Source organism: Hesperophylax consimilis, chromosome 16 (genome assembly GCF_061612785.1).
Source record: "Hesperophylax consimilis isolate HC1 chromosome 16, BYU_Hcon_1.0, whole genome shotgun sequence".
Taxonomy (NCBI): Eukaryota; Metazoa; Arthropoda; class Insecta; order Trichoptera; family Limnephilidae; genus Hesperophylax; species Hesperophylax consimilis.
In genome coordinates, this window is record NC_142851.1 from 18577665 (window position 1) to 18721843 (window position 144179).

General features: G+C 34.4%; 3 protein-coding genes across 3 annotated transcripts; 2 read left to right on the forward strand and 1 right to left on the reverse strand.

Moving 5' to 3' along the window:
• Nucleotides 1–28305: 28305 nt before the first annotated feature.
• On the forward strand, nt 28306–29283 carry Uxt (Uxt prefoldin-like subunit). Its single transcript, XM_089640994.1, has 2 exons — nt 28306–28496; nt 28817–29283. Exon 2 carries the CDS (start codon nt 28822–28824, stop codon nt 29272–29274), a length of 453 nt encoding a protein of 150 aa, XP_089497120.1. The 5' UTR covers nt 28306–28496; nt 28817–28821; the 3' UTR covers nt 29275–29283.
• A 252-nt stretch (nt 29284–29535) lies between these two features.
• Nucleotides 29536–47528, forward strand: LOC149416824 (cysteine sulfinic acid decarboxylase-like). Its single transcript, XM_089640993.1, has 7 exons — nt 29536–29896; nt 30773–31004; nt 32213–32399; nt 34472–34652; nt 41216–41444; nt 46046–46249; nt 47348–47528. Exons 1-7 carry the CDS (start codon nt 29550–29552, stop codon nt 47519–47521), a joined length of 1554 nt encoding a protein of 517 aa, XP_089497119.1. The 5' UTR covers nt 29536–29549; the 3' UTR covers nt 47522–47528.
• A 13206-nt stretch (nt 47529–60734) lies between these two features.
• On the reverse strand, nt 60735–99267 carry LOC149416825 (luciferin 4-monooxygenase-like). Its single transcript, XM_089640648.1, has 12 exons — nt 99117–99267; nt 92525–92654; nt 83501–83708; nt 82216–82411; nt 81601–81717; nt 67258–67432; nt 66296–66436; nt 65464–65595; nt 64822–64905; nt 63529–63669; nt 62871–63036; nt 60735–61007 (listed from the first exon to the last, which is right to left on the reverse strand). Exons 2-12 carry the CDS (start codon nt 92645–92647, stop codon nt 60880–60882), a joined length of 1611 nt encoding a protein of 536 aa, XP_089496774.1. The 5' UTR covers nt 92648–92654; nt 99117–99267; the 3' UTR covers nt 60735–60879.
• Nucleotides 99268–144179: the final 44912 nt, after the last annotated feature.

Below are 144179 nucleotides of genomic sequence, written 5' to 3' on the forward strand. Positions count from 1 at the left end.
CAAAGATACATTTCTATTCCCTTATCACATTAATAAAAATATATTAACACGCAAAAACGAGATTCGTGACCTTGGGGTGATCTTCGAAGCAAATCTCTCTTTCGAATCCCACATATATGACATTGTCTCCCGCGCCAACAAAATGCTTGGATTTGTTCTTCGTAATGCGAGATCATTTACTAATGGAATTGCAATACGGAGAACATATGAAGCACTTGTCCGAAGCATCCTGGAATACAGCTCCATTATTTGGACCCCTTCTGAACAAAACCATATCTTAGAAATAGAAAAAGTACAAAAAAGGTTTATGCGTTACCTGTATATGAGGGAATATACATACTATCCATTCCTGTATCCATCCTTGTTCTTAACAGGAATGCTCGATTTCAATACATTAGAAGCCCGCAGAAAAATATTTTTAGGCAAACACTTTTTTAAGTTAATCTCTGGGACAATACACAATCCGCCTATGTTGAAAGAGGTTAACTTTTATGTCCCTAACAATTATACTCGAGGAAGATCCCATGCACTCTTATATGCTTCGAAAGCGAGGACTTCTGCCTATCAGAACGCGCCAATAAACAGAGCGACTCAACTGCTTAACGACTCTGCATTAGCCATCGACATTTTCAATGTCACCTACAGACAATTCAGTAACTATCTTATAACACATGTGACAAAATAGTAAAACTGCCTGTGTAAACCTTTCAATATGTAATCTTCTCCATGATATATTGGTGTATAACCGTTTCATGGAGAACATGAAAAAATAAATAAATAAATAAATAAATACTTTTGTTATTTGTTTTTGGGGTGTTATGCCGTGTTGCGCTAACTCCTTCTTTGGCCAACGTTTCGGACAGCATTACAGATGATGCCCTGACGATGGACACTGTAACGTTGTCTGAAACGTTGGCTAAAGAATGGGCATATGCCTAGTATGGTGGCTGTAAAAACAAAAAACTGTAATCATTTAAATTTTTATGAAAGAAAAACAAAAAAAAGAAGGAGTTCAACGCAACACCTCAAAACACCCCAAAAACAAATAACAAAAATACTTTTGCCGGTGAAAATCGTAAATCTTGTTTTATACTATTTAAAGATTATCCCAACATTCATGAAAAACCATTGACTGTTAAGAGTTATATATTACAGATCTGATGATCTCAGTTTTTTTTTGTAATGAACTGAATGCTCAAATAAACTCTAAAATCTCTCATTCCAAATTTAATTTAATTAAATTTCGGATTTTACGTCACGTTCGACGTGCAACGCTTAATATTTTTAAATCCCGACTGACTTTAAAAATATATTGATCAACCCTTAAAAATATTGTTTCTTTCACCAAACCCGAGCATTAATTTATGATCGCCCTGGGTCCGCCATTCCAGTCCATCCTTGGAGCGGCCGCTTAATTCGATGGAACACCAAGTCCGCCGGTTTAATGTCTCCATAACCCTGGCTGGTGGATGGATGAAGCCATGCAGCCGCCCTGCAGCATTGAGCCAGCGCACGATTATGTTATGGGCGGCGTTAACCGCCCAAACGATCGTAGCATCCACGCGTCACGACGGCATAAGAACGTCGTAAATTATGCCAACTCCGGTCATATAAATCCTGAATGCAATATTATCTACTTGCAGCGTTCGAAACAGGGTTGGATTTTCTACGACCTTAATCCACACAACATGATTTAATTTACTTCGAGGTCATCGTGGACTTCAACCGAGATATTTATATAATATCCAATCGAAAGACCAGTTCCGATCGTTACGTATTTATTTTCTGTGACTTTATCTGTTTCATGTTTCAACTGGTTCTTAAATAGTATTTAATTTCAAAGCGGAAATAAAACCATTTTTTTGTTACAAATGACAAATTCCTAAGGCACACAAACTACGGAAACAGCAAAAGCCCGATTGGTAAAGTTCTTTGTTAACTAATAACTAGCTGTACCCCGCCACGCGTTACTTTGTCTATATGTGCAGATATATAAATAATGGCGATTGTTGCTTGTATGTCCAACAGATGGCGCTTTTTATCAAAAAGTATGTTTGTTCAACAGATGACGATGTTTTTAAAAAAAAGCGTGTTTTTCCTGTCACATGTGACATCAATATAATACAGGTACATGAACACTACGCAAGACAAAATAATAAACTGTACACAAGTTCAGTAAAGACTGAAAGTGGTAAAAAGTACATAGGCCATAAGGGTGTGCACACATACAGTCTCCTTCCCGATAGCTTGAAAACAGTAAATAGAATGTATATAAATATTTAAGAAAAAAATTATGCTCTTAGGATGAGTTGTTTCGCAGAATTTGAACAATTCATCAAATTTCAGATGATTTTCAAATTCTTTGAAGGTTGTATTCAAGGTCTGTTATTATATCATAATTGATTTGATTAAGATTTTGAATGGAACCTTCACGGTATTTGAAAATCAACTTTGAAATTTGATGAATTGTTAAAATTCTATGAAACAACCCGTCCTTAAGATTAGTGAGCAAAATTAAAATGTACTGATCTAATGATTAAAAAATCAGATTTAGAATTATTGGATGCTGTTTTTTTTTATATTCTAAGGCATGGATGAAAACCTGGACACCAAACCAAACATTGCGAAAGACAGAAAAACCTTTGAATTGTCAATATAAATAATTTTGGCGTAGGTATCCTCAAAATATCAATTACTGATTGAGTAACCAATTTACCCAAGTTCTGTACAGAATGACCAAAAATGTTAATGACTATTTCCTTATGATAGCCGACCTCCTATCAGAAGAAGATTTACCTACTGACTATATCTCTAGTTGGTGGTATACCAATTTGGCCCTGAGATAACAGTAGACTATGGCAGAGAGAAGATTGCCATTTACTGCCGCCAGAGTGTAAACATTTTGAAATAAACTGTGCACAGTAAAATAATGTATTAAGTACTTGAAACTATTTTAATGTACAGTGAAAAAAATCTGGATCAAGAATCTTATAACAAAATTCACTACTTTTAAAATTGTGAAACTTTTTACACTTAATTCAATGTTAAACTACGAAACCTAGCGATGTTTATTTGCTTTTCTATTGGTGAATAAACCGGTCTGAATCTTATTTAAAGCTTCCATCGTAGAACTTTGAATTTGACGGTGAATATTACCGGTGGAACTTAAAATCATTAATATACTGTCTCCTAACTAAAGCACTAATATTCAACCATTTTAATGGTGATAAACGAGGGAAAGGAAATAGACTGAAGACAAATTGTCTTGACTTGAGTAATTAAAATTATTGACTTGGAATTTATATGAGGGAATGTAGGTAGGTGCTGAGTTTCAGTGTACCAACCCAAAGAGAAGTACAATACTGAATGCATGACCTCCTGTCCGCCGACAGTAATTAAAAAAAAAAACAGGAATGGGAGGGGGATCAACCCCCCGGAAAATGTAACCTTCGTATGTTTTAATGGTGAATCGTTCAGATGAGTTTTGACGATATTCACCTTATTAACAGAAGAAGGAATCCTTTTTGATGCAAGCATGGAAAAAAAAGTATTGCTGATATATTAAAAAATCTCTTCAAATTATTGGAAATCCGGTTAAAAATGGGACTGCGGGCCGCTTTCTGATAAACTTTTAGTAAATTCGTAATATTATCGGAACACGTGTTTATTCAACTGCGTTTGTCTTAATAATAGATAGATAGTGCTAAAATGTTAGAATTTTCGCACTATAACACGTGTTCCGACTTCATTGGTATTTTCCTAAAAGTTTATCGGAAACCCTATAAATTCATTCGTTAAGGGCCTGTAATCCCGTTTTTAACGGAAATACGAATAATTTGAAGAGAATCAGTAAGTTTTCTCCGTGCAGTTCAATTTCCAACCATCGTGGTGTCCTTTTCTTCGTGTTTATCTCCTTTTTTCTTAACTATGTTTGAACAAACTGTATTAAACCAGTTAAATCTCCATTACGTCTTATTTGGATCCGTACGTTCGTAAACCGCAATCAATTTCTCGTACGAACTATATTAGTAAAGTTAGTTACTGGTAACCCGTTATGTGAAGTTTTGACCAAGTATATTTGTATAAAAAAAACTTTCTGGAATTCTGCGCACTAGCCAATATAACTCAATATTTACAATAATTATTCAAATAAATCACATTGTATTTTATTCGCAAAGAAGTGGGTTATCAATCCGACATTAGTGATGTCATATCACTAGAGATCAAAGTGTAATTGTGTGCAATTTGACCTGTTATAAGAGAATAATAATAAACTTATTAGTATGAAACAAATTGTATTTAATATAATTGTCAACAATCAACACCATACGTGAAACGGCAATATAAAATAAGAAAATGATAATTTTAAAAGGAGGTTGGTACGTAGGGTGATTTTTAGGTGGCAACTTTTTACAGTGTTTTTTGTATTTTTACCTTCCTATTGTGTTCTGCTGATAGACAATAGAAACGTGGGAGATAGGCCATGAACCATTATTAGGATGAAACCGCGCTTACAAAAGTGTCGACAGCATCGCCCATATCTTTTTCATCTACAAATCAAACGCATCTAAAATACCGTGTTAAGTATTTTCACTGTTTTTTAGTAGAAATAATGATAATTAAGCCATTTATTTTTTTATGAAATTTTATAAAACAATTTAAAATATGCCATATTTGATTTTACGTCAAAACTGCATATTCTTTGATGGTGAATATGGCGTGATGTTACACCGGCCAACATTAGTGACAGCCGTCTTACCAGTCAGTTGGGTTTTCTATAACTCTTCCCCAATCTTTGTTACGTCGGGCGTACCACAAGGATCACACCTTGGACCTTTGCTTTTCTTAATTTTTATTAACGACCTTAAGAATATATTTTACCACCACTACGACCACAAGAATGTATTTTAAATGTCCTGTTTGTGTCTCCAATAAAATAAAAAAATATACTCTCTTTAGATTCTGGTTTATATTACGCTAGGTCAAGTTTATTCTATAGTAAAGTTCGATGGATCGCCGCATTGGCAATAAATGGTTGAATGCACGTGTTTACAGCAATTTTGGTTGATTTAAAGCTCGGCTTATTGGAATGTCGAGCTTAGTGCGGCCTGGAACATAATCCGTATATTAGTCGGAAGCCTAGATGTCAGTATTATTACATTATTGTCTGTGATTTTAATATAAACTAATAAATAATTACTGTTTACGCGAGTAGTATATCTATGCTTTTTATTGACATCGGGAGATCGAGAGCTTTCAAAATGTCAAGCGTTGTAAGCAGGTTTAATTTACGAGTTGATTTTTTTATTAAGTTCCTTAATCCAATCAGCATGGTGCTGATTTAATTTTAAATAGCTTTGGTTTTGCTTGATTTAATGAATTATTCTTGAATTTATGACGAAAAAATCGCTGAAAACACTGTTTCACGTTGAAAATCCCCCCTAGAATACCTTACCATACTATTTGCCTATTTTAGATTGATTTTCAATTAATAACATCAACATCCCTAATCGCTCAATGAATGTAATAGTTTATACTGATAAAATCAGGTGATTTACGTATATTTAGATGAGATGGAAGTACGTAATTAGTCATGTAAATGTCATATTATTTGACATTTGTTACTGCTAGCGCATGGGCGTCCAATATACGAACTATTCTGCGGTTAACCAAGGCTTAGATTTAGCCCGCTTAAATTTGAGTGAGGAATGTGGCGCATAGCAAGGATACGGATTGACTGATATACTGGGCCTAGCTAGGTTTGCGAGCCAAAATAATTAACGTGAACATGCCAAATTCGCCTGTTGAAGTTGGCGCCAAATCTCATTGACTAGAGTTCACCACGTGTAATTATGATTATGATTCAGCATCAATAGAGTGTAAACATTTCATTATAACGAACATGTCTACTGTTTCAAGGTTTTTTTTGTTCTATTTTTTAGGAAAACGTACCTAAACAACTTTTTATTTTTTTTATAACTTAACGTTTCATTATCATTACGTAATATTGCGTTGACACGGCAAGCTGAAGATTCTGTGTTGGATTCTTAGTCGCACCCAAATATATTTTCTGTTCTTCCCGAATACAATATATTTAAAAAAACAGAAACTAACAAAAAACCGAACCTTAACTCAGTTCGGTTTTTTTAACAGGTTAAGGTTTGAACTATTTTCGGTAATTTGGCCCAACAATTTGATGCATTTTTAAATTGTGTGGTGTTGATTTCTCTTACAATTACAATATATGGGTCGATTTAGTTAAAAAAAACGGAGACAACCGTAACTTTCTAAATATCGCAATTTCCCCATTTTTTGGTTAAGTAAAAAAATGGCTGCTCTAACAGTCCAATTACACTGTCCAATTGTCCAAAGAAATCAATGCAAGCCGGATGATGTTTAAGGCGAAGCTTAATGCCAAATCACTATTTTGATTAATCTTTATAACAAATTGGTGTACATTATGAATGCCAACAAAATATGCTTTAGATAAATTGAAGGTTTTTCTATTGCTTCACTTGAGTAGAATACAAATAATATTAAAAAAATACTCAGTAAAAAATATATACGCAAACTACTAAAAAAAATATTTTTTCAATAGAAATGTATGAACGCATGAAGGAAACAACTTTTTAAAAATACCGTATTATAGCCAAGATTAATAAAATTGTCACGGGAGACCAAAATTTCTTTAATTTTTTTACTAAAAATAATTTCAGGATTTTCCGGTTAGTGTAAGTCAAGTACGTCCCTTAACACCCTGTATATAAATAGATAATTAATTGCAATCTGATTATCTTACCTTTTTTTAAGTTAACAAACATTCCCGGGTTACGAATAACCTGACAATATTTGAAAATGTCTCACAGTAAGCGGAAAATGAGGCTTGTGTTGTAATGGAGGACTTAGCCAGCCGAGGAATTGAACATACTACGCCTGGGTGAGACCCAAACGCGATGCCAATTCAGCCACTAACCGGTCGAGTCGACCTACTTTACTATATTATTTAACTTTAATAAGTATAGCTTTTTGGTCACTTCGTATTAAATTTATAATCTATGAGGTGTGTTGAAATAATTTTTGTGAACAATTATTTTTTTATGGACACGGTAAGAATAATAAAGTGTCTATTAAAAACTATTCCATAAAAAAACCGTTAGTGCTCTACATAAAATGCAAATTAATTAATTTTACAGAACAATACAATGCCACATGTCTGAATTGGCAATTGTCGTGTATTATATCTACATCCGCTGCTAACACTTATTTATCAATTAATTTATTAGATTATAAAATAATAATATACGTATTTAATTGTTATTTAACAAAGGACATTGTACCCGTTTTAATCAGCTGTGGACAGCGTATTCCACGTGTATGCATTTGAATAGCTTAATCGCGAAAAATCACACAACTTCCCCGCATACCTATTTTTTATTATTATTTTGTCATTATTGTTATAGACACGGTTTACACAGCTTTCGTGAGCACACGGTCCATTGCGTGTTTCAAATATTTTCCATTTATTGGCCGGCTAACGGATTTGCGAGCTTCAGTATTGGTAGGAATATCCGGAGATGTCAAGTTGGATAACAGTAGATTTATCGAAATCTGCTTTTCTTACTTCAGGCCTTCACGTTCTCATCCTATCAGGGTTGTTTCAAAGTCACAGTTCATCATGCACAATGCACTGTTAGTAGTCTCAAAAGCTTCCTCAGTTAGTTTATATCAATGTCGCCTAGCTTGTTTGAGCACTTTTGACTTAAGTTTATCAATTTTTATAAACTTCAACTGTGATTTTTCCATTTTTCCGAATCGTTTAAGGACCACATTGGTCCTTCTATCGGTTCTCACGTCAAGATTGTTTTATTAACGAATTAACTATTAAATTATTCTAAAAGCCCCTACACTGCACAACTTATATTTATAGATACCAAAAACTTTTACGTGTTCACATCCAAAGCAGTTTGTTCTTGTTGTTGAAGCTAGTGGAGCGACAACATTTAAAAAGAGGAAAGTATATACATTATAAAAGGGAAAAAAATCAAACACGTTCCCTTGGCAGCACAAGAACAGCACAGCCACAGGTAGCACGGCCAGATGTGACCCCTATAAAGACGGTGAGATAGTGGAGAAGAGACATCTAAAGAACCCTGGGGACTAAACTTACTCTAGCCAACAGAACCACAGAAAAACGAAAAAGAGGGTTGCAGGGAACCTTTCCTTCCCTGCTACGGCTTCGTCGAGGGTGGCTCAGTGGACAGTGCAGAAAGCTAAGACAATAGAGGCACCACCTGTGCCAGGTTGGCGCAAGGACTTTTCCACACCCTTAAACGAAGGGTGTAACATTACAGGCGAAGTAGCGGTACATTTCTAGTCGGTATGATAAATCAGTAAAAATATTTAAAAAATCTGATTTTACGGACAGCTAAAAATAACGCTACGAAGACCGCAATGAGTAGGGACAAACAGACTTACGTTTTACTTGACTTACGTCGCATCGTATCGTCTAGCACCGCGTCGCATCATTAGATACACTCATTTCTCAAATAATTTTCGCAAATTTCCCATGAAGCGGCGTAACATGTCTATTGCAAACTGATATTACTTCTCTAATGTTCTAGTAAATTACTTAATTTCCTACGAGTTTATTTTCATCTTCCGTATATGCAACGCAACATTTGGCACACATTACTCTAAACATAAGTATTATGCCAAAACGTAATTGTCTATGACTACGTATGATTGCTTAGACGTTTAGGCGTTCAAGAACATTGAAATCATAATTATATCCAAGAACATTATTATACTCAATGTATTAATTTCTTTCGAGTGAATCAAACATAAACTTGTGATATAAGAAAATCTTTTAACCCTTTGGGCAATTTTGGAAGATATTTTTCAAATACAACAAACAACCATAGAGTATTTTTGGGACAAATATATCACAGCCTGACACGGTCTCACAAAACGTATGCTATCTAATTTTGTATTTTGGTGATTAATGTGATTTAAACGGTGTTAGAAAGAGGGAATACCGCGCTTTTAGATTATTTAAAAAAATTTACCAACGCTCCCGATTTTTTAAACAGTTCTATGAAAATCCGGCTGGCTCTAAACAGTTGAAATTTTTTTAGCTACAACTATTAATCATAAGATCTTTAGGTTAGGTTAGGTTCTTTAAGTTAGGTTAGGTTAGGTTAGATGGTTTGGATTATGCTTAGATCTTAGAGGTGTCAAAAATGTTTGCATGTATATGTGTAGGTAGAGACCTTCAATTGATCGAGTAGGAAAATGTCAAAGGTCAAACAATAAACGTATGTATCTGTTAGTGACCTTCAATATCTCTTGTTAGTGCTTATCCATGAATGCATAATATACATTACAACAGTTAAACAGAAGATTATGTACATTATATACGTAAATGGATGCAAGTAAATCGTAGCTACTGATAAAAGGAAGCGCAAGGTTGCAAACCAACTTCCAAAAATAAATACGAAAAAACCGATGTTTGTTTAAAACTCAAATATCGTAAAAATATAATGAAATAAATGAAAAAAAAAACGTTTTTTTCACTAGGACAGATAGGTTAATAATTATACTCATATGATGAATATTACTTTGAGTAAATAAATAAATAAATAAATACTGGACAATTTTTATAGCGCCGCTTTTGTGAGTTATCACCTCAGGGGCGCTTTACAGTTGATACAGGTATTAAAAAAATATATAAATATTACCAAAATAAAGTGAAGTGAAGTAAAGTAAAATAAAGAACAGGAACAGGTGACATGAAGATAGAAGATGGAGACTCTGCAGCAAGAATCCTAGGTGGTGAAGAAACTGGACCAGCTGCTGCAGCGAAAGAGTCCACCAACAGTGCCAACACGAGATTCGTCATCCATCCAGGTATGTGTCTGCTGCTAATATAGCGCTGACATGTGTCTGCTGCTAATAAAGAGCGCTATAAATAATCTTAATGTAGGGACACATCTGTCAATAAAAAAAATGGTTTACACCCTAAAATTTATTCTGCAATATTCATTAGGCATCATGTACATTTGTGTATTTGCATAAAGCATATTTAAGGATTTTTGGTCAAAAATACATTTTCCGTTGTTAATTTTTTATGTGGAACCAGAGTCCCAACTGCTCCCTGATTGGAGCCAGTGAGACTACGGCATACCCAATTGGGGTATGTTGTAAGGCTGAAGGAAGTGGGAAGAGGAAGATCGGTCTATTCAGATCTAGTCACCAATCACGGCCAAAACCAGTCCAAGCAACGTTTCATTTCAGAGTGATGGTCTTACACCAGAGCGGTACTCAGAGTATCTTTCACTCGGATATCTGAAACGTGCCACAAATATACCATAAATGATTAAGGTATATTTATCAATAAAATACAACTTTGCTGTCTCGATGACATTTTGAGCTCATTCTTGAAGAAAAAACAATAGCTAAACATGTTTATTATCTAACAAATTACTTATTGATAAATATACCATAATAAGTTTCTTTATATACATGTTTAGCTATTGTTTTTTCTTGAAGAATGAGCTCAACGTGTCATCGAGACAGCAAAGCAAAATGATCATTAAAGATGATCGGTACACATTCCTGTCGCGGTGTCTTTAAGGTCATCAAAAATCTTCCATAAATATTATAAAATCCAGATTTATATTGAAAACCTTTTTTTTAATTGGTAAAGTATTTCTGGTACCTATTTGCAACACAACCTTCGTTACGTAGTTTGCCAAATATTTATCTTTCGAACTTAACCACTCTTTTTAATAATATGAATGAGAACAATCAGATGTGGATTATTGTATGTAAATTGTTAAGCTTGATGGTTGTAAAAATGCTCACATACAGAGGAAAACTTACTGATAAAAATCTCTTTAAATAATTAGTATTCCTGTTAAAAACAGAATAACAGGCCTTTAACGAATGAATTGACAGATTTCCTAATAAAATATCAGTAAAGCACGAATGTGTTAACGATGTCGGAACACGTGTTCATAAATATTCTAATATCTTCGCATATATTATGAAAGTACTAATAATTTATCAAGGAATTATATTCCGTCACGTTTTCTATTTTCTCAGCATTACTTATTTTCTCCGTGCACAAAACTTTAAGAGGAAGGTATAAGCCAAAATTGTGTATATTTTTGGTTTACCTTATATTGTAGGTAATAAGCATTAAAATCGCTTCACGAGCGAGTCTAGAAACGTTCGATCTCAAGTACAAAAGTAATAAAAGTAATTTTATAAGAAAGCAAAAAATTTAATCAAGTGAAACTGTCACAGATAATTTTAGCAATAATACTGTATTTTTAAAGTTGTTTTTTTACGCGTTCATCCATTTCTATTGAAAAATTTTTTTTTAGTAGTTTACATTTATGTTTTTTGTTGAGTAATTTATTTTTTAATTTGTATTCTACTCAAGCGAAACGATGGGAAAACCTTCAATTTATCTAAAGCATATTTTTTGGTATTCATAATGTACCTATACCAATTCGTTATAAAGATTAATCAAAATAGTTATTTAGCATTTAAGCAATGAGTTTCTAAAATTTCGATTTTGTAGGGTGTACACAGTGCGCACAGTATATACTCTGTAACTAAGTGCATTAATGTTCTTTTCCATATGATCATAATTTTATTACAATATTATTATATCATGTGATTCATTTTATAAACAGATAACGCTGATAGCAAGTAAGGAACTTATTAGCCTGCGTTTCGTTCCAGTTCATACTCTTATCTACGAACCAAAGAATATCCAAGTCAGCAAGTGCACCAATAAATACTGTCGTTTCATCGAATTCCTTCAATAATAACAATCTTGCAGATTCCTGTAGTATTGCGAAAATTCAAATTTCTATAGTATTACTAGAATAACGATACCAAGTTATGAAGGAGAAATACATTGTTATCTGAGGTCAGAACTTTGAAGACTTCATATACAAAATTGAATGTATGAGTATCCTTGAAGTAGTTGAATCAATAATTGGCGTAATAAAAAATTGATCTCACTAGAAGTTCTGTGAACAGTTCACAACGCGTCAAAATTTTTTTTTTTAATTTTCTCTTATTTAATAATTTAAAATCAAAAATTTCCTCTCTAAAACATTTGTAATTAGTTACTTAAATATTTTCTTTATTATAAGCCATATTACGTTTAATGTGACATTTTTCATTATTTCAAATTAGTAAATATAAAAAAATATTCCCAAGAATCGTCACTATTTCAATGATAATTTTTTTTAATATTTCTTCGGTTACCATAATATTTAAAAAAATGCGAATTAAAAAGTTTAAATGAACACGATTCACAAAAAAATCTTTTTATTATTTGTACAATATTTTATCTTACTTAAATCCTACAAAACTGATCAATCAGTTTGATTGTAGGAAATCTCTCACTTTTCCTATTTATTTGTTATAATAATATATTTAAATCTCAACTTGATATCTTGATGCGTAATACATAATATTTACTTAATAGTATATAACTTATATAAAAAAATACTTACTAATTATTATAATGCTTATGATCATAATGTACGATAGTAATTGTTTTATTTTTAACAATGGTTAACAGTTCTAGATGTTTTTCACAATATTATTTGTTTTGATATTATTTGGTTTTCACAGATCTAGGTATTTATCCTCAATATTATTTGTTTTCATGTTTTACGGAGGTAGAACGATCTAATTTTCGTTTTGATTTTTGAATAAGATGTCTCATTTACTGAATCATTAAATCGGCCACCATCTTCAAACGGAAACGGAACGTACGAATAAATGCTTAGTGCCAAAATTAGGTTGTTAATTAATTATTTACCTATTTTTACTACAGATTTACCCGGCAGATCAATTTATATCAGTACACTTTAATTAAAAATTTTAAGCTTGGAAAAGATACGACTTTGCACGCAGATGATACTATATTAAAAACGCCACATATTGCATGATTTACAGTTGCTGCTTTATTCTCCATTACTATAGATATTATTACATGTATTAGATCTGATTTGTGAACATAAAATATATTATATTATAAAGAAAATTAACAATTCAAAATATTAGTTTTTGAATGGCAATGAGATTCACAGTGCTTTTAGAGACTTGCGCTGCTCAAAATTACATTTCCCCACTGACGTGCACTAGATTACAAAGGGGAAAAGACGTACTATCGTACGCAGTCATTTTAATCTACTTTTTTGTATTGGGTTATAATCACATAATATTTGATTCGAATATTCAAGAAGAGCCAAGACGAAGCAAAGAGGCATGAAGAAAGAGGGGGGAGGGGAGAAGAAGCAAGAGGAAGAAAAAAATAGCCGTTGAATGGATGAAGGAACCAAGGAGAAGAAAGAAGAGAATAGAAGAACCAAGAAAGCCAAAGAGAGAGTAGGATGACGTAAGAATGATACAAGAAGAGTCAAGAAGAAGCGAGAAAAAGTCAGAAGGAGCAAGAAAATGAAGAAGAACTGAGAAGAGACAAGTAGAAAAAAGTGAGGGGGGAGAAGATGGAAGAATAATCAAGGCGAGCCAAGAAAAGCCAAGAAGAACCGTGAAGACCCAAGAAGAGTCTAGATGAGCTACGAAGGGGCGAAAAGATTTAAGAAAAGTCACGGCGATTCAAGAAGAGTCAGGAAGTGTCAAGAAGAACCAAAAGAAGACACGAAGACCAAAGAAGAGTCAAGAATAACCAAGTAGAGCCAAAAAGAGTCAAGAAGATGCAAGAAGAGTCAAGAAGAGCCAAAAAGAACCATGAAGAACAAAACAGGCCAGAAGAAGGAAGGCATAAGGAAAAAACAACTCTCAATCAATTCCTTTATTCCTGCCCATCCTAAATTCCAATATTGGCTTATTAGGTTGCCATGTATACCGGTCGATTGAACTCCAACATCTTTCCTCTCCTCAGAGCATGTGTTAAGTCCTAACAAATCATTGCCCCCCGGTCTTACCGGGACAGGAGTGCTCCTGCCTGGGGTGGTAGATTTGTATCGTATCGTGTTGAAAGGATTGAAAGATTCACCACGGTTTTCGAAACACAAATGAAACATAAATAATAATGTTATATTTTCCCTATTAGGAATACAAGCAAAATAAATAAGTTTTGATAAATCACCAGTTAAACATCACATTAATTACTATTGTACATAGCAGACTTGGTGGTCACTGGTCTTCCATTATAACAAGACAAAAAAACATTTCCTTCATATCATATTTATTTATCGCACATCATTTTAAAGCTAGTGGTATCAGAACACGGGGTGAATTATAAATTGAATTGGGATATAGTTGTGTGGCTGTATGCATCATACGAATATACCGTAGATGAATAATTCACACACTATCGACAAAACGCTAACTTTACCTACGTAATATTCTGTTTGCTATAGTTCCGTTATAAAATAAATCTTTACAATTATTGCATAATGATAATTACTGATAAAATATTAATAATTAGTTCTCTTATTTAAATATTTGCAGAGTAGTGTTGTTTACACAGCAAATGTCTTGTAGAGGCCAATATAATTTATAGTTAAATAATAAACATTTATTTTTCGGAATAACTTTATTGAGTAAAACCTCAAATTGTAATATTTAAATATTGAAGACAATATTAGTGATTTCTAAACGAAAATCTGAAACAGAAAAATCAAAGATAGTTGCCAATAAAAATGTGCGGTGAAAAAATGAAGACAATGTTGGTAGTTCTTATTCGAAGTATGCTACAGTTAAAAGTGACCGAGGGGAATAGGGTCCCATTAGCTCAGTTGGTAGAGCACTGTCACGGAAAGACAAGGGTCCTGGGTTCGAGTCCCAGATGTGACCGTTTCCTTTTCTGATTTTCTGTTTCAGATTTTCGTTTAGAAATCACTAATATTGTCTTCAATATTTAAATAATAAACATTTTTACGAAAAAAAAATTTACATTTGCTCCACACAGGAGGTCCTGAGGAAAATAATTCCCCTCAGGGCCTATGCCATATTATTAGGAAAATCAGAGAAATTTCCGAATTATTTTAGAAACATTAGCCTCTATTATCGTGATAATTTTTTAGGTTATTATACACTATTGTATGTGTTGTTTGGCGAGAGTTTCTGACAACCTTACAGTGTCCAGCATCAGCGTAGACGTGATGGAAACTATAACGCTGTCCGAATCGTTGACTAAAGAAGGAAGGGCATCACAATAATATTACTTTTGGCTATGAAAATCGCAAATCATATTAATAACACTCTGTTCTGTGTACGGAACTATTAAGAAAGAGAAAACAATTCAAATTCTTTTATGTGTAAAATGAGCCGGTTTGTTTTTTGTAATCTCTGAGTTGGGTTGATTTAAGTAGGACCCTATTCTATAATTACCTAACGGAAGACATTATATTAATATCGTCTTTATTTTAATTAAGTTAAAATAATCTTTCTTTCTTATATTCCAGATCAGCAGCTCGGCTCTCTGATACTGCAAGCCCAGGGACGGAATCAAGCTAATACCGTAAAGAGACAACACCGGACTTCAGTATCGGCGGAACCATAATCTGCAAGGATCATTTCACCCGAATAGAGGATTTCCTATTCGAAACTATTCAAATTGACGGTCTGAGCAAATTAAACAGACGTTACTTACATTCAGTTGCAAATCACCAAAGCTCGACACCAAAGCTTCTTTTAAAATTTCAATTGAATCGTTTATTTGATAAACACTTATTTTCTATTATTTTTTGCCGGAAGTGGACTGTAAAATTTTTATTTTTACAACTTCAGAAGTGATTGAGTCGGAAAGTTACAGTAAATTTAAAATGAAGACGGATCTGAAAATGTTTTATCTTTCAACTTTCTCGAAGGTTGATTTTGATTGGTTTTGAACGCAGGTTTACTAGACTTACCTAGTCAAATTCTGAGATAAACATTGAATACTATTCCTTTCTTTGAGTTCTTCAACATGTTAAGAAGATTCCGCGAAGCCTAACATTCATTTCGGGGAAATAATAGTTGTTCTTTGTTAACGAAATGCTCTAAGATCCACGGATTACTATTGCTATTGAGAATAAATGTAGTTATTGATTATGTGTTAAATCTGTGTGTTCTGTGGGTACAAAATGTGTGACATTAATAAGCAATTTTGCCATATGTTTAGACAAGTCGTGTTTTCTAATAAACGATTCAGTTATTGTTATTTTAATGTTTGTAGTGAAATCTTAATGGAAACACTGTAAACGTTACTAAATTGATTCTACTTTCTTTACTCGATTAGGTATCATAACATCAATGGAAATTGATAATCAAGATGTGGAGTGATTACAGCTATAATTCCACAACCTATCATTTTACAACTGAATGTTAATGTATACATAAACTAGTTGTTTAATTTGCATAACCTATCTTCAATTATCTTATTATTTACACTATCTATGGTGGATTTAGCAGATTTGTTCTCTCCTGCCAACCATAAATCACCAATGTACATAAATTACTTTCAGAAATGGTCAGTTTGGACTTTTTTTAAATTTTATTAATGAAATAATACACCCTCAACGCATCTACCAAACACAGTGATTATTCAGAGTAATTCCATAATTTGTTTATTATTTTTGTTCTTGTACCAAATGCAATTCTTTAGTAAAGAATTCCACATTTTTATTAAATAAGTTAAAAGGGCTTTTGAACAAAGGCAATTAAGTCAGGTCAATGGAAAATGTTTAGCTATAAGTTTTTACGAAGTTCACTGTATCTATTTGCACCATTAAGCTTTACACAATATTGTCTGTGGTGGTGCATTTTTTATCATTTTATTTTTCTTGTAGGTTTTGTTTTATTTACGATTCAGAAGTTTTTTGTTGTTTTTTTCCGATATACTATGTTTTTTATGTAATCAAGTCATTGGTAACAAATTTCACATGGATGTGTTATTTTTAAGTTGGAATAGCGATATTTGAATGCCACGTTGGAGAAACTGTTTTTTTTTTTAAATTTCTATTTAAGATGAACTTGTGTGTTTGGGGTTAAAGATGATGGAATTGAGACAAGAGTCCGGAAAATTAAAAAACTTTGAAAATCATGCACATATTGGTTATTTTTTGGGGTGTTGAGCTACTTTAACCTTCTTTGCGCTTCTTGTAACTACGTTTCGAATAGCATTGCAGTATCCATATTCAGACAGGGCCAGTCCTGTTCAAGCGCAATTGGAGCAGTCCGCTGCGGGCGCTGACTTGCCAAGGCACCAAGGCGTTTATAATATCTAACACGGCGTCCTTGCAGTTTTTACTGGCGCCAGGCGCCGTTTGATTCAGGTTCAGCCCTGTACTCAGAACACACATTTTGCAACCCGGGTCCTGAGCCCATAAAGGTACTTCGAGCAGCTTGACTAGAGCGGGTTCGATTTCCGCACAGTGGACCAAATTACACATGTAGAGAATTAAACCTACTTAAATTACACATACTGGAATAATTCACGTAAAAAACTGTTTTAGCCTGCTAAAATAACAAAAATAATAAATAAAACCATACCTGTATGGTTAAAATTTAAAAAAAAAATTACACTAGCTTTTTTTAACATGTGTAATTTCAGTGGACGTAAATCTCTGCGTGAATAAATTTGTCCATGTATACGTAATTCCGACCGTGGTGTAATTCTGGCTGTGGTAACTTAAAAGTCGCCCTGGTGATAGACGCTTCGTAACGTTTATACCCCAAATAATACCTTAAATACAACCAAATTAATTCGCCGAAACGATTTAAAATTTATTATCATTAAGTCACATAATATTATGCAGGTATGGACCTACCTTCAGAGTTGTCAAGTTATGGTAATAATAATAATAATAATAATAATAATAATTGGATAATTTGTATAGCGCCGTTTTTGTGAAAAATCACCTCAAGTGGTACTGTATATTATCTCCATATATAGTAAGTAATAACATAGATCATTGTAGAAATGTATTATATATTTGTACAGCGCCCTTGAGGTGATTTTTGGTGCAAAAAAACAGCGCTATAAAAATCATCCAAATTTTATTATTATTATTATTACCCCTCAGGCTAATTTGTTCGGTTTTGCGAACAAACAGCTGCTAGACCCATAGAGACGGCTTGTTCGCTTTTGGTAATAGCTCATATGATTGTGTCTCCCTTATTGTCATGGTGAGAAATATTATCTAAACGCTGTTAGAAAGATACAACACCACACTTTATATTCAAATCGACAAGTTAAATACAGAAGAAGCAAAATGTACACCTCTATAAAACCAGATTCTCCGACCGAAATTTGAAAAATTTTATGAAACTTTGTGTTTGTCGAAAAAAAAAATTTAATATTAATTTTTACATAAAACAAAAAAGTGTTTTTAAAATGTTTTTGTTTTGCCATAAATAATTTTAGTTTAGTGTTTAGACGAAAAAACGATCGGTGAGCCATTTAAAAACTTTTTTATGTTTGCAAACATATTATCAATATTTCTAAAATGATATGTATATTTCTAGTAATTAAAATTTAAAAGCGTATTTTATCATCTTTCAAAAACAGTTTTTAGTTCTCGGATGCGTTCAGAAATATTCCATTTTATTGCATAACAGAAATGGATACAAATTCTCCGACCTTCTAACAGCATCTTTAAGAAACATAACCGTCAATATGCCAGAGGCCCGAGTGGTTAAGAGTCTTTTGAATTTTTTTATTTTAAATGTCAATTTGTACTTTTTGTTTTATAAATCACTACTGTTTTCTACGCGTTAAACGTGAAACTTTGCAGTGGTTTGATAAGAAACTTACACGTGTTCGTAGAAGATAGTGTAGAACTCTGTATGTAAATATACATTTTACCACTTTTCAGCACCGGAAAGTAAGTACAATTCTGGTTTTTGCCGTTCTATAATGCGATAACCTTAACTATATAAATAAATAATATTATGTGACGAATAATAAATAATTATAATTAACCCAGACGACCCAGATTAGACGAAGATAAATATGACGATAATTTTATTATGACTGTATCACACATTTCTATTTTGCTGAAGTGTACATATATTTATTTATGTATCTTTTATCATAATATTTTATAGTAACACGAAACGAATAATTAGATAAGAGAGTGCACTCATTTTGTAGGACATTGCAATTATTACATACTCGTAGTATTAATTACTACGAGTATTCCTATAAGTACAATTTATTTTCCTGCTACATTTTTATTTACCACGATTACGATTTTGGATATAAATCAATTAAATCTGGTCTGAATCGCAACGCAAAAAGGACATTTTAATTTTATATTGACATGATAAGATTTTGTCGATTTCATGTAATTATTGTATTAATGTTTTTGAAGGATGTAACAGGACGTAACTAACAGAACATTAAACACATGGTAGGCTTCATCCCTTTCCTTTCCCGCAGTATTGAACAGTATGGGAAGGTAAGAGGGCGGGCTGTTACTCGGCTGACTTAGGCCGTCGTCCCATGGGTCGGTAAAAAATCGAGTGCTGTTAGACCCTGTGCAGAAAAGTAAGATATCGGTCTGGAACTCAGCGGTCAATGGTGGAATTTTGCTGAATTTCAGTTCTTACAGCACTTATATCGATTCCTTACCGACCCATGGGATGGCGGGCTTAGTGTTCTAGCCAGTAGCGACAGGTGAAAGATTTTAGTTTTGCTTTTAATGGAAAGGTAATCGAAGAGCAAAATGGCATTTACCTTTTTTTAGTACAAAATAAGCTTAGAAATCGTTGGCGTACGTTGGTTACACCCTGGTATATTCTTTATAGAGTGCGATTTATGTAATCCTTACAATTTTTCAATATAGCCCCTGTGGCCAACATTATTGTATCATGTATTTGGTTTGGGTGGTATTACTTATAAACTCATTTAAAATTTTAATTAATTTCCAAAGAATAAAATCAGATTCGGAAGCAAAATAGACGATTAGTAAATTTTGATGAGAATTTTTTTATGTTTGCGGTGGTACCCACTACAATGAATGTAAAGTTTAGGTCCCTAAATAATGATTATTTCTACGACGGTTAGTATTAGTTTAAGAATATTCATTATCTTTGCGTGAATCTGGAATATAAACAGGTACCTACCTACTAAATAAAATTGAAAACACACAGATGTGGACGAAATCATAATAATCGCCGTCGAAATTACATACATTGGTCGAAATTATTATTCTTGAGTCTCGTCAACGATACATACTTACGTACGCCAAACGTCCTGGGCCTCGATTCTCTACGTAGTGGGTCGAACCACTCGTTGTTCGAGTGGAATGACTTTTGGCTTATTTAAGTATGTACCTTCTACGAAACTTAGAAGAATAAGAATCTCGACCAATGTATGTGCTTTCTACGGTAATTACGATTGGAGAATCGATACCCTAGCCTATCTCAACGAATCGCTCGCCATACATTCCCAACGAGAATACTAAAATAGGCAAAGCCATGAGAGTATAGCGTAAGTGTGTCACCCCCATAGTGGTTAAAACATGCATATTTCAAGGTAGACATTATCCAATTGCAAGGTATAAAGAAGGATTTTCTCAACATAAGGCAATTTTTTTACGTTCATATTATTTAGATTATACCAAAGATATTTTGGATTATACCAATCCTTTGTATTGATTCTTTTAAATATTTGAAGGCTTTTCAATAACAAATATCATCGATTTTTCTTTATTCTATCAAAAACATTTTTAAAAAGCTGCTGGAGGAAAGCAATCTGATTTTAAAAAGTATTAAAAATTTCCTATGTCCAATTTAGAGATTTTTTGGCTCTACTTTTTTTTACACTAACCCCACACAGTAGCCCATGAGGGAAATAATTTCCCTCATGGCCTATGTCATCCGTGGGGATGCTGTGTGGAGGTTATTTTTAAGGAAAGGAAGGAGAGAAAGTTCTGGTAAGGAAAAGGCATGAGGGGTGGGTAGGAATCTAGGGATCAGCGTGTCCAGGAGTGACGTACTTATGAATCTATTTCTATGCCAGGTGATGGGTCGAGAGACCAGTTGGAGAGGTCAAAGGGTCTCCCCAAACTAACCTCTCCCGATCTGGCACGTCACACAGCTGGTGGGCAGGCGCATACATACCCAAATTGAAATCTGGGGCAATATTAGCCTGCATTAATTATTATAGGTAGTTTATAAATTAATGTTAAGGCGATGCCATACGTAGTAATGCAAAATCATGTGTTTTTGGTTTGAAATTTTGGTCGCCTAGAAATGTTTCAGATGCTTAAATTAAATACTGCGAGTAGAATACATACTGGTCTTTGAAATAATGGAGTATATTTAGATAAGTCTTTTTATAAGCCCAGAAAAAAATAATGTAAAGACATATGAAAACTGCTTTAAAGTTCAAAATCTCCTACTTGCGAACCCATTTTCGATTATGATTTTATTGTATAATGTGGCAAATTAAGTTATTTATAAAATGATCGAAAAAAAATTAAATATTTATGCCTGAACATCCACAAAATAAAATAAAAGGCACTTTTTGGCCATGTTTTTTTCTTGCATAAATCAAAACAGGCGGATGATGTTAAGCGGGAATTTAAACCTTATCACCATCTACGTAAGGGTTGTTATTGATAGCGGCTCAATTTAAAATATTACACGACGTAGTGCATCGCCTTAAGTATTTTCGATAATTAAAAGGGTCCGACGATTTAAAATCCACGATCTATCCGATCTACGGTTCCTTCATCATTAGTTTTTTCAATATTATACAAATATGTACTATTTTTTGTTTGCTTTTACTTATCTACGGCGTAATTTATTTGGTTACTTCATTTTTTTATTACAAAACCCTTTCTTAACGGACGGATTATGGCGTTTAGAATAAAGTGTCAAGTGAGTTTTTTTACCGGAATTTCAGTAGAAGAAAAATACTAGTTTCATTTATATTCCCAATCAGGAAACACGCAAAATGCGTGCTCGAAATGTGTAGGTACACAGTTTATTTTTGACATTTCATTTAAAACTCAGGTTCACAACTTCTTTTTTAAAAAGAACCCTCCACGCTCTATACAGCAATCACAACATCCCCAAAGATTCCTCAAAGAAATCTTAAGACTTAAAACCTTCCGTGTGAAGTCTGTTGAAATATTTTTTTAATGCTAACGGTGCAAAAAAATTGATTATAATATATATTATAGGAGAAAAAATGATGCTATTTCATTACTTTACTTAAGTTTTTCTAATGAAGCGCAAAGACGAGGAATGTTTATAAGTATAAACACACATTTTAATTGTTATTTAATCGAATCATTGAAATAATATAATGAATATTATTTTGTAAATCTATTTTGATGTTGAATTTAAATCAAATAGAGTCATTGTTTACTGTTGTATTTATATAATAATATTATGTCGTATTTTTAAGATGTGATTAAAATCCGAATTCTTTATTGTAAGCAATTTGTAACATACCTAATAAGATAATTATTTTTTAAGTGTTTACCTGTAGAATCGAGTTGATTAATTTTATTACAGTGGTTCATAATAAAATTATGAACTGTCATGAATGTTAAATATATTATTAATGCCAGAACGTGGTTTTTCACTTATTCTTAAACCATTCAAAAAAATCAATTTCCTTTTAAGAATTCTGTAACATATTTGCTGGTACCTTTATGAATATTATTACTACTGTGAATCGAAACTCATCCGAATTATTGTAATAATTATTGATAATTATAATATGATAATCTTTGTATATTATATATTTTCTATAATCTATATATTATGTTTTAACAGGATATCATTAAAAATATATCTACATAAGTTACGTATACATTAAACATGTTCATCACAAAGGAAATATTTCTTATTATAATTTTACAACATTTTCCCATGTTTGCTCGATCACATGATGTAGCAATAACACGGTCGATTCCGCTTATTTGGGACACATCGTGCCCAAGCATTTTGACCCAAATAATCGTCTGTCCAGGCCTCCGCATTCCAAGTTTCTACCGATTTATAATTTTAAGTTACTAAAAAATTTGTGTTATTTTTTAAAATAATATCCATAGATTTGTAGAGACAAAACGGTAATTATATGAAATTACATCGATAGAAAAAAAAACCAAAGTAGGCTCCGAAAAATATTAAATACACATTTTGTTATGTTATGTAACATTTTACAGGTACGAAAAAAATCACAGTCTATCTTTAAATACAACTACACTAAATACGTTCATAATTTTCACTTCATTATTATTATTTTTGATATCAGCGCGCTACCTCTAACATTCGTATTTACTTATCTCCCTTTCAAACCGTCTTCTTCTTCCTTTTGAACGCTTACTACAGAGCCTAAGATAGGCAAATAAAATCCTTTAAATACATATTTCTAAAACTTTTTTCATTAGTTTACATAATATTACTTTTAACTGAAAAGTTTTTTTACTTTATATTTATTCAAAATCAGAATAACAATTATTAGCTACTGCCTATATATGCATAATTAGTACCTACTATCTATAGGTGCATAATAAGTACATTCAATAATATATAATAATCCAAGAGAGGTACAATTTTTTTTACAACTCAACAAAAATTTGTTTACTAAGACACGTTTTCCAATGACAACAGATCGGAATTTGTCCCAATTAAACGGAATGGTGTCCCAGATAACCTTAATAAATTATTATTAACTTCATCATTATTTGGTATCCGTTCTTTGGGTTTTGACCCAATTAACAAGCTGTCCCGATAAACCGGTGAACCAATTAAGCGGAATCGACTGTATTACAAAATGTATCGCGTAGTATTGATTCGTGTGAAAGAGTTTAACGCTTTTACAATTATTTCACACTCATTTTATTAAATTGTCGCATCGTCTGATTGGGGTGCAATTGCAATCATATACATTCGTATATTTCACACTCATGCAGGAAACTTCTACTTCAAAATGAAAGATACTCTCGTAGTCGTCCTAACTAAAGATCACCGTTCAGAATCGAAACGTTGTTTAAAATGGCTTTAGCCGTGTTTTGGTGACCAAATCCAGAATTACAGAATCTGGCTTTTCAACCTTCCTCTACCCTATCTCCTTAAATTCTCCACTCACTCACAACACACCCCGATTGGGGATTCCATAGTCCCACCGGCTAAGGACAGTTGATATCATTTGGGACTCGTGTGGAATTCACATCAAAAAACACTTTTAAGGCGATGCACTACGTCGTGTAATATTTTAAATTGAGCCGCTATCAATTACAACCCTTACGTAGATGGCGATAAGGTTTAAATTCCCGCGTAACAACATCCGCCTGTTTTGATTTATGCAAGATAAAAACATGGCCATAAAGTGCCTTTTATTTTATTTTGCGGATGTTCAGGCATAAATATTTTTTTTCGATCATTTTACAAATAACTTTATTTGCCACATTATACAATAAAATCGTAACCGAAAATGGGTTCGTAAGTAGGAGATTTTGAACTTTAAAGCAGTTTTTATAGGCCTTTACACTATTTCTGTCTGGGCTTATAAAAAGACTTATCTAAAAAATACTCGATTATTTCAAAGGACAAGATGTATTCTACTCGCAGTATTTAATTAAAGCATCTGAAACATTTCTAGGCGACCAAATTTTCAAACCAAAAACATATGATTTTGCATTACTACGTATGGCATCGCCTTAACATAAGGTACTGCTTAATTTCAAAATAGTTCATAACTTCCGTCCGATTCACAAAGGGTACGTATAAACGTACCTTTACATTTATTCTCAAGGCGAAGCACTACGGAGTAGTGTAAAATCATGCGTTTTTGTTTTGAAAATTTGATCGCTTAAAAAATTTAGAAGCTTAATTAACTACCAGTAGAACACAATTCCGCCTTTGAAATAATATGTTTATAAGCCCAGAAAAAATAAAGTATAAGGCTTATAAAAACTCGTTTAAAGTTCAAAATCTCCTACTTACTAACCCATTTTAGGTTATGGTTTTATTGTATAAAGTTTCAAATTAAATTCATTAGAAAATTATCGTAAAATATTTTAATATTTTCGCCCGAACTTAAATTAAAATAAAATAAAATAAATCTAAACAGGCGGCTGGTGTTAAGCGGGATTTTATACCTTATCGTCATCCACATAAGGAGTGTTATTGTTAGCGGCCTGATTTCAAATATTTTGCTGCATCCCCTTAATATGAATGAAAGCGAACACACGATTTAATGTGACCCAAGGTTCGAATCACCTTCTTTTCGCATTTAGATTTTTTTTAAATATTAATTAATTGTTATATTTTTCTTAGATTTTTATGATTAAAATTAACCACCCCTTAAGTTTTGCAGCATGAGCGTGACGCGTATATTTTTAACGTTGTAAAAATCAGTCCTCACATTATTTTTATTTACTACTTAAAATTTATTAACATATTATACAAGTAGTTAATTGTTATTCTGCAGAAGAATAATAATTATAAACCCAATGGAACGAGGTAATATTTATGTCAACGTTAGTTTTTAGATAATTAACAACATACTTATAAATAATATATAAGTTCTCTCCAAAGCGTTAAATATTTACTAACCTACCTATTAAGAATAATGATATTATTGTGTTTTCGTAAATATTTTTTAATGCATGCCAATAATGTAATAATTTCTTTAAATAGTTTTTTTTATTTGATGCTATGAATTTATGGAAAAAAGCTTATAAAGCCTTCTCAATGTGATATTAATTTAAATACTTAATTAAAAAGGGTTGTACTAACATTTTTCAATGTTAATTATAGTCCCATTTTTATTTTTTAACATATTTATCACAGTTAAGATGTATTTTTTAAAATATCAAATTTAAAAACAGTTATTAATGTAACGTACCTACTACACAGAACAGTCAGTGTTTCAAAATTATACAAGCCTTTTTGTTATCTTTAATAAGGTGTACGTCCATATTAACTTATCCAATAGTTTTAGTAAAATGTGGTGAAGTTGTATTGAGTTACTCGTATAGTAAAGAAATATATTATTATGGTGAATAAAAATGCATGATGCCAGTCGTTGACCGTCTAGATATTTCTTTACGTTTCAATACTATTATAATGTAATTCCCGTGGATGCTTGGATTTAAATATTTAACGAATAAGAGATAATAATGTGTTATATGATCAGTGTTCGTTTTATTGCTTTATAATTAAGACAGTGTAAATTTTCCGTCTCCAGTCTCAATAAACATACTAATGTAAGTATAAATTGTACCATCGTCTATAAATAAATAAAGTTTGAAACTTGGATTTATTTATTGATTTCTCCCATTGACATAACATCTAAGATTTCTTCCATCATTTGTATAATGGTTATTGTAACGTCTGGGATCAGTATGTAAGTATTATCACTTATTATCATTAGTTAAATATACTTGACTACGGAACTCTTCAATAAATGCTTGCTAATTACAAGAAGTTTATTTTCGTTGATAATTACAGTAAATGTATTTTTTTTTTTAAATTTATTTACTGGAAATACATCTGTTCTGACTGAGACAATGAGTTATTTTGCCGGGAACTAGAAATATTAGAAATACAAATGAGCTCCCAACCTATGAATCGGCTATCCTCGGATGCAGTCGGAACCATTCGATTCCCAACAGTGCAAACACCGCCATCTACGATTAACTCTCAAAACTATCTTAACTGAACAATATTACCTACACATTCAAGACCCTGGATAAATGCTTCCTTTCCTCAAAAATACCCTCCACACAGCATCCCTAAATATAACAAAGAGAGAATCCCAAGGACCCCCCCGGGGAAATCAACCCCTCGGGAACTCCTGTGTGGAGTTAAAAAAATATGTATGCATAAAAAATATTTTTGTACCATCATATCAAAGGATGGTAGCAACCCTGATGTATAACAGCGAGGCACGGAACTGGTTGAAAAAAGTCGATATACTTTGCAGTAGAAATGAGTATCTAGATGAGATCCCTGAAATGTGAAGAAGATGTGTAGAGAGAATAAACTGGGCCGGCCCTGTGTGGGCATAATTGGAGCAGTCCGCTCCGGGTGCCTTGCCAAGACTATGACTATGACACGCTATTATGACTTGCCAAGGCGCCAAGGAGCCAAGACGCTGATTATACCTAACACCTACAGCGCCATGGGGTGTTTACTAGCACCAGGCGCCGTTTGGCACATGGCCGGCCCTGAGAATAAATAAATCATGCCAAGTAGATACATATCAGGAAGACAAAACACGAGAAATTAAAAGAAATTTGTAACTAGGTACCTAATAAACATGCAATTTTTAATTAGAAGAGTATGCATATTTAATGCCGAAGCAAATCCTGTATATATGTTTAGAGCGAATGCGGAATGGCATTACGGTTAATTATTAGTTAGTTTTCACTATATAACCAAATACATAGGTAGGTCATCGGTTGTGAGAGCATTTTTTCTTATTTCTTATTATTACTTGGGTAGGTACTCCTATCATATTGTGTCAATCACTTGAGTCGGATCAATCCGAATAACAAGAGAGTATTTATGAGACGATGTAAGAATGTGAATGACGCAAGGAGTGTGTTCGAGAGTGTTGTATGGTGGTACATTGATAGTTAATTAGTAATGCGTATGTACCAAATTTAAATAAATAAAAAAGCACCTGTTATAAATTAGGGTCCTTTTAATTAAACTCCTTTATTGTTGAGAGCAAACTGAATTATTTTATTCACAAATGAATATACTTTCACATAATATGACTTGGCACTTTTTACAGTAAAATACTCTAGATACAGGCAGTTCCTGTGATTCTTTAGGAAAGGAGAAACCTTTGGTTGTTTTTGAGCAAGAGTACGTTTTTAATGAAACCTAACCTTTTATATGACAAAGACAGTTGACAAACTTCAAATTCAAAAGGCTGTAAAACAGGAATTGTCCTTGCTGACGTGATTTAAATACAAACAAATAGCAGAGGCGAGAACCTTTCATAAATACTATAACCTAACCTTCACAGGTGGCACTAATGGTATCTAATTGATCCAACAATAATACATCACCAGAGTAAAAAATAACAGATTAAAATAAATTTGACGACACATGGGGATCAGTTTCTGAATTACCTAACATGTACGTAAGTTAAAAAAATAATTATTATCGGGTTTAATTTTCAAATCAGCGATGAACCGGTTGAAATAAATGGACACACTTGTAAATACCTGATAAAGTTCGAAACGAGGGTGCATCGAAAACAAATGTTTCGATTTTCAATATTTCTATACGGAACATCACTAATTCATAGACAAAAATTGTGACTTCACTAACTGTCAAAAGTTAAATGTGAGAATTTGTTTCAGCCGTTTGTTTTTGGTTTAGAGATTAATTTATTTTAAGGAGATTATACAGTTTTTTCCTAGTAATATTACATCTAAAAAAGTTATTGGTCTAGATTATTTACTGTGGAACTGCACACTTAAGTGTTACGACAGCAGCTGTCTTGTAATCAAAGATTTATATTTGAGGTTAAGGTAATGAAAACTTTTCCAACTATTGTTTACTATCCGAAATTGTCAGTGTTCATCCAAATTTATTTAATGGTTTCAATTATCGCTCTCCACAAAATTAAGAAAAATTGTTATCTTTTCTCTTTAATTGAGTGTTATTTCAATTCACAACAAACATGACATCCTTCAATTTGTAAGGAATCAGTGTTTGACAAGTAAATTAATGGACAGTTTTTTTTTATGTATTGATTAATATTAATGATTAAACAATGTATTTCTATTAAAGATTAAACAATGTATTTATATTAAATATTACCGATTAAACAGTGTATCTTTTACTCTAGGCAAAATGTCCAAACCTGCTAAAGTTGATGACAAGCTTCTTCACTACGAAACATACATCAACAATGTACTGAAAGAAGATTTGAAAAAAATCGACCAGCACCTACAAAGAGTGAATACTGAAATTATTGAATTCTCCCAAATAAAACATACACTGGAGCTACTGCAGAACACCTCCGACTTTTCAGATGGATTCAAAACTCAAGTCGATGTGGGATGTAATTTCTTCATAGAAGCTAAAGTAACCGATACTTCGTCCATGCTATTCGATATCGGCCTAAATCATTTCTTAGAATTTACAAAAGAAGAAACGGAAAAGTTTATAGAGCTGCGCATCAAAGCTCTCGAGAAAATGTCCGCAGACTTGCGACAAAAGAGTGCAGAAACTAAAGCACATATAAAACTTATGCTCTTTGGCATCGGACAACTACAAAACTTACACACAGAATCAAAATCATGATAAAGTTAATTAGTTTTATGGGTCAGTTGATTAAAGATCATTAACTTTGACCTTCCTGCGAATGTGAATCAATTAAACAATTTGTCAAATTGATGAAATGGGCCCTCAACAAGGATGTCATTTTGACAAACTGCATGCAATTATTTTCAATGAATCATTGTGTATTTAAACATCGCTGGAGAGAGCATTTGTACCATTTGCTTGTTAGTTCTTAGTTCGCGTAGTGAAGTCAATCAGATCCTACAAAGTTAAAAAGTAAACAGTTTGCATTTGAAATGAGTACAAAAAGTCACTATGTTAAGTTAGATATAAATAACAATAAGGAAAAGGAGATTGGTGATATTAAAGATGATTGGTTTATAAGTCTCCCCGATATCAAGAAACACAGTGAGTTCCTGGGCAACGTCTTCCAATTGCTGACAGAGGAAGCGGTGTTTGATGGTACCAGCAGGTCACAGCCGGTGACGCGATGGAGAGATCCTAACTATTTAAAGCAACTCATTGATTTTGAGCCTTCAGAAGACCCGGAGAATGAAGAATACCTCCTGAAGGCGATTAAACACACTGTTGCTTACAGCGTAAAGACGGGCCATCCTTACTTCGTCAATCAGCTTTTTTCTGGGTAAGTAATCAATCTATTTTAAATTGCAGCTATCATTCAATTTGTATATGAAATGGCTACCTATACAAATCTCCAAAACTCTCCAATGGTAATCTCCAGAACTCGAGCAGAGTTTGAGGATCCTGTGACTTTGCTCAGATTTTTTTTTTGTAATTTGCAATGGAAATCTTCATCTTTTTGGTTCTCATTTTTCATTTATTCAATTGGTTAACATTATGTTTTAAAAGTGTGCTTAAGCTTGTGAGATAAAGTCTAGTAGTTTATAATTTTCTAACCAGTCATCTCTATCTTGTACTGCATATTGGCAGAAGATGAAAGAAATGTCACAGTGCGAGCTCGAAAATATTCTAAAGTGTTTCAGCGTTTGTTCAGGAGACCAAATATTCTAAAGGGGTACAGCATTTGTGCAGGAGGCCAAATATTCAAAAAGGGTTCAGCATTTGTGCAGGAGGCCAAATATTCAAAAAGGGTACAGCATTTGTGCAGGAGGCCAAATATTCAAAAAGGGTTCAGCATTTGTGCAGGAGGCCAAATATTCAAAAAGGGTTCAGCATTTGTGCAGGAGGCCAAATATTTAGGATACCGCTGAAAGCTCTGCAGTCATTTTCACCTTTTTCTCGTAAACGACTCATGTATCAAAAAGACAGGTTACAACGGAGCCATCAACTGCTGAACCGAATGCCTAATATTTCTTTTTTAATTGATTTTGATTTTCTAAGCTATTCTACATTGTAACTTCGTGCACCTATACATTCATTTAGAATTTAAGAAATTTGAAATTTTAATCAACTTTTCGGAAGATAATTAAAAATAATATAATAGTTTGATCTGAAACGTTTGCCTTGAAACCTAATTAAATAACAATAAAATTTCCAGCCTAGACCCATACGGATTGGCAGGGCAGCTGGTCACCGATGCCCTGAATGGCTCCGTTTACACCTACGAGGTGGCACCGGTGTTCAGTCTCATGGAGAGCAGCGTCCTGAAGAAGATCAGAACCCTGGTCGGATGGGAGGCGGCCGGAGACGGAATCTTCTGTCCCGGAGGGTCTATTGCTAACGGAATCGGTATCAACCTGGCGAGATATTCCTACGACAGTGATATTAAGGTAAATAAATCATTACGATTCAATGATAACTCAACACAATGACAATTCAACACCCTTAAAAAGTGATATAAATCACTTCCCAAAGTAGCATCTGCAAAGGAGTTCTATACCTCCAGGTTATTAACAATAAACGACGAGGTTTAAAGTTAAGGTAATTAACAATAAACACTAAATGTGACAGGAAAACAATATTTTTCTTGTCGACAAATAACACCAACAACTTGGTTCCATGATACTACTATAGTGAAATCTCGATGAATCATTCCCTGAATAATCATTTTCCCTCATTTGTCCTTCATTTCTTCCAGTCCCAAATTACTTTCATACAAAACTTGCAAAAATAGATTGTGTCAATCGTTCTTCTATGTATCGTTTTACCGCATTCATCATTTAAGGCATGCAGTTTTTCTACGAAATATTTTGGTCGATTGTTTTTCAAAATTTGAATGTAAAAAAGCATATCTCGTTGCTAAATGCTTGGTTTCAATTAATGGTACTTGTAAACAACGAGCGGAATATTCGAAATTTTGGACATTTGGTCATTTATTGCCATTATGTTGTTGGGGCGTCAAACACGGCGGTGCACCTGTGCAATCTTTTTATCATGCGGAAAATCTTCAAAAACTAGAAAGACACATTGACGTTAAAGGGCGAGTCCTGCCACGGTGGTAAAGGGTCGGAAAGAGAAGATCTCTATGTTTTGCAACAACACATACGGAAATGACACACAGCCCCTCTGCCCTCTTCATTGGCAAATCGCTGACAGGTAGGACACCTCTGTAGGTGTTTTAAAAGTATGAAATATTACGCAAACAAAGAAGCATGGACGACTACGAACATTTTGAATTTTGAAGGGTCTTGACGCAGCAATGGGCATAAAACAGTGAAATATTTGTAGATACCTGTTCAGCTCACCCAAGTGATATAACATTTATGTAAATGTAACATTTTTCTATATCCCTTCGAAACAATAGATAGAGGTTTCATAGATAGAGAAAACAAAAGCACTCGAACTTGTACAATTTTCTTATTCCATATTGAAAACAATTTCCAACTAGTAGTGATGGTTAGCTATAGGTATGGACTGGATAAATGACATCCCTGTAGGAACTAACCATATTCTCACCATCTGTATCAATAATTAATCAATGGTCTGATATTTTATCTGATAAGACACAATTAAAAAATTACTATTTATTTGTTTTCAGAAAAATGGTATATCCAGCCTGCCCCGTTTAGTGATATTTGCATCTGTTGATGCCCACTATTCCATCAGGAAGATGGCAGCATTACTTGGTATTGGAGAGAGCAACGTTATTCTTATCAACACGGATGCCACCGGCAGCATGGATGCCAAGCATCTGCAAAGCTGCATCAATATAAGCTATCAAAATGGTAAAATACATACAGTACTCTCAGAAATCCGCAGCTCGATTTTCCGATAACTACTATAATCTGCCGTTATTTTTACTAGTTGAAAGCACAATATCAAGCTCTATAATTTCGCCGGGATTCACATGTCAAATTCAGTAGTCTGCCGCTTGCCTAGACTTAAACGCCAAGTTTTGTACACGGATGGAAGTTATCTTACTCATAAACACTATAACACTACACTATGCCGCTGTCTAGCTCGCTCTCGCTGACCATTTTACTAGTCACCTGGATTAATTATTGTTGTTTTAGTACATTTCGGATCTGTGTTTAGTCCTCTGTGTATTAAAGGAACTGTCGCACGTGTTTCTGTTCATTTCATTCTGCCACTATTTGTCTGTTTGAATAAGTTTACAAAATAGAGTCTTTCACTAATTGTCACTTGCCCAATTTTTTTGGTGGCGGATTGTGTACAAAAAAACAATTTGCTTCCTTCTGCTTTTCATGTAATATACAGGGTTTTCCAATAAGAGATGTTATTTTGAATAGCCCTCTATTTCGGTAGATGTTACTATTGAAGCTGTCATTTTTTGACATTTGACAAGTAGAAACTACGCCTTTAATAAAAATGGAACGATACACCCTTCAGCAACGCATTGAAATTATTAAAATTCACTTGAGTGAATCAAATGCAAATCATCTTGAGTGATGAGGCCCATTTCCACCTCGGTGGCTTCGTCAACAAGCAAAATTGTCGCATCTGGGGCTCGGAAAACCCAAGAGTTATTGTTGAAAAGCCTCTCTATCCTTAATGTGTGACTGTTTGGTGCGGTTTATGGTCCGGCGGAGTCATTGGACCTTACTTTTTCGAAAATGAGGCTGGAGGAACAGTTACGGTGAATGGATCGCTATCGAGAGATGATTAATGATTATTCATGGCCGGAATTGGATGGTATTGATCTGGACAACGTTTACTTTCAACAAGACGGCGCTACGTGCCACAAAAGCAACGAAACCATTGATCTTTTACGATTGAATATCAAAATACACCTCTTATTGGAAAACCCTGTAGTTTTGTCATAACTTTGATTTGTGAGAGAACATTGTTTTTGCAATAAAATATGAAGAACATGTTTGAGACAATTCAAGATATATTCGAGCCTGAATTCAATGGTGTATAAGAAACAAAGAATACAAGTTTTCCTGTACATTTCGACTTTTTAACACATGGAATTCAATTATCATACAATATATCTATCAAATAATAATAATTAGATGTTCCTGACTGCATCCTGCAAGGTGAAGATTGGTCTGATGATAATCAACCTCCTATGTGAGAGGGCCAAAATAAGTATAGTACATAAATTGGTGCAAACGAGACAGTAAACATTGTGAAAACCAACCTATCATTTAATTACTGATTGACGTTGTATAGCTCAAGTATGTAGGCTGTTACATTAAAGACATAAAATTACTACCTACCTAGTCATAAGTGTTCCGAAACAAAGTTTAACCCCTGCTGTGCATCTAGCTACATTTGCAGTTCGGTGAAATTATGATTACCTTAAGGTGCACTGCAGTGTGCAGTGTGTAGGGCTAGGTTTTACAAGTTTTTAACGCATTTCATCACCGTCCATGAAAATTCCAAAGTAAAACAGCTAATTTGTATTTCAATATAAAATTTGGTTTTAAGAAATTTCAAAATTATATTTAATATTATGTAGGCTTCAGGGACGGCCCTGTGCAGGCACAATTGGAGCAGTCCGTTCCGGGTGCTGATTTACCAAGGAGCGAATAATATCTTACATGAAATACAGCTCCCTTGAGGTTTTTATTAGCACCAGGCGCCGTTTGGCTCAGGGCCGGCCCTGGTAGTAATTTATCATTTGTAGCCACTTTTTGAAATTGAGTTCAACACACATTCTGTTCTATATTATCTTTTATTCATCAGCAATCACAAATAATTTTCTACCCAAAGCGCAAAATGTCTCATTACTCGGCCTGATTAGCGAGCTTGAGCTGCGTAAAATATAATTTTCTTACATTTATTTTCTTTTATGAAATGAATTATTATTCAAATAATTTTTCACCAATAGGTGACGTCCCAATAGCTGTAATAGCCACCGCCGGTACCACAGTACTGGGGGCGTTTGATCCCCTCCCGGCCATCGCAGACATCTGCCACGTTCACAGCATCTGGCTGCACGTGGACGCGGCCTGGGGAGGCGGTCTCCTCTTCTCCAAGACTCATTTTAACAAACTCCAAGGAATCGACAGGTAATAAATAATATCATTTCAAATGGTTATACGACCGAATTACACATGTGAATTTTTTGTACCAATATTACACAAGTATGTAATTAAATGTGGTCAAAATTACACATGGAGAAAATTGAACCTACTGGTAAGTAGTAGGTAGTCAAAAAAACCTATCCTAACATAACCTTTTTTTAACCCTCGATAACTAAACTGTTTTCTTTGTTTCATTGTAACTACACTTTCGTCGAGTGGACTACGCAATAAAACACTATAAATAAATCAAAAATACGGTTTATAATGAACAAATTAAGTACAAATTAATATCAGTCTACACAGCGACCACACATGTCAACATTATGTGGACCACAAATAGCCTTTCTACATCTGGTGCAACGGTGTTTGGTCATCTTCCGGGCCTTGGATGGACACAGGTAGCAAATTTTAGGCACGTTTGACGTAGATGGAACCGGAGCTTCTATTGTAGAAGATTCGCCAACATTAACAATAAATATAAGAATATATGAATGTAAATACCTTAAAAATAAAAATTGTTGTTATAACTAAAATTTTGTCCAGTGGACGACGAGATGGTCATAGGGCACGTCCTAGTATGCGTGTGGCCGCAATCGCGTCACGTGCTGCACTGTTTACTCAAATTAGGAAGGTAATGAAAGAGTCAAGGTCGGGGAGCGGGGGTAAGTAGGTGATTTCGAATTTCGCCGAGTAGCGCGTCGTCGCCTCGACGACCGATTAGTTATCTAGGGTTAATATGAACTAAAAAACGTGATGAAAATTTTATTAAATTGAAAAACGACCATGTATGTGAACTTTACTAATTGACAAGTAAAATAGAAACTAACATAAAATGTTCATGGAGAGATATTTTAAGATATATAAATTGCTTATGTAGCCAAAGGGGATTGTTTATCTATTGTATAACGTAATAATAAATTTTCATCAAGTTTCGGAATTTTTAAATGTCCTATATATTAATATCCTATAAGCTTACTACGAACATTTTTCACCACAAATTTGAGAGAAATCAATAATTAAAAAACACAGTCGTTTTATTTAAGGAGTTTACAAAAAAACTGTCTGTCATCTCACTTTTTGTCTCGTTCATACAAAAAAATTATATAATAAGATTTTGCACTTGCTTTTAATTTCCAGGAAACAACAAAAAAACTGAAATTGCTTGCATATTTCAAATGTTTATTTCTTCCATACATGGTTGCCAACATGTGCATTAGGCATTTATGTTATAAAAAACATCACTTTAAAAATGTTCTTGTAAAATATAAAACATAAAATTCAATTTGAATACATAATAATAAAAGTAGATTTTGCAAATTCTATTATTATTACTTGTCTAAAACTACAAATAACTAAATAACAAAAATCAATTGTAAATATGTTGTAATTATACAAATATAATAGTAAATTGACAATTTTATGAACAAAACAAGATTTATGAAGATATATCAAGAAGACTTAAAAACAGCTGTCAACCGCGCTTAAAGAATGTCGTAATGTACATGCGTAAAGTCCTTGCTAGATGCAAAAAATATTGTTGCCAAATTTAAAAAACAAAGTTAAAGATATTTTTTTATTAGTTCCAACTCAAATCTTAACTTTCACATTCTTTATACAATGTGCAATAAAAACACTGTTTAACGGATGTGAAGTGGTTTTTCTTTAGTAAGGCTTTGAACTTATAAAAACAACATGACAAGGACAATTTTTTTTAAATCCACTATTGTAATTATAAATACTTAAATAATAATTATATTTTTTAAATTTTCAATCGTTATTATTGGAATACACCAAAATTTATTCCGCCATCGACCGGTCGATCGCGATGGGTTGGGAAACCTCAAATTAAGGTGAAACGTAAGCGGCAATTTTCATACAAACTGTTTGTTTGCCCCATTCGAAATCTACAGATAATATTTTATTTATTTTAGTACTGAAAAATAATACTAATAATGATTTTTGCGCGAACGCAAATTTTACTGTTATATTACTTATAATAACCGAGTAATTACATTAACAAAAGTCATTATTTTTCATCTAATTACTGTAAGTGTTAGTGACACAAGTAGCTAAAAACGCTACTCTAGCCTGTCCGTACACTAGAAGAGATATACTTCTGTGGGAGCAGTTCCGATATATATTTCACAAGAACGTTTGCAACACATTCCTACGGTTCTAAAGTACCTAGTTAGATGCATTTGTAGTAAAAATGTCAAGTTGCATGGAATGGTTTTTTATGCTGATAGAATAATGTTTTCGCTTTTTTATAAATGTTCCAGTATTACTGAGCGCACGGAATATTTGCGACGGAGGCTTACAGTAAAAGGGCTAAATTAACTGTCTTACGATAACAAGGACGACTTTAATAATTTAGAACTTTCTTGAATCTGTAAAAATTACTATAGATAGACTCGCCTAGTTATTTTGATGTACTAAATAATAAAATGCATAGATCGAGCTACGTAGGTACCTATATACTCTAGCATAACATTATCTGTCTGCCATTTGCCACGGGTTTGAGATGTTATAAAAACTATCGAAAAAGTGTAAACAATTGAAGTGACCTTTTTTTGTGCAAAAAAGAAATCAACAATAACAACGATTTTGTATAACGCATTTTTGTTTTCCCATAACAATGAGGCGTGCACTTTATAAAAAGATTCACCAGTTTATTTCCGGACACCGCGTCTAAGATATTTGTTCAAAAAGTTTTATTTTCAATCATTATTTCAATCATTATTATCAATCTTTCTGTCCTATAAAGGGTTGACTATTATTAACATGTCTCGTTTATTGTTTTTGGAAATAAAAAAAAATACAAAAAAAACGAGTGTGCTTTAGACCACACGACTGAAGTAAAACTTCTTTAGCTCCATCTATATGTATGTATAATATATGTATAATAGAACCTACCACAAGACACGGAACAACAATCGATGCAGTTTTCTCTAAATATCTTTCTAATTTTCATTCGAAAACATATGTGTCTAATTTCTCATACCATAGCCCTATTGTCTCGGTCTTAAAATCATCCACAGTAATTACTGATGTATCCGATAATGAAAATAATGAATAAAAATAAATAATATTATAATATTGTCCCGTTATAATGCCTAAGTAATATTTATTACGTATTATGAAACCCTAAACCCTACGTACCAAGACTTGAGCGCACGACGAATTTGATTCTCCATCTGGTAATTCTAACCACTTAGTTGGTTTCGGTACATACGCCGCGCACAAATATACGAACAGATATAACTTTTTGACTTACACAAAACATATTAGATGCAAAGAAACACCAAGGTCATGGTTAATAAATAGGTATGTACCTACATCGCTTGTTGTCGTAAAGCCCATTTAACACGATAAGACATTTTGTGGTCTGGTCACTTAGAGATACACCGAACATATCAATGGAGGGCTTTTTCGGTAGATTGCTACCGTTGTAGGAGACTAGATTGTCATTTCGATCCCTTTTAGACGTGATCAGACATGATTGGGTCTTTGAAACATTAAATTTGACGAGATTATTCTTACCCCAAGAGAAAACACTCGAGGGAACAACACGGAAGCACTTAAAATTACTAAAAAATATAATAATAATAGAGCAAGTGAGACTACGGATACATCTCCATGATTTTACGTGGAGGGAAGATATAAAAAAAAACTATGAGAGGTGGTACATTATTTTGAATGAGAAACAACTTCCGTACAAGAAAAAAATACTGTTGACGATTTTTCTAGATGCGATAGGTACCGATAGGTAAGTCGATATTTTTTTAAATTTTACACGCTGAAAAAGGTAATTCCAAAGTTTAAAAAACTCCAGCTTTTTCGTTGAAAAAGTTATAAATCACCAGTAAAAAATATATACGTTATCGGTAACCATGTAAAACGGACTTCTCTCGATTTCCTGAAGTTTGTAGGATAGAGTGATAATATTCTTATTACGCTATGGATTGTACAATGTACATGGCCATAGTAATGCAAGCAAAAAAGGTCCAGTTAAGGCCAGCAACGCGCCATATGCTTTGTTACCTAGCCAGCGCTTTTTATAAAAAATTCAATCTCCCCAAGCGACGATTTAAATTACTGAATTCAACAATATTTTATCATCCTTCTCTTTTAGACTTGAGCGTTTTACCGTAGAAATTTTGAAATGCACGATTTTTTACAAATATCTTTTGGTTTGGTATTAAAATTCTTCCGCGCCAAATGTTTTCTGTGCGTGTTGGTTTTACACGTTTTACAATAAAATTGTGTGTTTTTCTGCCGTTCTGTAAAATTATAAAAGTATTGGTACGAAAAAAAATTTAAACAGATTAATATATTTTATGTGCATGCGCGAACCAATAACTTACCTCAATATTAAAAAGCATAACGCGTTAAAAGAGTTTTAATTGACAATATTGAAAATAACGCCATCTATCGGTGTAAAGTTTCTAAATATATTTTAAGAATAACCTTAAGGCAATATTTATTGGTTTTATTGGAACACAAATGATATTACTACACTATTTAATTTAATATTTGATCCCAGGGGTCTTTAGAGATTTTGTTTTCATGTTACTAAAATCTGTCAGATCCATGATTTATTTAGAAACATTCCTGGTTGACATTAATCTTTAAATAGATTTGTTAAGTATGTATGAGACGATGTATGAATATGAATGAGGCAAGGAGTGTGTGCCAAGACCGAGTTGCGGTCCGTCCTTTCCCTGCTGGGAAAAGGTGTGATGTTTAAGGCGATGCACTACGTCGTGTAATATTTTAAATTGAGCCGCTATCCATACTAACCCTTACGTAGATGGCGATAGGGTTTAAATTCCCGCTTAACACCATCCGCCTGTTTTGATTTATGCAACAAAAAAACATGGCCAAAAAGTGCCTTTTATTTTATTTTGTGGATGTTCAGGTATATGTATTTAATTTTTTTCCGATCATTTTATAAATAACTTAATTTGCCACATTATACAATAAAATCATAACCGAAAATGGGTTCGTAAGTAGGAGATTTTGAACTTTAAAGCAGTTTTCATAGGCCTTTACACTATTTTTTTCTGGGCTTATAAAAAGACTTATCTAAAAAATACTCGATTATTTCAAAGGCCAAGATGTATTCTACTCGCAGTATTTAATTAAAGCATCTGAAACATTTCTAGGCGACCAAATTTTCAAACCAAAAACACATGATTTTGCATTACTATGTATGGCATCGCCTTAATCACTTATGAACTACTGTTTTTGAAAGCAGGTTAAAGACTTTCAGATTTTAATATTACAAACGGACATACCCACGCAATAAAAAAAAAATGAAAAAATCGAAAATGGAGTAATTTTTTTACAATTACTATTTCGCTTACCGATTTTGTTTTCTAGTAAACTGTAAAAATACCACTTTATACGAAACTAAAAAATATATTGGACACGAACACGTTATAAAGGTGTTTGTCTTTTGGTTTCATGTAAAAATAATAATGTATTTATAACATAATAAAAAATTAACAAAATTTGACAAATCTTTCACAAACATGCAAACAATGGTGGTCGATGAATTTTTGAAATATATTATAATTATGTATTTGTTTAAGTGTTTATGGTAATCTTTTAAATGAAAATATGTAGCATTTATTGGTTAATTAACTTATTTAATGATGTATTGAAGTAGCGTAGTGTTTCTAACATGCTTAAACCCTAAAAAAATTAGTTCAGGTTTGCGAGCAAATATTTATCACCCGTAAAGTCAATTTGTTCGCTTATCGGAACAGCTTATATGGTATCATAGAAATCATTGTGTCTCCCTTACTGTCTTAGTGAGAAATATGATCTAAATGTTATTAGAAAGAGATAACACTACACTTTATATTCAAATTTAGAAGAATTAAAATGTGCACTTCTATGAAACCGAAGGTTCCGACCGCAGTTTGAGAAAAATTTATGAAACTTTGTGAATTTCTTATTTAATATAATAAATAACAAAAATCGAGATGACTGTAATGTTTATAATACATTTGTCCAATAAAATGTGTTTTTTTCATTATGAAAAAAATTTTCATTAATGTTTAGATGAAAAAACGTAAAGTGAGCCATTTTTTAAACTTTTTTATGTTTGTATTCAAAATGTTAATATTTTGAAATTTATATGTTTATTTCTAACAGTTAAATTTGAAACTCTTTTTTCATCACCTTTCAAAAACAGTTTTTATTTTTCGGATTGTTTAGAAATATTTCATTTATTTGGATTTTATTGCAAAGCGGAAATATACTCTAATTCGCCGACCTTCTGACAGCATCTTTACAAAATATAATGGTCAATATGCCAGAGGCCTGAGAGGTTAAATCATACATCTCACAGTAGTACAAAAGGTAAGTTGAAAAATGACTTTTATGAGTCTGTACCAGTTTATGGTGTAAAGTACACAGGAATACTATTAACTGCTATTGATGTACTGTGCGCTAAAAGGTACAAAAAGACCCAAGTAATTTCAGGGATTTTGGTTACCTCTGTTGGCAATGGAAGTCAGTTAATATATGTCATATTTCAGGGCTGACTCGCTGACCTTCAACCCGCACAAGTTGCTGGCTGTGCCCCAGCAGTGCTCCATCCTGCTGACCAGGCACCCCGGCATCCTGGCCGCCTGCCACTCCGCCAATGCTTCCTACCTCTTCCAGCCGGACAAGTTCTATGGACCGGAGCTGGACTGCGGAGACTCCCACATCCAGTGCGGGAGGCGACCTGATGTCTTCAAGTTCTGGCTGATGTGGAAAGCAAAGGTTACTTATTCATCTAGTAAAGGGGTCCCCAAACTTTTTTGTCCCGTAGATCACGTTTCCCTTTTTTCGCCCTGCTTTCCTGATATTATTTTTCAGACCGAAAATTCCCTAGATATCAGAATGGGATATGTACGAGGTATTCTCGATTGCTCAGTACTGGATTCCCCACAATATTTTCGAATCCATTAATTCCCCATACAATACTATTTACAAATTTAAATGGGGGGTGGCTAGAGAATTTCACAGAAGACCCGATTCTCCACAATATTTTCAGGAGGGGTGGCTGGGAATTTCGAAATAATTAATTCCACACAATATTTTCCCCAGAATATTTGCAATTTTCCCAGAATTTGACCTCTCCGTCAACATTTCTGAATATCCCTAGATATCAATCACATCAATATTGTACTTTGAAAACTATTCTACATATATGAAACCACAAAAAGGTGATATTCCCAAAAATTGTGACCTAAAATTGGCCTAAATAGACCTGCCCATAGAAGAGAGGGGAACAAACCAACATGCGCAGAGCAGGGAGGTTGCGTGGGCGTGTCGCTTACAATAATTTGTCAATAAATGAATCCTACAGTCTACAGGCAACTCGCATTAAAATCACACATCTTGACACAGGAATGCCCTAGTGAGATGTGCATATAATTTTTGTTTTATGTTAAAAACTATTTAGTCAGCTTCCGCATAACTAATATATAATTTTAGCAAATTTCTCGCTCCATAATAAACTTAATTGGGAATCACGCATCAGGCGTAAAAAGTTTCGGCTTATTTCTAAAATCGAATATTTTGTTACAGTATTTAGTTAAAGACTTTTACAAATGTTTATAATTTTCTCACCGCAGTAAAAACAAATGTGTGAAATATCTACGCCTTGCGCATAAAAGTCCCAGAATGGACCGCGCTGCGAACCGTTACCTTACTTTAGCGAACTTTACTATTCTGCACAGGGTTTGGTTTTTTCCAAGTGCATTCTCCGAAAGTCAAAGTACGAACGATGCAAAGATATTAGAAGAACGAGATGTGCTATGAGCAGTTCATACTGTGTGGAATTGTTTTGCCCAGTGTCGCCGTTTTTGTTCACCAATATTACTGCACACCTTCGCTTACGCTAAGGTATCCGCACTAATACAGAGAACAGATTTCTGTGCGTACACGTCCCGATAGTATTCAAAGTACCCTAATTAGGTAGTACTCCGCCTACGGTCCGGCGGCCAACTTAGCATATCTCGTTCTTCTAATATGTTTGGAACGATGTCATATTTTATTTAAGACATGCTTGAACCTTCTTGGTACCAAAAAGATTGTCACGTGTTTTGCCTCTAGTTTGTCGAAATTATATCCAGATTTTGCGTTAGGGCCTGTCTATGTCTTCTTTGCATTAGGGCATGTCTATGTCTTCTTTACTCTCTGATGGTAATGAAAAAAATATAGTTATAGGTCGCACAATTTGAGTTGATGCCAACAACACATTCTTAGGATTGTGTGTATTGGCAAAACCGCTTGTTGTCTTGTTCAAGCCTACAAATTTTTTTTTGTAAAGAGGGGCAATAAGTTTAATAAATAAAATCGTTCACATTAATCTAATTTGAATATTTTAAAACTTTTTTCACTTTGAAAGTCTTATGTTTTTTTTGTTACATTAAAAATTTGCTTTTTCAATTTTGCCGGAATTTTCTTTTCTTAACATATTTGTAACGTGTCCCATGCAAGCAATGCATCTGTGTGAGTACTGTTTCCGCAATAAAATTCACTGTGATACCTATAACTATATCTAATGTGTCTGAGGTAAATTTTGCATACAAAGCACACCCAAATTGAAAAGCTACACTGGCCAGTCAGTGCTTACTTACACTTCCACATATAATTTTTTTAAATTATTTCATGCACTAGTGAGCAAATGCGTCGGACTACTGCTATACAAAAAGTCAGAAACCAATTGACAACAATCATCGACATTGTAAATAACTAAATAATATGTTAATAACTCTTGATAGTTTCGTATTTAAACCTAAGTACAATTTTTTTGCCTTTTAAGATCATTTTAAAATAAATCCACCAGTCCGCAAATTGAAAATTAAAAATATTAAAATATATTTAAAATAAATATAAACTTTACTTTTGCCACTAATCTTCAAATAAATTTAATACCAATAGTAAAGGGGGATAAAAGCGCATATTTAAAATCGTACAATGTGCCGGGTTTTTATTACTGTGTTGTCTGCGTGCAAAATCCTATCTTTTTAATAAAACTGAGTTTGTTTGAAGTTAACTGCCAAATAAGGTATGTTTTCTGCATCTGTTTGTACATAATTAGACAGAGTCTGGGAAGTCCTATTTGTACAGCGTCCTTGAGGAATTTTACACCAAAACGACACTACAATTTTTCTAATTACTATTATTATAAACATAATTTATGAATTTTAGAAGATCAACTTGAAAAATGCCGGTACCCTTTTCAGGCTCGTAAAAAACCTTTTTTAAAATTTAATTAAAAATATAAAATTCTATTTCTATGATTGATATCTTTTCTACGCCCAATTTTGCTCGCTGTTCAGCCCTTTCAACCCTTTGGCTTTCAGTATGAGTGTTTGATATTTAGTGCCTGATATTTACATTAATTACATATTCACCCTTTATGTTAACACCTATTTAGCTGATGGATGCATAAACAGTGAGAGAACTCCACAGACTTGAGAACTGTCATTGAAAACACTTGGATGATATTTTATAAGAGTTTAACGCGGTCTTGAAATTCAAGTTTCTGGAAATATTGCTTCTGCTTCATGTTCTTGTTCACTTCTTGTTAAATGAATTCACAGAGCTTCTCCAACTATCTTAAAGTAATGACATTTTTTTCTTAATTATGTAATTCTTTGTTTTAAACCACTGTGTATTTATTCGAACTTTCAACCGGTTTCTGAGAAACTCTATCTTCATGGGGACAACATGTACATTAATCCGCTAATATATCCATATTGATAAGTTTGTGGACATTTAAAATAACAGTACTAATTTTTATATTTTTTAGTAAAAGATTATTTTTTCTTATGATTTCGCCCATCACCTAATATTAAATGACCAATGTTTTAATAGAAAATGGTAGATATTCTTCTAATAAAAATGCATGCAATTAGACAAATTTAAGCTTTAATAAATGTGGAATTTCTAAAGTACCTAATAATAAATTATTGTTTTACGTATATCAACAACCAATTTAATATTTACCGTCTTAATAAATAGATTCTCTTAGTTTAACCTCTCAGAAAAGGACTTTTATTTACTTTGTGTTCCTTTGCGAACTGTCAAAACGCGGAAATTTTTGTGTTATTCACGAGTTTTGTTAAAAGCTCCATAACTCACGTTTTGGGAAACGTAGCCTCATTCTAAAAAATGTTTTGGAAAGATTATGAAATTCACTATCGTATTGTTTTGTTATACGTAAATATTTGCGTTTCTAAATATACATTTTCTGAAAACGTCAAAAATATGTAAAAATCGCTGACCATTATTTCAAAGCTGTGAAAAATGTACTTTTTTCTGAGTATCATAAAGAAATAACACTTTATATATTGAAGAAATATAATTAAAAACTATTGGTCACCTCAAAATATTAACCGTCCAAACTAAAATATTTTTAATAAATTATTTAAAAACGCAATAAATTACGAACGAACAAGCTGACAGATTCAATCGACTCAGAAAATGCACCTCTAGATTCCATAGATATTTTTGAATGCAGACGCGTAGCGTTATTCATTATCGATACTCTGTTTTTTAAATCATGGCAATCCGTATACTAGTGATGGAAATAAATCGATTTTTGTAAAATCTCGCGCGCTTACGTGAAAAGACGTACTAATGTCTTGACCGCTATTATCATATTTACGTCTTTTGACGTTCTAATGTTCCGAGTGGTTAAGACCCTTTTAATCAGACAAAGGCCATGGTAATGAGTCAATTTTGTCAATGTTCTGACCATAATATTTACAGCAAGTTTTTTAGCAAGACGTAAATGTTTATGTATAGTTTTAAATTAATATCTGCCCTTTCTGCCCTTTTGTGATGCATAAGAAATATGTTTTACATGTGTGAAAATAATTTTTTTTGTAAATTTTATATTATTAAATGTAGAAATATCCTCATGCTTCAGATCTTAGCCATGTAAAAACGCTACAATTGCTGAATCATCCACATTATTTTGTATGTACTTATGTGTATGTTTCTTTAAAATTCATCATAAATTAAATGGTGTTATTTTTAACAAGCATCCTTTTTTTCGTAAAGGCTTAAAATTTGTATAATCCCGTAATTTTGACTTTAGATCGGTTACTTTGGTCACACAAAAACACCCATAATACACTTCATTGGTTTATTTCTTCAGTAGTTAAACTGAATATTATTTCTACTAAAATATACTTACATAAAGAGCTGTAATATCGATTTTATCAAAACAATGATTTTTTTAACTTACTTTAAGCACTTCACGAACGATACGTGCATTGTTATATTGGCTATGTTAGAATCCGTTTTGATTCTATTCAGCTATCGTATTCATAATTGTACTTAATGCTTTTTTCTTTATTTAGGGAACTAAGGGATTCGAGCGTCACGTGGATACCATAATGGAAGTGTCCCAGTTCTTTAGAGACTGTGTGAACGAGCGACCCAACTTCAGGCTGGTGAGCGAGCCGCAGTTTGTCAACGTCTGCTTCTGGTTCATCCCGCCTTCCATGGCTGACTGCTCCGAAAAAGACTTCAACTCCTCGGAAGGGAAAGCCAAGATTCACAAGGTGACAAAGACTGCCGACATAGCCCTAGACACCTGGTGACTTGGTCGATGCGAGGGTCCCCAACCCAAATAGGACAAAGAAAATCAAAATGATTATTTTATAAATTCAGATATGATTTTAGATTTTCACAGATTATCAGTATTATTGTGATTTATTTTTGGGTCTGCTGCATCTTTTGTTGTGGAGAATCTGATTTCATTAATCTTCTCGTGATAGTAATTTGGTTTAGTCATATTTTCTTCTGATAGCTATGGATATGATTGTTTCAAATTAAGATTTATCATTTCTTCATATGAAGCGGTTACTTTGTGATGTGACATTATAATTTAAAATTAAACAATAACGATTTATCAATTTATTACCTGGCTATCTGGCTATCTGGCTTGCTTATTAAACGTTTCATCTAACTAACTAACTATCACACCGTTTATCGCAGGGGCAGGCAGAGAGGACGGACCGCCAAACTATTCGGTCTTGGCACACACCTCTTGCCTCATTCACATTCATAGATCGTCTCATACATACTCTTCTATTTTTCTGACTCTTGACATGGCCCGACTCAAGTATCTGATTCACTTGGTCATGCCATGACTTCTGCTACCATTCACATTTGCATTATATATTCTCCTTACACTCCTCTCTTCGCTGATTCGCTCTACATGCCTTAACCATCTAAGCGTCCATTTCTTAATCTTACTAATTACGCTTACATCAGCCTTGCACTCTTTACGGATCTCCACATTTCTCACACGATCATACATGGTTTTGCCACACATACGCCTCAGGGATCTCATTTTCTCTTTTGTTTTTATATTAAAAAAATGCTATTTTAAAACTCCATAGATCTTGATGCTTTATGATCTAAAAATAGTTGAGTTGACCTTGAAATTTCACAATTTGACGGAAATAACTACAAATTTCATGATGTCAGAGAGTTTTGCCACTCAAATTAAAAAAAAATCTGTTTAATAGTAGAGATTTTATTGAGAAATTTCAAATAATTTGAGTTAGATATTATGGGCAGTCAAAGAATTTTCCAAATAATCATGACATGCGTGTATGTATTTTAGTAAGCAAATTTAGAATTTTTTTTTTCAGATTGGGCCAATAATCAAAGAGAGGATGATCCGCAAAGGTAGCCTAATGCTCAGCTACCAGCCCATCCAGGACAAACCCAACTTCTTCAGATTCGTGACCCAGAACTCTGCCCTCAACAAACACGATGTCAAATACATTCTGGATGAAATTGAAAAACTTGGGGCCGATCTATAACACATCATATTTTAAACTTTTCAAAATGTTGCAACATTTTTTCAGAATCTTCACATTTGTAATATGTTTATATGTAAATCCTTTTACCATGTATAAACATCAGGGATCTCATTTCTAGGTTCTAGATCTGGTATTATAATTATAACCTTGTAACCTCTTGTGTACCGCCATTGTCAAATATGCACAATCGATTAAATCATTTCTCTGAGCTATTCTAGGGTAGGAAACTGCTTATGGTAGATTAAATTCTACATATTTTTTCATGTTAAGGGACGTACTTGGACTTACTTTTGACCGGTGATTCCTGACATTATTTGGAGTAAAAAATGTTAACGAAATTTTGGTGTCTTGTGACTTTTGATTTTTTTAAAACAATGATAAAATTATTCTTCCACATGTTGTCACTGGTAACTCAACTGAGTAACCGCCCAATCCATCGCTTCGACCATAACTGTCCAATTCCTACTGATTTTCTATGTTTTTAGTTTTTTTAAAAAATGTCACCGGGAACAAAATTTCATTAACATTTTTTTCTCCAAATAATGTCAAGAATCACCGGTTAAAGTAAGTCAAGTACATTCCTTAACACACTGTGTAAACCCATTACCTGGTAAAATTTATTAAATTAATAATTTACAGAATCATCATTTTGCAAAAGACATGTAAGTTATTACGAAAATAGAATCAGCTGGCAGACGACGAAAAATTTGCGTTAACACACCAAAGTTATATTAAAAAGTTTTAAAGAAATTTTGTTCTTTTGATTCCTTTAAGGCTGAATTTGAGAAATTGTCTATGTGATTATTTATCCACATTCATATCATAAGCTTTTCAGGCAAGAAGTTTTATTTTTCTGGTCCATTTAAAAACCTTATGAAAGTTTTTCCACCGTAACGTCTTAAATAATTGATCATTTCACAAAGCCATTCTAATATTTGATTTAATCTGTTAGTCAATATTGAGAGTTTTGTTATAAAAACTCCTGTGTGAAGTAGTTTCATGTCTTTTTTTTTTTTTAAGGGCGGAGACGGTTTACACATAGTTCCCGTGAGCACTTTTTAATCAAATAAACTACCATGATCGATATGAACTCTGAACCATACTTCAGTTTCATACGGCCACACTGACAATGAACTTTTTTGGGCTTCCGGACACTCAAGTTATCGGTTTTGTTATTGTAGGCGGTGTGCTCACCGTTCTTAGTGGAATTTCCTCTGAGTTTTGGAAGAATGCCGGTTTAAGTCGATCTATTGACACTCTTTTGGGCTTTCCGTTGACAGTGATAATATACGGTTTGTCGTCACGTTCTTTGACTTCGTAGGGATTTTGAAGAGCTTTTCTTCTGGCATCAGTGCGTAGAAAAACGTGTGACGAGCGTGGTAAATCTTTGTGAATTAAAATTTTTCCCGCGCTGTGATTACTGGCAGGAGTGGGTTTAATCTCTTCAAACCTTTGTTGCAGTCGTCCGACGTAGGTGTCTGGTTCTTCGCAGGGAGTTGTAGTGAAAAAGTCACATGGAAACCTAAATTTTCTTCCGTGGGGGAGCATTTTATATCTTCTCGGACAGTTGATCTCAAACCAAGTAATATGAGTGGGAGATTTTCTAACCAGTCTGCGTTATCACGTTCCATTAGAGATGTTTTGAGAGTTCTGTGCCACCTTTCGATTAATATTATTATTATTTTTTAAAAGCCGAGATGAGGTTTACACGTAGTTCCCGTGAGCACTTAGGCCATAGGCCCATTGTGCTATCTCCCATTTTACCTCAATCCTTTAACAACAACCCAGTCTCATAAAGTTCACCAGGGTTGTTATTGGGTATGTGGCTATGTCTTCTGGTTCTACTGTATGTCTTCCCAGGTATCTGAGCCTAGTTCCCACCAGGGCAGGACTTTGGCACCAAAGGTGAATTGGAGTCTTCATCCTCTTCACATTTCCTGCATCTATTGGTGTTTTCCACTCCCAATATCTGCATGTGTCTACTGAGATGGCAGTGTCCCTTTAGTAGTCCTACCAGTTCCCTCAGCGAGTTTCTGTCCATATCGAGTAGTTTCTTGGTTCGTCTAGGGTCTGGTCCTTTTATATCTACTTTGGATTGTCTCATTCCAGGTGCCCTCTCCTATTCTTTGCAGTGCTGGGATTTGACCCACCTATCCATATGTAATTTTGTGTGGCAAGCTGTTACTCCTACGGCTGGCTCGGATCCTACAAGTGGTGGTTTCGCCCCTTTCTTTGCTAGTTCGTCAGCCTGCTCGTTGCCCTCAGTACCTTTATATCCTGGTACCCAGATTAGGGTTATTTTATTGATGGTAGCGAGTTCTGTAAGAACAGTCCTGCATTCCATCACCAGTCTGGAGTCGCATCGGTTACTTCCCAGTGCCATTAGGGCTACCAGAACATACATATGCTTATGTTCTTATTCCTGTACCCAATACGTATATTCTCCTGTGCGCAGGCCAAGACGGCTTCCATCTCAGCTTGAAACACAGTGCAGTGTGTTCCTAGAGGTATACTGAGTTCCCTCTTGGATCCCTGCAGACAGACTATGGCCCCTGTTCCCTCCTCCATCTTGGACCCATCTGTGAACCAGATTAGTTCCTGTTTGGAGGTAGGACCTGGAACCGTGTCCCATTCCTCCCTTGTGGGGTAGATCACCCCAAACTGCCGTCTGAAGAAGTATTCGGCTTGTTTGCTCTCCTGCTTCATTCCAGCTGTCGTACTAATTGCCCTCAGTCTTATTCCAATCTCTGTATGACTGTTTTTGGGCAGCTCACCTCTCCATTGACCTTTGCGTTTTGTCTTAATATCATTCCATAATTTGCTTTTAACTTTTACAATGTTGGCCTTTTCAACACTACCTTACCCATCACGCGGCATGTTTTGACGCAATATGTGTTTTACTGAAACTTAATGGATCACATAATATGGGACATCCATGTACCGGTTTAGCCGCTGATGTATCACATATATAAAATAGCGGCATAGATCAGGTTAAGAGCATTACATATTATAATAATACTATATTTTCTCTTCTCTCTTTACTTCATTTACTCTAATTTACATCATTATGTTGTTAATTATTATAGAAAAATGTTATAAGTAATATTTTTGATAATCCGTCATATTTAATTAATTACTGCTACTTATTGATGCGTTATCCTTTGATTATCCATTTCTTTATATTTACATTCAAATAGTTGAAATAAAATAAAACACAACTTGATTATAACTGACTATTTTATTATTGCCCTACTTATTTGACATGGTTCAGTAAATTGATTTACAAAATCCCTGTATTATCAGAATTGAAACAGGTATGTTATGATATTATCATTATGCCTATTGATTGGGTTGTTGTAATAAATACTAGATAACTTCTCCGTTTATCACGAAAACTGGTTCATAACAAGCATATCCACAAGTAGTGGGACAACATCTCTTTTTTGGACCGCATTCGTCATCTCTTGTGCACATATTACCACAAACGGAATCGTGTGGTTGATTGTCGATTTCATCGTACTTATCGGCATCTATTGTCGATCGGCCGAAGCTTTCTCCTCCGTTTAGGTGAGTTTCTTGGCTAAGTGTTAAATGGTGAATGTCTCTAATAGAGCGAGGTTCCTCGTCTAGAGTTCTGCTTCCAGTGCCGTACGCGCGATGGCGCAAGTAGTCTTGTGGCTCCAAAGGCTTTATTATTGGACACAAGCCTTCTTTATCTGAAAACATGTTTAAAAATAAATAAAAAAATCTAAACAGAACAGAACCAACTCTTGTTTTATAATTATTATACCAAGTAGTTACTTCTGATAAAATTAATCAACTTTTGATCGTGTTGATTAGATTATTTTTGAATTAAAATGGTGCCACATAGTAAGTTTTCTTTGTTTGAAGAAGTACTTCTAATACTTTTCACGAAGGACTATTTTCGTTGGAAATTAGGTAAAGGTGTGAAATATTAAGAAATAAAATACAGTAATGAAATTGAAATAATTCAGTTGGTTATAAAAACTTAGCAATATACCTAGTAATTGGATTATTTTTATAGCGCCGTTTACGTGAGAAAATCACCTCAAGGGCGCCTAACTAAGGATTCCGAGTTCGGAATCCCTTGTTAATGTGAATACACTAGAATACCAACGGCTCCTAATCGTCTGGAGCCAGTGAGATTATGGCATCCCTTATTATGGTATTTTGTGAAGCTGAAGGAAGAAGGGAGGGGAAGGAGACAGACGGAGAAAAGGAAGGTGGGGAGAGTACCTGGCTACTCAGATCTGATCACTAAATAAATTAAGAAATAAAAAAAATAAACTGGTGCACAACAGCATTCGGTTTTCCAGTCGAAGTACCACGGAGGCCGTCATGATCATGAATTAAAATAAGTCAGAGGTGCACCATTGCAAGATATTGAATTTAAACCGTTCAATTAGTGATTAGGTATTATTGATGAATTAATAGTATTTTTGGTATTTGATAAAATTGTTTAATGAAACATTTTGTAATTTAGTTTTTAAGGGCGTTGAAGAAAAATATACGTGGAAAGTGGGCGGTAAGTCAGAAAAGTTAAGGAACCTCTGGTTGAAAGGGACGCACCTAACAAACTTTGTTTCCTGACCATAAAATAATGTGAACCAAATTTTCGCATCCGGTGATTTTTTTTTCAAATTTATAACCAAAAAACATCCTTTCATAAATAATGGTAGTGGTGACTTAGTAGAGTCACCGCCCAACCACCCACCCTGACTCTGACTGTCCAATAGGTTTCTAATGATCAAAATAAAATCACTGTTGACCGAAATTATCTCTTAAAATATGTATTATTACAAAAAAACGGTTGACTTCAAAACGGAGCAAAGGCTAAGTATAAATTCGAGGTTCCTCAAAGTTTGCTCATAGCGAGAATCTTATTTCAGATAAAAATGTGTTCACGTAATCTCAGATGAACTGCATTAATCGGTTTGTTTCTGTGTGATTACACAATTGCGAGAAAAATTAGGGGCAACGAGATTTAAATGGAGTAGACTCGAGCGAACCCCCATTTACATCGTCATCATCAAGATACAGTAAATCACATAATACCTACACCTAACACAGTTTACATAATACTTATAATAGACATAGAAATTACAAAATAATTATTGCTTATAATTATTTGTTATCATTTATGCTATGCAGAGATGTGCAAAATGGGTACCCAAAACCATTTGAAATGCAAAATGGAAATGGGTCAAAATTTTTCCATTTGAAAATGCAAAATGCAAAATGGTTTTTAGAAAAGCATTTCAAATGCAAAATGCAAAATACCTATTTTCAAAATGCATTGAAAATGCAAAATGGTTTCTCAGGTCAAACAATTAAAATAATTATAGAATTTTTAAACAATTTTGTCATTTAACCCTCCGTCAGGCGTCATGGCCATGTTCAGTATTTTTTGTAATGGTATCACTCAATTGACAAATGTAAATTATCTCTCATAGCGAGGTTGAGGACCGACTGATATTTGGCGCTTATGAAAAAAAGATGAGTGGAGATAGTAGGAAGAATGTTGCAAAAAAGCATTTAAAATGGAAAATGCATTGAGAAAAGCATTTAAAATGCAAAATGCAAAATGGTTTTTAGAAAAGCATTTAAAATGCAAAATGCAAAATACCCATTTTGCATTTCCATTTGAAATGGATTTATTTGAAATAAAGCACATCTCTGATGCTATGCATAAAACCTTGTCTTATAAACATCAGTTTATCATTAAAAGATAATAGAAATTACTTATTAAATCTTTCGTCAAATTGTTTATTGAGGTATATAAATAGAGTCTATGTTCCTTTTCTCAGAATTAATATATTGAAGTAAAACATTGCATATTAGAAGACACGATTTTTTTCAGTTCAACATTTAAATGTACTTCACACAGGCTTAAAAACTAAGTTTGAGGACGTTTTGACTAAATTAATGGAACGTTGTGTTAACACTATGTGTCGATGTGTTAGGTATTATCAGCCCCTTGACGATTCGGCGCCCGGAGCGGACTGCTCCAATTGATATCTCCCTCATCATATGACAAGAAGAATTGATCGGAATAAGCACCAATGAAGAACCTATGGGGCAATTCTAGCTTCAGATAGACATTTCCGTTGCTTATCCTGCTTTATGGACTTCATTTTTATGTGTAATGCCTCATAATGTCTCCCCTGTCTGCACAGTAAAGACAGGGGAATATATACCTCCACCGGTTGTTGGGCAGGCAAGGGAAGGGAATCTTCTTCAGAAAAAAATTAATGATAATCACATTTGACGTTAATATGTTTAGGATAATTCAAAATTCGGCAGGCGGGGCTCTCTCTCTGCTCTAGGTTGTGAATCGAAATTTCTTATCCAAAGATACGTAAAATACAGTCCAGGGATCCAAATGAATGCTACAAATCTGACTTTATTTCTTAAAAATAGTAGATTACCTGCCTTTTTTTCCAATTGACAAGAAAAAGTTTTTGATGGCACCACAGTTGACAGTAGTAGCAAACACCACGAGCAAAACTACGATTTGATGAGTTCTAAATATCACAGACATTTTCAATATTTTTAAATGTAATTACACTTTCAATTATAAATCAATAATGAAACACGGTAATACACTTCCAAAGCAACTGCTTTATTGATCAATACTAAATTAAATAACATGTTTAACCCTTCTTATAAATTTTAAGAGGTTGACTAAATTTACAAACTTTCTTTTCATAAATAGTTGTTCAGTGAATCACAGTGGAAAGTTGAGAATAATCACAAATATGATTTAATTTGTTAATGCCTGAAGGGATATAAATGTTCCAATATGACTAATATTTATGAATAATGTAATGTAGAATATGTAGAATAACTTGGTTTATTTTTAACGGAACAATCTCCAATACGCATTCAAATAAGTGAGGAAATATCTTTTTTTAATGGGGTAATTGTTGAATCAACGTGCTATCCCACGGTTTTGGTGGGATAGCCCTTTGTATTGATTGACTAGTAATGTGCCAATACTCTCACTAAACATTGCGGATCTATCTTCGAGGATGGAAAAAAATGTCAGAGAGCGGATTTTGGCTTACGAGGGTAACACTAGAGTTAGATGCTCATTGTTTAGCCAAGAAATCCGGTAACTAGGTTATATCTGCATAAAATATGAAATATTCCATTTAACCCACATTTTAGGTGACAACCAATAATTTCAGAAAGTAATAAATTCGTGAGTTTATATTCTTGAAAGGTGTGCGTGTGTTTTTTTTTTAATGCTGTACATAATGTTATTTTCTATTAATTGGGTAGGTAGGTACCTAAAAAATATGATTTTTGTATATTCATCATTACAACAACATTTCGATGTCATTATTGGGTACTGCACTAGTGGATCCTGTTCCTGTTAATATTGGAATTACCTGCAATTAATAAAAAAAATATGAGTTTTATAAAAACACCGATAAAAAATTTGTGGAATTATGCTTTATAAGAGTTTCATTTTGTAATGTAAATTTTTGTTACACGTGACCGGTCGGTGGCCGAGTTGACATCGCGTTTGGGTCCCACCCAGGCGTAGTGTGTTCAATTCCTCGGCTGGCCAAGTCCTCCATCACAACACAAGCAACATTTTCAGCTTACTGTGGTGGTAGTAGGAGATTTTCAAATATTGTCAGGTTATTCGTAAACCGGGAATGTTTGATTTCTTAAAAAAAAAATATATATATAAAAAAATATATATATTTTACACCAGTTTCGACATCCATTTAGTTAATGATACGGTTGTGTTGAAACTGGTAGCGAAATATAAAAAAAAGTAAGAAATGTACCTATTTACATTACAAAATAAAACTATACTAAAACAAAATGCATACAAATGTTAATATGATGTGTATTTTTATGTGAATTCTGCACACCTGCCCGGATCCAATGGGACTCCATATCATCACGAAATGAGGCTTGTTGTAAGTTTGCTATGATGAAGGAAGTGGAGAGGGGAAAACAAATGTTGTAAAGTAGCTGGCTATTCAGATATGGTCACTAAACACGTCTAAAGCCATTTCAAGCAACGTTTCAATTCTGAATGGTGATGGTGGCCCATTCATCAGGGCAGAACTTCTACTTTGGAACGTGCCGCAAATACATTATCTACATATCAAATGTGCAATCTACTATAGGTATATTATTTACTTCATTTTGTTTTTTAAGACCTTCTTGGTAAAATGTTAAGTATTATGAAATACAAAAAATGTCGCTCACATCTAACTGGTGAATAATAAAATAGGAAATAGTTAAATGTTTTCCCCATAACGGGATTAAATAAATAAAAAAAGTGTTTATTGTATTCATTTTGATGTATTATTATTATTAAATAAAATAAACACTTTATAACCACTAATTTATTTGATTATACCAACCGGTTTCGTTTGGCATAAGCTTCTTCAGGGTAACAAATCAGAATATATTTAATCTTTTTTTGCGAGTCGGTTTTCGAACCAGCGAACTCTGGATTCGAACATTGGAGGTCGTGAAAATTCAGTGGTGCACACACGATATTCTCCACGAAATAATTTCAAAATATACCTATATTTAATACTCAACGCTCACCTCCCAAAATCGTGTTAAGGTGCTAATGGTGCAGAATTACCCGATATCAACCTAGTAACACTGGGATCACCTGCGTTGCAACTAGGGACAGGATCTCAATAATCTTCCGGATGTCCTCGGCGTCAGGAAGTGCCGGAATTATTGCCCTGGAATCTCCTGCTCCATCCTCCTGATGAGCTGGAGTGGACGATGGAGCTTGGTGGACGATGGCCCGAGGAAGGTTGAGGCGAGAACCCAGCAGACCATGGTCGGGGAGACTGCCCAAGGTGGACAGAAGCTTGGAGACGTGCTTTGTTGTGGATCCTTGCTCTGGATTATTGTCTGTTTGTGCGTCGGAAGTACGACTGATTATCACCTGTCAACGCCATATATAAATGAATAAAGTTTGGCTACGTTTGGTGACTTGAGGAGTGCCCGGGTTGACGAGGTGATGTTTGTGTAGGTCCCTTCTTTCGACTTCTAAATCAGATGTCTATCGACCCATCGGTTTGCAGCGCAGTGAGAGTGATGGATTCACATATCCGTCACTCCTAGACCATTGACCCCAAATTCCTACCCACCCCTCATACAGTTCTCTTATATAGCGCCTAAAATGTTCAACTTACTGAGTATTGATATTAAGACATAGAAAACTGATATATTTATGCCATTAATGCACAGAACTGGTTATTTGCTCAGGGAAGGAAATATTATAAAGAATGCCTTACATCTTAAAACTGTTCTTATTTTTTCATATTTCTCGAGTAAAAATTTTATCTCTAAATTAACTTAAAAAAAAAACTTTATATTACGCTGATGCGATTGTTCATATTTTTATTTCTATTATCCCTAACATTATCTATTATTTTTATTTTTATTTTTACAAGATTCACCTACCTCAACTCCTTTCCTGTATGTGATCATCTACTTAATATTATATATTCAGAATTGGTTATTTATGAAGGGAAGGAACTATTTTAAAAAAATCCTGACATCATTAAATTAAGTTCATTTCTGTTTAAAATTTCTTTGTAAAATAATTAATTAATTTATCTTTATTTTCATTATATCAACAAGTGAAGTCATTTGTTTATTTGACCATTTGTATTTATATTTATTTTATCTCATTAAAATCAACAGTTTGCAATAAGGCTGGTTTATTCTTATGAAATTTACTTTACAAATAAATTGCATTTCACAAAATAATATATTAACAAATGAACATGAATATAATTGTACACAAATTTCGACTACCAAAATACGGACATGTGTCTAGTGTGGTAGTCGAAAATCATGTAAAAAAACTGTATAAAAATATATTTTACGAATAAAGGAAAGAAAAAAAATTCTTCTTCTTAACTTCCTCTCCTTCCTTTCCTTGAAAAGACCCCCTACACAGCATCCCCAAAGATGGCTCTGAGGGAAATTATTTGTGTAGAGCTAAGGTAAAAACATGGTTCTATATTCCAGAATGTGGAGAGGTTAGTGCTTTCCCACACATCCCATAAAGATGAAAGCGTGTTGTGGATCTGATGTGCACGAAGAATGGTATTTTCTTTCCTCACTTCGGGTGAAATTGAAAAAAACCTTCTTCAAATATCGACTTGAAAAGTTCATGATATTCAATATTAACCCATTTAGATTTTTCACAGCCATTTAAAGACTCTCTTTTACAGAAACGCTTACAAACTGGCTTATTTAAGCGCTATTAAATACTTGGAGCGTGCAAAAACCATGGGATTCGAAATAAGGATTTTTTTTTTTTAATTTCACCATAACTGCGAAATAATCAAAATCTTGTGTTTAAATTTTCTGTGTTGTACTCACCATAACAGGTATCGTGTTACAGATTTATTTTAATTTTATAATCTAATTCTGTTCATTACTGAAGATAAGGAGATGGAATACACCTGTTATTGCTGTTTTATGAACCCGATCATATGAAACTGACTACCGACTGACTACCGATTGCTATTAACTGACTACCGATTACTATTAACTGACTACCGATTACTATCAACTGACTACCGATTGCTATTAAGGCGATGCACTACGTCGTGTAATATTTTAAATTGAGCCGCTATCAATAAAAACCCTTACGTAGATGGCGATAAGGTTTAAATTCCCGCTTAACCCCATCCGCTTGTTTTGATTTATGCAAGAAAAAAACATGGCCAAAAAGAGCCTTTTATTTTATTTTGTGGATGTTCAGGCACAAATATATTTTTTTTTTCGATTATTTTATAAATAACTTAATTTGCCACATTATACAATAAAATCATAACCGAAAATGGGTTTGTAAGTAGGAGATTTTGAACTTTAAAGCAGTTTTCGTAGGCCTTATACATAATTTTTTTCTGGGCTTATAAAAAGACTAATCTAAAAAATATTCGATTATTTCAAAGGCCAAGATGTATTCTACTCGCAGTATTTAATTAAAGCATCTGAAACATTTCTAGGCAACCAAATGTTAAAACCAAAAACACATGATTTTGCATTACTACGTATGGCATCGCCTTAACTGAATACCGATTACTATTAACAGACTACCGATTACTATTAACTGACTACCGATTACTATTAACTGACTACCGATTACTATTAACTGACTACCGATTGATATTTTAAGAAGAAATGTGTAGGTAAATTTACCTCTTTTTTAAACAAATTGATTTATTGAAATTTAATTTGCTTCTGCTTTTCAGCATTATTTTTAAAAGCCTAACCTTTTTTTAAAATTTGTAATATCTTTGATGGGCGGACATAACAGTATAACTGCATTTTTGACCATTTAACTATGTATATGAGAAAATGTGTCGTGTGTATGCCGGCATCAATGGTATTAACAGTATAACTATACTGTTAATACCATTGATGGGTGTAACTATACTGTTAATACCATTGATGCCGGCATACACAAGACACATTTTCTCATATAAATCGTTAAATGGTCAAAAATGCAGTTATACTGTTATGTCCGCCCATCAAAGATATATGATATTAAATATAGGTATATTATATCTCTTACCATTGCATTCGCGTGGAGCACATTAAAACATGCAATAACCAAAAGAATGGTCGACATTACAGCGATTCCTGACAACATGGATGCTTTGGTACCATATACGACTGTTCTCGATCAAAGCGCTACTCGATTTGAAGTATTCGAGTGCCTATTTCAATCCGATCTCCTTTGCAGTAAAATGCCGATCAAATTGGTTAAATTGGTCATAATGTAGATGATTTTACCCCATTACCTTCGTTACGAAAAGCAATCTTTGCGAATTATTTCAATTAGTTTAGTATACATGACACGCGATTGCTATTATTTAACATGAAATTAAATATGGCTGGAAAACGTTTTAATGTGATTTGAACGTCGTAAATATCCTACAGTGTGGGTCAGGGCGAACACGTCAGTCTTTAACAAGCAATTCCTGAACTAATTTTAAATAAAAAATGTAGATTGGAATTTCGTTTTAAAAGCTCTTTTTCTTTCACATGTTGCCACAGACTTGAGTGGTACACACGGTATTCGGAAACTCATAGTACAAGCGGGAAACTGGTGAATCTACATCATATTTGGAGTCGATTTTGTGGAATGGCTTTTTTTGATTTGACCTTTCGTTTTACGTTTTTTTTCGTTTTTCGAGTAAATAGAGACCAACGTTTTTATTTTTTAAGTCAAATTTGATAATTTCAATCGCTGGGGTGATAATCAGCTGTTTAATGTATTTTGAAATACGAAAAAGCTTAAAAAGCTAAAATTTTGTTTAAATCCGAAATTCGCCGAAAAAAAATGATAATCAAAATGATCAGATGTTGTTTTTTCACTAACGTAGATTCACCAGTTTCCCGCTTGTGCTACGAATTTCCAGACACCGTGTATTATCTATCTTAACATTCACACAGCATTGGACACAGACAGTAAGGGATGTCACCGGAGATCAAAATGACATTTACATTTTTTTACTCCAAACACGGGAATCGCTGGTCCGTCGCGTACGTGCTGCTACAACCTGTGGCATAAATCAAAAATGAACTTTAAAGTGTTAAAGTGCAAGCGATTCTGTAAAAAAATGTATGCACTTTCTCATAGCATACAGGTTTAAATGGAATATTATAAAATTCCAGCTGGGGCGAAAAACCAATGCCAGCAGCGCATGAACGGTTTGTCGGCGGGAAAAATATCTGGTCACTGGTGCACGAACGTTTTCCAGAGGTTAATTTATGCATAGCTGTAGTTTTTTTTAGTCCTAGTTGATAATCCAGGGGAAGATTCATGAAAGACGTAGCAGAGAAGAATACGTACACCAAACAGGCAACAGCGCAGATATGTGAAAAATCACATTTTTTTAAATTAAAGTTTTTTAAAAATGTATGAAAAAAACGCTACGGCTGAGAGTTGAACACCGATCAACTAACTGCTTGTAAGGCAACTATTCTGACCATTACTCCACCAATTATTGTAAGAACGGTGGCAAAAATTCATCATATGTACTGAAAATATTTTTTAATTGAATTTTAGAATATGACATGCTCACATCACAGTCATCACAACCGAAATTATTTTGTTAAATAATAATATTAAAAATTAGTAATACTGCAAGGAAAGCATCAATAACAATAAGCATTTTCAATGTGTAAACCCCCACCAATGGGTGTATTTATTTAGCATTCTCATAAATGTATATAACGAACATAACATATAACTTTTTAAAGAACTTTAAAATATAAAATCTTAACTGCACAATAACATAATATTAATGTCCTATTATTTATGAACCAACGAAAGTTTGTTTAATGGCGTTGATAGCTTTCCTGTTAACTTTTCCCGAGTGGGTGATGGGAAGTGTGTCCATAAATACAACCCCTCCCCGCAGTTGTTTATGATCCGACAAGTTATCTGTAAGAGAATAAAACAATATCGTTATGGTAATACATTATTATACGTTTATGTTAATTTCACGAAAACGTGATCATTTTTCATGAAGTAGTTTACTGTTTGTAAGAGTCCTGTGATAATAAGTAATAATTATTTAAAGCCCCGCATACCCAAATTCCTACCATTCTATGACAAGTTTCTCGTTAACTATTTAAGTTTTTATGTTAAAAAAAAAAGGTTTTTTAAGATTACACATTTCAATTCAACAATTTCTACAATAATAAGTAACCGATCAAGATCACGTGGTAACTTAGAAATCCCTAAATGTAAAACTAGTGATTGTCAAAACCATTATACTTATCATAAATTATAAAATATTTAAATGCCCTTCCGGACAAAATTAGAACTGAAAAATTTACAAAACTTTCAAATCACAAATCAAACAACTTTTAGATAAACCCTACAGTAATCACAAGTTTTAATTTCATTGGATACATTTTTCACATAATTGATTATATGAGGCCCATTTGTAATTTTTATTGATTAAATCGTGTTATGAATATGTAAGGATAATTAATTAAAAACATATTAAAAAAAACGCTGTATATTTTTTTTACATATCCTCTAAATTTATTTTATGAGCTTCCAAATATGCGTTTATTGTTGTTGTATTTTAACAAGTACCCTTTTCATACAATATTGCCAGCTCTTTGAAAAATTTACAACCAGTACCTACCATCTGTTGTGTCTTACCTAATAAGTACATTTTTACTTTTATATCTAATATTTTCTAAGTTTAAGTTAAGTTTTTTAACTATTATATTATTTAAGTTATATTTTTTTAAGTTTGTAATAATTTTTTTATTTTTTTTATTCAATTGTAAAATAACTTAATTTGCCACATTATACAATAAAATCATAACCGAAAATGGGTTCGTAAGTAGGAGATTTTGGACTTTAAAGCAGTTTTCATAGGCCATCATCTAGTTTTATAACTATTTGTTAATTTTGAGCTACATACATCAATTAATGAATTTTTACAACTTATAAACCACAATGACGCCACTCCCCAACTCAAACACGAGCAAAAAAATTTCAATTGAGTTGGGCAGTTTCGTTAAAAAAATATATTTTTTTCGCAATCGGCCTCAAAATATCAACATTTGTAAATTATTGTAATGTATTTGTATATTATATAAAAATTAAAATAAATTTTATGCCGAAACGTTAGCATTATGAAATTTATTCTACAGAAAAAAATCGCAAAGTAAGCTCCGAAAATAATTGAAAAATATGTTTTATTCTGTTATTTAATATGTTATAGACATGAATAAATTCACATTGTATCTTTAAATGCAACTAAAGCATTTGTCGAGAGATTTTTGTTCTATTTCGTTTTGTACAATATTTTCTCCATTTTCGCTTAATTATTATCGTTTTTTAATATTATCGCGCTCCCTCTAACATTCGTATTTACATATTTCCCTTTCAAACCATCTTTGGACGCTTAGTACGGGGCCTTATAATTGAAATCTTGTTGGTCATAATTTTATCAGGGATTATTATTACATATGATTGCGCAAAAATATTCATTATTTATCTTCAAGTGCACAATTTTTTAAAATAAGTCTAACAAATCGATGGTCTATCAGTTGATTGGAAGACATTTTCGCCAGGTAATAAGCTAGCCTGTAACACATAATTATGGATCTATTATCTCTGCATCATGTATCGTAATAATATGTATCATGAAAGTAGTAAAACAATATTTTAAATTCAGAATATCAGACATCGATCAAGGTAATCTATATACATCTGACTTAATAATTAAGGTAATTAAATTGCGTAGATGTAATGCCACGTGTCTTTATTATTAATTATTACCTTTCACGATGTTTTTGACATCCTCCGCTGTGACCTTTGCCCCGGGCACCAGTTGCACGAAAGCCTTCGGGTAGTAGTTCTCATGAGTATGCTCTACTCCAACGACGCAGACTTCCTGGACTCCTGGCAGTCCCTTGATCACCTTTTCTAACTCGCATGGCACAACCTGAAAGAATTATATTTTACTTTGGATGCGAGAACCTTTTAACCCTCGGCGGCCTTCGAAGGATGTGGCCCTCGACTACATATTCAGAGTTCGCGGGTTCAAATCCCGGATTGCATAAATACATTTATTTAATTAATTTGTGCTATTTAAAAATTAATTCATTAAAATATATGTGCAGGGCGTAACATCACGTACCCGAAGGATTTTAACTAACGATTACTGATATTTGAAGTTAAAAATTTAGATGTCATTTTTCTTCTCCGACTATATTTTTTTTTTCAATTAGAAACACGCGTCCCAACTGAGAATTTGGGTTCAGCCCAGCAGGCCACATGATACGCACTCCGTCTCGTATCAGCAGCACCGTAACATGGGATAGAGATAATGCGTATCAAGTGATCACGTCGCAACAGTGGCGCATATTATTTGTTTGTTTTAAAAAAATCTCTTCCTTTGTTTCCATTATCTATGGTCACAACAACAATAACATACTTGTTTATATTTGAACATTTCCTTTATCCTTTCCACAAAGAAGAAGTTCCCATCTTCATCGTACTTCAAGAGATCTCCCGTACGAAACCAACCGTCCTTGTCAAATGCCTTCTTGGTGGCTTCAGGATCTCCGTAATATTTCTGTAAAATTAACACTAAAAATTTAACTAACATTAAAATTTTTGTATTCCTGTTACAAAAATAACAATATTCCATAGACATGAGAAAACAATAGACCTTCCCATGAGTGAAAGCTGAACAAACCAAGTTGCGAGGAGCGGGTAGGTGGTTTAACCGTTTCCCCTTTTAGCTGATTTGTCAATAAATTATTTTAACAGTATACATTCAGATAGCCGTCCGACGTTAGTTCATTTGCCAGATGCCAGTATTGCCAGCGTATATCGATTTGCCTTACCGATATCGGTTGACGTGTCAATAGTTCGATCGTGCTAGCTAAATCGCTACAAATTCGTCGGTAATTCCACCTATCGATCAAATGTCACACATTTACGTAAAAACATTAATTAATTGGGAATTTTGAATTGAAATACTTACCTACAAATGCATTGGCAGTCCGTATTTACTTTTTGGTATTAAAAAGGGAGTTAGTTAGTTAGGTCTTTATTCACAACTGAGTTAATTGGTCAATGAGATATACGAAACAAGTGTCTGAATTTCGTCTCTCTAAGTTCGAACAGATTTAATTGATCGCATAAATGACGTCTTTCATTCCTACAAGCTTCGTTAATCTGCCTCCGCTCATTAATGAACCAGTAATTTTGCATAAAGAACGATATTATTTGAAAAAGTTGCGTACATCAACAGTCACAGAAATTTAACTGACAGCGAAGGGGATATGGCGGGATTTTTTTTCGCATTTTCTTATCAATCGTTGACCGTGCTAGGGAATGTTGCTAACTGACCATAGATCACGAATTTAGTCAATATCGTATTGACATGGGCTTTATCGATCGTCCGTGACAGACTTCCAGCTTGTCGAAATGATAACCAGATTTTACGTTGGGGCAAGTCTATCTCAGTGCAATATTCCAATACTACCAAGAGGTATGTTGTTTTACTCATGACACACAGTTTTTGAAAATATCACTCGCTCAAGAACAAAAAGTTGTACGGAAAGGAAGAAAATTTTTAAGCCACGGCTTTATAAAAAAATAAATATCAATAAATAGACCCTTGGACATATTAAATTTATGCATAACTCTCATCTAAAAACCTTAAATCAAAGTAAAAACTTATCTTTTTTAAATAGATGGGTTTATTGGGTTTTCTTACCGTAAAGAGGGTGTAGTCAGATTTAAAAAGGATTTCTCCAGTTTGGTTAACTCCCAACTCCTCATCAGTTTCGGGATCAACAAGCTAAAATTCAATAAAACACCGATTAATCAAAATTCGCATACTGAGATGTGAATCCGTGGTGAGTGGATAAAGTAAATTTTCTATCAATCAATAACTCTAGGTTTTGAAAACATAATTATGTTATTGATTGCGTAAAAAATATAGAGAATTACACAGTAAAAAAATCTGGACTTAATTCTCATAAATTCATACTTTTTTGCTGACCATGTGCTGACCGTGTTGCTCATCAAAACTCTGAAATTCTTCTGTAATCTCTAAATAGTATGGAACATAGTCACTATCCGCGTGTGTCTGTTTGTGCGCTTAGTTCTTCTTGACTATGCATCGGAGCTTGGCAGGGTTTTCACTAACATTTAGAGATTTTTTTTCGGAAGATTTATATATGTAATGCATGAATAATGCAAAGCCAGGTACATGTCTGCTAGTAATTTATACAAAAAATTCAACCCAATTTATGAGTATGGATTATAATTATAATTTTTTTAAGTTTGTGAAAATTTTATCGTTCTTTAAAGACATTATGAATACTTAACACAGCTATGAGAGATTTTAATTCACCTTATATTTGACCCAGGGAAGAACTTTCCCACATGAGTTGGGAATATGTTTTTCTCCCATTGGGACGATAACCATGCCAGTCGTCTCTGTAAGTCCATAGTTATTTACAACTCTTCCTTTTGGCAATTTCGCCTAAAATCAAATAGAGTTGATACATTAAGATGGTGTCTGGAAACTAATGGTAGATATATCTTTTTCGCACTTCGAGTAGATTTTATGGTAGGGATTTATAACTGTTTTTTTGGACCTTTCGTTTTCGAATTCGAGCCCGAAGGTGCAATTTATAAAAAAAAATATAGTAAGGCTCAGATTGAAAAAAAAAATCTGTTTTCTCCGTGTAATGTAGGTTCACCGGTTTCTTGCTGCTACCGCTAGTTTCCAGACACCGTTTACATAAAATTTAAAAACTATCGGAACATATGTATTATTGGTAAAATAAATAAAAGGGTTATTGGCGCTATAGCGACGTGAACTCAGGACCTTCCGCTATTCAGATATCTGCTGAACAACTGAGTTACCTCTTCAATCTTCAGACCTGTCGTACTTCTACATAGCACTACGAGACATGTGCAAGTCTTAAAAATACTATTTGAGTAATTGCCACAATTTGATTTGTCGCAAAACTATTTTTTTATTCAGAATCATCGATGTTTGCAAATTGTATTCGTTTTAAAGAGTTTTACAAAAAGGCTTTTTATTTTATGAATTGGCGTCTGAGTTGGACTGAGTAACTGTAAATAACATTTGAATGGAATTCCTCATTATCTCCAAGAGATCGTTTCGAATATTTGGTTATTTAATTTCTACAATTAATTTCTATATGTATTCTTACCTGTATTTTGAGTATTTTATCATGCGATAAAACACTACCGATGCACGCGAATATTGTTATGTCAGAGAAGTCGCAACTCTCAAATTCTGGGTGGTTTATGGCTTCAGTGACTGCATTAGGATTCAGCATCACGTATTCAGGCTGGAAAATAAGAAAAAAAATTATTATATGCAGTAATTATTGACCTGAAACACAAATATAAATTGAAAAATCTTCCGGCAAAAAATAAACCCTTCTGATTGCCGTAGCACAGTGGATTAGTGCACCTGACCGGTAATCAGAAGGGTGTGGGCCTTTTTCACCGATTATAGAAACCAAGAAAGATTACAGAAGGACAGTAGGTAATAGAATAGTAATTGTGTAGAAATAACAGTTCACGGCCTATCTCCCTCGTTTATATTATCTATGGGAGGAATTGTGGTGGACACCTCGCAATACCAACAGAGAAGACCGTTGCAATTCCTTGATTGGGAAAAGAGAACAGAGGTCGATCAAGAGATGTGTTGAAGATACTCGTATAAGGAGATAATGGGCGAGAGCCAAGAATCGGCCAAAATGGAGACATTTGAAAAGGGCCTATGTCCAAAGCTGCCCGACGATCATAAATAATCGGGAATTCTTCATAGTTGAACAATTAAAAGTTTTACATATGTTAAATAATTTCTGTATTAAATAAATATTTCCGAGTATGTATTAAATAAATATAAGAGTAGTAGCAACAAGGGACAGGGCATCGATCATGGTTAAAATAATAAAACCATTATTTCTTCAGTGACTTGTGTTTGTATAAGCTATGTCTCGAAATTATTTTTAATGCTTACCTTATATTTTAGAAATTAGTAGTACGTATTTAATTTTGTAATGAGACATTGTCAAATTTAACACTTTTTGCAATTGAAGGGCATCATTACTTTTTGGCGTTAAAATGGTGCACTAAGGGTTTTTTTTCTAAGAAAACTCACCTTATAACGAGTAATACAGTCGAAAGCAATTTTAGCTGTAATCGTGAGAGGCGTATAGAGACGAATGACTCCTCTCGTGAAGGACATAATATAACTATACACTCCCGTAAGCCAGAAGAGAGGAGATGAAAAAAACATCTTTGATGTAGGTTGTTCCCATTCGTCCTTTGGAGTCCTGCAAAAATGCAATACTAAACATAGCAAATATGTCGGAAAAACGAACATAATATAGGGTTTAAATAAGAGGTGTTCAATTCAAAAATTAAAAATTCAAAAAAATACTTATTGCACAAAAAGAGTACAAAGGGTATAACTTATAGGTTACATCCTATTTCTTCCAGCTAACCCAACAAATACACATTATATCACATAACCCAACAATTACATATTAACAAATAAATATAAATAAATAACAGTAAATAAAAAATAAAAAAAAACAGAGGTATTTAATTCATGTAAGGTATTCATTCAAGGTGTAGTGACATTTGTTTAAAATAAATGTTTTTAGTGTTGATTTAAATTTAAGTGTGTCGGTTATTTGTTTGATGCTACGTGGAAGGTTGTGATATATTTTAATGGCCATGTAGTGTGGTCCTTTTTGAAAAATAGTTTTGTTTGCTTTTGGGATTAATAGGTTTTCTGTGAACCTTGTAGCGTGTTTATGTGTTGAGTTTTTTTGTGGGAACTTTTCTGGAGATGATCGTACTAACAGGCATAACTCCATCATATATATGTCCGTCACTGTCAGAAGTTTAAGATTTTTAAAAATTGGTCTACATGAATCCCGGTGATCAGAGTTTGTAATTTTTCGTAGGCACCTCTTTTGGATGATAAAAACATCTTTGGCGTTTACTGAGTTTCCCCAAAAAACTATTCAGTATTTTATCATTGAGTATACGTATCCATAGTATGCGGTGATTACTGACTCGATGTTTAAGATATTTTTAAGGGTGCCTAGAACAAAAAAAAAGCTACTGATTTTTGCAACAACTTTAGATACATGTTCTTTACAGTTTACATTTGCATCTAGTTGTATTCCCAGCAGTGAACAAGTTTGGGAAGGTTCGATATGATTGTTATTAAAGTTAACATTTATGTTTATAGGTGTTGCTTGTACTGGACAAAATTTTAGAAGTTCAGTTTTGTTTGTGTGCGACAGATTTTGTGATAACAGTGTTATTTTGAATAGCCCGCTATTTCGGTAGATGTTACTTTTGAAGCCGTCATTTTTTAACATTTGACAATTAGAAACTACGCCATTAATAAAAATGGTACACGATACACGCTTCAACAACTAAAATGAAATTCACTATTATTAATTATTAGAATTCCATCGAAAAATCATCTTGAGTGATTTTAGGAATAAAGTATTTCAACAACCTTCCGATTGAAATAAAGAAATTAAAGGATATTAACATACTTAAACTAAAACTGAAGTTACTCTTTCAGAAATAATTTACTAAATAATTGCCTGTTTTTTTTTCATTAATTGATATTTATAATCAGTCTATACTCATCTCTACCGTATTTAGATTTTGTCTCTTTATTGTATATTGTTCCTATCATATATATACTTACTTATAGCATAATGGTATTCTATTTTTCTTATAATTAGTGTAACTCTCTCACCAAGCACAAGAACCAGTTTCTTCATTGGTGAGATTGCGAACATAAATATATTTTGTAATGTAAATATATTTTTTATGTACTCATATTATATCCTGTACCCATTTATATATATTAAATTTTTTAAAAAAAGTGATGAGGCCCATTTCCACCTCTGAGATTTCGTCAACAAGCAAAATTGTCGCATCTGAGGCTCGGAAAACAAAAGAGTTATTGTTGAAAAGCCTCTCTATCCTCAAAGTGTGACTGTTTGGTGCGGTTTGTGGTCCGGCAGCGTCGTTGGACCTTTCTTTTTCGAAAATGAGGCTGGAGCAATAGTTACGGTGAATGGATTGCGCTATCGAGAGATGATTAATGATTTTTTATGGCCGGAATTGGATGGTATTGATCTGGACAACGTTTTCATTCAACAAGACGGCACTACGTGCCACAAAAGCAACGAAACCGTTGATCTTTTACGGGAAAAGTTTCTTTGAATATCAAAATAACACCTCTTATTGGAAAACCCTGTATTTAAAGAATTTCCACAATCCTTATTTTATGTAGGGTAGAGCCAATACCTCCTAAATCCCCACGGAGTTACCGGTAGAGCGGGGTTCGTTTAAATATGGTGCACTTTGGGTCATACCTGACGTACAAATAGAATAGGGATTTGGGGATTTGCATTCAGCACTCATACAGAGTGCACTTATGACAATTCTAAAAGTTCCGGTTATAACTCCTATAAACCAAACTTTTAAATTATTTCAAATTTTCATTGAACAATTCAAAAAATGTTTTCATTAGATTTGAAAAAAAAAACATATATGAATACTCCACTGCTCGACAGAGAAATTTTTAATTTCATCCTGCTATATTATACAGGGTGTTCCAAAAGACAGTGTCAAGCGGAAATCCAGAGGTAGAACACCCCTAGGGGTACCCAAATCACCCCCTATGTATGTTAATACCATAACAATTAATCGCTGACATCAGATTTGCCCATAATTGTTTTTAATTCAATAATTCACGTTTCTGTGACTAATAATCTCTTGCAAGTTAAGGTTTGACAAAAAAATACGAAAAAAAATCATAACTCAAAATCTACAAAAAATCACGGAATACATAAAGCTCGACACTATATTTTGTGACACCCTGTACCTACATATAATGTCCTACCTAATAAAAAAAAAACAAGAATGAACTTATTCAAAACTATAGTCAGAAAACAAATGTCAAATAATAACATTTATGGTATTTAAATTTAGTTGTCAAATAATTCTAAGTTTAAAAATTTGTCAAAATGGGTAAAAATCGCAAACCCACCGCTGATGACTAAAACGACAATATGTTCCATCGCTGTACCTGAAAAACCAGTAACTTTTCAGTTATTTCCTAATATTATTTTTTTGTATTTATCTTCCTTACTAACCTAAAACAAAAAGTATCCTTCCAAACTTACCACATAAAAGTCGACTTATAATATAAAATATATTAAATTTCGTTAACTATAAAAATACTGAAAATTCATTAACGCAATACGATGGATGTGTTTTAGGGACTTATTTGTATACCATATACAATATATCCATGCCATCTGTCCACAGATGCTCAACAGTAAAGAGTACATGGAATAGTAAAACAAAATGTTGTAGAAAAGAATCACAAACTTACTAAATGGGTAAGTTCGTAAGTCACCATGGAAAAGAGATTATTTTTTAGATCCCAAAGTTTTAAAAACTGTATTTCAAAGATCACACTATCCATTACCAACCATTTAAAGAAAGGACAAAAAAATCTCATCTTGATGCAACATCACAATCCTGGTCTATTCCGCAGAATTGTGTACATTCAATAGCCCAGTCGGAAGATATTTTTACAAACGCTTACGAAGATGTAACAATATTTTTAACGATATTTTAACTTTCGGAAAAGATCAAGAGGGTCATGAAAACAAGTTACGGGAAATTAATTTAAAAATGAATCTGAGAGAATGTAAATTTAATATCAATGAAATTATATTTCTATGTCATTGATTTTGTGACGAAGGAATCAAAGCCGATTATGTACAAATAAGTGCTGTTGGGAAAAAGATGTCACCACAAGATAAAAAAGAATTGCAAAGGTTTTTAGGAATGGTCAATTATTTAAGTCATTTTGTCAAAAACATGCCAGAAAAACAAATTTATTTAGACAATAAAATAACAGATTTCATATGGGATGGACATTACGAAAAGTCTTTCAATCAATTGAAAAATATATTTAATGCAGAACGAATTTTAACACAATATGATAAAGACTAACCAATGACATTATCTAAAATAATTTATTGCAAGATTACATTATCTTATGATATCTTGCAAGAGCATTTGCTTCTGAACGAGACCAGGAGAGTTTGCTTCAAAAACGCTTACATCAGCACAGATTAGATAAGCGCAAATTGAAATATAAATTTACAATCTTATGTGTATGTCATAAAATTCGTCAAGATAATTGTAACTGATAATAAACCATTAATTTCTTTATTTAAAAATCGTTAATATATGATACACCAGACAGATTACAAAGGTGATGCAATATTTTTAAAAAATGTTCTTGTTTTAGAATATATTCCTGGTAAAAGTTTCTGCTGGCAGATACATTATCAAGGTCAGCACTGTGAGACACAGAAACGTAAAATTTTGAAAACGATATTAATTTATATGTCACCACCATAGTTAACAATATCGCAGTAACAGAACAAAAAATAGAAGGAATTAAAAAGAAACTAGTGGGGACAAAGTTTTACAAATTGAAAAGAAATACTGTATTGACACAACGTGTCATGCATTCGAATACTGTTTGTACATACCTATATTATACAGGGTGTCCGGAAACTCGTAGTACAAGCGGGAAACTGGTGAATCTACATCACATTTGGAGTCGATTTTGTAGTATATTTTTTTTTAATTTGAGCTTTCGTTATCGAGTAAATCGAGTTTGAAGTTGATTTTTTTTTTTTTTTTTTTTTTTTTTTAATCAAATTCTTATAAATTATTACTGAAGATCAAAGTACCCAACTAATTAAAACTATTTGAAAGTAAAACAAATGAAGAAACTCGGATTTCAAGCATTATTTTGAAATCACCCTTCATTTAACCCGGTGTAATCATAAAATATTTCTGCTCTGCAGGGTTAAAACATCTGTTATTCAACCCTAAACACCAGAAAAAACTTTAACCCTAAAATAGCCGAAAAATATTTTTTTTTTGGTTTTTTTTTTTTTGAAAATGCTCAAATCAAAAAACTTTATGTTTTTTTGGGTTCCCCATGTGGTGTAGATTCTCCAGTTTCCCGCTTGTACTACGAGTTTCCGGACACCGTGTATAGATAAAACCTGTGACAGGTAACTTTCAGGTTAGTGCGTCTTTTTATAAACATTTAGGCGACATATTACCACAATTCTTGAGGAAAAAATGCGCAGCCTGTTTCACTTTCATTGCTTTAAGGTTAAAATGCTCGAGTAGTTTTGGGCTATTTACACGATTCAGGCTTAAACAAATGTCATTACAGTCAACTAAGTCAGTGAAGGCGATGCGTTACGTCATGTAACATTTGAAATCGGGCCGCTAACAATAACACTCCTTATGTAGATGGCGATAAGGTATAAATTCCCTCTTAACACCAGCTGCCTGTTTTGATTTACGCAAGAAAAAAAGGCCTAAAAATGCCTTTTATTTAATTTTGCAAAGTTCAGGTACAAATATTTAAATGTTTTACGATTATTTTCTAAAGAAATTAATTTTCCACACTATACAATAAAACCATATTCGATAATAGGTTCGTAAGTAGAACATTTTGAACTTTAAAGCCATTTTTTATAGGCCTGACACTTCGTAATCTTTAAAAAAATGCTCGAATGTTTAATGGGATAACATGTATTCTAATCGTTGTATTTAATTAAAACATCTAAATATTTGTAGGTGATCAAATGTTCAGTCCAAAAATACATTATTTTGTATTACTACGTATTGCTTCACCTTAAAAGTAGTCAAATTTAAAGAATACAAAAAATAAATTCGTTAAATCAAAATTAAAAATATACAGATAAGGGTAGTCAGGATTTAAAACCTTTGAGTTTTGGGAATAAAGTGGTTTTTTAAAGAAAACCAGATGCTTAGTCATTGAGAGCCAGCAATAGTAAAAGATTTGTAAAATTTTAGTACGAGGTCATATATAATTGAAACGTCAAACGGAAATAAATAAGGGACAAATATAAAGATATTATAAGTAAGAAATACAAGAGAATAACAATATAGTTAATCATCAGTAATGATGAATAGAAATCAAAATAATAGTGCAGTGTATTTTCAAAATTTTGATATTGTGGTTCCATCTACCTCAAGTCAAGCAATAACGTATACTTGGGAAGAGTTGTGAAGATTCCGGCATTAATAATTTTATTTATTATTTATTTAATAATTTAATTTATATTTTATTGTTTAAAAGGGTATAAATAATAAAAATAGCATTTTATTTTGTTATAATGTTTATGTTATTATAATTTATGTAAAGGGTGTCCGGGGTAAAGTGCGCTAATTTCAGGGGGTTATTCTATACGATAGTACAAGTAAAAAAATTAATAAACTTTTTTCAAAAATTCCAACGTTTTAAGGCAGTTTTTAGGTAAAAAATTGTTTGCCTTAGAAAATAAATATTTTTTTATGGAATAATATATTTGTATGGGAAAATAAACAGTGGCTTTTGAAAAAAGTTATTTTTCTTTATTACTTCTACCATAATGTAGAATCACCTCCAGAAGTTAGCGCACTTTACCCCTCGGGCATCCTTTATAATTAATGTTATAATCTAGTACAATGTAAAAATTAGAAATGTATAAACTTATTTGTGAAAAGAGATAAAAATTTGACCAGTATAATATTGATTGAAGATTATATAAATTTATCAAAAAAGGGAGATGTTGTGTGAAAATGTCTGACATAAATTAACCACGGCAAGAGCCTATCCTCCGTAGTTACGTCAACAAGTTACCTTGTTAATACATCTTATTTAAATACCCACCGTCCAATACCCACTGATTTAAAAATATATATTATTAGATAGCAAAAACTGTTATATCTGCATTTACTGTGCAGACTTTGTGTGTTGGGAAGCTCACAAATAAGTACACGAAGCTACTCAATAAGTACACGAAGCTCACGAATAGGTACACGAAGCTAGTCAATAAGTACACGAATCTCAAGAATAAGTACACGAAGCTATTCAAAAAGTACACGACGCTCACGAACAACTACACGAAGCTCACGAATTGTATTATGCTACCTAATAATAAAATTTTAACGACAATTAAGTGAAAATAGTTTTAGAATGATTTATCACGCCAAAAAAAAAAATTGTAAGTTTTACATTTAGCAAAGAATTATGAAAAATGTTTCGTAATTTTTCGTTAGGGGTAAAAGTTGTGATTGCGCGAGTAATTGGTGGGTTATTTTCGTTATTAGTGTTATTGCATTCTATATAAAAAAGCGTAGTGTGACTGTCCAAAACCTTCTACATAGATCACAAGGCCGAGGCACTGAATCAAATTAGCCGTCTAACTTGTATGAGAACCTCCAAACATTGGAACATTGACAGAAAGCAATTTGGGACATCTATTTTATTATTTAGCAGATTATGTAGAAACAATATAATTAAATGTATGACAGACTAACGACTTGTGTGGTGTTGAGAGGCTAACCGACTTGCGCGCTGTTACTACTTTTTGAATTAAGGCTTCTAATTGACTGAAATCTATATCATGTGACCAATGGTTAGACGCGCAATGAGCAGCTCTATCTATCGGCATTGAAATGTGAAAACCGCCAATTTTCGACTTGAGCGGTGTTGTAAGCTAAGGGACGATATCTAACAACGTGCATCTTTGTTATAAATGTTTCGAAAAATTACTCTGTATGGTTTCTACTAAATCTATGTGTACCTTATATTAAGGATTCCATGTAAAGAAGCATACTCCATACCAATCAACAAAACAACATTTCTAGACTCTCTTTGAAAACTTGACTTATTTTTAATAGGAAACCAAGCATATGTAGGATTTTGATATAATTTTTTTGATATGCTTATTAAAAATGAATTTGCTGTCTAAGTAAACACATAGATTTCACATGTACACAAAGATCGAAAGGTTTATTGTTCAATTTTTAAGGTTAGATGATTTTATTTAATTTCTATTAAAGTTAACCGTGTGACACTTAGTTATATTTAAGGACAATACATTTGACTCACGCATACGCACAAATGATCAAGATCACTTTGCAATTCTGTTTCATCGGATACAAACTATATGGGTTTAGCAAATTTCATGTTATCTGCGTATAGCATGAAATAACTATTATGAAAGCATACATATATGTCACTTACGCATATACTAAATAAGGGTGGTTCGAGATGTGACCCCTGGGGCACACATGAGACTCCATTAAACTAGATGCTAAACCCTTAACAACCGTGATTTGGTACCGTTCACTGATTTGTAGTGCGATGCATCCAGAGGCGGATTAACTGTTGAGAGCGCCCTAGGCAAGCATCGGCGCCCCTCTAGCGACCACATATTATAAATTTTAACAAGTACCTAAAGTAGCCGAATTTGTAGTTAGGTGGGATTTTACGTGAAAATAAAAATTTCGTGGGAGGGGGGGGGGGTGGCTAGAGAATTGTTTAAAATTGATGTTTTTACGTGAAAATTATGTTTTTAACTTGACTCTGAAGTAGCCCGACCAGTCGCCTTTTAGATTTTTTCAGCGCCGATTCTCGTTCTGAGTAGCCTAAATGGCGATATATCGCCCTCGTTGGCAACACTGCCAGCTATCTTTTTTTTACATACCAAGTTTCATCACAATCGGTTCAGTAGTTTTTTTGCATGAAGAAGTAACATATACCTATACAAACACACACATATACACTTACGCAGTTATAATATTAATAGGGATAGTTAATAAAACATAAAAAAATTAAATGAACAATTATTTATGTAAAGGAATAAGTACTCACTAATAAGTACCTACCTAGAAATGCCTAGGATCCCTTTGTGTTTAAATTACGAATTTTATTTTATGCACTTTTCAAATGTCACTTATGTGTTGTCTTGGTTACACTTAAACAGCATTTATTTATGAACAGCATTGTGTACTCGCTATGTGGCTGACTGAGTGACTAATAAAAATAATGTAATTTTTTAATATAAAAAAGGACGACAAATAAACTTTAAATGTCGTTTCTTTGTACTTCAGAGCAACGCATTGTTTTATTTGTCTTATAAAACGATATTTTTAGTGAAGAAAAATGGAAAAGTTACGATTCACATTTACAGTGTTAGCAGCATTGGGTGGAAAAACCGGTGTGAACTGCATAACTTCAATAGAGTCACCCGATGAACATTTATTTGATATTCCTGATGATTTGAAACTTGCAAGAAAACACACCGCCATAACAACTACGGACGTTCTTACTAAAATTCAGAATTCTCTAAAGAAAAAACATCAAACACGGAAAATATTTATTAACCGGTATTTCAATGGAAGATGCTCCAAGGAACTAGCATCATTGATCCCCTCGGCACCGGTGCATAGTCGGGAAACACACCAAACGCGCGCCCAACATATGTACACGGTTGACATTTGTCATGTGACAAATGTCAAACGGGTTGCTTCTACGACTCGTTATTGTGTTCAACAGCTCGGCTGTGGAACGATTTGCCGGGCTCTGTGTTTCCTCCTTCCTACAACATGGGTCTCTTCAAGACCCACGTTCACTCCTTCCTCTCCTCAAAAAGACCCTCCACACAGCATCTTCAAAAATGACAGAGGCTCTGAGGGAAATTATTTTCCTCAGAGCCTCTTGTGTTGGGTTAATGTAAAAAAAATATAGGAATTACCTTAACTTTTGAGTTTTAACTTTAAGTTTTAATTTTAACTAAATTTGAGGAAAATTTACTTAGATGAAGGTGGGAATTTACAATTTGGTGAACAATACCTGGACGAAATTAAACATGATACGAGACTTTCTGAAAATAATAATAGTAAGGGTAGTGAAAATAAAAATCTAGGAAAAACAGCAGAAAGATTTTTACTCGAAAAGTTTTCAGGAAAAACATCAAGTGTTAACCAATGGATCAATGATTTATTTATTTATTGTTTGAAACACTTACAGAGTGTTAACTTATTAAATTATTACATTAATATTATTGCGTGGGAATGTGCACAGATATTAACACTCCAGTTAAAAATGTTCACAGCATGCGTAAACAAGGTTCAGTTGTTACTAGGCGAAGATGCTAGTAGTGAGAAAAAACAGAAATAATAATAATCAAAAAGAAATATAAAACACGAATATAAAACATGAAATATAAAATATAGTGAGTGTACAGAGAAAGATGAGGAAGAAAAAAAGGAGAATAATAAAGCTAATAACTGTTATTAACAAATTATAACTGTTCTCCATGACATATTATGGTAGAAGATTGTTAATTTGTTTTTTAAAATGTGCGAGACTGTTTGCGAATATATTTATAAGGTCGCATTCAACTGTGTTGTACAGACGACACATTCGAGACAGTGGATTGAAGTATGCAATATTGTTATTAATTATTTCAATATGGAATATATTTTGACTCCTTAAATTAGGTATGTCTATTAGGAACTTTAATATGTATATATATGTATTTATTTTTTTAACCTTACTTATTCACGTTTCTTTGTACATATAATGTATAATAGAAAATAGTATATAATAACATAATATAAAATAACAAATTGTATGTAATAACATAATAAGAAAACAAGAAATGAAAACCCACTAAGGCACTGCCTGAGTGTGGGTAATATTAAAACAAAATATTATGTTTCCAAGTACCCAAAGTATAAAATAGACTTAAAAAAACATAGTATAAAAAGTTAGTATTACAAAGGTAGAATAAGTGAAAAAGGTTTTTTCAGCTATTATAAAAATATGACAGACAGAAAACAGACAGATTTTGAGTTTTTTTTTTTTTTTAGTTATTATAAAAAATAAATAAACAGAAAACATATTGTACTACAGTATAGAAAGTTACAGAAAGTGAGTTGTAGAAGGATGGATAAATTTATAGAAAAAGCGTTTCAATATCTACATTATGCAACCATAATTTTACCTCTTTTACATATTTATCATTTTATTTGTCATTTGAGTTTGTAGTGGTAGAAGGTTAAATGTACGAGGACCAATGAAACTGCTATGTGTCTGCAATAATTTAGTATTGGTTTGTGGGGTGTAAAATATATTATTTATTCTTTTGCTCATTCTGTTTTCATTTATTTCTAAATTATTTTTGTTTTTAAAGACATATTTCAAAGTTTGTAATATAAATAATTTACGTATATTAAGTATTTTAGTTTCTTTGTATAATAAGTTGGTCGAGAATGTTTTATTTTTGTTAAATATTACTTTATTTATGTGGTTTTGAATTATATTGCTGAGACAATTAGTGGTAAGAAGTTTATTAAGAATCCTTACTAATATTATAAACGCAAAAGTTTGTATGGATGGATATATGTATGTTTGTTACTCTTTCACGCAAAAACTACTGAATGGATTTTAATAAAACTTTACAATAATGTAGCTGATACATCAGAATAACATAAAGGCTATTTATTTATAAAGCTATCTATTTTTCATACAAATAATTATTACAAATAATTATTTTTTAATAGAAAATGTAAAAATTTGAGAATGACATTTTCGCGGGAACGGGTGGGAAAAGGTGGAGGGGGTAATGGGTACCGTATTTTGGGGGGGGCGGGTTCGCTGGAAGGGGGGGGGGTGGAGGAGGGAGTGGGTACAGTGTGAGAGGGGGGTGGGGTCGCTGGAAACAATGTATTTATTTAATGGCATTGCAACGCATGCCGGGAACTCGCTAGTAATTTTATATAAACATATTAGCCCCTGCCCCCGCTGCGCCCTTTGCCCTGCAATCTAGCAACGCCCGCGAACGAATCCACGAGCGAGCGGTCTTCTATCAAAAAATCATGCGATGGAGGCATGGAGGAATAATCAAGAAGGCGAGTATGCTTTGGAAGCTCTGCATCTCTACAGAAGTAAATAATCTTTTATATTGTGTAAGCAGGTGCATACTTACTTACAAAATTAAGTTTATATATATTTTTTTTTTAATTCTAGGGGCGCCCGCCGGCGCCCCTTTGTAACTGGCGCCCCTAGGCACGTGACTACTTTGCCTTAGGGTTAATCCGCCACTGGATGCATCTATAGATTTCACCTTGAATTCGTAGACCTAACAACTTGTATAAAAGATTATAGTGATTAACACGGCCAAATGCTTTGGAATAGTCCGTATAAATGGCATCTACTTTATCATCTATTCATTTGACCGTGATCAAAAATAGTAAAAAATGAAAGGTTTGAAGTTGTGGAGCGATATTTCACGAAGCCATATTGATTATTTAAGAGTGAAGGTGAGATAGCAGATTATAATTGATCTTAAACCTTTTACCAATATTTGCTTGGAATCGATAATTTTGATAAAGTTCGAGATATCATTTATACTGACATTTTTTAAAATTGGAGTGGTCAATACTGTTTTCCGCTTGTCGGAAAATATTCCTTCAGATAGCGATAGTTAGAAAATAGAAAATATGGGGGGTGACAATAACTATAATAATTTATAAACATCCCTGGAAGTTGATCATCCCCTGGTCCATTTTTGATATTAATAGACTTGAGGTATTTAAATGTGATGTGTCCATTGATCTCGGTTGAGTTAGTTACGCTATTTGAGTTAAGACAGTCAATGGCATTGCTTGTGTGAGCAGGTTGAACATTCGAGAATACACTTCCAAAATGCTGAATTACTCACAAATTAGTTGACTACTCCTTTACGAGTTAGCAGTTAGCAGTTGTTAGCAGTTTTTTCATCGTTAATCATACCATCGGGGATGGTAGATTTACTTTGACAAATGTCATAGTAACATGTTCTTTAATATTTTTCTGTCTACCGGATTCTATCGTAGAAATGTAGTTTTTGTAAGCCGCTGAAGCCACCGTTTTTGCTTTTTGCGAAACAAGGGAAATGAGAGGGTTCTGATAACGCTTCTATGATCTAAAGTACTTTAATTTTTCGATTTTTATCAAGGCTGCCGTGTACCATTGTGGATATTTTTCAGATTTCACAATTTTCTTGGGAATAAACGCAGTTCAATTATAACGTAAAACGAATTTGACATAGTATTTACATGCATGCAGTGAATTTATAACGGTGGACTAGTCGGTTTCTTTTAGCGCTCATTACTGTCTGCATATTCTGTTTTGTGGATTTTTTTTTTATTTTACGAGAAGTTAAGAGGGTTGCTTTAGTCGATGAAAATTCTAGTTCTACAATTTATGATGATTATGATGTGCAATGATTTATGATGAGCGTCCTCTTTAACTAATGTGTGATCGGCAAATGACACATTAGTTGGAGTGTTACATAGAAGTGGTCAAAAATTCATCCACAATTGTTGGGTAACTGATTAAATTGGGTTAAATTTGCAAAATATAAGCAGTTAAATAATGCTAGCGAACTGTCTGTGTAAGTTGACTGTGTAAGTTGTCTGTGTAAGTTGACATTTTTTGATCATTCCGTGCACCATTTTGAGGCGGGTTTGGATAACGCCGCCCCGGAAACCATTTTTTGGATAACCAACACCTCTGCCATAGGTCACCCCAAGTATTTCGCTACGTTTGGTGATTTAGCAGGGGTGCCCGGGTTCATCGAGGGAGGGGTGTTCAAGATGCGCCAGGCCATCAGATGCGTGGCGGGCCAGATCGAGAGCAGTTGGTTTGGGGACCTCTCCAACATGTCAATCTTGATCCATCCTCCTGCACAGCAGCGGGAGGAATACATTCATACGTCCTTCACTCCTGTACACACTAATCCCTAGATTCCTACCCACTACTCATTCCGTTTCCTTTTCAGCACTTCCTTACCTTCTTTCCTTAAAAATATCCTACACACAGGATTTCCAAAGATGACATAAGTCCTGAAGAAAATTATTTTCCTCAAAACGTCCTGTATGGGGTAAATGTAAAAAAATATATATTGGGCATATTATAGTCGCCAATGATCAAAAACTTGTTATTCGGAAAACGGATTGTTTAGGAAATTGGAAATTGTGTTTGTATGACTAGGAAGTAGTGCTGATCTTTAACTATGTTAATTTCTGACCGACGCTAGGTAATTAAACGCAGCACATGTGGATGTTACAACAATAATGATTGTATGTTGATGCATTGACAGTTGTACAAATATACTCAGTATTTGATTTCCAAGAGCGATTGATATCCCTATCATCCTCCGCCAGTTGATTTACCAGTGCGATAGATATACTTATCATTTCTGCAAACCGAATAGCGTTATCAAATAATTCCTCATCTAGGACGCTTTCAACCAACTACCTTTTGGTAATAAATCAAGTCATAATTATTGAGCAGAATATTATGACCAAAAAATTCACCAATTATTATTAACGAATCGAGCGTTTGAGAAATTATGTTAATTACATTGTAAAGTTTGGTTTCTGTAAAATGTACTTGAAAAATATTACATTCAAGTCTAAGTTAATAGTCATTAGTCCACTGGAAAGAATGTAAGGAATCACTGGTTAAATTAAGTGAGGTATTATTTTAAAATATAGTAATGATACTTACGGAAGCATGATATTGAGTGAAATAGCCCGGTGACTCAAACAGATTCCCTTCGGTAGCCCAGTAGTTCCACTTGATCCAACGATGAACGCTATTGTTGTTGGATCAAACTCAACCACTCTGTAAATAAAAAATTACGACATTTAGCATAGCTTTGACCATAATTTCAGAACAAATCTATCTATTCCATTCGAAAGTGTCGTGGAAACTAAAGATGGCGTTGCTTCTATCGATAATACTTTAATACAATACGTATGGTTTACATGTTTACTCTAGGTCTACTCGTTTGTGGATTATATAGCATAAGTATCATGTTTTACTGAAACGTATTAATGCTTCGATCAGGCACCTTTAGGAGTCCCTATCCTGAGATTACATTGAGCCACTGAAAGTCTTGTTTGCCACAGTGTCGCGATCTGTTTATACCAGCATTAAATTGCATTGTATTATTTATGTAAGAATTGTAAGGCTGGAAATAGCGCTGAGCGTTCGTTGTTTGTGTATGTCGATCGCTTGCGGTAATGTGTGGATTGTGTTGGTGAATGAATACAGTATGTTCATGTGGCACTATTTCCTGCCTAAGTATCTATTAGAAGGAATGGCTTTGAATATACTCACTGGAAGTCTTCTTCAGTCCCTGTCGCCTTCAATAGATCAGATATCGGTGTAAAGTCAGCACTTGGAGATTCTCCTAAGATGACGATTTCAGTATCTATCTCCATTTCCTTCAAAACCCCTTTAAACACGGTAGCAATAACTGCGTCGCAGAAGATAATTTTTGGCAATCCCATAGTCACCATAGCTTTGATCTCCCCTGAAAGAATTCATAAAGAAATTGATAAGGTATTTTTACAAATGATGAATAAGTCGGTATCATTCATTCATCTGATTCTGTTTGTCGGACTAAAAATGCACATATTTACAATTAAAAATATTTTTTAAACCATCTGAAACGGGTTACGACTCGTATATCGCTGATGGTTTTATAAAGTAGGTTCCGCTACTGGCTATTAACAACGCTGTCATCGAGAACTGGGACTGCCTAGAAACGTTGACCGGCGCACTGTGAAGTATTTTAGCTCAAAAGTTGGCCAATAATATTGCCTTTTAGAGGCATTATTTTGTATTTTTTTTTACCAACCGCATATTAAATTCAACTTCGACAATTAAATTCAAAAGGATGTTTTTGTATGAATTCGTGAAAAAAAATGTGGGTATCCTACTGTTGCCAAGACAGACAATAATTATATGGAAGTGTTATGACATAATGTGTTTATTTTTGAAAGGATTTAAAGTTTTAGAATGTAAGACTTTAATGAAATCACGATTTTAAGAAATTAATTTTTGACAACGCAGAATTTAAAGTGATCTTAAAAAAATGGCGCAAAACAGTGTTTTTAATAAAAATATTCTTATCAGAGATAACCATTTCTACGGTACCATAAAAATGTAACACTCAAGGGCATAAGTGTTATAAATATAACAATTTCCATCTACTTATATATCCAAAAGATTTTTTTGTACCTCTAGTAAAAACATTCTCATAACTTTAATGTAAAAAACACCAATGACGAGAACAAACAAAAGCGATCCACGCAACGACTGCGATAAGACTGTTTACCGGTAAGGTAGCATGCCAGAGAGAGAGTAGTATTATTAAATTGTGCGCTGTGTGATATGGTAAATATCGAGCTTTCAAAATATACATATTTTTTGTGTTTTTAACAAAGTAAATGTTTCCAGCTTTTTACCAACTTTCTTCATAGAGATATATACTACACGTCTGTGCGACGTGACGTCACGAATATTTGTGACACATAATAGTTTTGGCGGTAATGTAAAATTCGGATAGTAATTCACAAATAGTAATGGAGGCAGTCCAATCCTGCCTGGGATGTAGTACCATGGACCATGGTGACGGGCAGCGGCATGATGGGAGCTCCCAGGAAGAGAGAGGCCAGTACTGGTGCGGTGATTAAATCGGTGTTATTCCCGCAAATCATCACCACGTCTCCCAGGCCTATCCCGCGTCTGATGAACTCCTGTGCCAGTCGAATGCCGCGGAGTCGAGCCGATCCGTGGGTCTCCGTGAATCCGGTGGTGATGTTAATCTGTAATAAAAATTCTCATCATATATTCTTTGGTGATGAATTTCTTTATGATATCTGCAAATTTATGCATATTCGAACGTATTTGTGGCTACCACCGATATAGTTAGGTCCGGGGTTATGTACAGATATATGATTATAATGTCCCGACATGAGAGGTCAGCGATAGGTAAAAAACACCTGATACGCCATTCTCTTATTTATTTATTTGTTTTATAATTCTTTAAAACTGTTAAAAATAATGTGACCTTACTGGCGTACCCCGTTCTAAGGTCACATTATACAGCGTATCAAAATATAACAAGAGGTAAATTATAAAGCGAAATAAAAGAAGTAAAACATAACATTATACAAGGTAAAAAAATAGTGGAAAAACATACACACGTAAAACTACAAACAGGGCGGCCCTGAGCTAAACGGCCCCTGGCCCGAATAGAATGTTGGCGCCCTTTGTCAAAACTTTTAACTTTACATTTTTTAATTTTAGCTTTTACTTTTTTATTTTTACTTTTTGCTTTTTACTTTTTGGGGATCAGGTGAGAGGCACGAAATAAAAGTCGATCGTGAAGGTCACAGTGTTTATTGAGTCAGAGTAGCCGTAACGAGAGTTGACGTAGGACAGATGTATTCACCGGATGATGACTGTGTTGGCAGGTCAAGCGCGTCAGTGAGTCGACGCCGGGCGCTGGTGACCGGGACTCGATGACTGTCAGGCACTGGCGATCTGGGGAATCAATACTCCAGTGCTGACGGGAAAGGCCGAAGGTGCGGCGGACCTTGTGGGCGGCTGAGCGGGAGCTGCGTAGACCAGTGAGGATGCTGCGTGTCCTCATGGTGGTCATGGTGCGTGGATGAAGCGCTGGTCAGAGACGCTGCACATACGTAGATTTTAATGATTTAGACGGCCAAAAGTATTTTTTTTAAAATCAATATAATGGTAAGGTATCTATTTAATTGGCGAGTCAACAGTTCTATGTACAATATAACATCCCCTCCCCCCTCCTTGGAAGCGCGGGAGTCGACTTTGATCAGTCGGAATTCGATAGTAAACAAGTGTGTACGTGTCGGCTCTCGGCGCTCTCCTAAACTTATAACTTTCCAAACGTGCATTATTCATTTCAAGCTAATATTTCCCTTTTAACTGTGATGGATTGCGATAATACAGGTAAGAACAATTTTTTTTCGTTACAGAAAAAATTAATTAACATTCTCTGTCATTCATTTTTAAAACGACAAACATCACTCTGTCAAAATTTTTTTTTTTTTTATATATTTAAATTTGAGTGCCTTTTTAATGTACTTATGAGTCCGTCCCTGTATTAATTTTCATTATACTATATAGTGCATATATGTAACTAACTAATTCCATAAGAAATAGCCGCGCAAAATCGCGCTTTTTTGAGCTAAGCCCTTTTGAAAGGCTCTTTGTCAAATATAGGAAATATTGAGTGTGCGATATTTTGTATTAAAATTGTTTTTATATTTGTTTCAGGTCTACCTACTACCTCGGGTACTAAAGTAGTGACTCGTCAATACATATTTGACCAACTACAGAGTCAAAATTTACCAACTTTAAATGAAAAAATTGACTATTTTGAGAATTTTCTCCTTATGCGCTATGGGCACAACAAAGAGGCTAAAGAAGACTTTAAAAAAAGATTTTCTTTTGTAAAATCACATATTAAGCAACGATGGGTAAAGCAAATAAACACCAAGATGTTTTCCTGAAAATAAACCAATCATGGTTAGAGGGAACATTCGAGATTCCCATTGAATCAGCCTCCTCGCAAGGTCGACCACCCAAGTCTTTTGGAGAACTAAGTGAGCGTAGTAAAAGAAGAAAAACGGAAGGAATAAGGGCCTCCGCAGGTGATGAAGTTATTGTTCATGCTGCTACATCTGTGTTGCAGACAACGGGACATAGGACGCCTCGAAAGTGCTTAAAGATATTACGAACTCCCCAACACGGGCTAGTAAATATAGAAAAGCCTACAGTAGAGTTACCAACAACGATGAGGTACCTCAATTGACGCCTCTGCAAGCACTTAAGATGTTCGTTGAAGCTGATGTTACGAGACGACAGTATGAGATAGTAAGGGCAACAAATCCACAACATTTTCCTTGCTATGATCTTGTTTTGAAAGCAAAACAAGAGTGCTATCCGCCGAAAGAATCCCTAAGAATTACGGCTACTTGCGCGGAAAGTAATCTACAGTGCTTAATGGATCTAACCGTAACACGATTATCAAAATACCTAGAAGATGTGATAATCCGGCTTAACGAGCAAGAAAGGAAGTCGTTAATGATAATCTGCAAATGGGGTTGTGACGGTTCTCAGCAATCCAAATTTAAACAAATTTACGATAATGAGACTGATTCCGATGCCAACATTTTTATGAGTTCCTTTGTGCCTTTGCGCATTGTTTGTGGAAAAGAAGGCAGTAAAATTGTTTGGCAGAATCCAACTCCTTCTTCGTCAAGGTTTTGCCGTCCGATTCGATTCCGATTTGTAAAAGAAACAACGGACATAACTAAAGAAGAGATAAAATGTGTGCAGGAGTCCATTAAGCAACTGAACAAAACAGTTGTTACGTTGAATGAAGAGGAGTTTTCGTTTGGGCACCAACTCAAAATGACTATGATTGACGGAAAGGTGTGTAACGCAGCCACAGACACAAAGTCAACATCCCAGTGCTACATCTGTGGAGCTACTTCGAAAACCTTTAATGATCTATCGAATAAAAATAGTGTAAACCCTCAAGCTTTGGAATTCGGCTTGTCAGTATTACACGCCCGGATCCGCATTTTCGAAAGCATTATACACCTTTCGTATAAACTGGCAGTAAAAAAATACAGGGAAAGAAAAACCGAAGAAGACAAGGCATTAGAAGCCCAAAAGAAGTTGGAAATTCAGGAGAGGTTTCGAAATGAAACCGGTTTGCTTATTGACATGCCAAAGGCCAACTTTGGCAACACCAATGATGGCAACACAAGCCGGAGGTTTTTTGAAAACCCCGAATTGGCTTCAGCCATCACAGGTATTAACTTTGAACTGATTTACAGATTCAAGGTTATTTTAGAAACTATTTCTAGTGGCCATAAAATTGATGCTGAAAAATATGATAAGTATGCGTACGACACAGCAAAATTGTACGTAGAACAGTATGGTTGGCACCCAATGACGCCAACTATGCACAAGATATTGGTACATGGAAGCCAAATCATAAAAAGTTCGGGGCTCCTTCCAATTGGACAGCTATCGGAAGAAGCTGCAGAAGCCCGGAACAAGCATTTCCGATCGTACCGGCTAAACTTTGCCAGAAAGTTTTCTAGAGAAGAATGTAACTTAGATGTATATTATAGGCTTTTGTTAAGTTCAGATCCCTTCATTAGTTGCTTGAGACAAATAAGAAAACCTTCACGTAACGCATTTCTACCTGAAACGGTTAAACTTTTATTACCTGGTGACCCAAACACAGAGTCAGTAGAGACATCTGGACCTGAAGATACCGATTTTTAATGTAATTTTATATTTAAAGAAAACTTGTTAAATTCTGTTTCCATTCATTTGTATTTTTTAGTGAATTTAGCTCTATTATATATTACTGTTCTTTATAACCTGACAAATATATGTATGTTTTTATAAATATATACCTTTTCTTTATTTTAATTGAACTTAGAACTAAAATAACCCCAAAAATAATTTTGGCCGCCTAAATCATTAAAATCTATCTATGTGCGCTGGAACCAGGGCGCTGTAATCCGTGTAGCGCTGGCCAGGGACGTGGCCGAGACGCTAAGATGATGTCCCGATGGAGTCCATGATTGTACAGGCGAAGCCGGGTGTATTGTCCTTCGCGGGGGGGAGGGCGCGGGGCGCACCGATCGTCACTCGTGAGATTTGTCCACTGACGGCAGATTGATGACTGACTGACTGACTCGCTGCGTCGGGCTTATTTATACTATACAGCCGGTGGCAACAGTATTGCAACTAAATCCGAGACACTCGCACAGTCTGTGTGTTTCGGGAATCTTCGGCCGCGCGGCAATTATGCATAGGCGGTAGACTCGAACCTTCTGGCGAGTTCTCGTAATGTGCCAGACCGACTGCGCGATCGTATTGTCGCGAGTAGATACTTGAAGCAGGTAGTTTGCTTTGTTTTTGATTTCGGCTGTAAGTACGTACCTAAGTAGCGTCGAGCTGTCTATTATTAATGAGACATTCTGGATGTTCTCTTGACGCTACAAAACCCCCTTCCCAGCAGCTTGCTGCGGGCTGCGATAGAAGGAATAGCTCGGAGACGAACGTCTTTTAAATGTGACACTTCATAAAAAAAAAATTTCAAAACACATGTTCACAACACAGGCTGAAGATACACTCAGATAACCATTTTTTATTTTATTTTATTTTATTTGGAAAACCAACAGTTATAATAATTACAAAGTATGGTGTATTAAGTGTTAATTATTTAACCAATAATAGGTTTTCACTTAAGTATTTTAATTATTTAGTGAATATTTATATAATATTTATGTAAGAAAAAAGTTACAATAGCCTATAGGGATGGGATGGGGAAGGGAGGGGTATGGGATGGATCTAGTCTGTGTAATGTGTAGCATGTACGTAATAAAAAATAAAAATGATAATATAATTATTTATTGATTTTAGGTTTGAAATTGTGGGGTGCTGAGTTAAATAAGTCTAATTCACTGTATGAAGTATTAAAATTGTATGAAGCACGGTGAATAAAAGCATTTTGTTTTGAGTTCGTGTTACATTGAGGGATGTTTAATGTGTGATTTTGTCTGGTTTGTCTGATGGGTACTCTTAATTGAATTCTTTCTAGTAATTCCGGGCAATCTATCACAGAGGTGGCAATTTTTTGTAAAAATAGTACGTCTGCGGAGTTTCTACGACTTTCCAGTGACGAAATCCTGAAAAACGCTGCTGACTCCTCGTGACTCAGATGAGGACGATAGGCCCGAAAATCAAGGTATCGTAGAAATCGATGTTGCACTTTCTCAATCCTTTCTATGTGTGACTTATACATGGGATTCCAGACTTGAGAGGCGTACTCCAGAGAACTGCGTACATACGCAAAGTATAGCATTTTCATGGTGTACGAAACAATATACTGTCCGTACAATAACTGTAGATACGAAGGTAGCTGGGTACACTTGTCAGCGTTTTCAGTCTTGGTAGAGGTTGTAGATGTTGTAGAAGTTCGTGGTAGAGTTTAAAGCCACGATCAGAGAGGAATTTATTTCCAGATCTGAACTGACGAAAAGAATTTAATACTTGGCAAAAACTGAATTTACTACTGAATAAAACACTTGAAAATATTTCTTGAGACTTTTGGAGACTTGGAGATGGTTCTTCAGGAGAGAGGATTCTCTTTCAGAGGTAGTTGTTGAACTGACTTTGTATGGAATTCGGTTCTCTATTTATAGAACGTTTTCAAATCGAATCCTCTCGGAGACGTTCTATCCTCTTTCGTGAGGAGTAAAGTGGTTAGGTATTTTTCCTCTCTGCAATTATCTTGTTGAGAGGAAAGTTATATTTTAATATGATACCTTTCACCAAGTCAGTTCAATCCACCAAAACCATCTCCCGCAGTCCCGTTTATTTATTTTATAAATAATTCTACAAATTTTCATATTGGGTTTGAAGTTAAATATCTTTGGTTTGAACATTTCCCAAAGGGTAACAAATATTTTTTTAAATATTTTTTTATATAGTTTGATATAATTATTCATGTTATTGTATTAGTATATAATCATTTCTTGATGTTGATATTTATTTTGTAGTTATATCTTGCATCATTTTTTCGTAAATCCAGTGATGATATCACAATTAATCACATTTGAATCTGTTATCAGTGTTTGATAAGAAAGTCAAGGTGACATGCTGGGTTGTGATTGGTTGGAGACGGCGGCCATCATGGAATTCCATCCGGGGAGTAGTGGAGGGGGTCCTACGTAAATACTGAGTAGCCTTCCTAGCCGCGGTCACTTCGTGGGTTGGTGTGTCCGAGGGAGGTGATGGATGATTATTTTCAGATGTGTTTCAGGTTCTGCTATTATATTGCTATGTAATTATCTTGATTAATCACATATAATACATCATTTGATTGAGTTATTTTAATGTAAAGATCTCCAAATGTGTCGGCGACACGGTATCAAGCGGTTTCGGGGTTTGAGTGTTTTTGTGATTTTGGCGTAAATATGAATTCTCTTGAAATATTCTGGAGGTCTGGATACGTATGATACACATGGTATTTACTTTTTTAAAATTTTTGCAGGTTCTGAGTACAAAGCCAAGTACCTTGGAAGCTTTTGCAACCATGGATTCGATATTGCGCTCAAAAAGTAATTTCGGATCTAACACTACTCCCAGATCCTTAGCCTCTGTCATTTTGCTCAACCATGGTGGCACTATTATCCGCGCTGATGCGGAGATGGTCTGGTGCATGATGCTCCGTGGTGCCTTAACTGATCACCCATTTTGAGACGGGGTTACCGGTGAGTCGGGGTAACACTATCACGTCGGGCTGCAGAATCACGTCGGGCTGCAGGATCACGTCGGGGTCACCACTTTGGGGATCAGATGAGAGGCACGAAATAAAAGTCGGTCGTGAAGGTCACAGTGTTTATTTGAGTCAGTTTGCCGTGATGAGAGTTGATGTAGGACAGATGTTGGTGTCTCCGGATGCAGGCGTTGATGTGCTGGTCAAGCGCAGGTCAGTGAGTCGACGCCGGGCGCTGGTGACCGGACTCGTTGATTGTCAGGCACTGGCGATCTTGGGAATCAGTACTCCAGTGCTGACGGGAAGGCCGAAGGTGCGGCGGACTTTGTAGGCGGCTGAGCGGGAGCTGCGTAGACCAGTGAGGATGCTGTGTGTCCTCGTGGTGGTCATGTTGCGTGGATGAAGCGCTGGTCAGAGACGCTGGAACCAGGGCGTTGTAATCCGTGTAGCGCTGGCCAGGGACGTGGCCAAGGCGCTAAGGTGATGTCCCGATGGAGTCCATAATTGTACGGGCGAAGCCGGGTGTATTGTCCTTCGCGCAAAGGTGCGCGAATTATCACTCGTGAGGGCTGCGATGTCTCTTGACGCTACAACTTTTTACTTTTTACTTTTTACTTTTTAATTTTTACTTTTTACTTTTTACTTTTTACTTTTTACTTTTTACTTTTTACTTTTTACTTTTTACTTTTTACTTTTTACTTTTTACTTTTTACTTTTTACTTTTTACTTTTTACTTTTTACTTTTTACTTTTTACTTTTTACTTTTTACTTTTTACTTTTTACTTTTTACTTTTTACTTTTTACTTTTTACTTTTTACTTTTTACTTTTTACTTTTTACTTTTTACTTTTTACTTTTTACTTTTTATATTTTTCTTTAACTTTTAATGCTTGTACTATTGTACTACTTTTCACACTTTATTTTTTGTACTACTTGGTATTCACACTTTCGTTAATGGCAGATGTTGCGCCGTATATATGGAAAATGAATAAATAATTTGTTAGCTCGAAGATTAACGCACCAGGTTTGCCGGCCGGTTTACGACAACCGGTAAATACTTGTACGGCAATGGTTTCGACCCTGATAAGAATTCCACTTGGGTTTATTGCCGGGCAAATAAGCACCGACCGTCGAAAACCGGTGTCTGCGCTCAGATCTCAGTTGTAGGGAGAAACTGCCAACTAGGGCGTCTGCCCAGACATATAATAAGAATAAGTAAATAATTACAACAACAAAAATGATTCCTTTTAATTCTATTTCGTGAGGCGTATATATTGATATATTTTGTAAGAATCCAAAGAGTTTATGCAAGACAAGATCACTTCAACAACTGGGATTAAGAACAGTTGTTCTTCGTGTGATTTCATTTGAAGGTGTGTTTCAGACTCAACGTATTAATTATTGAACATCCACTAATTGAAGATTAGTATGTATTTAACTTTTCTGGACGTTTGGCATATTTTACCATTATCGCACCATCTCCCCTTGGGTATTTTTGCAAACACGGTACAGCAATAGCAGTAGAGTATGCGTGAGTTCTTTATGGCACAAACTGAGATGGACTCGTAAAAATCGTTCTATTTCCTTTTGTATTAATATGAGATAATATGTGATTTAAGTGGTGCTAGAAAGTACCACGCTTTTAATATGCAAAATTTTACCAGAGACACTTCCAAATAATAATTTGAATATATATCTTAACATATAAAAAGAACGTGTCCCTTTGTTCGTACACACTAATCCGATTAACCGATTTAAATTACATTTCTTGAATGTATATGGTTGTTTCTAGCTTGTGAGATAGGATAGTTTTTGGACCCGATAGGTTGCGCTGTTGTCAAGATCTAGAAAAAAAACCTTTTTTTCTTCTTCTTTTTTTTCAGATTCTCATACAAAAATAAATACAACCACTCATTTTAACTACCCTACACAGAAGGCGTTCTCTGGCAGGACAACGTCTTCCCGGGCCAGTAAAAGTCACCGACCACCATTGCTTGCAAAAGATTTGTCAAAGTTTGTGAATTATTTTATTACTTATTTTACATAAAACGAAAAACTGGAATAGCGATAATAACCTTTATAATACGTTTGTATATTATATATATTTTTTTTGTTTCGCATATAGTGGTATTTTCAAAGTTTACATGAAGAAAAAATCGGCAATCGAGAAAGCTATTGGAAATTTAATGTCAACCGGGAATATTTCTAAATAAATCATGAATCTGACATGTCGTTTAAAATAACTTGACAACAATATTTCAGAATACCCTAAGGGTTAAAACTAACAAATTACCTGGGACGTCAGTTCGCTATATTTCTTCATGGTTTTAAAAGCATTTCTTCCAAGGTGTACGTCGAAGGCTTCCGCCATCTTCTTGATGGCAGCGTCCTGTGCGGATTCTTGGGTTGACCCCATCGTATATCTGTTAAAAGAAAACTCTCAAATTAATAACAACACGCCACCAAATCAAGTGCTTCTCTCAGTGCCCTAGTGAAGCTAGATGTGTGTTTTTTAAAACATAATATTAAACATTCATCAAAATTATCCAATTATTTTACTTATTGCATCGTTTGAAAACAAATATCACACTATCCCAACATCCTTTACAACCATCACCAACCTCTACCACTTGCACATCTTACACCATGTACCAAAGTCCACGCATACCCAATTTCTACCGATTTATAACAATTATTTTACAAGCAATAATTGTTCGCCTGAAACACTCATCCACATTGAAAAATCTCCTGATAAAAGATACATGACGCCAACGGGACTCGAACCCGTGTCCCTTCGATTTTCGGTCGACAGCTCTGACCACTGAGCTATGGTTTTCAGGTGAAAAATGTAACAAGCAGTAATTGTTGAATGAAACACTAGTATATATTGAATAATTTCGCGGGTAGGAGATAAGCCGCTTTAGCTCAGTGGTCAGAGCTGTCGACCGGAAATCGAAGGGACACGGGTTCGAGTCCCGTTGGCGTCATGTATCTTTTATCAGGAGATTTTTCAATGTGGATGAGTGTTTCAGGAAAACAATTATTGCTTGTAAAATAATTGTTACCCTTTGTGCTGTGCATAAAAAATCTTGTTCTAAAAACATTAGTTTACCAAAAATTAATGATTTATAACTAGTTTCTCGTTACTCTTTGAAGATAATATCTATACATTTGTTACGCCGAATTATATGAAAAAAAAACGCAAATTAAACTCCGAAAATGATTTAAAACACCTTTTTTCTGATATTTAATATGTTATAGACATGATAAAATTAAAAGTTTATCTTTAAACGCAACTAAAGCACTTGTCGAGAGATTTTGCTCCATTTCAAACGAGATGTGTTTTATTAAATATTTTCACGATTTTCGTTTGATTATTATCTTTTTTAACATTGGCGCGCTCCCTCTATATTTACATATCTCCCTTTCAAACCATCTTTGAACGCTTACTACGGGGCCTTAAAACGGCACTGATTCACTCCGTGTTTTATTGTTGGTATACTTTCATCCTGACATTTCCGAAGAAGGAGAGGTTCTTCCAAAACCTTAAAAAAAAAATTTTTATATGAGTACCGTACAAGATTTCCAACTTTTCCCAACCATCTGGAATCAGTGAGGCTGTGGCAGCTCCAATTGAAGAATATTGTGGTGCTGAAGGTAGTGGGAAGAGTAAGAGATCAGGAAGAGGAAGGTGGGGAAATACCTGACTATTCAGATCAAAGCCAATTCAAGCAATGTTTGTTTTCTGAATGATGGTCTTCCATCAAGGCGATACTGAAAGTATCTACCACTCTGTTATGTGCCCAGTATATTTTTACTCTTGGTGAAATTTCGAATATAAACCATGGCGCTACAGAGGCTATCAATGGATATGTACGCAAGTTTTACATAATGTACGTCAAAATTTAATAAATCTTCATATTCCGTCTAGATCTAGATCAACCCGACAATCTGATTTATTTTATCTACCCTTGTCTAGAACAAACATTCGAAAAAATTCCCCAATTCCTCGTATATGTGCTCAATATAATACAAAATTTTACAGCATTGACATTTTTGGTAATAACCTAAAGAAATATCGATATGAAGTAATGCGTACGATCGATTATTAATATGAGAGTATGGAATGTATCGGGAGCATCTCCTATCCTCTTCCTATTTTTCTCTTCCTCTCCCCTTCCTTTAACACCAAATTAATTTTAAGATACTAAAACTTCATTTCTGATGCACTTTAACATAATAAACTTCTGTGGCTTGACTTCAGTTAACTTGTATATTTATATCTATCATTGTATATTAAATAAAAGCTGTTTATTTCTTACAAAATAAATAAAAAAGTATTTCGATTTCTATTCTGACACTGCCTTCTAAAAATATGGCATAATTTTGCACAATAATATTTCGATTTCACTATTTTAGTGTAATACAACGTGGATAGACTCCGTGTGAAGGATATTTATTTTTATTTCATGTTTCGTGATCGACTTCATGAGCTCTAATAAAAACATTTATCTTAATTTTCACAATGTTTATTTCTAATGCTTATTACGTATAGAATTTTAACACTTTCTGTAACTAATTTAGTGACATTTTTAATTTCGGTTAAAAAAGTAGGCATGCTACTTTCCTGATTAAATATTAGTCATGCAGAATTTATCGAGAACCAGTGTTCTTTTCCTAATAAATATCATGTCGGAATGCAACAATATTAGTATGTCAATATCAATATTTGTATGAACACGTGTTTCGCCATCCTAATAAAACATTCGCTTTTGACTGATACTTTGTTACGAACACTTTCAATTCATTCGTTCAAAGGTTTCAGTCCCGTTTCAACAGGAAAACTTACTTAGTATCTACGCTCATTATTGTGTTGGCTTTCTACTTTCTGCATACTCATAAGTAAAAATATCGAGTCTCAATTAAACACAGTATTAGAATAATTCGAGAAAACGGTTCATCCATATAGCTAGTTGAAAAGAAAAAGTAAAATGAACGTTTTTACAATTTTTTATACCATATATTAAAAAAAACTCTTTTCTTCAAAACTTTGCAACTCTTAAAGAATATTAAAAAATTTTAAAACTAAATTTAAGTTATCAACAAACCCGACATGATTAGATAATATTTTATGTTTCTGATGCAATCAAATTGTTACAGAAAGTAAAAAAATTTTTTTTTTTTCCAGAACAACAAGTCAGTCCAATTTTCTTACGTGGAAGTTATAAAGATAAGTTCATGGCCTGATTACCTTTAACAACAGAACAAACAGCGGGATACTAATTTTAGTCTTCACGCAATATGGTATCTTCTCCAAGCATAAATTCCCAGAGAGATGTCGTAGGCAAGTCATCGACGACCGTCCTAAAATGTTTTCATAAAATTCTTCCTTCTGTCACGTTCTGTATGAAAACGAAAAAGGCAGAAGATTCTAGAATGTCGAAAGTTAAGAAAATTTGGCGAATTTGTGTTGCTTTCGATTATTTTACATACGATTTTCTTATTAGAGATATTATTTTTTTTTATTATTTTTATTTCTTCTCACAAGGGGGAAATCTATCATTACTTGCATTTTTAGAATGATGCAAAATACGTAAAAGGTGAAAAATCAACCTCTGACTTCACAAAAATCAATAAAAAATAAATTATTTCTTCGTGAATAAAACAAAGAGAAATTTTAACTTTTGATAAACTGTCTGTCGTATAATGAAAAATTCGGTTGACTTTTTGATTTATGATGTTTTTTTTCTGAATCGGTGTATGTGTTCGAATGTATACTATAAACTACAGTAGGTGTACATAATAATTATAATAATTGTAATAATCTTAATTTAGGCGTATTAGATCTATCAAAAAATTTATATATAAAGATGCAAAAGTCGGTCATTTTGAATACATGTAGGATAACGAAAGATTTTTTAAATATTTATGTTGAGGGATCAGTAGGATTTATAGGCCCTGTTAGAAGTTCTACCGTGCCGAACCCTTTGATATGAAAATATCTGGAGTCGGTGAATTATTTTCCCATTTGATCTCTGGTGAGTTGACGTGTTGTTCTTGTATTTTTTTGTATTTATTTTGTTTATATAATGCACTTGCATAGTATTGATTGAGTAGCTGATCATTTGTGGAAAAGTGAGTTGAAGGGTTTAGTTTTTCCTATGGGGAAGATTTAACCCGGACAATAAAATCGGAAGTTCGGAAGCGGATATAAAAAAATCTTCGTGCAACATAACAAAATACTGTCACTGCACGGAATGTTCAAAATTACCACATTTTACGACGATTTAGAAAAACACATCAGCTTGACTAGAGAACGTAGAAGTAGCGAAAGTGGGTCGTAGCTAGGGTTGCCAGTTGTCCGGTTTTTGACCGGACGGTACTGTTTTTTGAACGGCTGTCCGGTCTAGAAAATTTTGGAAAACCCGACAATAGAATGACCGGTTTTCTTTTTAAATACGCGATATATATACCTCAGGAGATAATTTACAGAGCAAAAGCCGTGAGCGATTCTTTGAGCAAGACTTGCTCAAATATGTTGAAAATGGTACAATATGTGTGCAGTGTTCCCGTCCCCAATGCCTTCGTAGAAAGAGTTTTTAGTGTAAAGGGTAATCTATAATACTATAATACTAATATACAGGGTGTATCGGCACGTACCCGACAAACTTTAACCAGCTATTCCTTAGCACATTTGGAGTAAAACATGTTATGGGCACTTTGCTGTCCGGTAACATTTTTTCCATTTAATACAAAAAATAAATAAAAAATCCACACTCCGTCACTGTCGTTTGCATTGCATCTCGTGTTCAGCAGCTGTTATTAGCAAGTGTGTCAAAAAGTGTCCTCGCTCTTTCGTACACACTAAATAATAATAGTTAAAAATGAGACGAATGGTGCCGTGCCATTTCGTTGTGATTGTAAAAGCGCGCCAACGTAGGTACGTAGGTACATTATTCAACGAAACTCGAACAAAATATTGCCAGATGGGTTTTCAAACTTTGACAAAGGATAAAACATTGGTGACATGGGGTGAAAATATAAATAATATTTTTTTTATTAAAAAAAACGAAAGAGCGAGGACACTTTTTGACACACTTGCTAATAACAGCTGCTGAACACGAGATGCAATGCAAACGACAGTGACGGAGTATGGATTTTTTATTTATTTTTTGTATTAAATGGAAAAAATGTTACCGGACAGCAAAGCGCCCATAACATTTTTTATTCCAAATGTGCTGAGGAATAGCTGGTTTAAAGTTTGTCGGGTACTTGCCGATACACCTGTATAATAGGGTAATCTACTGACGAAAGAAATCGACTAGGCGAGAATACCGCTCAAATCTGTTGAAAATGGTACAATATGTGTGCAGTGTTCCCATCCTCAATGCCTTCGTAGAAAGAGTTTTTAGTGTAAAGGGTAATGTATGTATATATACTGACGAAAAAAATCGACTAGGCGAGAATACCGTAAAAAGCGAATTATGTGTTTTCTTCAATTTAAATGTCAATTGCACTGAATTTAAAGATACAATTTCAGGCAATAAACGATTATTTAAAGTAGTAGCATCTAGTGCCAAATATGTAAAAAGGTGATTTTTTGCTTACTAATAGTAATAATAAATATATGTTTTAATGTTTACTTAGCTTTTTATTGTGTTCTGCTCTGTTTGTTTTGGTCAAAATCAAAGGGGTTTATTATTATCAAAGGACCCTTTGATTTACGACAAATCAACCAAAAAAAATCAAAGGGTGGACCCTTTGATAAAAAATGTCAGGTTATTTTATCTCGACCATCTGGCAACCCTAGTCGTAGGCCAAAAAATCGTTTTTATAATTTTATCAAAATTTTGTGAAACCCGGCAGATTAACTCGTTGTTGAACACAATGCATTCTATTACATTGGTGGCTATCACGTACACACACGCGGACGTTTACGCATTTCATACATAATATACGAAATAAATGTCGGTTCTACCCGATCAGCAGATCGGTAGAATTGTCGACTCCAGTTCCCGGTTAGGAAGGTTCACTCCTCAGTCAAACCAATATTTTTGTTTTTTTTTTAGTTTTAAAAAACTTTTAAGAATTATTATTAAATTATATTTTTATAAATTTTTTATCATCAAATGTTATCTTTATTGTTATCAAGCTTCATTTGCAATTTTATTTGATAATAGTATTTTATTTATGAACAATTTCAGCTGTGTAATTATTATTTTGCGTGACAGCTGCTCGCCTTTCGATGGCAATAACACAGTTCTATAATGCCTTCAATTAATAATAAATTAACTGTTTTTATAAATTATTTAATATTAATTAAATATAATGATGCCCAGATGTATAAGGTAAGTGCCTAAACTTGTTAAAATAAACTAAAACAAAAAAGATCGATTTTCTCACTATCCCGTTAGTAAAACTTTTAATCCGAGCACTATGATTGGTGTAAATTTTAACGATGAAACTTTTCAGAAAATTTCTTAAATACTATAACTATATTTACTATAACTCTTTATTATTATGCTATCCTGCTACCATGCATTGATTTAAAAAAAACTTCTTGAAGATCAAAATCTTAATAAATCTTTATATCTTAATCTCTTCTAAATCAAAATCTAACGCATCAAAATGCCGCTATGGGTAGAGAAAGAAAAAAAAACAAAAATTGATGTCCCATTCAATTTCAAAATGCTTGAAATTCACTGATCTTTTTAGATATCCACGTTATTTAAATATGACGTTGTGATTACATAAATTGCATAAACAGAACACACAAAACTTTTTACATAAAAGATACCCGCTAATTGAGGTGATAATTTGAACATAAAAATTGTTTATTTCGCTCTAATATTATGGAGATATTACAGATGTCAGTGAATATTTACCGATAAATAATTTTCCGCAGCACACTAGACGGGTAAAAACTCACGAAATTCGACAACAATCAGAAATACACTGAATCAAGAATCACACGCCGGACCATAAATAAACCACTCATCTGCGCCGGACTCGCGGATGTGAAAAACTCAATGTTTTTTATGCGAACCAATGCCCCAAGAGCTCACTCCAGTGCCGGATTTATCTCCTATTTTACAGAGAAAATAATATTGGGGCTAGTGTTGCTGCTGAGAAAATGTGGAAAAAACGGGTGTCTTTCCTAGTTGGTCAGTCATAGTTCTCTCATATATGTTAATAAATAACATTTATTACATGATACTGCAACAGCCAGAATCCAGCGGGATTAAGCCAGGGGAATGTTGTGAGGCTGGAGGGTATGGGGAAGAGAAAAGAAATGGGAAAGAAGAAGGCGGGGTAGTACCTAGCCATTCAGATCTGGTCACCAAACAAGGCTAAGAATATATGAGGACAACACTGAGAGTAACTCCAGTGCGGAACGTACAGCAAGTACAGTATATATTTTTACGTGAAATAATAAAATTTCTCTTGAGCTTAATTCGTAATCCTGATTCCTAGTCGAGGACCTTACCTCTATACCACGGAGGCCTTCACTTAATTTTAATTTGATTGCCAACCGGTTTCGCATCCCATATATTTATATATGGTGTCGGGAAACTAGTGGTATAACAACAAAATTTGTTTGTTTGTCATTGTTCTGAAATAATATTTTAAAACATTTTTTAAACATTCGAGATCGTCGTTTTTTCCGTTCTTTCAATACCAAAATAATGTATTCATTTTGTCACGATCAAAAAAATTCAATGTCAAATTTGATTTTTTCAAATGATATTCGAGTTTTGTGACCGCTTCCAGGGAGCCAAGCCAAGCCTGGCTATAAAGCCTATGATGAGTCAGGGCCTGGCTTCCCCCACTCATACAATTACTATTCTAGTACATACAGCGCTAACCGGTTGTTCTCGATTATGTGGGCCAATGTTCAATTCGACAACAACATAGCACAACCGTCTTAAGACTCCGTTTGTCAAGCGATTGTAATGCCTATTGCCTACAATATAAAGTATACCAAGAATATACACATTTTTGGCTTGTAGCTTCCTCTTAAGGCGATGCACCACAACACGTTATATTTGGAATCGGGCCACAAACAATAACACTCCTTATTCGATAGCGATAAGGTTTGAATTCCTTTCCTAACACCAGCTGCTTGTTTTGATTTATGCAAGGAAAAAATATCTCCAAAACGGGGGTTTTATTTCATTTTGTTAGTGCACCAAATTCTCAACCAAAAATATATGATTGTCTGAAGTTCAGATGTCGAAAGGGCAACGTTTTCTTTCGGCGACAACCTTTTAATTTTATATCTCTACAGATCTCATTTCTTTATAATAGTAAATTATTAGAGGATATGCGAACGGGGTTTTTATGACTGGGTGCAGGACCGTCTTTAGGTAGCGTGTCGCTCTAGAAGAAACCCCCCCCCCCTCGTGCACAGTATATACTAAGTAACATCGTAAATATACTCAGAAAGACTGATACAATTCCAAGTTCCAGTTTCTTGCTTACACTATGAAATCTTTCCAAAGCGTCGTGTTTATTTATTAATTCTCTTTTCAATTGAAGAACTGACTCCGTATAAGGTTTCTCTCAACTATTATTATTCTGGGGAATGAGGAATACATTTAAGGTAGTAAGTCCCAGAACTTCTGCACTGAAATAAAATCAATTCAAGCAATTCTGGGCTATCAAATGAATCATTTAGAATTTTATATTTAGTCAGTGAAAATCCTTCTGTCCGAAAATTAAAGCATATTCATATAATTTAAAAGAGTGTTATCGTTCAATAAAATTGCTGGATTACCCATTTTAAAGCTTAGAAAACGTAAAAATATATATATAAAAATATATATATATATATTTTTTTAAATTCATTTTTTTGGGAAATCAACCGTTTATATTTTTACAGATTGTACATAAGTGAAATAGCCAAAATAAAACCAATAACGGATTTCCTCCTTGTGACTTTACGTAAGACAGCATTAGAAGAAATAATTAAATTTATGAGAAATGTGAAGTTATAATTATATAAAATAAAAGAATTGTATAAAATAATAGAACAAAATAATACAACAAAAATAAAGGGAAAAAAAAAAAAAAACTAAAATTTATATAAAATAAAGGATTATCGATACATTGGTAACCATAAGAATACAAACAACATTGTGCATATAAATCATATCATAACCATAACCATAAGAAGACAATGTTGTGCATATAAATCATACCATAACAGGATTATAAATATATAAATACTAGAAACATAAACATCAGAAACATCAATTCAAGAAACATCAGTGAAATACTCTTTTAAGGTCATTTTATATTTAGTAAATTCGCAATTGAAGATGTCGATATTGAAAGTTAGTTGATGGAAATATTGTATGTTTTTAGTTTTTCTAGATCATTATAATTATTTATGCAATGGTGATTTGTGTTTTCATTAAGTCTTACATAAATTTTACAATTTTTGATCCAACAGAATTTGAATTTATTAATTTTGGTAAACTCTCTGACCTTTTTGTAGAGTACTTTGTTTTTATGAGTTAAATGTTCATTTATATAGATCCGTTGTTTTCCATAAAAGTTAATATCCTCTGCTGTTAGGCGCCTTCTTGTCCGGATTGCTGCTATGATTTCGTCTTTCTGATTCCTGCCCTTTAGTTTTACTATAATATTCCGCGGTCTTCCTTCAATCTTCTCCTCGGGGGTGACTCGGGTGGCGTATTCAATGTCGTCGCTTACTATATTTAATTCTGAATAGATCCTTTTGATAATCTCCGTCAGGTTCTCTTGTTTTTTTTTCTGGTATCCCAATGATCTCTATGTTATTAATGCGTGCGTGTTGTTCGTTAGCATCCAATTGTTTTTGTAATTCTTTAAATTCACTTTGTATTACGGCGTTTTGTTCCAGAGTTGTTTCCACGTTGTTGTTTTTTTTCGTATCAATTTTTTTTTCTAGAGTTAATATTTTATTTTTTAATTCCTCGATTTCTTCTTTATACTCGTTTCTGATGATTTCCAGAAATTGTACCTTAAATTCTTCAAACTTTTTGTCAAGAAGTTGGAGGAGTTGGGTGTCCGTAGTATTTAGTGTTTTTGCAGTTGCTCGTGTAGTCATTTTGGCACGAAATATTAATTAGTATAACTTCACTTCACTATTAAAGCTATTAAAATATAGATATTTAGATTTTAGCTAGAATTTTTTATTTTATTTTGAGATATTTCAAGAGTGAAATAAAAACACGACAGCTGTCGTTGAATGTTATTGTTGTATTGATTTTGTATATATTCTATCAATATCTTGTACATGAATGTTGTGAATTGGGTTCCAGTTATACTCAAGATGACTTTTAATAAAGGCAAAGTATAAAACAGTTTAATACACTTAATATTGTTGTTTTTAGTTAACCTAGTTATAAATCCCAAATTTTGTAAGCCCTTGTTAGAGATTTGTTTTCAATTATGTAATTAAAGATCACTGATAAAATAAAATAAATTCGAGAAAATACGACAATCTGAAATTTTGAGATAATTAAGTAAAGTCCAAATTTGGTCCACATTGCACCAAAATAATAATTTGTTGATATTACAATGATAGATGTTTCAAATAATTTAAAAAATGTTGAGGTTGTCTGCAAAAATTAAGATAAGTAGATATTGGAATATTTTTGTAATTCATTGTAACCTGTCACATTCAATGTGTGTTTTGGTTTTTGTTTTTGATAAATTCTTGACCACCAAGAAGATAGGTCATTGGTGTCTTAATAAAAATATTCCCGAACTATTAGTGGAAGCCGAGAAAAATTTGTTAAGTTCCTCGAGAATATGGAAAAAGGCTATTGCTAAAGTGCAACAGTGCAATAGCACATGATCCAATAAGGTTCAGCGACTTTGAACCCCAATGTCCACAATTAATACACTAATTTATTTTGTGACTGTAAAACACTACACAGTAATGATTCGATCCAATTGCAAGGCTGTTCTAAATGACACCGCGATCAGCCAGTGACCAGTGCTGCATTCTTGGTATCTACACCAAAACCACAAACATACGTGTTAAATTAAACACTTTTTCTTAATGAACTAAAACAATTTCACAATTACACAAGTAATGGAAAAACTTTCCGAGAAGATCCATTGTGAAAGTGCTACAATGTTACGCAGTAAAAAATCTGAAGTACTTTTTTTAAATACAAATATTTGAATTTCACATTCGTTTCCTTGAATGAATGAGTGGCAATCACGTTTCAATTTTAATGTTTGATGACGTAAGCAAAGATAAGTTCGCACCTTGCATACGTGCAGTGTGCACTACTGACAACAATGTGAATCTCTGTTTGAAGCACTGCGAAGAAATTACTTAATGTTTGATTGCAATATTATTTTTTTTTTATAATTTGTGTAAAGTATGGAAATTACATTGTCTTACAAAATTTCCTACGGAGTTGTCTACGGAGTGTTCTAAGTACGCCATTGACTAGCTGACTTCTTAAAGATCTAGGGCCAAAGTTTCAGTAGAAGAAGGAAGCTAGCCTTAGCAATATTATACATCGTCTATAAATTAATCTTGGGAAGAAATGTTTTTCATTGAATAGTCATCAACAAGAAGTATTTATATTAACAATATTGAGAAAAAAGGGGTGACGTCAACGGTAGCCAATGTAAAGAAATAAGCCTCTGTAGAGAATCTCCAATATCAGGTTAAGGATATTCTGTGCAGGATCCTTAGACATTAGGACCACGAAGCCTTAAAGTGTGAAAATCCTTTCCACATTGGAAGGAAATGCATAAGAATCTAGGTGCACCCAGATGACTTCATTCTTAATCCTCACTTACTGGCTATGTCAGTTCAGTCCAGTACTCGAAAACCCACGGTCCGAAATCCAGGTGCCAAACATTCTCGTGTCTTTGACGTTATCTTATGATAACAAATAATGTATTGAAACCAGAGTATTGGATTATTTGTAATGCGGTGTAATTTATATTATATATAACGTGATTGTATTTTGCCGAGTCATTCAGCGTTGCAAATTATAATATTGCTACCATGAAAACATCAGATAGTGAATGATGAAGCAAAAATGGTGTGTTTTTGTGACATGATGCAATGGTCTATAGTTCATTCAGGTCAGTTATTTTACGTTCGTCTTCTTTCGGTGCCCTCTTTAATCAGAGGTTAAGTTAGGTTAGGTGCATCTATATTAGTTATGTGCATTAGTTGCATTGTTAGGTGCATTAGATTATCATTTGAGCAAACTTCACCCAACAGGCTGCAGCCCCGAACAACGCTTATTCTTGCGGAACTGTACTTGTACCATTCACGTAGATTTCGAAGTTATTTGATGTAACTACCTACTGATAATTTATTAATCGTCAAATCGTTCCACAGCCGAGCTGTTGAACTCAAGAACGATTCGTAGATGTCAACCGTGTACATATGTTGGGCGTGCGTTTGGCGTGTTTCCCGACTATGCACCGGTGCCGAAGGGATTTTTTCTCGGAGCATCTTCCATAGTCATACCGGAAAAACAGGGACGGCATACCTACCTGACGCCTGTGCTCTAATGATTTCAATCCGTTTGTTAAGAGAGGGGAATCTATCAAACGGAACTCCCGTTTCTGCACAGAGTCAAGGGTTTTTTCATCTATTTTGGGATTCCAGACCAGAGATGGCTGCCAAATTCAACACTTGCGATTTGTACAGAGTCAGCAGTTGTGTACTATCTGCAGTATATGCGGGCCTTGTACAGTACGCCCAGCTTCTGAGAGGCTAGCTTGACTCTGCCTTCAACGGAGCCCTCGTTCTTGAGCTGGTCACTTAGAGTTACACCAAGCATATCAATGGAAGTCATGTTGGGAAGATTGTGTAGCTTATTATGTCGTATGGGGGAGTCCTAACCGCTCTCTACTGTCTGTGAGCTGTCAGTAGCCAGTGGAACTATGACATTCCAAATTGTGGTGTGTTGTGAGGCTGAAGGGGATAGATAAAGGAAATAAATGGGAAAAGAACGGTTCCAAAGTACCTGGCTATTCAGATCTGCTCACCGAACACGGTTAAAGTCACTTTAGGCAATAAAGTGTCGAATCTAGAAGCCGGTTCATCGCTGAGGCGAAACTGACAGATTCTACCAGTTAAGTTAACTGCTGATAATACATAATATGTACCTATGTGTATTTTGTTTAGCGATAATGTTTTGTGCTGTTGTAATTAAAAATTAAAACTGGTGTAATATTGGTGTGCGAATGAATTACATATATTACGTCACATACATAATCTAATAATTTTCTTTTCTTTCTTCTTGATGACTGTCAATAACTATCGTGCACGTAAATGTCACTTGTGCCATCAATTCCAAATAAATAAATAAATCTAATATCCCAATTTGACATACGTTGATAGTAATTAATGACGTAATTGCGGGTGCGCTATAAGATCCTCAATTACTTAGGTTGTAAAAAGAGGGAAATAGAATCAAGATGAGGCAAAAATTGAAGCAAGAGGCTAGAAGAGATCAGAAGAGCAAATAAGAGAAAATAAGACCCAAGACTGAGCAAGAAATAAAAAACGAACGCTTAATCAATTCCTTTATTCCTACCCATCCTAAAATCCAATACTGGCTTATTAGGTTGCCATGTACAGCGGTCGATTAAACTCCAAACTGCTTTCAATCCTCAGAGCACGAGTTCCATGATCTAACAAAACAGTGCCCTCTGATGTACCGGTCTCACCGGGGCAGGAGTGCTCCTGGTATACTGATATATAATTATGTCATGTTTTTCAGGTCTATCGGGTAGGTACATACTCATGCATGTGAGCTAAAAGCGTGAAGTGATGTGCCAATTGCCACTTGTATCACAAATTTAAACTGCTGAGTCAGATTAACAAGACAATAAGCCTGCCAAGTAGGCAGCAAGGTCGATCTTCATTGCTGGGAAATGATCTGGTTAAAAAAATAAAGATCCGGTTTGATAATCAGAATTACAAATATTGTTCCATGAACAATTTTAGTTCCATATTCTATGGCTCTTTCCACGTTGATAATATAAGGTGAAATTTTTTTTATTTTTTTTATAGTGAATACCTCACAAGAATCCCAACTGCTCCAGTCTGGAGCCAATGAGACTATGGCATCCCCAATTGGGGGATGTTGTGAGGCTGAAGGTAAGTGGGGAAGGGAAAGAGGAAGGTGGGGAAGTACCTGGCTATTCAGATCTAGTCACTAAACACGGCTAAAGCCATTTGGAGCAACGTTTCAATTCTGAATGGTGGTCTTACACCAGGGCGATACTGGTAGTATCTTCCACTCTGTTAGTGTTGTTCAAAATTAGTAAAGCCTTTAGATAAATCAATAACTCATAAGGCTTTTTAACTCTCATGGCTGTTACAATGTCAATAAAGATATAAAGGGTAGATTGACACACCTATAAAATAATATTACATGACAAAATAACACTATTTGGTACACAATAACAGTCAATGCACGTATATAACACAATTGTTGGTAAAAGGTTATTTATTTAAAGTAAGTAAGTTCACAGATCACATAATATGGTAAAAATAGTCACAATGTATCAATTCACTAATTAATTGAGCAAGGGATCGGAGGGAACCTTGCCGTTAGGCTTTGGGAACAACAAAAACTGACTGTGGTTCTGCTTAGAGGGTCGTACCATAGGACGAAGCGCAACTAAGGCAGCAGTCGAGGGTCTGGTTGGGGCTTTACTTATGGCAGTAGAATACTCCTTAGAGGGTCGTGCCAGAGGACGAAGCGCAACTAGCCAAGAGCGAGCTGCAGACGAACTGACTAATTTAGGGCGCGCAGCCTGTTATATAGCCCATTCCTTGTTGCGGGGTGGGGTTGGTGTAGCGGCTCGAGGGTGGGAGATGCGCAGAAGGCGTCGGCGCATCCGGGTTTGCTTAGGGGTGGGTGAGCAGGATGGCGCTGTACGGGGGAAAGAGATGGTGTAGTGGCAAGCGTAAAAACGGCGCGCTACACGTATTATATGCAAATTATTGTATTGCATTGTTTCTTCAGTTTGGTTCTTGTTCCCGTACCGACACACAAGTAGCCAAGAGGCTTCATTTAAATAACCGTCATAAATTTCCTTTTCAAAATGGCTGATATGCCTGATGAAGTAATCCAGGAGTTTATGGAAAAGTTGGATATGCATGTTGGAAATTTGCTCTGAAACAGTTGAAATCCTTTGGAGATGAGATTAATCAGGTATGTATCGTACGAATGGTGTTATCCTTTGATTTGCTATTTTAAATGAAATCAGTTCCATCCTCATTATTTGTACTGTTGTTAATGAAGAATATAAAAAAAAATTAAATCACAATATTTGTTGCATTTATATTTTTGATATTTATCATAAAATTAAACTAAAATTTTAAAAAGATATTTGAGATGTACTCGTGTGCCACGAAAATAAAATCGAAATTTGTCACGAATTTAATATCTAAAAAATGTCAAGGAATTAACATGAGCTGAAGAGGCGTGGAATAGGTCTAAACGACAAGCTGGACATCTGCGCTCACACGCACAATGACGTGAGCATCCCCATACTGGCGGGACTGTACATCGGATGCGCTACCTTTCCACTTTCAGATAGAGTTGTCCACCGACCTGGTGGAGAGCCATGCCTCCGTGTGGCTCTGCAGCGTCAGGGTCGCCCAGGAGCTGAAGAGGCGTGGAATAGGTCTGAACGACAAGCTGGTCATCTGCGCTCACACGCACAATGACGTGAGCATCCCCATACTGGCGGGACTGTACATCGGATGCGCTACCTTTCCACTTTCAGATAAAGTTGTCCACCGACCTGGTGGAGAGCCATGCCTCCGTGTGGCTCCGCAGCGTCAGGGTCGCCCAGGAGCTGAAGAGGCGTGGAATAGGTCTGAACGACAAGCTGGTCATCTGCGCTCACACGCACAATGACGTGAGCATCCCCATACTGGCGGGACTGTACATCGGATGCGCTACCTTTCCACTTTCAGATAAAGTTGTCCACCGACCTGGTGGAGAGCCACGCCTCCGTGTGGCTCCGCAGCGTCAGGGTCGCCCAGGAGCTGAAGAGGCGTGGAATAGGTCTGAACGACAAGCTGGTCATCTGCGCTCACACGCACAATGACGTGAGCATCCCCATACTGGCGGGACTGTACATCGGATGCGCCACCTTTCCACTTTCGATCACTATGACCAAAAGTAAGCCAATTTTTTTAATGCGTTTTCCACAGTCATCTCAATGTTCTTGATCTACATCGGTCCTTAACCATTTTTTTCCAGTCCAGAGGCCGATTCTGCTCCAAACTTCTTCCATGCAGTCATGGAGCATCATGGTCATGATTTTCGATATCCTGTCATCTGACAAACTCCTCGGAATCCTCTCGGGTTCCTATTGTCTCTCACTAGGTCTAGTTCCTTGGTTGCCTCCGCACAGTCCAGTAGCCCTATGTCATGCCCAGTGAAACTGTACAAGTTTTACAAAGCATATTCAACAGCTTATCAAACAATTTTGATGTTATAAAATCTTGTGTTTTTTTTTCAGCAATATTGTAAGTGTAGTTGAAAGCATGGTAATTATTTTGCTAATAACGCAACTACTAATGAGCATTTAATTTTTTGTAGCTGAATTCAAAAACATGCTAGCAATTGGAAAGTCTTCCATTGTTTTGGATGATTTTTCTGTGATCCTGAAATCCGCCAAACATTCAGCGAAGTCCTCGCAGAGCTTAACTATGAAGCTGAAGTGATTGTATTCGGAGATGAACCACTGGAGGGTCAATTTGTTCCATTTGCTGACTCCCTGCAACCCACTGGAACCGAAGATGCCTTTGAGTAAGATAATAGTTTTGATACGCAATTGATAATTGATATGTTATTCTTTGTAAAAGCCGCTATAATCGGCGTTAATAAATAATAAATAAATAATATGCATAATTTTTCGTACAAAAACCTTGGTAAAATGGTTAGTTATTTCTTTTTAGGGTGACTGAACTCGATCCCAGTAAAACAATTGCCTTCATCTGCTGTTCAAGTGGAACTACGGGAATGCCTAAAGGAGTTTGTCATACCTACAAGACTTTTGGTCTAGGATTATTTTTGCTGTACGAACTTATGTTTAATAAACGCTTTATTTATTGAGGGTGGGATTTTTACCAACTTTAGTCTCTAGCCTTTAGTTTTAAGGTCTTTCAATGGAATCATATCTTCTTCTATGCCTCTGGAAACCGACATGGCTTTAATTGTCGGTGTCTTCACCGATAATTCATAGGGTATTTTCAATGTTTTTTTTAAACTCGAAAAAAATTAAGAAAAACGTGAAGATAGTGAAGGTATTTTTGTTTAAATTTTTACCTTGATAATGAATTTTCTATAAAAATTTTAAATGTTCCATGTGCCAATCGATATTTGCCACCAGAATGACATGTTCGTTTTCATTCGTGAATTCAGCGGCGTCACGCCGGGCGTCGTTGCTGACAGCCGTTTCACCAGACATTGGCGTTTTCTGTCCTATTGACGTTTAAACTAGTTGGAACCGTTTCGGAATTTTCGGTTTTAGATCGTTTTTTCAATAAATATTTTTTTTCTTCTTTAATGCGAAAATCATAATCAGAAAAAATAAACTTCAAATCTTCCACACATTTTTAACGGTATTCATGGTTTGTGAAAATACCTCATTCTGTAATATAGATTTTCAAGCGCAGATCTAAAATCTATATCACTTTTCTGGTTTAGACACCAAGTCTCAGATCACCGAGTTTATTTTTTTAATAGCAGTTGAGCAACAACATCATTAGTGGAAAGTTGGCTTGTTTTAAACCCAGTTGGTAGTCCCTTAGTCAATGTGGCGTCTGTTTTCACCTAGTGGGGAATTTTTATACAGACATGTATTTTTTTCTCCAAGTGAATTTCTGTTTTGGTAAAACTTTATTTAATTATTTATCAGGTCAAATAATCGCACTCCTAGTAAAGAAAAACCAACATTCTTGATTTTTTCTTCAGTTTACTGGATAACCAGTTTATACAATGTGGTGATGTCTGCATTTACTGGAGACTACATGATTATCTGCAAACTACCTTACACGTTTGACCTTCTTGCAAAGGGCTTGAACAAATACAAGGTACCAATTGTTTATAAATAAAAACATCGCAAGACATGTTAATTATTGTATTGCATTATTACTAATTAAATTTCTCCAATCTTTCTTTTTATCTGTGTGTATTTTGTATTTTTTTCATTACATGTGCAATGACTTCCGCTTAGTTACAAGCGTAGAATCAATTTTTGTAATTCAGCCTGACTACTCAATTTCTGTCAAAAATATGATTCGATGAAGTCACCGACACTCCAGTGATTGATTTATGTGATTTGTTGTTTTCTTTTAGCCCCAAAAGATAAAGCTAAGTCCCTTGGCGATGTGTAGGTAAGTTGGCAAAACATACCAAGTTCCTGGAGCTGTACTGGTTCTCCATAAAGATGTTTTTTTATGTCTGGCAGCCCAGTTTCTCCTGGCGTAGTTTCCCAAATACAGGTAATTGTGAACTCTAATATTTCAGTTAATTCTTCACATTTCATATGACCAAGATGCTAGGAAGGCACGCAAAAATCGGTTGATACAATATTGCAACAATCAATATACAGTGAGTTACAGAACGAGATACATAAATTTAATAATAATCATTCTACAGAAATTTTAATAGTAATCCTTATACAATTTTTTTAATAATAATAATGCTACAGAAATTTTAATAATAATTGAAAAAATTCGGAGTCGCTCGCCACGAAATATTTTTTAATAAAACCGTTGATTCATCTTAATTACAATAAAAGGAAACGGACTGAATTTGGGAAATTTTTAATTTTAGCATTTTAATTTTTGATTACGTAAAATGAAAATTCGCTTTCGTTGTACGGGATGACAACCATTTCAAATAATTTCTGTCAACTGGTATTACCGATTCTACATAAATTACCGACTTCATGCGGATAAGAAAAACAATTACGCGCAATTTTATTTACAATATTAGCGACATGAAACAATGATTTTTTACTCTACCAGCCAGTATAAAGAACACAATTGAAACGAAAAATGTGAAATAATTAATAATATAATGTAAACAAACCTTTAATCAGAATTTTTACATACCGTCATACCGTGTAGAATATAGTGAAATAGCTTCACATTAAAATTGCCTAAACGATAATGATTTACAAGTAAATCTATTACAAAGTTTTTAATAATTGAAATCACTCGGTGTTCGACGTTTACAGTCAGTTAGATTTGCGAAACAAAGTGCATAGTGAGCTGTGTAGTGATTCAAAAAAATTATAAAAACATTTCTTACATCCTAAACACGCAGGCGCTAAGATCAAGTGTTGTCATTATATCGCCATTGGCCGTAAATATCGTCATCTATCTCGCTATTGGCCGAAAGTGTCTGATTTTGGAACTATGCCCTACGGATTGCGGCAAATAGGCGCTAGTCTGACAGACGCAACTTATCAACTAAACATAAATAAATAAATAAAAATAATAAATTTTATTATTATTCAATCGTCTGCTGAAATGATAGCTCGCTGAGCTATCATTTCTAATGTCTAGGAACAACGTAGGATAATAACACAACAACAATAACATCGTACAGAAACACGCTGTTAAATTTGCTCCTGTCTAAAAATTAAATAAGTAAACAATCTAAACGCGTTTAACCTAAAACAGTGATCTTATACACACGGAATTGCACTAGCAGTGCAGTTGAAAAGTTTCAAGCCGTTTTAAAACGTCAGTATTAACTTAAATCTGATTTTTATAAGCCCGAGTTGCTGTTATATTAATTGATTATCACTAAGGGTACGTAAATTTCGTTTTTACGAAATAGATGCAATAAAAGCGAAATCTGCATTTTATTTGCGATAAAAGCGAAATTTGAAAACTAAATACTTTCGCACCTATTAACGTTACGTGCTTTTAAATGTTAATCAGACGCGCTAACAATTATTGATGTAGTAATTGATGTAATTGATGTAGTGTGGATTGCGGCATCGTGTTTTGGTAGGCGTGAGCAATTGCGCCTTTCAGTTCGAGTTCAGGTTAGCTGCATTGCTTAGATGTAGTGTGGATTGCGGCATCGTGTTTTAGTAGGCGCGATCAATTGCGCCTTTCAGTTCGAGTTCAGGTTAGCTGCATTGCTTAGATGTAGTGTGGATTGCGGCATAGTGTTTTGGTAGGCGTGAGCAATTGCGCCTTTCAGTTCGAGTTCAGGTTAGCTGCATTGCTTAGATGTAGTGTGGATTGCGGCATCGTGTTTTGGTAGGCGTGAGCAATTGCGCATTTCAGTTCGAGTTCAGGTTAGCTGCATTGCTTAGATGTAGTGTGGATTGCGGCATCGTGTTTTGGTAGGCGTGAGCAATTGCGCCTTTCAATTCGAGTTCAGGTTAGCTGCATTGCTTAGATGTAGTGTGGATTGCGGCATCGTGTTTTGGTAGGCGCGATCAATTGCGCCTTTCAGTTCGAGTTCAGGTTAGCTGCATTGCTTAGATGTAGTGTGGATTGCGGCATCGTGTTTTGGTAGGCGTGAGCAATTGCGCCTTTCAGTTCGAGTTCAGGTTAGCTGCATTGCTTAGAAGTAGTGTGGATTGCGGCATAGTGCTTTGGTAGGCGTGTGAAATTCGAGTTCTGGTTTGCTGCTTAGCTAAGAAGTGGTTTAGATTGCGGGATCGTGTTTTGGTAGGCGCGAGTTGATTACGCCTTTAAGTTCGAGTTCAGGTTTGCTGCTTAGCTAAGAAGTAGTGTGTGTTGGCGTCCGTCCATCTCTTCAATCACTCACTCCTGCGCGTTCAGTATAGTTGTGTTACTAACGTCAATATGGGCCGCCCGAAAGTAGAATTACCTGAACGAGTAAAAAAGTTCAAAAAGGATGGCTTGTATTTAAGCGATACTAACATCGTAACGTGCAAATACTGCAGCGTGCGTTTGGAAGGAGAGAAGTTAGATACTTTGAAGAAGCATACGACTTCTGTTACCCATTTAAGAAATAAATCTGATCCTGATCCTCAACCAGGGTCCTCTGGAATAAAAAGGCAATCCACAATAGTTGGTGCTTTTTAAGTGCAAAAGCGTGCCAAAACGGAAAAAGAGGAATTTGTGCTTGGCACTGTTAAAATGTGTTTGAAAGCAAACATTCCGTTGAATAAACTAGATCATCCAGCTGTTCGCAGTTACATGCAAAAATATGTGCCTGGCTCGGGTAACCTGCCTTCTGGAGATAATTTGAGACATAAGTACGTACCACAGTGCGGTGTTTCGAAGAAAGATGAAGTGAAACAAAAACTAAAGGATCAGCCTTTAGTTGTGGTGGCCGACGAAACTTCTGACAAACGATGCAGATGTGTCTTTACAGTTTTACTTAAAACTCTCTCTTCAGAACCACCGCAGTCTTGTTTCTTAGCAAGTATAATTTTTTTAGACACTGCCAATGCTTTTCCACTTGTTCTCAAGCAATAATTGATACTTTGAAAGAATAAAAAATTCAATACTCTCAAGTACATGGTTTAGTGTCTGACTCTGCAAGGTACATGGGTGCATGTTTCAACTTGCTTAAAATACTACTGGGTGACCATGCACTGCACTTTCAATGCTGGGCGCACATAGTGAATCTTGTGGGTGACATTTTTATAAAAAAAATTAAGGAACTGAACTCTATTGTGGCCAAGACAAAGTCAGCCTTTTTGCATTCTAGAAAAATGAAAAGTTCCTATTTAAACTCTCTAAGACAGCATGCTCCACAATTAACTCCAAAACTTTACCCTACGCCTGTTGTAACCAGGTGGAATTCTTGGTTTAAATCTGTGATTTATTTGAATGATTATCGATTACGACAATTCTAGCACTATTTACCTCAAATAATGTTTTGAAAATGACATTCTTACCAGTAAAATTCAAGTTCAACTTACATTCGTATCAGAATTCTGTCCGAAAATTATGAAACTAATTGACAATTTAGAATGTTCAAACTATTCGTTTGCACACATTTTGTGGAGTAAATTAGAAGATTTGAAGTCCTCTCAATGTGAAGGCTCTTTTGGCGAAAAAACAATGAATATTTTATCAACCGAAAATTCTATCGATCACAGCATGATGTTGAAGACAGCAGCTCAAAAGAGAAATTATTGGTACACATGGGGGGCCGAATCCAACAAATGAGTGCTACCAATAAGTGTACCACAAGAAGAACTAATTGTTGGTACACATGGGGCCGAATCCAACAAATGAGTGCTACCAATAAGTGTACCACAAGAAGAACTAATTGTTGGTACACATGGGGCCGAATCCAACAAATGAGTGCTACCAATAATTGTACCACAAGAAGAACTAATTGACGGGTACTCTCATTTTCACAGACAATTACTTGGATTGGTCGGCCAAGAAGCTCTTGTGGATGTAATGCAAGTTGTAGTTACATCAATATCTTGCTACCCTGGATTTGCAAAAGCAGCTGTTCAATTGCCCTGTCAATAGTGTTGATGCCGATAGGTACTTTAGTATCTACAACATTGTCGTAACTGATCGCAGGCAAACAATGAAAGATGAAAATGTAGAAATTACAACAATGCTAGCCTTTAATTGAGTTTTTAACACTATATTTTTTTGCGAAATAAATGCGAATATTTCTATTTTGAGTTTTTTTAAATGCGAAATCACGATTTTTTATTTGCGAAATTTACGTACCCCTAATTATCACCGATCGCTCTGTCCGAACTCTGCTTGTGTGTGTCGCGTGTGTGTACGTGACAGCTGATTCTACGAACTCCGCCTACACAGCGCAGGGCCGCTAAACCTTTTTCAAACCACACATCTCGAAGAAGTAACATGGACACCTGTGATACATATTATCACAGCGGCAAACAATATTATTAACTCTTTACATACCACTATTATGGATCCTACCAACAAGTTCACGAAAGAACAGATGGGGAAATTATCACCTAAACTTTCGGAGCTTCTGGGCAATATAAGCCTTGTTGCTGCTAAAATGGGCTTTTTAGAAGGTGAACTGAAGACATACCAACGGATCTCAGAGAATCAGCCGCTCCAGCCTCCGTCCCAATCCCTGCCAAACGGGGCACAAATAGCCCAAATGTGCGAAGCAGCCGACGAGTTGGAAGAAAGAAAGGTGAGAGCCAAAAATTTAATAATCACAAATGTGCCCGTTAGTGTCACGGCGAATCAATTGGACCGAATTAAACAGGACAAAGTGGAAGTATTAAAAATTCTCAACAGAATCGATAACACGCTTGCCGAAAATTCTGTCAACGTCTTCCGCATTGGCGTAGTAAAACCCAATAAAATAAGACCAATGAAAGTCATCTTTAATGATCCGTCGACGGCTTTAAACATATTGCGTAAAAAAATATAACTCTGACACACACCGAGTGTAAAATTTACTCCGATCAAACTCCTCTACAAAGGCAATACCTAATAGATCTCAGACAAACCCTGGCAAACCGCACCCTGGAAGGCGAAGTTGGACTTACTATAAAATTTATTAATAATAAGCCAGAAATTGTTAAAAATGTCTCAAAAAACCAAAATCTGCCATTGGATATGGCCTAAATATTTACTACCAAAATGTAAGAGGACTGAAAACCAAACTTAATGATTTAAGAATTAAACTACCAACCCTAGAATATGATGTTTACTGCTTCACTGAGACATGGTTGACCCCAGATATTAAAAATGGTGAGTTAGGATTTCACTCCCATAACACCTATCGAATGGACCGCGATACTAATACTAGCAACAAAAGTAGGGGAGGTTGTTGTCTAATTTCTATTAATACTAAATTAACCTCAAGAAAACTCAAATGTGCAAATATCAACGTGGAACAACTATTTGTTTTAGTGACAAACAAAAGTGAAAAAATTATAGTTGGTTGTGCGTACATTCCACCCTCATCTGATGACCAGCTTTATACTAGTTACTGTCAAGAAGTAGAAATATTTCGAAGAAAATACCCAGACGCTAAATTTATTCTTACAGGTGACTTTAATCAACCTACTGTTCAATGGGATATTGACAACAATAATACTTGCACAAATTCCACGTCCAATAATGGTTCTCGTGAACTTATAGAAATGTCGTGTTTCCTAAATCTTAGACAAGTGAACTTTATATATAACTGTAATAATAATCTATTAGACTTAATTTTTAGCAATTCCAACAATATAAGTGTGCAACATGCAAATGATAATGTTTCAACAATTGATAAATACCACCCACCACTTTTTGTTAAGCATATATCTACACAAATTTTAAATTTAGAGTCTTATAAAGAGAAATTAAATTTTTATAAAGCTGATTATCCCAAGATAAACGAGTTTCTCGCCAAATCAGACTGGAACTTCATTAGTAAATGTAATAATATTAATGATATAATAGAATCTTTTTACTGCATAATTAAAAAATCAATTGAACTTTACGTCCCTATTACAAAATATAGGACATCTAATTACCCCAAATGGTTTAACAAAGAGCTAATTTGTACTATCCAGGCAAAAAAAACTTGCACATAAAACATTCAAAATATCTCGAGCTCCAAATGACTATCTACTTTTTTCTAAATTACGCAACAGGGTGAAAAATATTTCGATCTCCTGCTACAAAGAATACCTGGAAAATATTGAGCAATCGTTACAAAATAAACCTCAAAATTTATTCAAATTCGCAAATAATCTTAATAGTAATGAATCTGGTATTCCGTCTATCATATACTACAATGGTAAAATTGCTGATACACCTCAAGGAATTACTGACTTATTTGCCGAATGCTTTGGCGAAGTATATAAAGCAAACTCATCCAATAACCAAATACCTCAATTCAACTCCAATATTTCTTAATTGTAAAAAGCATTCACTTTGTGGCTCATCATAATTTATAATAAAAACACATAAATTTGTTTTTGACCACGATAGTTTTATTTTCACTCTACCGGTTTCGGAAGATCCCTTCCTTCGTCAGGAGAATAATATTCAGTTTTAAATATTCTCCTGACGAAGGAAGGGATCTTCCGAAACCGGTAGAGTGAAAATAAAACTATCGTGGTCAAAAACAAATTTATGTGTTTTTATTATAAATAAAATATTTCTATTGATTTTAACGACCTTGTTATTGATGAAATCGATGTTCAGCGTAAAATTACATTATTAGATACTCAGAAATCCGCTGGCCCGGACACCATACCTGCAATTTATTTACAAAACTGTGTATCTAACTTAAAAGGACACCTAACCAATATATTTAATCTATCATTAGCATCTGGCCTTTTCCCACAAAAATGGAAGACCAGTTTCCTTAGTCCCATCTATAAAAAAGGCGATAAAACGGATGCTTCTAATTACAGACCTATTTGCATACAATCAGCATTACCTAAATTGTTTGAATCCGTATTTCTATCAAAATTTATGTTGCAGGCTCGTAAAATCATTTCCCCTCACCAACATGGATTTATATCCGGTAGATCTACACTTACAAATTTAATTATATACGAAAAATATATATCAGATAATCTAAATTCAAAATTGCAAACGGATGCAGTTTACACAGATTTCAGCAAAGCGTTCGATAAAGTCTCTATAAAAATCTTATTAAACAAACTAGAAGTATATGGGATAAAAGGAAATCTACTAAAATGGCTTGAGACCTATTTGACATCTAGAAAACTGTACGTTAAACTATCTAACCATATTTCACACGAAATTGAAGCTTCAAGTGGGGTGCCTCAAGGTTCTCATCTAGGTCCGATTCTTTTTTTGCTATTTATCAATGACATTGTTACAATATTTGAAGGTATCCATTTCCTATTGTTTGCTGATGACCTGAAAATTTACACTATTATAAGAAATTTAATGGACTGTCTTGTATTGCAAAAAAACTTGGATCGATTATATAACTGGTGTAACATAAATGATTTATTTTTAAACATTAACAAATGTAATTCTATAAGTTTTTCTCGAAATAAAAATCCAATACTCTTTCAATATCATATTAACAATGTGAATCTTTCTACAGTAACATTAATAAAAGATCTGGGTGTCGTTTTTGATAACAAGATGACATTCGTCCCCCACATCGATGCAATCACGAATAAAGCACTTAAATGTCTCGGATTATATTAAGAACGTCCAAAGATCTAATGTATACTAATACACTCAAAACATTGTACATTACGCTTGTCAGAAGCATTCTTGAGTATAATTCCTCTGTCTGGTCGCCTCTATACAATGTACACTCACACAAAATTGAAAGAATACAACACAAATTTTTAAGGCATATAAATTACAAATTACATATTCCATTAGAAAATTTAAATTATAATTATTTAATGCACTTGCTTAAACTACCTGAATTATCACAGCGAAGAAAAATCTGTGATGCTTTATTATTATTTAAAATTATCAACGGTTATTTGGACAGCCCTGAACTAGTGAATATGATAAATTATCAAGTTCCCAATAAGTACAACACTAGACTTCATGCTCCATTTAATATAGTTGCTTCTCGCACTAATTTTATGTTCAACTCTTGTCTTCAGAGATTGCATCGTGTGGGGAATGAAACATGCTCTGTTGATATATGTTTTAATAAAAACATCGCTTCCTTTAAAAAGCATATATGTATGCAGATATTAAGCAAAAATCCTGTTGATTGTTAACAATAACAAATTTAATACTCTGTAACTATTTTAATAATACCTACTTCTTTTTGTATGAAATTGTTGTGTACCTTTTATTTTTGTCATAATAATTACAAACTTACATACATTTATAATAGCAAAAAAAAATAAAAAAATTAAAAAAAAATTATATATTTTAAATTACAAGAATATTACCTACTTTTATAAATCGCTAGAAAATGTTTTAGACCACTGCCAACCGATATGCTTCGAGTATGTTTGTAATTATGTTTTGTGTAATATTGTGACAATTATAATTGCCGAATGTACTGTAGCCTGAGCCCAAATAAGGATTTGCTGGTTGAACTCCTTTCGTCAAGGCGAGAACAAACAAATACATACCTAAATAAATTTTGTCATGTATCACATTTAGCTATTCACATGTAATTTTGTAATTGTTAACATACCTACTAGTTTATTTCTCTTTTATTGCAAGGAATTAACTCTACCTTAACTTATCTATTCACCTACTTACCTTTCATATTATGTTTACTTTTATTTTTATTTTCATAGTTTATCTTTTTCCATTTAAAAATGTTTCTGTATATTATGTTATGTAAAGCTTGTTATGTAAAAAACTTGTTATGTAAAAGCCCACCAGGGCGTTGAAATTAATAAATAAATAAATAATTACCTAAAGCAATCGAAGAACTACAAAGCAGCTTGGAAGTGTCCAGATTGTGAGATGAAACAGCGGTCTACAGGAAGTAATGCGAAAACCCCTGTTCGCGGTAATAGTTCCACTGCACATAGTGTGACCCTAAGTGATGAATCTCAATTATGTCTCATATAGATCGTAAGTTAGATGAAGTTTTAAAAAATCTTAAAAGCGAGCTATTTGTATACCTCAACTCAAAAATAGTGGAAGACTTGGGGGACATCAAGACAAAGTTAAGTCATTTCGATGAACTCAAAACATCCCTAGATTTCTTCTCCACGGAGTACGACAGACTTAACAAAATATGCAAGGAAAATGAGGCAGAAATTAAAAAAAACTTAATGCTGCGAATTTTCATCTGCAACAGAGTCAAGAGGTACTTGTCAATAAATTGAATGATATCGAGCCGACGAACAGGATCTGCAATGTTGAGATCCCGATGGTTCCTGAAAAGAAGGATAAAGTTATCAAGACGTCAGTGCTAAAATTGTGTACTCCTGTCAACTACACATTAAAGGAAGATAAGATTAAGTCCTGCCACCGAACACCTCATCATCCGAATGCCGTTCCAGGTTCTCGACATAAGAATATTATTCTAGCTCTACCCAACCCTCGTATGCGTGACGAACTACTATCAGCAGTGAAAGCGTTTAATCGTAGGAATGCTGATAACAAATTGAATCGCTAACATCTTGGATTACCGGACTCTTAAGAAAATATGACATTTCTGCTTCAGTGCTAGTAAAAAACAAGGATTCACTCCTTAAACTATCTTAGTCATCCTCCGTTCTTTAAACTGATTGTATACATATATCTTATAAAATACAAAATGGATCTGAAAATTTTCTACCAAAATGTTAGGGGAGTTAAAACTAAAACAAATGGCATAAAAAATGAAGTTATAATCAATAATAACAATGAAATCTGCTTCACTGAAACTTGGTTAAATTCATCAATATTCAATAATGAATTGTTTGACGAGCGTTACCTGGTTTTTCGGAGAGATCGCGAATCCACTAACTCTACACCTAGAAAAGGTGAGGGGGGGGGGGTGTTAGCAGCAGTCAATAAAAAATAATAAAAATTCATAAACCATCTTGGGAAAGTGAGGGTGAAGATTTATGGTTAGTGATAAAATCGCATGAAAATTCGAACTCATTCATCTACATGTGTGTAATATACATTCCTCCTAATTTATCGGTCGATGATTACTGTAATCGAATCAAAAATATTCAGGATATTAATTTTCAACATATTAATCCCAAATCTCAATTTATAATCATTGGTGATTTTAATCAACCTGAAATTAAATGGACACCTGACATAGCATATTATAACAAAATACTAGCTCCATCCAATTACTCTAGTCACAAAGCTCACTCCCTTGTAAATTTGATCTCAGTGTGTAACCTTCACCAACTTAATTATTTACCTAACAAAAATTTAAATATTCTCGACCTCGTTCTATCCGATAAAACCAATATTAATATTTCAACGACAGCTAACTTATCAAAAATCGATCACCATCATCCATATTTTGTAATAAATGTAAATTTAGAAAAATGCAATACTTAGAAAAAAATCACTCTCCCGTTAAATACAACTCCAAGAACGGTAATTATGAAGGATGTTGCCAGGATCTAAAAAATGTAAATTGGATCTCACTTTTCAGTAACTGTCATCTCAACAATAAGGTACAGTTATTCTACAATATACTATGGGACATTATGGATAATAAATTCCAAAAAAAACTCACATAAAAAATCACTATCCCAATTAGTTTAGCAAATCTCTAAAATGAGACCATGCCGAGTTTGCTACTCTTAGAAAAAGATCAAAAAATTACTCAAAGATTTGGTTTTATTTGCTGATGATCTCAAGATTTACCGTAAAATTTCCACTGATTCTGATCATGTTATGCTTCAAAAAGATCTTTACACACTACATAGCTGGTGTACTCAAAATGATATGTTTCTAAATATTGATAAATGTTACATTATAACCTTCACTCGTAACAGAAAACGAAAGAATCGTGCATATTTCATTAACAATGTTCAATTAAATGCAGTCACCACTATTAGAGTAGGAATCACACTTGATTCAAAATTTAAGTTTGATGTACATGATATCACGAGTAAATCCTTGAAAATGATTGGATTTAAGCATAGAATATCGAAACCATTAAAAAAATCTCCAATCCATTATAACCTTGTACAGAATTGGTCAGAAGCAAATTGGAATATGGTAGTGTCATCTGAAATCCACACTACTTGAAAATTAACCACTAATTCAAAAACTATTGAATCTTCGAAAAAAAAATTTCGAAGATTGTTATCATTTAAACTTGGAAAAGGTGCCGTACTGCGGTCTTACGAGGAACGACTCTAATACTTTAACTTTACGACCCTGGATAAAAGAAGACAATTTTCTGACTTAATATGTCTACACAAAACTATTCATGACAAGCTTGAAACAACTCATTGTCTGAGCAATGTTCTTATTAAAGTTCCTAATAGACGTAATCTAAGAAGTCAGAATATATTCCATCTAGAATTATTTAAGAACAATATTGCACACTTCAATCCATTGTCTCGAATGTTTCGTCTGTACAATACTATTGAGTGTAACTACATAGATATATAAAATAGTAATGCAAATAGTCTCGCTTATTTTAAAAAGCAAATAGATTGTGAACGTTTGTTTATTTTTTTATTTACTCTATTTGTTTTTTTGTTGCTTTTGTTTTTTTGATCTGAATGTTTTGTTTTTGATATCTCTTTTTATTTGCCTTTGCTCACGTTTTGCTGTTTATATTTTTTGTTAATACATACTGCATAGTGACACTTAAACTGCGCATGATATGAACATTTTTAAGTGGACTGTTGACATATACGTTTTTTGCAGCTCTTATCTAATGATTTTTTTTTCATGTTAATAAATAAATAAATTACTTGAGAGTCGCACTGGTATCCTGATTTTACGTCTGTGACCGGCAATCACGTAGCGCCGATAAGTTCATTATTTTGGACGATTAATTTGTAAACAGAACAACGAACGGCTAGAGATAATTGAATAGCGTAAACTAAAAAAAAAAAAAAAAAATTATTAATATTCCGATAACTATTTTGTCGGAATATTAATAAACATATTTTTTTTACTTACTAAACCTAAAAATTATTTATTTATAAAATAATACCTAAAATTATTTATTTATAAAATAATACCTAAAATTATTTATTTATAAAATAATACATAAAATTATTTATTTAGGTATAATTTTATATAACCTAATCTAACCTAACATAACCTATAATAACCTATCCTAACTTATAATAATGTAACCTTACCCTACCTATAATAACGTAACCTTACCTATAATTACCGTAACCATAAATAAATTACCGTAACTTACCGTAACCTTACCTTACCAGTAATTCCTGAGTCACGAGTTAAGACGCACACAGTTTCGTCGCGCGTATTTTGTTAACGAATAATAATAATAAATATGTCTAATAAGCAAAGCATCGCAGTACTGGATGATTGCTACACGCAACTATCGTCAATGAAAACTAAAAATCTCGAACAGGAGCGAATAATTCGGCAATTATCGAATGAAATAATCACTCAAAATAATATCATTTCGCGGCTCGTTACGAGTATTGAAGTCTTTCGGAGTACCTACAGTGCGAATGACAAGGTGATTACAACGCGATCGAAAACAAAAATCAACCAAAATTCAAACTCAGGTGAGAATATTGATACCATCTCTCTCACACCTGCAGTCAGCCAGCCTCGTTTGGCAAACAGCAGTGAACCAGTTACCGTTTCCCCTGCGCCCGCCCCCGCCTCCGAGTCGGTTACACCGGCTGAGAGCAGCGGCGTTAACGTCAAGCAAACCCCCCGCACCGAGCCGCCCTCCTGCCCATTGTTATCATACAGTGCCGCCTTACGCAATAAAAACAAAATTTTAGTCGTAGGAACCAATGACTCGAGTAAGATTAAAGTAATACCCAAACAAAAATTTATTATCGTTTCACGCTTAGATCCCGACACGACGACGGAGGAAGTCATTTCCCATGTCAAAACGAATACAGCTCTCAGCTGTAATGCTGAAAAGTTTATGGCGTTTTCTAAAGAATACTCATCCTTTAAAATAGGAGTCGACGAGCAGAACATAGATTTACTACTAAAAGAAGAACTATGGCCCCGAGGAGTGGTTGTCCGTCATTTTAGATATTATAATAAACGCATTTCAGGTCAAGAAAACGCGAAAAAGCCGACCGAATCAAAATGACTGATACTATACCAGAACGTGCGAGGACTTAGGTCTAAGATGAATCAATTTCTAGAAAATGTTCTTAACCAAGAACATAAATTCATCGTGATTACGGAGTCTTGGCTAAACGATTCGATATTTAACGCGCAAATTTTCGACAGCAGATACACAGTTTTCCGAAAAGACAGAAGCACTCAACAAACACGAGGTGGTGGACTACTGCTCGCTTTACTAAACGAAGAAAACATGCGAGCCGAACGACTTTCCCATCTGGAAACGGGAGACGAAAATTTATGGGTCAAAGTCACAATTCAAGGCTTATGTTTATTTATTTGTTCTGTTTATATCCCACCCAGTTCAAAAACGCATATTTACACGACTTTTTTCGAAACTTTAATTAGTAACTTAACTTACCTTGTTGATAAAAAAATCTTAGTGATTGGTGATTTTAACATTAATTCTTCACAAAATCCACGTGCAGTGAACACTGAGCTTTTATATGTTATGGAACTTTTTCAATTGAAGCAGTTTAATACAGTACTTAACTCATGTAATCGTACTTTGGATCTAGTATTAAGTAACTTTAGTATGTTTACAAAAAAATCCGATTTCTGTCTTGTTCAAGAAGATAATTATCACCCGACACTTGTGTCAGAAATTAGTCTTGATCATGACAGACCGTTGAAAAGTCGTTGTTTACATTCAGAAAATAACTTTCGTGGTTGGAATTTCCGCAAAGGAGACTTTGAGAAGCTGTACAGCCAATTGCGTGACCACAATTGGCTGGCTATCTTGGAGATCTCCGATGTTGACGAAGCAGTTAAGTACTTCTACGATACCCTATACGCGTATTTTGACAAATGTTTTCTAAGAAAAAAAGCGCCGCGAAATGAAAACTATCCTAGATGGTTTTCGCGTGAGATTATCGGGGACATAAAGACGAAGCTTGTATACCATCGACGGTGGAAACGATCAGGTTTGGATAGTGAACACGAGTTATTCAAATCCTATCGTACAAAAATTAAACATAGCATTTCAATAGCACACAAAAAATATATTGTGGAGGTAGAGAATAATGTTAAACACGATCCAAAGTCGTTTTGGAAATATGTTTCTGACAAAAAAAATGACAGAGGCCTCTTAAATCATATTATTCTGAATGATTGTACTTACAAAGGAACTGACGTACCGGAAGCTTTCGCAAAATATTTCCAATCTGTCTATAATCCAGAAAAAGCTGATTTTGATTCTTACGTACCAGGACAGATTGGATTGACAAAAGCTCAAAACATATCTATAGAAAACGTTAATAACATGGATTTCAGTTTAGCAATAAGAAAATTGAAACCAAAAACATCATTTGGCCCTGATTTCATTCCACCCTTCGTCATTAAGGGTTGTTCTGAACCACTGTCTAATCCACTTCTACATATATTTAATCTTACGATTAAAAACGGAATTTTTCCTAAACTGTGGAAGCTGTCAAAAGTTACCCCTCTACATAAAGATGGTGACAAGTGTCAGGCAACCAATTACCGTCCTATAGCAATTCTTTCCGCACCTGCCAAGTTATTAAATAATTATTCATAAATATGTATATGCCAAGGTTGAACCATTCTTGATCGAACAACAACACGGATTTCGACGTGGCCGATCAACCACTACAAACTTGATGGCATATACTGATTACGTGGCGAGAGCGCTCGATAATAATGAGCAAGTTGACACGTCATACCATGACTTTGCGAAAGCTTTCGATAAGGTTGATCACTTAGTGCTCTTAAGTAGGCTTGAAGAAATTGGTTTTTCAGAAAACTTAATTAAACTCTTTGCTAACTATTTAAAAGAAAGGGAACAATTCGTTTCCTATGGTGGTTTTAACTCTAACGCGTATCCTACAAACTCTGGTGTGCCGCAGGGTTCCAATTTAGGACCCTTATTGTTTCTAATTTTTATAAATAATATTCGGGGAAAAATCAAATTCGTCCGTTTTTTACTTTTTGCAGATGATATTAAACTGTTCTTAAGAATAAGATCATTAGAAGACTGTAAAAAGCTCCAGGAAGATATAAATGCAATTATTGACTGGAGTATTGACAGCAAACTCGGTTTCAACTTCCAAAAATGCTCAGTTATGTGTTTTACGAGGTCACAAAAGATCGTATATTTTAATTACAAAATGAAAGATACATCACTAAAGCATACGGTGACTTATAAGGACTTAGGAATTGTGTATGACGCTCGCTTAACATTTCACGCTCACATTGAAAAGATCTGTAAATCAGCTACAAGAATGTTAGGTTTTGTCATACACAATTCAAAGGAACTGACAAACCTTGCAGTCATTAGGCTGCTTTACTTTAGCTTAGTGCGTAGCATTCTCGAGAGTGGATCTCAGGTATGGGGGCCAGAGGACACTGTCTATGTACTAATGGTCGAGAAAATTCAAAAGAAATTTTTACGATACCTCTATATGAGAGAGTTTGGTTTTTACCCATGGCTGTTTCCAACAGCATTTATCTCGGGAATGCTGAATATCTGCAGCCTTAGTTCCAGACGGGACGTCGCATTATTGATGATGGCTTACAAGCTTCTGAATGGTTTAGTATCAATTCCAGACATTCTGTCAAAAATAGGACTTTATGTCCCGGATAATTTCACGAGAGGCCGCCAACACAGGCTTTTAATTCTTCCCAGGTCCAGAACTAACTTACCAATGGTGATGCCCCTGGGAAGACTCACTAGGTTAATTAACTCCCTTCCAGCTAACTTGGATATTTTCCATATGTCCTACAACGACTTTAAGCGCGAAATATTGTATTTGTTTTAACTGTGTACTTATGTATAATTTTTTTTCCATATTTTGTTTACCGCTTTTGCATATGTTTTAACTGTATACTTATGTATAAAATTTTCTTCAATAATTTGTTTACCGCTTTTGCAATGTATTGGTTTTTGTACTGTTTTTGCAAATAAATAAAATAAATAAATAAATAAATAAATAATAACCTAACCTAACCTAACCAATAATAACCCAACCTAACGTAACCTAACCTAACCTATAATGACTCAATGTAACCTAACCTTACCGAATATAACCTTAGCTATGTATAACAAACCTCGTTTTAAAAATATTTATTTATTTTTAAAATATGCCTAAATACCTTTATTTTATTTTTAATAATAATAACTTATCCTGACCCAACCTATAATAACCTAACCCATCCTATAATAACATAACCTAACCTATAATAATCTAACCTAACCTAACCTAACCTAACCTAACCTACATATACCTAACCTCTTTTTAAATATATTTCTTTATTAATAAAATATCCTAAATACCTGTGATCGCAATAGGTGAATCAAAAGTGGACTGTAAAATATTAATTGTGAACTTTGAAGTTGACACAACTATGGTTGGAGATGGTGAACATGGAGTAAGGAAGGAATCCGACTTACCCCTTTGATGTTCTTCAAAGATGATGATGGTATGATTTCACTCACAGGAGATATGATTTCACGCACAAACTTCCATAACATCCAGGTTGGATATGAAACAAACTGAGGGATCCGGATATGTTCACTGCACAGGCCTTCTACCCTGAGTCGATATTAATAACGAATCTGATAACAATAGATGTTCATCAAACAAGCTCCATAATAAAACTGTTTTGACAGTCACTTTTACTGTTGTAAAATGTCACACACACACATGGGCAAAGATATTAGAAGAACGAGATGTGCTATGAGCAGTTCATACTGTGTGGAATTGTTTTGCCCAGTGTCGCCGGTTTTGTTCACCAATACTAGTGCACACCTTCGCTTACGCTAAGGTATCCGCACTAATAATAATATAGAACAGATTTCTGTGCGTACACGTTCCGATAGTATTAAAAGTACCCTAATTAGGTAGTACTCCGCCTACGGTCCGGCGGCCAACATAGCATATCTCGTTCTTCTAATATCTTTGCACATGGGTATAGTCAGATAATGATAGGTACTTGTAGGTAAAACTAGGATGGAAAAAATGCAAGGAAAATGTTAAAGGAAGATTAATAGTTGCGACAACTATACCATTATTTTATTTTTCAAAAAAGTACCTACCTAGTATTTGCATAGAGTAAATAGTAAAAATTCTAGCCACTCGTATGTTATCAGGAATATCAACATAAGAAAATGTCATCAACAGAAATTATTCTGGCTGTTACCTCACACAACAAAAGCGAATTTTCATTTTACGTTATTAAAAATTAAAATGCAAAATTAAAAATTTACCCAAATGCAGTCAGTTTTCTTTTATAATTAAGGTAAATCAAAAGGTTTTATTTTAAAATATTTCGTTTTATCCGTGGTCGGCGATCCCGAATAATTACCAAAAAAATATTTTCTTTCATTTAACAAAAATAATGTTTTATTACATACATCCGCAGATGAGTAAATCACCCACAGTCCGCCTAAGAACAGGAATACCTAGTAAGGAGGATTGTGAAAAAGCCAACGTACTTAGTATTTTTTTAAGTCATTTGTAAAGAAATAAATAAAACTAAATAAAAATAAAATAAAAAAAATTGTCATGTTTTTTAAACTTCATTTATTTTAATAATGCACCATAACGCTACATTTTCGTTATTTTAATAAAAATAATGTTATACTATGTTTAATAATAGTAATGGTTAATTATCTTTATTTTTGTAACATTTTGGGATAATGATATTATCCTCGCTGGGATCTCCCGTGCTGGGGATTTCATTTTAATGTTGGGTAGATTTTCACAAGATTTCAGAATGAGTTTGTATGTTGTAGGTACTCAAATATTGAAACGATTTGTTGAGGTGTCCCACCTCAAATGAGTTGTAGTAAATCTGTCGTGTGCTACATGTCTTATTTCTATTAAACATGATTGTCTTTTGAAAGTTTCTCTTATCTTAATAAACATATTATATCGATCTTTAGAACAATAAAATTGGGTGGTGAAACAATGATTGTTCGACCATTATATCAGTGAAATGTGCTCCGAAGAAATATGATTAAAACTAATGACAGTTTTCATTAAAATTATTGCCAAATTTCAAACAATTGATATTATGCTTTCATTCCTTGTCAGTCTAATCACATTCAGTTAATTGATAACAATAATGACATTTAACTTTCAGAAACAAATACCGAATGATGGTGAATTCCTACGGCATGACAGAGGTAGAACCAGTTAGTACCGGTTTGGTGGGGATACCAAGTTCGGTTGGAAAGATTCTCCCTTGGATTCATTGGAGGGTAAAGCTCTTCGTTACGTTTGTATGCTTTCTTAAAACTAAGAATGTACAATAAATCATTGATATGAGTAAAAGTAATACCACTTGGAGCGATCTTTGGACTACGGACAACATGGACTACGAGTAAACCCTCTATTTTTTTTGTAAGTGTTGGAGACGCACACACTGCACACTCGCAAAGTGGGGGAAAAGCATATTGTAATTGTAAAGCATACTCTAAGGCAGTGGTCTCCAATTTGTGTTATGCGTTCCCTCAGGGCTCAGGGGTACGAGAGGTTGCTTGGACGGGTGTGCCCATGCAAACAATAAAATCGCAGAAATATATATTGAGTCTATCAATCTGCGTATGACAGCTAAGAAACTACAAGCAGGAGCAGTGACATCGAACGACATCAAAGGTGTTGCGCTCCTGTAGGAAAGAATATATATTGGGATACTATTTAATTTATAATTAATCTTTTATTTATCATTTGGTTCGTGAGTTTCGGCTCTTTCTCGAAGAGGTACTCACTATATACCTACATATCTTATTTTAACAATTTTAATAATTTTAACGGCTGCAAATGACATTTCTCTCGGCGTGTATAAAAAAAATTCATAAAAATAATTATGCGGTTTACTTACTCCCATAGACATTATATTTATAATGGTCTACGCCATCTCTCCAAAAACGCACTTTTAACATACTGTGTGCCTGTGTACCTATACATAATAATGAACAAAACAATGTGTTGGTTGATAGTAAATGAATAATATAAGATAATATATTTATATTTGAGTTCAGCGTAAAGTGCACATGGAATAAAATCGGTGGACCAGCTGCTTCACAGGACTTGGACAATCTATCAAGTTTCAAAGTAGATATTCCAAGCTCTGTGAAAGTATCATTCAAGTTCTGTTAGTTTTCCATTATGTGCCAGTTGTTTCACATAACTTGAATTTTTTTTTTTTTTTTTATAGTAAATACCTCACAAGAGTCCCAACTGCTCCCGTCTGGAGCCAGTGAGACTATGGCATCCCCAATTGGGGGATGTTGTGAGGCTGAAGGTAAGTGGGGAAGGGAAAGAGGAAGGTGGGGAAGTACCTGGCTATTCAGATCTAGTCACTAAACACGGCTAAAGCCATTTGGAGCAACGTTTCAATTCTGAATGGTGGTCTTACACCAGGGCGATACTGGTAGTATCTTCCACTCTGGAACGTGCCGCAAATATACTATATATTATTTTAATTAATTAATTGTGAAATAACACAAATTAATCAAATAAAATTTATTTGCGCACGCCGGGTTCGAACCCGCGACCTTCGGAATGGCAGTCCAATGCGTTACCACAGGACTATGCCGGCCGTCAAATCGTTTAATCTATGAAACAACATGCGTAACTGAATTGAACTATGTAGGTAACTATTTCCTCACGAGTACTTACAAAAGCGACATCACAAGTCACAAGTTAGAAGATATCTTACATATTATTCGTGTTTTGACTTATTGCTTTTAGGTCGTCGATCCGGAGACAGAACTCACCGTTGGACCAGAACAAGTTGGGGAACTTCGACTGAAATCTCTTTGTTTATTCCACGTAAGTATGTTAAGAATTAATATAAGTACATAATTCATACCAGTTTCTAGTAAAAAAACTAAAAACTAACCCACGGCCTTCGTGCAGAGGCTTGAGGGATCCACGGTCACTGTCCAGCTGATCAAGGATGCTGTCAAAAGTAATATCAACCCCCACGACGTTCCTTTGGTCAAATATTTGTTATTATTGTACTCATATGAGTGGTGTAATTTGGCTACTACCATTGTGAGTATCTAGAGACCAGAAAAATTTGTGATATGCGAATTTTTACCAGAAATTGGTTTTCTCTGGATTTTAAAATTAGAAAGGAATAATAATTACATTCAAAATTAGTATTTGTCTATGGCAATAAAGTGCTTAAATACCAGTGTAGTGGAGAGTATTTTAAGAGTACCACTTATTTTATCAAATTCTAAAAAAAATTTAAACAATTAGAAGTCGCTTCCTTTTGACACAGCTTCACGTTTAATGGAAAATTACTCAACTTTTCCAAAAAATCAACGACTCGGCCTTTGCTTTAAAAAAACTATAGCTGGCTGCTGCAATCCAATCTAGAGAATTCTAGAAGGTATTATTTACGCAACCCAACACGCAATATGTCGAAAAGAACTGTTTATTTTTAAGAATAATAAATAAAAATAAAAATTTCAGACTGCTACAGGAACAAGACATAACTAGCAATTTTTTTCGTTTTTTCAGACACCCTTTCTGACGCTAGTTGTACAGTAGGGGAGACCGGGGACAGTAGTACCACGGGTCAGTAGTACCAATGCGAATAACTCCCTAACTATAATAGGTACGTATACTAATGTATCGCCAAGCAATAGCCCGAACAAGCGCGGACAATCGTCAGTAGCAGTGTTACCGAAGCTCCCGATTTTTCGGGAGATCTACCGATTTTTCACTTCATCTCCCGATCTACCGAAATGGCACCAAAATCTACCGATTTTTCGGTGTTCTCAGCGATTTATCGTTTCTCGTCGATTCTTTGTTTATGGTCCGCACAACAGGCAAATAATTGTCTATGGTTAAAAAAAAAAAACTAAAAAATTCCCCGGATTCGGGAATTGACCAGAATATTTACAAAATACTGCAATCTAAGCATATCTCTATTATACGCGGTTCACACGGGGCGACTTTTGTCGGTCAACTTTTGTTGGTTGGACAATTGAAAGCTAATCGCCACGTGTGAACACTCTGTCAACAAAGTTATCAACTTTTTTTGTTGCCTAGCAAAAGTTGAAAGCCCGTCTACTTTTAACGTTCGAGTACGACCATCGCCATTTTGGTTTTACTTGTCGTTCGAGTTTTTCACCGAATCGCCCCGTGTGAACACATGTTTCAACTCGCTTGTCTTTTTTAGTTACTCGCGGGAAAAAGTAAAATTTGAAACGGACCTCCTTCGGCGAGGAGTATTTTTATTGTAATTAAATTTAATCTAATAAAATATAACAGGAGGAACAAATTGAAAGAAGCTATTAACGTTATTAATTAGGCATTTATTCTATAGTTCCGATTAGAATGGGTTAATTAATTAATTTAATTAATTATAATTTTCAGTTGACGCCATTTTGAATGTCAAAATCGCTTCAACTTAAATCGATACGTGTGAACTAAATCTTGTTCAACTTTTTTCGTAAAATAAAAGTCGGCCAACAAAAGTCGAAACGTCAGAACGCGCCATTATAGACCAATACGAACCGATCAATTACGAGTTACGAGCTGTGCTGTGATTTATAATTTATTACGTAACGCCAACTCCTCTTGCCTCTCCGTTTGCGTTTTTCAGTGCTTTGTTCTACGAACGTTTTTCTTTAATTATGACGAGCTCAGACTCTGATGCAGGCGAAGGTACGAGTAGGAGCATTGCTAAAAAAAATAAATATTCCCAATTATATAAAAAGGAGTGGGAAATTTTTCCCGATTATGCAGGTTGGCTTGCTCCTAGCAAAAAAAACGCAACTTTTGCATTCTTGAACTACTATTAAATTAAATTAAGTATTCTTTTTTTGTTTTTAAGCTGAAATTCGCATGAGTGGATTCGTCGCTGAGCATAATTTGCCATTTACAATCATGGATCATTTGCCGCAACTTATGCGCAAAATATGCCCGGACTCAAAAATTAAAATTAAAATTCATAAATTTTTTCGTTTCATTTAATTGTACACATCCCGATGACGAAGGTCGTTACTTGTATGAATGTCGCTCACTTTTAAAAGTAAGTAGGTATTACATGATTTTTGACGTCTCGCAAAGTGACAGGTGACAGTCCAAGGTCGATGTTTCACAAAAATTTGCGCCGAGTTGCCAGACGTAAAATAAGTCCCCGTTAAACGTTAGGGCAAATTGCGTTATTCCACGGGCAACATCTACAATAATCATATTGACGGCGCTGCTTATGGGTTTTTTCGTTAGTTGTTAAGGTTATGCTTCGGAATAATAAAAGGGATTCGTATTATTGACAAAGGAGAAATTTTGTTAAAATAATTCTAGTGATCTCCCGATTTCTAAGAAAATCTCCCGATTTCTCACGATTTCTCCCGATTTTTAGGCGTAAATTCTCCCGATTTTGAATTTTTGAGTTCGGGAACACTGGTCAGTAGCCCGCGGGACGCAGTGGAAGCCGGTCGTTCGCAGTTGGAAAAAGAAATTTTTCGAGCCCAAAACGTAAGTTTTTCGATTGCGTTCATACTCTAATATTACAATTACTTTGTTCTGTTTGTTATTATTTTGCTATCTACACATTTCTTTGGATAATTGAGTTTATTTTAGGACTGGTTTTGAAGGGTTCGTGGGTAGGGATTAACCAAAAATTTGCGTTTTAATTTAAAATGACCCCTCGGGGATGGTTGTACCATTTTTTTCGGGGGCGATGGTACCGGTACAATCAACCCCGTGGTACAACTAACCCCGAGGTTTTTTTTAAAGTTTCTGTGAGTACAGTTCCCAAGTCATAATAAACATGTTTATGTTGGTTAAATTATCGTGTCAATGACCTTATCGAGATTATCGCATTATCGAGATTTTAATAAAACATGTATATCTTTTATTTTCTCAGATGCCGCGAAACAGAAAAAGATTAACGGATCGAGCCTCAAAGGACCTTTTAATATATGAACAAGCATATGAAGAAATCAAAATTGGTAGGTCGATACGTTCCTCAGCTCGGATGTTTGACCTGTGTCACGTGTCACTAATACGATATAAGCAAAAGAGAGAAGCTGCGGATGCCACTGAGTGTCGTCCGGCTGCTGTAACAATGGGATACAAATCTGCCAATAGGGTTTTCTCGGAAGAAATGGAATCCCAAATGAAAAAATATTTAATGAGAGCTGCTGAAATATACTACGGTTTATCGCCGAAAGAAATACGAAGACTTGCATATGAGTTAACGGTTAAATACAACCTAAAGAGACCTTCTACGTGGGATGTAAACGCTTTGGCAGGAGGAGATTGGTTTTTGGGTTTTATGAAGAGAAACCCAGAGTTGTCGATTCGATGTCCACAAGCAACAAGTTTATCCAGGGCAACGAGCTTCAACGAGAGCAATGTTCGGTCATTTTTCGACAAATTGGAAAAGGTAATGGACCGCGAAAAATTCGAAGTTAAGACATTTATAATGTTGATGAAACTGGTGTGACTACCGTCCAAAAACCTGACAAGGTAGTTGCCAAAAGAGGAGTGCGGCAAGTAGGAGCCTTAACATCAGGCGAACGTGGAAAACTAGTCACCGTAACCATAGCAGTAAACGCAATAGGAAATTCTATCCCTGCCATGTTTATTTTTCCTCGTATTAAATACCACAATGCTTTTGTAAGAGATGGTCCAATTGGGTGTATTGGTACAGCGAACGCATCTGGATGGATGCAAGAAGATGACTTTCTCATGTTTTTAAAACACTTCCAGAACCATACCCAATCATCTCTTCAACGCAAAGTATTGCTTCTGTTGGACAACCATTCATCGCACATTTCAATTCGGGCATTGGATTTTTGTAAGGAAAATGGAATCATAGTGTTATCATTCCCACCCCACTGTTCACATAAGCTACAACCACTTGACCGATCAGTATTTGGACCGCTTAAAAAAGCTGTGAATTCTGCCTGCGATGCTTGGATGAGAAGTAATCCAGGGAATACAATGACCATATATCACATCCCGGGAATTGTAGCTACCGCTGTACCGTTATCACTGACCCAAATAAATATCCAGTCTGGGTTCAGATGTACAGGAATCTACCCCTTTAATAGGTGTATTTTTACTGAGTTGGACTACGCACCCTCCTATGTCACCGACAGGCCTATGCCAACACCAGTCACAGATTCAAATGAACATAACCAGCAACAAATAATCATTGCATTTCCCAGTGTAAATACTTCCTCGGAAGAGATTGAAATTGAAAGCCTACAAATGCAGGAGCCCTGGGCTGAGACAGAGACTTTTAACATGAATTCATCGCACATAGATCCGCTGTCAACACCGATTCTCGAAAATCCGTTAACTGATATTATAAATATTTCAGATTGTATAAGCCTTAACGATTCCATAAATCCATTGACCGAGGTCGGAATGTATGTTCCTTCAACGTCTGCCGCCCCGCAGATGTGCTTTTCTCCGGAGATAGTGATGCCATTCAACAAAGCTCCGCCTCGAAAAATAACCAACAGAGGTCGAAAGAAGAGAAAGGCTACTATTTATACAGATACGCCCGAAAAAGAAGGGATAAGATTAGAAACGGAAGAAAGGGAGAGGAAAAACAAAGCAAAATCAGCCAAAAAAAATCTAAAAAAGCTTGGAAAGAAAAATAAACCAAAAAATCAACCAGCAAGAAAGCAGCAAAATCAAAATGAAGAATATTTATGTCTGGTGTGCTTTGAATCATTCAGTGCAAGCAAGCCCGGTGAAGAATGGGTTCAATGTATTCAGTGCAAATCCTGGTCCCACGAAGATTGCACACAGCGAGAACCTGGATACATTTGTCATATATGTCAATCTAAGTAATAATTTTTACAATTTGGTTTCTTTTGATTTTTGATAATTTTCTGCTTTATTTATAATGACCATTTTCCATAATATGGTAAGAGGTTGTTTATTATTAAAATGTTTATTGTTTCTTGATTAAGACTATATTATAGTTTCTATAAGTTATTAGGCGACCGATCACTCACCAAGCCAAGCATATTTGCTATTTTTGTTTGTTCGTTTTTAGTTTGTTTATTATGTTGTATTTTCAAAACTAAGTTTATTTGCATATGTATATTGAATGGTTACAAGTTTACATTTTCGTATTCATATATATTTTTTGTAATTTGTTCCTACAAAAAATTAACATGTAAAATTTTTAGCCAATATTTTTTCGTAGTACAATTTTTACTTTCCATAATATGGTAAGAGGTTATTTGTTATTTATGTGTCTTTTTAGGTGACCGATCACTCGACAAGCCAGCATTTTTGTTATTTTTTGTTTGTAATAAATGTTATATTTTCAACAATAAGTCGTATTTGAATACGTGTATTTTATGGTTACAAGTTTATATTATAATTATTTTAATTTATATAAGACTTTAGCATGTTAACGTTTGAGCCAAAGAATTTATTTGTTCATTTTATGTTGTCAAAGAAAAATATTAAATACTTTTATCGCAAAATGTATATATATACATATTGTTTGGGGATAATTGTACCACGGGGACAGTTGTACCACAATGTTTTCATAAAAAAATTTAATTATTTTTTTTCCCTTTTTCTTGAGTTTAAAACATGCTATGGTGTTAATATATATTTGTAATGTCATTTTAAAATATTCCAATAGTTAAGGTGCTTGGTAACACTTCAACTGACGAATTCTATAAGAGTTTTCTTGTGGTTAGATAAATCGTATATTACGTTCAATGTAATTGAAAATTTGAAAAGTAATTTTGTAAACCAACAAAAAAAGTGTTTTTCCTCACCGAAATTATTAAAATTAAACAACTTTATCCATAAATTCTGTGTTTTAATTTAAATTCCGCTACTGGTACAACTAACCCCGGGGTAGGGGTCAGTTGTAGCATTTCCCCCGATCTGTTCATGCGCTTATAGCGTAATTTCTATAAGATTTAGAAAAATCATAGAATAAAAATTTGGTAGACAACTAAATTATCTGCCGTTGAGTATAAGTATTTTTTTCATAAAACTTATACCTAAGACGTAGAAAATGCTGAAAGTCAAATTGGTACAATTGTCCCCGGTCTCCCCTACTCAGGGGCGGAGTAGTAATCTTGGACAGTTTACCGGCGACTCCTTCGGGGAAGGTAGACAGAAAAAATCTCAAGAAAATAGCCCTTGAACTAATGGAGGAATAAATTTATTTCTCATATTTTGTAACTCTTCTGTTCTTGGAATGTCTTAATAATAAATGTGGTGAAAATTTGGGTCAACTGATAACGAACGTGTATGCGAAAACCTTACTAATTGAAACGTAAAATAGAAACTGACATAAAATAGTTCACGCAAAGATACATAAAGATAATAATAATAATAAATTGCTTATCCAGTCAAAGGGAACAGTTGTATAAACTTTAAATAATATTTATCTACATCGAATTTTGAATTTTTCCCAAGGTATTTTAAATGTTCTATATTCTTCTTCATTTTGAAGATGTCTTAAAAACAAATACCATTTTAGAAACTAAATAAAAATTTTACCTTAAGATTTGTATGCATTTTAGATTTTTTGCTTTTGAAATATACTCTCGTATTTAAAAAGTGCAATAATCTCAAACATGAAAAAGATTAACATTTTTGATCAAAACCTCGAAAAATTTCACATAATTAAAAATTCTAACTACACAGTCCCTATTATTTAGAGCATGGGTGGCCAACGTTTTCAACAGCCGGGATCAGATTTTAGAAATGAGATTTCCTACCGGGCTGTACGAGTAAATTTATTTTATTATTCAAATCAAACAAAAGTCAAAATTCGAACACGACCTGCAGATCAGCAAAAAGCTGACTGCCTGCCCGCATGGCAGCAGAGCATTCTGGTCGCTTGCGGGCTCAATAGGTCGGAATTTTTGCAAACCCAGTTTGCCACCTCTTACCAGACCTGACGGCTCACTAGCAAAACACCGCCACCGAAAAGGCCAACCGATTAGGGAAAATGTATGCAGGAAAACTCGACCCTCGACGACGGAGGTGCTGTTCCGCCGTCGGTTCCTCACTTCGGCTTCTATATGAAAAAGCTGAGGATCCGGCATCGGGATGTACTCCACGTTATACGGGGGCTCGATGTTAACAAAGCTAGTGGACCTGATGGAATACCTGCCCTGGTATTGCAGAGATGTGCTGCGAAAATAGTTCCAGTTTTGACAAAGCTCTTCAAAATGTCCCTGAAGTGTGGCAATGTGCCCTCTGGTTGGAAAAAAGTGGTCATTCACCCTATTCCCAAGAAAGGTGACCGCTTCAACCCGGCCAACTACCGCCCCATAGCGATCACATCAGTTCTGTCCAAAGTGATGGAACGTGTGATCAACGACAAACTGCTCATATACCTCGAGAAGAACAAAATTATCAACGACCGTCAATACGGATTCCGGCGGAACCGCTCGTGCGGTGATCTTCTCGCGTATGTGACGCATGTTTGGGGGCGGTGCCTGGAACATCACGAGACCCAAACGGTCGCACTAGACATATCCAAGGCCTTTGACCGGGTCTGGCACCGAGGACTTGTCAACAAAGTGCCTTCTTACGGACTTCCCGCATCCCTGTGTACGTGGATTGCTGACTCTTTTAAGGGATACGTCGATTCAGGCAGTTACTGACGGTTTCACCTCTTCCTCACACTCTATAAATGCTGGCGTCCCACAGGGATCGGTTCTGTCTCCGACTTTGTTTTTGTTGCACATCAATGACCTTTTGACATGTGCACCGATTCATTGCTACGCGGATGACAGTACAGTTCATGATAGCTTTTTGTTTGACAAGCCCCCAAAGGGCACACAAACTCCAACGGCTCGGAGGGCTTTGAAGCAGAGAATGGACGGTTATCTTGAGAGTATTTCCTCCTGGGGTAAAAATAATCTCGTCGAATTTAATGTTTCAAAGACCCAATCCTGTCTAATTACGTCTAAAAGGGATCCAAATGACAATCTAGTCTCCTTCAACGGAAGCAATCTTCCGAACAGGCCTTCCATTGATATGCTTGGTGTAACTATAAGTGACCAGCTCAGGTACGGGGGCTCCATCGAAGCCAGAGTAAAGTTGGCCTCTCAGAAGCTGGGCGTACTGTACAGGGCCCGCAGATACTTTAATAGTACACAACTGCTGACCCTGTACAAATCGCAAGTGCGCCCTACTGTCGAATTTGGCAGCTATCTCTGGTCCGGAGCCCCTAAATACCTGAAAAAAACCCTTGACTCTGTGCGAAAACGGGCGGTCCGTTTGATAGATTCCCCAATCTTAACAAACGGACTGCAATTTTTAGAGCACAGGCGTCAGGTAGGTATGCTGTCCTTGTTCTATCGGTATTACAATGGAAGATGCTCTGAGGAACTAGCGTCATTGATCCCTTCGGCACCGGTGCGTAGTCGGGATACACGCCAACCGCGCCCAACATTTGTACACGGTTAACATTTGTCACTTGAGAACGGGTCGCTTTTACGATTCGTTCTTAAGTTCAACAGCTCGGCTGTGGAACGAACTGCTGGCCTCTGTGTTTCCTCCCTCCTACAACATGGGACTCTTCAAGACCCATGTTCACTCCTTCCTCTCCACAAAAAGACCCTCCACACAGCATCCCCAAAGATGACATAGGCCCTGAGGGAAATTATTTTCTTCAGGGCTTCCTGTGTGGAGTTAATATTAAAAAAAAAATAAAAAAAATATATAAGAAATTAGAGTGAGACGTCTGATTTTGTTTGTCAGAACTAAGTGCATCAATGTTGATAACGATTGATGCTGTTGCTACACGCAAACAGTTTTCCAAATGCTCATCAGTGATTTTTGTTCACATTTGAGATTTAATATGCTTCATTTGACTAAAAAGTTGTTCACACGTGGAAGTGTTTTCAAATAGCGAAATCATCGATAGAGCATGTTTGTAAAATGCAAGATATTTCTCCTTGTCCAAATATGTTTAGTAAAACTCTTCCAAACCAAGCTGGTTGAATTTCTCCTTTAACTGTGCATCACAGCAAATTTCACAATTTTAAATAAATTCACGTCTACGGAAAAATCTTAAAATCGGTTTTCAAATTCCAGGTTCAAGTCGTATATTAACGAAGCATATTTATCCGCCGCCATTTGTGTAACGTCTGGCTGCAATTACAATGTAGGAAAGTGAGTGAAGATTTTTGTCCTTAACTTTTTTCCCAAAGCCCAAGTTTCATTTGGAATGCGGAAATAAGATCATACATGGTTGATATTTCCCCTGTAGACGAGTATTAACAATCTTTAGGTGGCTAAATATATCGACCGGAAATGCAAAGTCGCTAACCCACTCCTTGTCTTAAAATTTTGGGATACTTTTTGACTTGCTTGCGAAGAATGATTGTATTTCTTGCTTCAAATCAAACAGTCTTTTTAACATTTTGGCACGAATCAGCATAGATGTAACATGTCATTATACTGTGAATCCAAAGACTTGAGAAACTCTTGGAACTGACGGTGATTCAACACCTTCGACTTAACTAAAGTTAACTGTTTTGATGACCACCTTCATGACATGATCCATTTTAAGGGAAAATAAATTCTCCTGATGAATAATGCAATGAAAATTTAGCATCGAAGTATTACCAACTTTACAGGCCTCATTGTCAATCAATTTTACTAAACCTTCGTGTTTCACAACCATTGCTGGAGCACCTTCTGTTGTTAAGCCGGATGGGTTGTTGAATTGTAACGAAAAGCGATTCAATGTCAATGATGATTCAATAAAACAAAACATTCACAGTGTATGCTACTTCATCCATAGTGTATGCTACTGAATTTACAGTGTATGCTACTTAGTTTACAGTGCATGCTACTTAATCCAAAGTGTATCCTACTTAATTCACTTTTAATAAATATCTTCACAATTTCGCTTAATTATTATAGTTTTTGAATATAAGCGCGTTCCCTCTAAAATTCATATTCACATATCTCCCTTTCAAACCATCTTCTTCTTCTTTTTGAATGCTTACTACGAGCCTTTAAGAGTTATCTTCTCAGTGGTCTCAATAGTTGCGTACAACTACTTGGTTGCACTCTGATGGTAAGTTTTTACAACAATATGGTGTTTTATCTCAATAATTGAGTACAATCAATTGGTTCAACTCTGTTGGTAAGTTTTTACAACATGTGGTCTTTTTATAAATAGTTGCATATAACTAATTGATTCCACTCTGATGGTAAGTTTTTACAACAATGTGGTCTTTGTTCTCAATAGTTGCATCCAACTAATTGGTTCAACTCTGATGGTAAATTTTTATTATGGTATTTGACAATATTACTCACCTCCTTATCTCCGCTCCGAGGTTGCGAAATTATAATTTTTAAACACAGATTATGCTACTGTCAAATTATTGGCAAAACATATTTTTCACGTAGATAATAAGCTTGACATTAAAATAAGCATGCATTCGGAGGTCATTTTAGAAATCTTATTAGAGAAGAACATTTTGAAAGAATCACTCATTCAACCTTTTGGGTACCAGTTCACGAATAATCGTTGGGGTACGATTAATTCTTGGAACATGTGAGAACTGTAAACTGAAAGTTCGTATGACAAAAAAATGACTCACAAGATGCAATTGCAAATTTCAATCTCGCATAATCGAAAGATATGAGCAAAAAATGTACTGGTATTTTCATAGATCTGAGAAAAGCTTTCGACAATATATCCAAAACACAAAACTTATGGAATAATTAGATAATCTGAACATTAAAAAAATAGCAAATTGGATAAAAAGCTACCTAAATAATCGCCCTCAATATGTCAAAATAAACAATGTATATAGAAATGAAGATACATCTAATTATGGAATCCCACAAGGTACGGTACTTGGTCCAATATTATTAATATGTAAAAGGGATATTTTTTCAAACACTTCATAGTAATGTAACCTCTTATGCTGACGATATAGTCATCATTGAAAGTGACGATACATGGGAATTAGTAAAACTGAAAGCAACAGAAGACATAAACACTCTTAAATACTGGTTTGACATAAACTTACTATCTCTAAATAGTGAAAAAACTCACGTTATACCATAAATTATCTCACGTTATACCATAAATTATCTCACGTTATACCATAAATAATAAAATACCTATGGCAGAGGTGTTGGTTGTCCAATAAATGGTTCTCGGGGCAACGGTACCCGAACCCGCCTCCCAAATTATTAAGCTTATTTTTCAACAATAAATGTTTTTTCATCCACACAAGATAAGGAACGAGGATAAATATTTTGAAAAATATATCAAAAATTTATTTCAATAAAAACGGGCCAAGACACTAAATGAATGTCAATAAAGCAGGTAGCATGTATTTTCTTATTTTCCGTGTGTGTGAGTGATTATAACTCTGGTTCAAATAACTCGGATTAACAATACTTTGAAAGAGTTCCTCATCCCATCTGAATTTCTCTAACAACAGCTCTTGTAAAAGTAATTTGGCATATAAAATTACCGGAGCAACCAAACCTAATACATCGAATTAACGGGCTATTGTGGAAAGAATTGATCTTTTCTCCGCCGAGGGACATTTCATAAATGAAAAACAATCAGATGAAATGCTACAATTTTCCGAGAAATCTATCGTTGCGCAGTGCGACTCTGGCAATTGCGCAAGCAATTGGGCAGAATTACCCAACCATTTAACTAATTCAAATCAACCAGACTTGAACATCGCCAATTCTGTAGACAAAGTGACGCCTTCACTTATATTATTTACAGAATACACAAAATCGTCCATATATAAATCATTAATTGCAACGTCCACGGCTTTTGGATATCGGTTTCTCTCATCGCTGGCTAGCTGCCTTATAGCTGGCATTGCTAAGAACAGTTCAAACTAAACCAGTTACTCAAACAATATTCCTACATAAAATCATGAGATATCTCTGTGATGCTGCGGTTCCATGAACTATAACTATAACTCAACACAGTGACAATTCAACACACCTTTAAAAAGTGATATAAAGTCATTAGAAACGATGAAAAAAAAAATTCTAATTTAACCTAACCTACTTAACCCAGTTTTTTTTTCATCACTTTCCATGACTTTTTACAACTTTTTAAAAATGTGATTAATTATCCGGTCACCGATGCTACATACACCTGTTACCCAAACGATGTTCCTACATAAATTTATGAGATATATCTATGATACCACACCGGTCCCATACAATGTTCCTACATAAAATCATGAGATACATCTATGATACTACACATGTTACCCAAACAATGTTCCTACATAAAATCATGAGATACATCTATGATACTACACATGTTACCCAAACAATGTTCCTACATAAAATCATGAGATACATCTATGATACTACACATGTTACCCAAACAATGTTCCTACATAAAATCATGAGATACATCTATGATACTACACCTCCTTATCCAAACGATGTTCCTACATAAAATCATGAGATACGTCTATTATACTACACCCCCTTATCCGAACGATGTTCCTACATAAATTTATGAGATACATATATATGATACCATACCGGTTACCCAAATGATATTACTACATAAAATCATTAATTTGCCCTCCACCCCTGTCACAAAAAGTACTAAATAAATTTAAAATGAACAGAATTGTGTAAAACCGATCCGGTCTGATAAATAAATAAGTGGAATAAAGAAGGAAAAAGTGCGATACGGCATAATACCCCAAAAATAATACTTTTGGCTGTTAAAATCCAAGTGGAATAAAGTTCTAAATGATTATAGTTCAATACTCGTAATTTTTTTTAAATTTTTAATTGAATTCAAATTTAATTATATAATTATTAAGTTCTGCAAGTATTTTTTGTTTTTGTTATTGAGCTGTTTCGCTTTCAAGGCCATTTTAAACTGTTTGACAGTTCTTACCCACCCCTCATACCTTTTTTCTTCCAGAAATTCCTCTCCTTCCTTTCCCTAAAAAGACCCTTCACACAGCATTCCCAAAGATGGTATATTCCCTGAGAGAAATTATTTTCTTTGAGGCATCCTATGTGGAGTTAATGTTAAAGTCAAACAAAACTTTTTTTTCGTAAAATTTAAACGAGATGACGGGAACATGGAACAAGTGATAGACATTTATTATCCCTTGCCACCTTCTTGCCTAAATACCAACCTAACACTTGGTTCTCCTACTTATGCTTCTTTGGTAATATATTATACGAAACTGGGTAAGTCGGAGTTTGGAGTGATATTTTAGTGATTGTTTACCTTCCCCCGAATGACAGTTGTATGTTTTGGATGTTGCAGAAGGCTG

What these genes read in the sequence shown, in the direction of transcription:
- LOC149416825 (XM_089640648.1), bottom strand. Translation starts at nt 92,647, where the DNA reads ATGGGGTCAACCCAAGAATCCGCACAGGACGCTGCCATCAAGAAGATG. An exon ending in ATAGCGAACTGACGTCCCAG is followed by an intron (nt 83,709 to 92,524) that starts GTAATTTGTTAG and finishes TTTTTATTACAG; the next exon opens with ATTAACATCACCACCGGATT. An exon ending in GGGACTGAAGAAGACTTCCA is followed by an intron (nt 81,718 to 82,215) that starts GTGAGTATATTC and finishes TTTTATTTACAG; the next exon opens with AGTGGTTGAGTTTGATCCAA.
- LOC149416824 (XM_089640993.1), top strand. Translation starts at nt 29,550, where the DNA reads ATGAGTACAAAAAGTCACTATGTTAAGTTAGATATAAATAACAATAAG. An exon ending in CCTACGACAGTGATATTAAG is followed by an intron (nt 31,005 to 32,212) that starts GTAAATAAATCA and finishes ATTTGTTTTCAG; the next exon opens with AAAAATGGTATATCCAGCCT. An exon ending in AAACTCCAAGGAATCGACAG is followed by an intron (nt 34,653 to 41,215) that starts GTAATAAATAAT and finishes GTCATATTTCAG; the next exon opens with GGCTGACTCGCTGACCTTCA.
- Uxt (XM_089640994.1), top strand. Translation starts at nt 28,822, where the DNA reads ATGTCCAAACCTGCTAAAGTTGATGACAAGCTTCTTCACTACGAAACA.